The sequence below is a fragment of the Mobula birostris genome, chromosome 1 (assembly GCF_030028105.1).
Source record: "Mobula birostris isolate sMobBir1 chromosome 1, sMobBir1.hap1, whole genome shotgun sequence".
NCBI lineage: Eukaryota > Metazoa > Chordata > Chondrichthyes > Myliobatiformes > Myliobatidae > Mobula > Mobula birostris.
Genome location: NC_092370.1, coordinates 104,862,576 through 105,006,754, shown reverse-complemented (window position 1 = coordinate 105,006,754; position 144,179 = coordinate 104,862,576). Strand labels below are relative to the sequence as shown.

Genomic DNA, 144,179 nt, shown 5'->3' with positions numbered 1-144,179 from the left:
GAAGATTGGTTTGTGTGATGTGCTGTGCTGTGTTCATGATCTTCTGCAGCTTCTTTCGGTCTTGAACAGGACAGTTTCCATACCAGGTTGTGATGCACCCTAGAAGAATGCTTTCTACGGTGCATCTATAAAAATTAGTGAGGGTTTTAGAGGACAGGCCAAATTTCTTTAGTTTTCTCAGGAAGTAAAGGCGCTGGTGGACCTTCTTGGCAGTGAACTCAGCTTAGTTGGAACAAGTCAGGTCATTTGTGATATTGACCCCGAGGAACTTAAAGCTTTTGACCTGTTCCACTTGTGCACCACCAATGTAAATTGGGTCATGCGGTTTGCTACTCCTTCTGAAGTTAACAACCAATTCCTTCGTCTTGCTGATGTTGTGGGATAGGTTATTGTCTTTGCACCATGCCACCAGGTTCTTGATTTCCTCTCTGTACTCAAACTCATCATTACCCGAGATACGGCCTACAATTATTGTGTCATCAGCAAACATATATTGAGTTTGATGGAAACTTGGCTACACAATCATGGGTGTACAGCGAGTACAGCAGGGGGCTGAGTACACAGCCTTGTGGGGCACCAGTGCTTAGAGTGATTGTAGAGGAGAGCTTGTCCCCTATTTTTACAGCCTGGGTCCTGTCTGTGAGGAAGTTGAAGATCCAGCTGCAGATCTCAGTGCTAAGGCTCAGGTTCCGGAGCTTAGGAATCAGTTTATTTGGAATGATGGTATTAAAGGCAGAGCTGTAGTCAATGAAAAGGAGCCTTATGTATGCATCGTTATTCTCCGGGTGTTCTAAGGAGGAATGTAGAACCAGAGAGGTGGCATCTGTCATGACCTCCGGTAGGCGAATTGCAAAGTGTCGAGGTTGACCGGTAGGCTGTGGTTGATGTGTGCCATAACCAATCTCTTGAAGCACTTCATAACAATTGATGTCAGAGCCACAGGTCGGTAGTCATTCAGGCATGCCACCTTGCTCTTCTTCGGCACTGGGATTATCGTTGTCTTCTTAAAACACGAGGGGATCTTAGACTGAAGCAAGGAGCAGTTGAAGATGTCAGCAAACACTCCAGCTAGCTCACTTGCACAGGCCCGGAGAACCCCTCCTGGGACGCCATCTGGGCCCGTTGCCTTCCTTGGATTTATCTTCAGGAAGGCCCTTCTGACGTCCTCCTCGGTGATGATGAATCTCGGTGCCACCTGGTCCGGTTCATCCGGAGGGAGCGGGACGCTCCTCTTCTGTTCGAATCTTGCATAGAATACGTTAAGTTCGTCAGGAAGAGAAGCGCCACATTTATTGATATTTCCATTCTTTTCTTTGCACCCAGTGATGTCATTTAGACCCTGCCATAGTCTACTGGCATCCCTCTGGTTAGCCTAGGCTTCCAACTTGGCTCGGTATTGCCTCTTGGCGCCCTTAATGGCTTTCCGGAGTTCACACCTGGATTCCGTGTAGCGACTGGTATCCCCGGACCTAAAAGCCGCAGCTCTAGCCTTTAAAAGGGACTTGACCTCATAATTCATCCAAGGTTTCCGGTTAGGGAATACCCAGATCATCTTGCGAGACACACAGTCCCCCGTGCATTTCCAAATAAAGTCCGTGACTGCTGAAGCATACTCATCGAGGTTAGCTGCCGAGTCCTTGAATACTAACCAGTCCACCGATTCAAAGCAGTCATGAAGGACCTCATCCGTTTCCTCCGTCCAACGCGACACTACTTTTGTCTCCGTGACCTCCCGCTTCAGTTTCTGTTTGTAAGCCGGGAGGAGGAGTACGGCCTGATGGTCCGATTTTCCGAAGTGAGGTTGTGGGATGGAACGGTAGGCATCCTTGACTGCTGTGTAGCAGTGGTCAAGTATATTTGGGCCTTTAGTGGGGCAGGAGACATGTTGGTATAACTTTGGCAGCGCCTTTCTGAGGTTGGCCTTGTTAAAGTTCCCAGCTGTAATGAGCAAAGCCTCCGGATACCTGGTCTCAAGTTCACTGATGTTGGCATACAGCATGTACAGAGCACACTCCACATCCGCCTGGGGGGGAATGTAGACTGCTGTTAGTATGACCGAGGTGAATTCCCGTGGCAGATGGAAGGGACGACACTTCACCGACAGGTGTTCCAGGTCTGGGCTGAAGGAGTTTGTCAGTACCACTGTGTCCGAGCACCACGCAGTGTTGATCAGTAGGCAGACAGCACCTCCCCTGGTCTTGCCCCAAGACGCTGTGCAGTCCATCTGATGGATCGAAAATCCCCCTGGTCAGATGGCACAGTCGGGGGTGGCAGGGGAGAGCCAGGTCTTGGTGAAACAGAATACACAGCAGTTCTGCATCTCCCTGCAGTAGGTGAGTCTCCCTTTAAGATCATCCACCTTGTCTCTATGGCTTGCACATTAGCTAGTAGGATGGTGGGCATAGGGACCCTGAAGCCCCTCAGCTTCAATCTGACCAGCAGCTCAGATCTTTTCCCATGCTTCCTCAGTAAATAGAGCATCTTTCCAGGTTTCCATCGATGCAGTGTGTTGTTGTCAGCTCTATGCGGTTGGTGGACGCATTCCGCGGGGATCGATCGGCAGGTCGCGTCGTGGGATGCTCCGGATCGGGCCGAGTAATGAGAGAGGCTCCGCTGCCACTTCCAGCTGCCGGGGGCCCAGGCTATTGATTGGGTCGGGCCCCGAAGCCAACACTTAATCCCGGAGGGCCGGGCTCCTGGCTGAAACAAGAAGGGTAGTTATGGAAAGTATGATGATTAAAGAAGAGGAAGTAATGGCACTTTTAAGGAATATAAAAGTGGATAAGTCTCCGGGTCCTGACAGGATATTCCCTAGGACCTTGAGGGAAGTTAGTGTAGAAATAGCAGGGGCTCTGACAGAAATATTTCAAATGTCATTAGAAGTGGGGGTGGTGCTGGAGGATTAGCATATTGCTCATGTGGTTCCATTGTTTAAAAAGGGTTCTAAGAATAAACCTAGCAATTATCGGTCTGTGAGTTTGACATCAGTGATGGGTAAATTGATGGAAAGTATTCTTAGAGATGGTATATATAATTATCTGGATAGACAGGGTTTGATTAGAAACAGTCAACATGTATTTGTGTGTGGAAGGTCATGTTTGACAAATCTTATTGAATTTGTTGAAGAGGTTACTAGGAAAGTTGATGAGAGTAGAGCAATGGATGTTGTCTATATGGACTTCAGTAAGGCCTTTGACAAGGTTCCACACGGAAGGTTAGTTAGGAAGGTTCAATCATTAGGTATTAATATGGAGGTTGTAAAATGGATTCAGCAGTGGCTGGATAGGAGATGCCAGAGAGTAGTGGTGGATAACTGTGTGTCAGATTGGAGGCTGGTGTCTAGTGGTGTGCCTCAGGGATCTGTACTGGGTCCAATGTTGTTTGTGATATATATTAATGATCTGGATGATGGGGTGGTAAATTGGATTAGTAAGCATGCAGATGATACTAAGATAGGTGGAGTTGTGGATAATGAAGTAGGTTTTCAAAGCTTGCAGAGAGATTTAGGCCAGTTAGAAGAGTGGGCTGAAAGATGGCAGATGGAGTTTAACGCTGATAAATGTGAGGTGCTACATTTCGGTAGGACTAATCAAAATAGGACATACATGGAAAATGGTAGGGCTTTGAAGAATGCAGTAGAACAGAGAGATCTAGGAATAATGGTGCATAGTTCCCTGAAGGTGGAATCTCATGTGGATGGGGTGGTGAAGAAAGCTTTTGGTATGCTGGCCTTTAGTAATCATAGCATTGAGTATAGGAGTTGGGATGTAATGTTGAAATTGTACAAGGCATTGGTAAGGCCAAATTTGGAGTATTGTGTAAAGTTCTGGTCACCGAATTATAGGAAAGATGTCAACAAAATTGAGAGAGTACGGAGAAGATTTACTAGAATGTTACCTGGGTTTCATCTCCTAAGTTACAGAGAAAGGTTGAACAAGTTGGGTCTTTATTCTTTGGAGCGTAAGAGACTGAAGGGGGACTTGACAGAGGTATTTAAAATTATGAGGGGGATAGATAGAGTTGATATGAATAGGTTTTTTCCATTGAGAGTGGGGAAGATTCAAACAAGAGGACATGAGTTGAGAGTTAAAGGGCAAAAGCTTAGGGGTAACATGAGGGGGAACTTCTTTACTCAGAGAGTGGTAGCTGTGTGGAACGAGCTTCCAGCAGATGTGGTTGAGGCAGATTCAATGTGTAATTTAAAGTTAAATTGGATAGCTATATGGACAGGAAAGGAATGGAGGGTTATGGGCTGAGTGCAGGTCGGTGGGACTAGGTGAGAGTAAGAGTTTGGTATGGACTGGAAGGGCTGAGATGGCCTGTTTCTGTGCCGTAATTGTTACATGGTTATATGAGTACTTGCATAGACGGACTGATTTGGGATTGTCAGAAATGCTTGGAGCATGGTAGTTCAGACTAACCAATCTTAAAGTTTTTCGAGGAAGTCAGATTAAGGAAGCTTGCTACTTCCCATTCCCCATCTTCTTATTTTGGCTTCTGTCCCTCTCTTTTCCAATCCTGATAAAGGGTCTCAGGCAAAGATGTTGACTGCTTATGTGAGGCTTTTTACGTGATTCATCTGCAGTTTGTATCCTCACCTGAAGTTGAAGTGTGCTATTTGCTTTACTCCCTGGTTCGAAGAAACATTGTCTGGTTTCTATATACGTTATATAGTTATAGACATGTATGTAGTTTTCTCCAAACATATCTTTGCTCATTGCGGCCAAAAAGTTCTATTCAAAAGGTTCAAAGGAACATCTAAACAAGCCTGATGTATTTTGGAAACAAGTCCTGTGGACGATGAAGTTAAAATAGAACTTTTTGGCCGCAATGAGCAGAGTATGTTTGGAGAAAAAAGGGTGCAGAATTTCGTGAAAAGAACACCTCTCCAATTGTTAAGCACAGGGGTGGATCGATCATGCTTTGGGCTTGTGTTGCAGCCAGTGGCATGGGGAAAATTTACTGGTAGAGGAAAGAATGAATTCAATTAAATACCAGCAAATTCTGGAAGCATACATCACACTGTAAAAAAGCTGAAGACGAAAAGAGGATGGCTTCTACAACAGGATAATGAACTCAAACACACCTCAAAATCCACAGTGGACTACCTCAAGAGGTGCAAGCTGAAGGTTTTGCCATGGCCCTCACAGTCCCCTGACCTAAACATCATCGAGAATCTGTGGATAGACCTCAAAAGAGCAGTGCATGCAAGACAGCCCAGCAATCTCACAGAACTAGAAGCCTTTTGCAAGGAAGAATGGGCGAAAATGCCCTAAACAAAAATTGAAAGACTTAGCTGGCTACAAGAAGTGTTTACAAGCTGTGATACTTGCCAGAGGGGGTGTTACTAAGAACTGCCATGCAGCGTGCCCAAACTTTTGCTTCAGGCCTTTTTTGTTATTTTGCAACTGTAAAAGATAGAAATAAAAAAAGTTTTCTTGCTTAAAATATTAAAGAAATGCGTCATCTTTAACTTTATGCCTTTCGGAAATCAATTCATCTTTTATTCCATTAGCTATTCACAGTAACAGAAATTTTGACCAGGGGTGCCCAAACTTTTGTATGCCACTGTAGCTGAAGGTTCAAACAGTATCTTCAAAAGAGATATAAAAAAATCCAGTATCACATCTATTGGGGCATCTCTCTGTATGCCACCTTGACTGAACAGAGAAGCACTTTTAGTAATAGACTAAGAAAACTGCACTGCTTCAAAGAGTGCTATATGAGGTCATTCTTTCCCTTGGCCATTAGGCTCTATAATGAGTGAACCTATAGCCTGGGAAGTGATGACACCTTCCTGCTAGACTGTTTGAGGTAACTTATTTTTTGTTCTTTCTTACTTCTCTTCTAATACTTGCATATCTGTGCATTTATAATGCTACTGTGACACCAATTGCCTTTGGGATCAATACAGTATCTATCTATTTATATTCAGAATTACAATGCAGTATAGAGTAAACATTAACTTCAGCAACCAATCTTTAGACCTGAATATGGATTGTAGATTAAACTTAAATTACAGTCCTGGACAATAGTTTCCTGAAGCGATGGACAGCAGTTAATTGAAGAAACAGACAAAGCTGATTGACATTCATTTTGGATGCCTGCAGTATAGGTGGAAAGAAGGAGGTGGGACCATTATATCGAATTCAAAGGAAGTATTGTAGATACATTGTAAATATAAAATTGTTCTTTGATTTTTAGTGTATAATATTTATTTAGTGTATAATATTTATCATGTAGTATTGAGTCAGACAGGTGTTTTTCTCTGAAAGGATCTGAATATGATGCCTGTTGTTCGTTTTTGTTGAATAAAAAACTTCTATATCCACTAGCTTCAGTCTCTCTCCAGTGACATTGTTCACTTTACAACGTTTGTGGGCGCGTCCGGGATACCTTCATGACCCATCATGTGGCCATCAATTTCAGCAGTCTAAGTGGATGATCATTTTTGAAATTAGCACTCATACTTGGACCTATTCGGTTACTGATTACAGGATAGCAAGGTATTATGAGCATGGTGGAGAGCTGAACTAGTAGTTATAAAAGTGGTGTGGGGTGTGTGTGCATGTGTGTTTATCTAAGAGACAAAACTTTGTGTATTGATTTTTTGAGATAGGACCACCAGTTACAAAGGTGCTACTGAAGGTTCAGCATGCCAGTGGGGGCATGTAAACTTATTCCGGTAACTGTATTTTGGCAGATGCCTTTGCGAAAGTGTGTGTCTGTAACCTTGGTGTAATAAAACAGACATTATGAATCCAGGCTCATACTGTTTAAGTGGCAGATTTCAGAGTACCTACAGTGCAGCTTAAGTATGTACTGTTTAATTTTTATCCGTCATTTATGCTTTGCTTAGTGTGGGAATTAGTGTGGAGATATTTGAGGGAGAGGTTATACCCAGATATATGCATCGAGAGGGCACCGATTGAGCTTGGCAACATCAGGTCAAGAACCCTGATGACCCGATTATGACCATCCATAAACCCTTCACCCCCGAGGAGAAGCAAGATATTTTGTTAGAGTTGCCGTCACTTGGGTTCATCTGCGAGAATGCAGGATTGTAGCGCAAGCTCGAAGAAATGGTTGAAATTCACCAGACACAACTTAAAGATATAGACGTGTTGGTAAAAACAAAGTGCCCGAGGAATATCTGGGACAGTATGGCCCAGGGGGTGCAGGATGGTACATGGGCAATTAGAAGGAAATGCCAGCAATGAAGAGAAATATCGCTTCTTTAAGGGGGAAGTGAGGCAGTGACTAGGGGGACGTGAGCGTAACTGGGGATTGATAATGTTAGTAGTTGATGAGCCAGAATCAGAATCACGTATAAAATCACTGGCATATGTTGCCAAATTTGTGGTAGCACTACAACACAATACATGATAATAGAGAGAAAAAGAAAACTGTGAATTACAGTAAGTATGTATTATATATATAAAATAGTTAAATTAAATAAGTAGGGCAAAAAATAGGAAATAAAATAAAAAGTAGTGGGGTAATGTTTTATGGGTTCAATGTCCATTCAGAAATCGGATGGCAAAGGGGAAGAAGATCATAAGACATAGGAGCAGAATTAGGCCATTCAGCCCATTGAGTCTATTCTGCTATTTCACTATGGCTGATCCTGAACCCCACTCAACCCTATACTCCTGCCTTCTCGCCATATCCTTCAATGCCCTGACCAATCAGGAAACTATCAACTTCTGCTTTTAATATACCAACATACTTGGCCTCCACCGCAGTCTGCAACAGAGTACTCTATAGATTCACTACTCTCTGGCTAAAAAAAAATCCTCCTTACCTCTGTTCTAAAAGGTCCCCCCTCAATTTTGAGGCTGTGCCCTCTAGTTCTGGATATCCCCACCATAGGAAATATCATCTCCCCATCCACCTTATCTAGTCCTTTTAACATTTGATAGGTTTCAATGAGACCCTTCCCCACATTCTTCTAGATTCCAGTGAGTACAGGCCTAAAGCTGCCAAACCCCCTTCATCTGTTAACCTCTTCATTCCTGGAATACCCTCATGAAACTCTTCTGGACTCTCACCAATGACAACACATCCTTTCTGAGATATGGAGTCCAAAACTGTTGACAATACTCAAAGTATTGTCAATACGCGAAGAAGCTGTTCCTGAATCATTGAGTGTGTGCTTTCAAGCCTCTGTACCTCCTTCCTGATGGGAGCAATGAGAAGGGGGCATGTCCTACATGATGGATGCCTCCTTTCAGAGGTACCACTCCTTAAAGATGTCCTGAATATTCTGGAGGCCAGTGCCCATGATGGAGCTCTCTGCAGCTTACTTTGATCCTGTGCAGCAGCCTCACCCCCACCCTGCCCTCATACCAGATGGTGATGCAGCCAGTTAGAGTGCCCTCCATGCTAGAAATTTCTGAGTGTTTTTAGCGACGTACCAAATCTCCTCAAACTCCTAATGAAATACAGCTGCTGACTTACCTTCTTTATAGCTGCGTCGATATGTTGGATCCAGGTTAGGGCCTCAGAGATATTGACAGACTTGATCTTGACATTGCTCCACTTCTGATCATTCTGAGGATTGGTGTATATTCTCTCATCTTACCATTTCTGAGGTCCACAATCAGTTCTTTGGTCTCACCTACTCTGTGATAGTGTCATGGGCCACTGAGATAGACCAGAGGACGGGGGGGAGAGAAGTCATAAAGTGACTGTAGTGAATGTAACTGTTGTGACATCACAGAGAACTTGCTTTGTGTGCCAGCAGCTGGGGCACATAGCAAGGAACTTCTGGATGGACATGGGAGGGTAAAGGAGATGATTTGTTATATCTGTGACTTCTCAGGCCATGTTTGGAGGCAGTGCCCTGAAAAACGAGGAAAGTGAAAATCACTCACCAAAGCAGAATCCATAACAGTGCTCTTTCCTTCTAATGATCAGATTATAGAGGCGGTGAGGTCAGACAAGTGGCTGACGGCCGTTTCTATTGCTAGTGATGGTCGTCCGCAGATACACACAAGAAGTTTATTAGGGGGCCAGCAATGTGAAATGTTAGTAGACGGGGATCATCAGTATTGATAACCTTTGCCCGGGACTGGTGAGGCAATTTACATTACTGGTGCAGGAGGTGAAACAATGAGGGCACAGAAGGCAGCCCCAGGTACTTGAGATTGAAGGAGTGCCGCTTCCTGTAGATTTTTGTGTGTGCCCAAACAATGAAGGTACTACCCTGGGATAGACACACTGAGTAAGGCAGGTGTTATCATTGTCTCAGGAAAAGGAGAAATAACATGAACGCGTGAGCATGCGTGACCGGCATAGCAGCTATCATGGCCCACAGGGAGACAGCAGCCCCAAACATGGAGGAGAGACAGGGCCATGGGTGGGAATCATGTCACGGGGTCCCAAGGGGAGGGGTCAAGCACAGTCAGGCGCTGTTAGAAGTAGCGCAGCTGACTGAGGGTGTAGCAGTGATCAAAGTAAAGACTCACCAGAAAGGGGGTAGTAAGGAGCAGAAAGGGAACGAGTAGGCAGACATCAGTGTGAGGAGGGCAGTGGAAGAACAAGAAGAAACTACAACTACAAGTAAGATTACTGTCCATGGAGATGTGAAGGACCAATGTAATCAGGGTAACACATTGAGGGATCATACCTATGCAGATCTCCATGCAAATATTCTCTGAACATTTGCCACATTTCTGCTATGTATTTCCCTGAGAACATCTGCTCCCAATTTATGCCCCCAAGTTCCTGCCTAATAGCATCATATTTCCCCCTACCCCAATTAAGTGTTTTCTCAAATTGTCTGTTCCTATCCCTCTCCAGCACTATGGTGAAGGAGATAGAGTCACTACCTCCAAAAATGCTTTCCCACCGAGAGATCTAATACCTGCCAGGTTCATTTCCCAATACCAGATCAAGTACAGCCTCTCCTCTAGTTGGCATCTACATATTGTGACAGGAAACCTAACAAACTCTACCCCACCTAAACCCCTCATGTTAAGGAGATGCCAATCAATATCAGTAAAGTTAAAATCTCTCATCACAACCCCATTATTATTACACTGTTCCAGAATCACAACCCTACTGTTATTGCACCTTTCCAGAATCACAATCCTATTATTATTGCCAGTCCTGGCTATGACTCTAAACTGCAACTGGTGATGAGGCTCTGATTGGGGACTTTCAGAGCTTTGGGGAAAGTGGAGTTACCCCTTAGACATTCATTGCTCCCAGGGCCGCTCTGACCTGGAACGGTAGCACCTGCAAGGGTTCCTGCTCAGGATACGAGCGAAGGCCAATGACAGATCCAGCAGGTTCAGTAACTGAACTTATGTTGGAGAAGGCGGATGAGCTAGGACCTCAAATGTCAACGGCTATAGTACAGGCGGATGAACATTTGGGAAGAGAAATGGCGATTTCTTTAGTTCGCCCAACAGTAGGCAATAGCAAACCACCGTTGCAATTTGCTAAGAAAACCATGGTCAAGCTCACAAAATGTATCACACAACAACAGCGTCAAGAAGATCTTCAAGACAACTCTGAAGATGCTTCAGAGTGGGTTGATTCTGGCCAGCAGGGGATCCCCAACTGTCATCAAGCTACTGTTCATAAAATTAAAGTAACACAAAAGAAAATTATTGCCACTTGGAATGTAAGGACCCTATATCAAGCAAGAAGATTGGACAATCTGATAAGTGAAATGGAAAGGCTAAAGATTAACATCATGGGAATTAGCGAAGTTCATTGGATAGGTGCTGGAATATGTCAGATTAGAAATAAAACACTAGTTTATTCTTGTGGAACATCCCATACTAATGGAGTATGAATTCTTATAGATGAAAACATGGCAAAAAGTGTTTTAGGACATTGGGCAATATCAGAAAGAATGCTCCTTGTTAGATTCAGAGGACAACCATTTGATTTAGCAATTATACAGGTATGTGCACCAACAACAGATGGAACAAATGAGGATATAGATAAATTCTATGAAGAGCTTGAACAAGCAAAGAATGGATGCAAATCTCAAAATATTGTTATTGTCATGGGAGATCTAAATGCTAAAGTAGGACAAGGTGCTGATGGAAATACCATAGGAAAATTTGGACTAGGGGAAAGAAATGAAAGAGGTGAGAAATGGGTAGAATGGTGCAAGATGAATAATCAGGTCATTATGAATACCTACTTTAAAAACCATCCAAGATGCTTGTGGACCTGGAAATGTCCAGGTGATAACACCAGAAATCAAATTGACTTTATTACTATAAACCACAGATTTAGAAACTCAGTGACTCAATGCAACACATATCCAGGTGCAGACTGTAATAGTGACCATAACCCAGTAGTATGTCATGTAAAAGTAAACTTAAAAAACTGAAGAAGCAAAAACCTGAACAATCCCTTGACTACTTGCAATTAATTAAAGAAGAAAACTTCAGACAAAAAGTTACAATTGAATTAAGGAATAGATTTCAAAGTCTAGAAATAGAATCTGTTGAAGGTGATAGCAATCATGTAGAAATGAAATTTAACTCTCTAAAGGATGCCTTGGTAGAATCAGCAAAGTCAGTGAATCCTAAAAAAGAAAAGAGCACAAAAAATGACACAAAGCATGACAGATGAAATCAAAAATCTAATGGAAGAAAGGAGATGGAAGAAAACAAATCCAATAGAATATAAATCCTTAAATAAAAAAGTTAAAAGCTTATGTCAAAAAGCCAAAGAGGAATGGTTAAACCTGAATGTGAGCAAATAGAAAGAATCCCTATTACTGATCCAAAAAGGTTACATCAACAAATCAAGAATATCACTGGTAAAAAGCTCCTCTGTTCTTCAGGTGGATGTTTGAAAGCAAAGGATGGTACCATTATCATGGAAAAAGATGAGATTATGAACAGATGGACTGAGTATATTCAGGAATTGTTTGAAGACAATCAAGGCGAAAAACCAGAAATTAAGAAAAACATTGAAGGTCCAGGTATTTTAAAATCTGAAGTTCTTAATGCAATAAATAAGATGAAAAAAGGAAAGGCAGCAGGTCCTGATGAATTAGTAATAGAACAAATTATTGCCCTTGAAGATTATGGAATTGAAAAACTTACTGATTTAATCAATGACATTTACGAGACCGGAATAATACCAGAAGAGATGAAAAAATCAGTATTTCCTAAGAAAGCTGGAACATTAGAATGTGAATAACATAAGACCATAAGTTTAATGAGTCATATCACCAAGATACTTCTAAAAATTTTGATGACAAGAGCTAAACGTAAGATACAGGCTGAAATAAGCAAGGAACAATGTGGGTTTCTGAAAGACAAAGGTGCAAGAAACGCAATATTGAGTTTAAGGATACTATCAGAACGAGCTATTCAAGTGCAAAAAGATTTGTTTGTTTTGTCGACTACAAAAAAGCATTTGATAAAGTGAAGCACAATAAGTTATTTTAATATTACAGAAAACTCTAGATCTAGATTCGAAAGACCTCCGCCTAATCAGGAATCTGTACTGGGAGTAAACTGCCGCTGTAAGAATAGGTGGAGAAGTGAGTCAGTTTACGAAAATCAAAAGCAGCTTGAGACAACGGTGTGTTTTCTCCCCTGATTTATTTAAAGTGTACAGTGAAACAATATTACAAAAAATAAGAAACATCTTGGGAATCAAAGTTGGCGGTGAAAACATCAATAGTTTCAGATATGCAGATGACACTGTGTTAATTGCAAGTACGGAGGAAGAACTGCAAAACTTAATTGATATAATTGTTGAAGAAAGTGCAAAAATGGGTCTATCTATCAATTGCAAAAAGACAGAATGTATGGTGATATCCAAAAAGAAGGAGAATCCTATCTGCAGGCTGAGAATAAATGGAGAAGACATAAAACAAGTAAAGAACTTTTGCTACTTAGGATGCTGGGTGACATCAGATGGCGACTTGGACATCAAATGAAGAATAGGGATGGCAAAAGACACCTTTACGAGAATGAAGAGTATACGGACCAATACTAAACTAGGCATGACAATCCGCCTCAGTGTACTGAAATGTTAAGTTTATCCAGTTATGTTATATGGCTCAGAATGTTGGACAATATCTAGTAAAATGAGGAAATGAACTGTAGCAGCAGAGATGTGGTTTTTGAGGACGATGCAAAGAATATCATGGATGAAACGAATATCTAACGAGGATGTCATGAACAGAGCAAACACAAAAAGAGAAATAATGTATGAGATCATGAAAAGGCAACGTAACTTCATTGGACATGTGATTAGGAAAGAGGAGTTAGAATGCACGGTAATTATGGGAAAGATTGAAGGGAAGAAAGCAAGAGGAAGACAAAAACAAATGATGATGGAGACAGCAGCCAGAGAATTGGAAATGAATATCAATGAATTGATCCACTTGACCTGAAACAGGAGTGTGTGGGCCATGGCAGTTAAATCTCAAATTGGGCATGGCACCTGATGATGATGATAATGATTATTATTGCACTGTTCCAGAATCACAACCCTATTATTATTGCACCATTCCAGAATTTGACTCCTTATCTGCTCCTCAGTGCCTCTGTTACTACTGAGGAGGGGGGTTCTATAAAATAACTCCCAGTAGAGTTATTGCCCCCTTCCTGTTTCTGACTTCCACCCACACTGACTCGGTGGACAATCCCTCCATGACCTCCTCCTTATCTGCAGCCATAATACTATCCCTGATTAGCAGTGCCACTTCCCCACCTCTATTGCCTCCCTCCCTGTCCTTTTTCAAACAACTAAAGCCTGGTACACGCAGCCATTCCTGCTCCTGAGACATCCAAGTCTCTGTAATGGCCACAAGATCATAGTTCCACGTATTGATCTAAGCTCTAAGTTCATCCGTCTTGTTTATGATACTCCTTGCATTAAAATAGACACATCTCAAACCATCTGGCCGAGTGTTTCTTTGCTCTATCATCTGCTTATCCTTCCTCATAAACTCCCTGCAAGATGTCTCTACTTGTGTGCCAACCGCCCCATCCTCTGCCTTTTCACTTTGGTTCCCACCCCATTTCAAATCTAGTTTAGACTCTCCCCAATAGCATTAGTAAACATCCCTTCCAGGGTCAGGGTCAGTCATCAGAGGTCAGGGTCAGTCATGATAAGACACAGATAGAAGTTGAATGGCAATAGGACCATTCAAGGTTACGCATCGGGTTGTAACCTGTTATGTGCTGCCTGAAGGGACATTGTCAGCAATTATCTTTCAAAAGAGAACTGGATAAACATCTGAAGGAAAAAATAATTACTTGAGGGACAGAGGTGTGTGGTTCTATTTGAATAGCACAGATAATGGTGTCATGTACCCCGTGACGGGGATAAAGAACCAGCAGAGATGGAAACCACTTTGGAGTCTCATATTGCTATAAACTACTAATATTTATTAGTAACTACGCAATACAGTAATATAAATGTAAATCAATCAGACAGGTTAGCAATGATTATATATAAAAGTAAGTGTGGAATATATATATGTATGAAAAAACCAAGCTTCTTTCCGTCTAGGGGTAAAAAGATACAGTTTTACGATGTTGAGTAAAGTTCAGTTCAGTTCAGTTCGTGGTATTTAGTTGAGTAGTGATAGAGAGAGAGAGAGAGAGAGAGAGAGAGCGAGTTGAGTCTTCAGGTGAGCTGATGCCGTCAATCTTCTTGTCGTCCTCCGAAATCCTTTACAAGTCACCGACTGTGACTTTAACCAGGGGGACCGGTTTTCCTGTGGTGGAGCTATCACCCAGGCGAGGGTGGACACATAGACAACTCCCCACCAGTCAACCCTTTCTCCTCAAACTGGAATAGCAATTTGGATCAATCCGCCTGATCGATCCTCCAAAACCCACTTTCTCTGCGGCTACAACAATGCTCATTCAGTGTCCAGATCATGTGTCCTGAGGTCTGTATCATCTGACCTCCCATTTATTTCACCAGGCTCAGCATCACCTGTCATTCAAAGAGCCCCTCCTTCCTTTGTCTGTAAAGGAGTGCACAAGCAGGCAACAAGCCTTTGGAAGTAACATTAATAACCAGCTGAAAATCATAGCATCGAGTGTCCACCGCCTTCGGTCACCATAGCAACCTTCCAGCTGTTCAGTGCTGTCTCCAACTCCAAACTCAGTAAAAATCCAAAGTTACTTCCAATGCCTTAAAATGACAGTCCAACCGTTAATCTTCGTCTCTCTCTCTCTCTCTTCAAAAGCAACATATTGGTGGTAAATAATTCTGTCTCTCTCTCCTTTCCAAACAAGCCATCAATGATAAATGTCTCCATCCAAACAGTTAATAGGGGTACTCCAGGATCATCTCACAATGGTCATAAACACATGCTGACACAGGATGAAACCAACTCTACTCATTTACAAAACCATATTCACCTTTATATCTTGCTGACTACAGAGATGTACTTCCTGCTGTTTCCTGGCCAGCTCCTGGTCCTTCAGCACCAAATCTTGCTTCAATGTGGCCAGCATATCTACATTCACATCAACTTGCCGTGTTAGTTCAGTAGCCTTCTCTTCAAGATTTTGCTTTTCTTGGCTCAACCATATGCTTTCTTGCTTGGCTTTTTCCAGTTCTGAGCTTTTCTTTTGAAGTTCTATCTGAAACTTATCCACTGGGGCTGTGATCTTCTGTTCCACCTCCTCCGACAGCTCTTCTAAGAGCTCATACATGTCTAGTTTCTTGAAAGCTTGGATCTTTAACTGAGCCAGCCCTTCCTCATAAACAGCATCTACTGCATCTGCAGCTAAAGCTGCAGGGGGAGTAGAAGGAGTCTCTGCCTTTCTCATGAATATTTCGTTTAATGGGCCTTCCACTTCAAGCAAATAACTGATCGAACCATGTGATAATTCCTCCCCGCACTCTAAATCATATAAATATCTATGTTCTTTGTTACTAAATGAGGTGCTTTCAAAGATTTCTTTACAGGATGTAGGTATCAGAATTGATTTGTCACCTCCTAAAGATAAAATAACAGCATCACAGATACTATTAGACTTTGATAGGACGTAAAGTGTCTCAAATGTATGATTGTATTCCAGATGAACTCGCAATGAAGAAAGATTCCTAAAGTGCTTGTGTTCCCTATTATGACTCTTGGACTTACTGTGAATGCCCACAAGGAAATGAATCTCAGGGTTGTATATGGTGTCATATATGTACTTTGATAATAAATTTGCAGTTTTCCTTTGCAGGAGCATGGATGGGTTATTGTAGAGTATTTTGTTGGTTGTACGCCCTGCGGTCACTGTGAACTGGAGATAGAAGGGATGAATGGTTTAGGATGTCAAGCATCTTAGTTAAACACTCAAATTTTATCTCTTCTGTGACAGACTTTGGTATAAAGGTCTATTCTGGGAGTTTACTTTTGGGCATGCAATCAGGGTGACCCATCCATCGGGAATCATTGCTCTGCTGGCAACGTAAACCTGAGAGATAATACTGACATTTCTTCATTTATCCTACCTGTAGATTTGGATAATTTTTCAGAAGCAACATTGATAATAGCTCCCCATTGCATAGCCTGCTATGGGTAGTCCATGTATCTGAAGTGTAGAGGTCAGCCATCGCTGCTGCTATATGAATTCTGCGCGAGATTTGAGATCTTAATTTCCATTTTTTGCTCATGTCCCTTCAAGCTGCATTGATTCATTTACAAACTGACTTCTCCGCATAATATAATTACATTGATTTTAAATTAAATTATGAAGTAATTTCCCATATTATTATACAAAAAAGTAACACCAAAGTGGACCATGGATAATTAAACAGATTATATATTAAAATTATTGTAATATTAAAATAATTCTAATATAGGTTTATATCTTTAATTTTAAATAGCAAACAATATACAATTGTATACAATATTCAAGAGAATACAGAATTAATTCATCCCCATCACCTCAACTTCAAAAATTGGACCCTATTTTTCATTCCACCCATTATTAAGTTTAAAATAAAAAATAATTCCCTAAAAATCTTTGATACTGAGAACAATTCATGGACCCACAGATGTCAAGTTGGCTCTCAACAATATGTTTGGTAGAACATTACTTGTTCACCAGTGGAGTCAGAAATTACCTGGAACCTAAATTAGTGACAAAACCCTTCCACTGAAATATGGTTAAGTTTAGTTAGCAACTTCTTAATTTCTAGGCTTTTAAAGGTTAATTCTGGGAATTTACCCTAAAGACCCAGCGGGGAAGACATAAAACAGAACTTTTGTTACTTAGGAAGCTGGGTGACATCAGATGGCAGGTGTGACATGGACATCAAAAGAAGAATAGGGATGGCAAAAGACACCTTTACAAGAATGAAGAGTATACTGACCAATACTAAACTAGGCATGACAACCCGTCTGAAAGTACTGAAATGTTATGTTTATCCAGTTATGTTATATGGCTCAGAATGTTGGACAATATCTAGTAACATGAGGAAATGAATTGTAGCAGCAGAAATGTAGTTTTTGAGGAGGATGCAAAGAATATCATGGACGAAATGAATATCTAACGAGTATGTCATGAACAGAGCAAACACAAAAGGAGAAATAATGTATGAGATCATGAAAAGGCAACGTAACTTCATTGGACGTGATAGGAAAGAGGAGTTAGAATGCATGGTAATTATGGGAAAGATTGAAGGGAAGAAAGCAAGAGGAAGAAAAAGACAAATGATGATGGAGACAGCAGCCAGAGAATTGGAAATGAATACCAATGAATTGATCCACTTGACCTGAAACAGGAGTGTGTGGGCCATGGCAGTCAAAGCTCAAACTGGGCATGGCACCTGATGATGATGATGATAATGATTATTATTGCACTGTTCCAGAATCACAGACCTATTATTTCTGCACCATTCCAGAATCACATCTAAACCCCTTGCACTAAGGAGATGCAAATCAATATTAGGAAAGTTAAAATCACCCATCACAACAACCCTATTATTATTGCACCATTCCAGAATTTGACTCCTTATCTGCTCCTCAGTGCTTCTGTTACTATTGGGGTGGTGTTCTATGAAATAACTCCCAGTAGATTTATTGCCCTCTTCCTGTTTCTGACTTCCACCCACACTGACTCTGTCGACAATCCCTCCATGACCTCCTCCTTATCTGCAGCCGTAATACGATCCCTGATTAGCAGTGCCACTCCCACACCTCTTTTGCCTCCCTCCCTGTTCTTTTTGAAACAAATAAAGCCAGGTACACTCAGCCATTCCTGCTCCTGAGACATCCAAGTCTCTGTAATGGCCACAAGATCATAGTTCCACATATTGATCCAAGCTCTAAGTTCATCTGCCTTGTTTATGATACTCCTTGCATTAAAATAGACACATCTCAAACCATCTGGCCGAGTGTTTCTTTGCTCTATCATCTGCTTATCCTTCCTCATAAACTCCCTGCAAGATGTCTCTACTTGTGCGCCAACCACCCCATCCTCTGCTTCTTCACTTTGGTTCCCACCCCATTTCAAATCTAGTTTAAACCCTCCCCAATAGCATTAGTAAACGTCCCTTCCAGGGTCAGGGTCAGTCATCAGGGGTCAGGGTCAGTCATGATAAGACACAGATAGAAGTTGAATGGCAATAGGACCATTCAAGGTTACGCATCGGGTTGTAACCTGTTATGTGCTGCCTGAAGGGACATTGTCAGCAGTTACCTTTCAAAAGAGAACTGGATAAACATCTGAAGGAAAAAATAATTGCTTGAGGGACAGAGGTGAGTGGTTCTATTTGAATAGCATAGATAATGGTCATAAACACATGCTGACACCGGACGAAACCAACTCTACTTATTTACAAAACCATATTCACCTTTATATCTTGCTGACTACAGAGATGTACTTCCTGCTGTTTCCTGGCCAGCTCCTGGTCCTTCAGCACCAAATCTTGCTTCAATGTGGCCAGCATATCTACACTCACATCAACTTGCCGTGTTAGTTCAGTAGCCTTCTCTTCAAAATTTTGCTTTTCTTGGCTCAACCATATGCTTTCTTGCTTGGCTTTTTCCAGTTCTGAGCTTTTCTTTTGAAGTTCTATCTGAAACTTATCCACTGGGGCTGTGATCTTCTGTTCCACCTCCTCCGACAGCTCTTCTAAGAGCTCATACATGTCTAGTTTCTTGAAAGCTTGGATCTTTAACTGAGCCAGCCCTTCCTCATAAACAGCATCTACTGCATCTGCAGCTAAAGCTGCAGGGGGAGTAGAAAGAGTCTCTGCCTTTCTCATGAATATTTCGTTTAATGGGCCTTCCACTTCAGGCAAATAACTGATCGAACCATGTGATAATTCCTCCCCGCACTCTAAATCATATAAATATCTATGTTCTTTGTTACTAAATGAGGTGCTTTCAAAGATTTCTTTACAGGATGTAGGTATCAGAATTGATTTGTCACCTCCTAAAGATAAAATAACAGCATCACAGATACTATTAGACTTTGATAGGACGTAAAGTGTCTCAAATGTATGATTGTATTCCAGATGAACTCGCAATGAAGAAAGATTTCTAAAGTGCTCGTGTTCCCTATTATGATACTTGGACTTACTGTGAATGCCCGCAAGGAAATGAATCTCAGGGTTGTATATGGTGTCATATATGTACTTTGATAATAAATTTGCAGTTTTCCTTTGTAGTAATCATAGTCATAGACATAGTCATACCTTATTAGTCCCGAGGGAAATTGGTTTTCGTTACAGTTGCACCATAAATAATAAATAGTAATATGTAAGTTATGCCAGGAAATAAATCCAGGTCCAGCCTATTTGCTCAGGGTGTCTGACCCTCCAAGGGAGGAGTTGTAAAGTTTGATGGCCACAAGCAGGAATGACTTCCTATGACGCTCTGTGTTGCATCTCGGTGGAATGAGTCTCTGGCTGAATGTACTCCTGTGCCCACCCAGTACATTATGTAGTGGATGGGAGATATTGTCCAAGATGGCATGTAACTTGGACAGCATCCTCTTTTCAGATACGACCGTCAGAGAGTCCAGTTCCATCCTCACAACATCACTGGCCTTACGAATGAGTTTGTTGATTCTGTTGGTGTCCGCTACCCTCAGCCTGCTGCCCCAGCACACAACAGCAAACATGATAGCACTGGCCACCACAGACTCGTAGAACATCCTCAGCATCATCCGGCAGATGTTAAAGGACCTCAATCTCCTCAGGAAATAGAGACGGCTCTGACCCTTCTTGTAGATAGCCTCTGTGTTCTTTGACCAGTCCAGTTTATTGTCAATTCATATCCCCAGGTATTTGTAAACCTCCACCATGTCTGCACTGACCCCCTGGATGGAAACAGGGGTCACCGGTACCTTAGCTCTCCTCAGGACTACCACCAGCTCCTTAGTCTTTTTCGCATTAAACTGCAGATAATTCTGCTCACACCATGTGACAAAGTTTCCTACTGTAGCCTTGTACTCAGCCTCATCTCCCTTGCTGATGCATCCAACTATGGCAGAGTCATCCGAAAACTTCTGAAGATGACAAGACTGTGCAGTAGTTGAAGTCCAAGGTGTAGATGGTGAAGAGAAAGGGAGACAAGACAGTCCCCTGTGGAGTCCCAGTGCTGCTGATCACTCTGTTGGACACACAGTGTTGCAAGCACACGTACTGTGGTCTGCCAGTCAGGTAATCAAGAATCCATGACACCAGGAAAGCATCCACCTGCATCGTTGTCAGCTTCTCCCCCAGCAGAGCAGGGCGAGTGGTGTTGAACGCACTGGAGAAGTCAAAAAACATGACCCTCACAGTGTTGGCTGGCTTGTCCAGGTGGGCATAGACATGGTTCAGCAAGTAGACAATGGCATCCTCAACTCCTAATCCGGGCTGGTAGGCGAACTGGAGGGGATCTAGGTGTGGCCTGACCATAGGCCAGAGCAGCTCCAGAACAATGGATGGGTTATTGTAGAGTATTTTGCTGGTTGTACGCCCTGCGGTCACTGTGAATTGGAGATAGAAGGGATGAATGGTTTAGGATGTCAAGCATCTTAGTTAAACACTCAAATTTTATCTCTTCTGTGACAGACTTTGGTATAAAGGTCTATTCTGGGAGTTTACTTTTGGGCATGCAATCAGGGTGACCCATCCATCGGGAATCATTGACTATAATTACTCTGCTGGCAACGTAAACCTGAGAGATAATGCTGACATTTCTTCACTTATCCTACCTGCAGAATTGGATAATTTCTCAGAAGCAACATTGATAATAGCTCCCCATTGCATAGCCTGCTATGGGTAGTCCATGTATCTGAAGTGTAGAGGTCAGCCATCGCTGCTGCTATATGAATTCTGTGCGAGATTTGAGATCTTAATTTCCATTTTTTGCTCATGAAAGCTGTGTTGCTGCATTGAAGGCAACAACGATTTTTAATGCTGACATCTGCCTTCATTGAAAGATCACTCATGAAGTAAGAGACACAGTCAATGTTTTCCAGGGTCTCATTCTGTATTGTTATGGACAGAGAATAGTGTCATAGAGTTGCAACAAGTTGGTAGGGCTCTTTGTTTTCTACTCAGTTGTACATAACTGGTTCTCAATTCAACAGCTTGCAATAAAGTCTTTCTGGACATTAATCAAAACCAGACACCTGACAGAGCAGTGTTATCACTTTTCACATGAATGAGATTATCATTATTTCAAAATTGGACAAGGGTTATTGCTGGAACAGCCCTGTTCTATATGATTCATTTACAAACTGACTTCTCCGCATAATATGATTACTTTGATTTTAAATTAAATTATGAAGTAATTTCCCATATTATTATACAAAAAAGTAACACCAGTGCACCATGAATAATTAGAGATAATTAAACAGATTATATAATAAAATTATTGTAATATTAAAATTATTATAGGTTTATATCTTGAATCTTAAATAGTGAACAATATACAATAGTATACAATTGTAGCACTCGGCTATATTGGCTTGTATTTATCTCGGGGAAACCCCGTCTGCTGCCCACCTGGTCTCCGGTGATGTTGGTTGCTGTACAACTGCCACCTGATTCAGCTTCAAACATCAATCATCAGCCAGCACACAATGTATGGTTTAATAATTATATTTTATAGATAATACTAAGTTTATGAGATTAATAGAAGTTCAATACAAAAAAGGAATGGAAAAGGTGCCAGACTTATCAAAGTTCAATTTCTTCGTGCACACGTTGGAGCTCGGGGACCTCTTCGGGACCACTCTGACCCCTTCGACTCGCAGCTCGGGACCACCCGAAATGATAACCTGAGATTTCCCCGCACGTCTGTCCTCCTCATGGTCTCTCTTCCAACTCCCCACCAAAAGCCCCTGGTTCCCAGCCATATGAGACAGCACATCACTAAGGAGCTGGTGGTAGACCTGAGGAGAGCTAAGGCACCGGTGACCCCTGTTTCCATCCAGGGGGTCAGTGTGGACATGGTGGAGGATTACAAATACCTGGGGATACGAGTTGACAATAAACTGGACTGGTCAAAGAACACTGAGGCTGTCTACAAGAAGGGTCAGAGCTGTCTCTATTTCCTGAGGAGATTGAGGTCCTTTAACATCTGCCGGACAATGCTGAGGATGTTCTACGAGTCTGTGGTGGCCAGTGCGATCATGTTTGCTGTTGTGTGCTGGGGCAGCAGGCTGAGGGTAGCAGACACCAACAGAATCAACAAACTCATTCGTAAGGCCAGTGATGTTGTGGGGATGGAACTGCACTCTTTGACGGTGGTGTCTGAAAAGAGGATGCTGTCCAAGTTGCATGCCATCTTGGACAATGTCTCCCATCCGCTACATAATGTACTGGGTGGGCACAGGAGTACATTCAGCCAGAGACTCATTCCACCGAGATGCAACACAGAGCGTCATAGGAAGTCATTTCTGCCTGTGGCCATCAAACTTTACAACTCCTCCCTTGGAGGGTCAGACACCCTGAGCCAATAGGCTGGTCCTGGACTTATTTCCTGGCATAATTTACATATTAGTATTTAACTATTTATGGTTTTATTACTAGTTATTATTTATGGTGCAACTGTAACAAAACCAATTTCCCCTGGGATCAATAAAGTATGACTATGACTATGACTACTATGAACGAATACCATGGACACCCATTGGTTCATAGTACTCTGTTATCTGTTATAACCCAAGCAAAGTGCTAACTACAGACTTTCTCAGCATTTAACATAACAAAGAAGCTATTTTATTTTCAACATTACAAAGAAGCCATTTTAATTATCATACACAGTAACATAAAAGAAGAAACCCCTTACACTCTCCCCCCACCAAATAAAAGTCATGCCCTCATGACATTAACAGAGTTCACCATTGCTCCTTTCAAAACACAAAACACAACCCAGGTGCATAAAGCAGTGATATAACTTCCCAGGGCAGTAGAGATCACACCCTTTTCTCCCGGCACTGTATAGGTCAACCTCTCCGAGAGGTGCCTACTTCTCTGAGACCTCTGTACCTCCTCTGCTGACTCTTCCAGCTCAGACACCACGGGTAACACCCTGGGCCTACCTATTGGACCATCACCCTCACTGGGACCCCTCGGTACCTGCGAGCCCTCTGCCTCGGTTCTGGTTCCACCCTCTCTTCCCCCAATGCTGGCTGTATTTCACGCAGCTCCTCAACACCCTTCCTCCTCTCCCCTAACTCAGTGAGAGAAGGGCCAGGAGCCTCTTCTTCTGGTACCGGGGAATTAGTGAATGGAAACAGGTGCCACTCGTCTGAATCATCGTCTCCCGATGACATATCCCTTTTCGGGGTGGGGACTGGCCCATCTCTTTTGCAGTGGGCTCTTCCCTCGCCCCACGCCTTCGCAGAGTCTTGACCCAGAGGCAACAGGTGGTTCTGATGGAGTACCTTGACAGGCCCCTTCCCATCCTCTGGTCTCACCCAGTAAACAGGGAGATTCGACATCTGGCTCTCTACCACATAGGGGGTGGCCGCCCAGCAATCCACTAACTTGTGCTTACCAGGTAGTCCTAAATTCCAGATAAGGACTCGGTCTCCCGGCAATAGTTGGGTGAACGTTACTTTCTGATCATACCTCCTCTTATTTCTCTGATTCTGATTGGTGGCCGCCACCTCAGCCAACTCGTACACCCTTTTCAACTCTCTCCTCATATCGGACACATACTTCAGATATGGCTTCGAAGGTAATTCACCCACTTCAGTCCCAAATCACGGATCAATGGACAACCTCGCTTCCCGTCCGAACATCAGATAGTAGGGCGAGTACCCCGTAGCATCATTGCGAGTACAATTGTAACAATGAACCAAATGGGCAATGTGCTGACTCCACTTACTCTTCTGTCCAATCTCCAAGGTGCCGAGCATGTCCAGCAGGGTCCGGTTAAACCTCTCGGGTTGAGGATCACCCTGCGGGTGATAGGGGGTGGTTCTGGACTTTTCAACCCCAAGCATATCCAGTAATTCATGGATAAGCCTGCTCTCGAAGTCCCGTCCCTGATCACTGTGGATCCGCCGGGGAAGGCCATAAAGAACAAAGTACTTCTCCCATAACACCTTCGCCACTGTAGTCGCTTTCTGATCCTTAGTAGGAAAAGCCTGCGCATATCTAGTGTAGTGATCTGTGAGGACCAAGACATTCGCAGTATTGCTGGTGTCTGGCTCAACAGACAGGAAATCCATACACACCAGGTCGATGGGTCCCGCACTCTGCAAGTGGGATAACGGGGCCGCCTGCGCAGGGAGGGTCTTCCTCCGGATGCAGCGACTGCATCTCTTACAGTATTCTTCAACCTCCCCCCCTCATCCGGGGCCAGTAGAACCGCTCCTTGACTAATCCATAGGTCTTTACTACTCCCAAGTGCCCAGAGTTATCATGTAGTGCCTGGAGCACAGTCTTCCAAAACTTCTCAGGCATGGCCAGCTGCCAGCACCAGGGGTGGTCCGGGGGCAACATGACCCGGTACAGGACATGGTTCTTCAGCTTCAACCGGGGCCACTCCTTCAGTAGTAGAGGAACGGAGGCATGCTTCGCCTTCACCACGTGGGCCATATCCCCCTGGCTAACCACGTACCAGATAGTGCCAATGCTCGGGTCATCCCGCTGAGCCGCCCCCACTTCCTGGGGGCTCAACTCCAGCAGCTGCCTGTTCCTCAGAGCAGTCAAATTACAGTACACAGTGGGTAGCTTGTCATCATCTGCCCCCAATTGATCCACTGCCTGATCCGGCCCCATCGGGGCTCCTGCTTCAGCGTCGCTGGCAAATTGATACATGGCCTTCACTCCCAGGGCAGGGACACTCTCCCACTCCCCGTCCGTGCCCGACCCCTCATGCGCCCGACGAGACAGGGCATCTGCATCGATGTTCCGACTCCCCGGCCGGTACTTCAGGCTGAACTCATAGGCAGACAAGGCTGCTAACCACCGATGCCCAGTAGCGTCCAGCTTTGCCGAGGTCAGGATATAAGTGAGAGGATTGTTGTCCATTCTCACCTCAAACTTGGCCCCGCATAGATAGTCGCCCAACTTGCCCACCACCGCCCATTTCAGCGCCAGGAACTCCAACTTGTGAGTGGAATAGTTTCTCTCAGATGGCGACAAGATTCGACTGACAAACGCCACCGGCCTCAATCCGTTGCCCTGTTCTTGGTACAGGACAGCCCCCAAACCCTCGCGACTGGCATCAGTGTGCAGCACATATGGCTTCCGGGGATCAGCAAACGCCAACACCGGGGCCTGTGTCAGCACCCTTTTCAGAGATTGGAACGCCTCCTCACATTGATCATCCCACCTCGATCCAAAAGGCTCTCCCGGGTTCAAGTATCCTCCTATCTCCGGCCCTTGGTCTCCCTTCCTCCTCCTCCTCACAGGTGGATAGCCACACAGCAGCTGGTTCAATGGGTGACTCATTTTAACGTATCCTTTCATTAATCGCCAGTAATACCCACAGAACCCCAAAAACGAGCGTAAGGCGCTCACCTTCTGGGGTCTCGGCCAGGTGGTCACTGCCGCTATCTTAGCTGGATCAGTGGGCTCTCCATTTCGCAAAATTATGTGTCCAACTTAGCCGACCGATGCCTTACAGAACTTCATTTGTCCAGGGAAAGTTTCAACCCTTCCTCCTTCCGTCGACTCAGCACCTTCAGCAGCCGCTCCTCATGTTCCTCCAATGTAGATCCAAACACTATCAGGTCGTCCAGGTACACCAATACCTCCAGCAGGTTCATGTCCCCCACTGTCCGCTCCATGAGCCTCTGGAAGGTGGCTGGGGCTCCCGAGATGCCTTGGGGCATTCGTTCGAACTGAAAAAATCCCAGGGGGCAAATAAAGGCCGTCTTCTCTTTATCGGCCTCACTCATTGGAATCTAGTAATACCCACTCCGCAAATCCAAGACACTAAACCACTGGGAACCACTCAGAGAGGCCAGTGCGTCTTCAACCCTCGGGACCGTATACTGGTCGGGGACGGTGCGCCGGTTCAGGGTCCTATAGTCTGTGCACATGTGTACCTTCCCAATTTTCTTCCCAGCCACTACTATGGGGGACGCATAGGGGCTCCGGGACTCCTCAATATCCCCTGCATCCTTCAACTGCCACACATCTTCCACATCTGCTGGGGCTGCAACCTTTCTCTAAACGGGGTGTCATTTGTCACCCAGATAGTGTGCCGAGTGCTCTTGGAACAGCCCACATCAAACTCGCCCTGAGAAAAGACATCCCCTGGTTTCAGCATCTTCTCCACCAGCCTGCTCTTATATTCCAGCAGGACAGGGGAGTCTTTAAAATTAAAGGCCTCCTCGGTCAGCCGCCCCCCGTTCTCCAATAGTTTTCCTCCAGTGGGCCTCATGGGAGTGCTAGATATCACCGTCACTGGGAACAAGTGCGCGAGGGGTATCCCGTGCTTAAAGGTGATCTCCCGCTCCGTTGTGTTCCTTACAATCACCCTTATCTGGCGTGCCTGTACAACCGAGGGCCCCTGCAATTGAGGTCTCAACAGCACCCCAGCCGGGATCCGGGACTCCCCTTCAAGGTCTTCCAGGGCGTCTACTAACAGGGCCTCACCCACCTGTACTCCAGGGAATCTGGGGGTCCCAATCACTAGTGCCACCTGCCCTGGCCGTATCACTTTAGGCCTCGCCTGAGTGCACCACACCGTCCCTCGTTTGCACTCAGGATCCAGCCCCTGGGGGTCACCCACTTCCTCGAACGCTGCTCGAAACACTGGGTGTACCAAGAGGGTCTCCAGAAAGTTCTCCCCCGCCTTCTCCTTACAGACTCCCAGGAGCCGTCACACAAGAGGGTAGTTAGTCCTCACCAGCAGGGCAGCGCCAGTTGTTTCCAATGGGTCCGGACAGACCAACACCAATGTCTCAAGGGCTTCCAGCACTCCCACATCGCCCTCCGAGAGTTCCAATCTCACAGACGGGTACCCATCATACGGGTAATCACCATCACTTATGCCCCAAATCTCCAGTGCATTAAACGGGGTTACTGGCAAATGCTTTAGATATTTGTTGTAGAACGACTGGTACAATAAGGTAACCTGTGATCCTGTGTCAAGGATGACTCTTGCCAAGATTCTCTCCATCCGTAGGGACACGCTGGACCGGGATCCCACCAGTCCATCCTGAAAAAAGGCTTGTGCTTTCGGGGGTCCCATGGCTGATTTCTGGGAACGTGTTCCTCCTGAGACTCCAGTCTGTTCCTTCACTGAGTCTCTCCTAAGTTTCCCAACACCTCTCCCTTCTTAGTCGCCCAGGGGTTTTCCCTCTGCGGGGCGTCTTGTCTCTCACAATCCCTCTGAAAGTGACCCGCTTCCCCACAGCTGTAGCACACCCCCAGCCACTCACATTCCCGCCGGAAATGCCTCTCTTTCCCATAGTTATAGCACACGCTACCCGCCGACCCTCTCCTCCCGGGACACCCCCCACTCCCAACCCATGGTGCGGGCCGTCCACAAAGGGAGTACTCCCTGTCCATCCCCTCAAGCGGGGGGGTCCCTTCCCCCCTGCAACCCCTTGGGTTTCTCGGTTCTCAACCTAGCTACCACCTCCTGAACAGCTAAGGACCGTCCCTGGTGGCCCGAGCCCCTTTTCCGGCCCAAAGCGCTCTCCTCCTCCCACACCTCTCTAATCAGCTGCCCGAATGATGGAGGGGGGCTTCTTTTATCAGACTACTGGAGACTCCAAGCCACCTTGTCCTCCTCCAGGGAACCACTAAATATCTGACTCATCCTCAACCTTGCCAATTCATCTGCCTTCACTACCCCTCGGCGCCGCAACCGAGTAAGTATTCTCTCCAGCCGAAAAATGTATTCGGAGAGCGGTTCCCCTCTACCCTGCCCCATGTGGTGAAACTCCGCTAGAAGTTCCCAGGGATCTCCTGACATTCCAAACGCTCCCTCCAAGGCTTCCAGATACTCCGCCAGGGAAGCCGAGGGCCGGTCCGCCCCCAGCTCGCGGACTGCACGTGCTGCCACTCCCCTCAAACTTTCCACCAATCGCTGTCTCTTTTCCTCATCCGAACCTGGTCACACCTCTAACAACTGGGACGTATCCTCAATCTGTACCTCGTAGTCGTTCTCCCCTTCCGGGGTTGGCGTGGCTCCTGAGAAAATTCTCAGCTTCGGGTGGGGCCTCTTGACCCTTCTCACCAGGGAGGTAATGGCGGCTGCTAACTCAGAGGTCTCACCTCTAGCTGGGGGCGGGGCCTGGCCAAGCCTTCCCACTCTGACCCCCCACCACAGGCTACTGGCACCTCCCCTGGGGTCTCATCTAGGTCCTCCTCCAGCATCTCCTCACTTTCTTCCTCCGGGAGGGTGTGGCGACCCCACGGCCCCGCCTCCCCCAGACGCTGACCGTCGCTGGCAGTTCCAACATCATGACTTCAACACTCATCCGAACCAACACCCAGCTAGATTCCACTTACCACACCTTCTAGCTACCAGTTCTACCTACCCTATACCTTTGATCAAACTCAACCCTCGCACTAGTACATCTCCCGAAATGCGGAAATCCACCCCAATTAACACGCACGCATGATTCACCGGTACGTCCTCTTACCTCACACCAGCTTACAATCCTATCTCGATCCACCTTCGTACTACTTAACGGGGTGACTTATACAGCTTTAACGAAAATCCAAACCCGGTCATCTGCCCCCACTAATATAACGCTCGACTATATTGGTTCGTATTTATCCAGGGGAAACCCCTGTCCAACACCTAGCTTGTCTCCTGGTGATGTCGGTTGCTGTACAACTGCCACCTGATTCAGCTTCAAACACCAATCATCAGCCAACACACAACGTACAGTTCACCAATTACACTTTATAGATATTACTAAGTCTATGAGATTAATAGAAGTTCAATAAAAAAAAAGGAATGGAAAAGACGCCAGACTTATCAAAGGTCAATTTCTTCGTGCACACGTTGGAGCTCGGGGACCTCTTCGGGACCACTCTGACCCCTTCGACTCGCAGCTCGGGACCACCCGGAGTGATAACCTGAGATTTCCCTGCATGTCCGTCCTCCTCACGGTCTCTCTTCCAACTCCCCGCCAAAAGCCCCTGGTTCCCAGCCATATGAGACAGCATATCACCCCAAGAAAGAATAACATGGACACCCATTGGTTCATAGTACTCTGCTATCTGTTATAACCCAAGCAAAGTGCTAGCTTGAGACTTTCTCAGCATTTAACATAACAAAGAAGCCATTTTAATTACCATACACAGTAACATAAAAGAAGAAACCTCTTACACAATATTCAAGAGAATACAGAATTATTACATCTCCATCACCTCAACTTCAAAAACTGTACCCTATTTTTCATTCCACCCATTATTAAGTTTAAAATAAAACATAATTCCCTATAAGTCCTTGATTCTGAGAACAATTCATGGACTCACAGGTGTTATGTTGGCTCTCAACAATATAGTTGATAGAAAATTATTTGTTCACCAGTGGAGTCAGAATTTACCTGGAATCTAAATTAGTGACAATACCCTTCCACTGAAATATGGTTAAGTTTAGTTAGCACCTTCTTAATTTCTAGGCTTTTAAAGGTTAATTCAGGGAATTAACCCTAAAGATCCAGTGGGTCTGCGTGAATCTGAGTAGGTTCCTACGAGGGTAGACTTTATTTCAATATGATCTCTCTTGATGTGTAAAAGGTGGGGGAGAGACAAATACAAGGAGACAGGTGAAACCTGAAGGGGGAAGGATGAAGTAAAGATCAGGGAAGTTGTTTGGTGTAAAAGATACAGGGCTGGAGAAGGGGCAATCTGATAGAAGAGACAGAAGGCCATGGAAGAAAGAAAAGGGGGGAGGAGCACCAGAGGAAGGTTCCTTGTGTTCGTCTCTCCCCTCCCTCCATCTTTTAAATCTACTCCTCAGCTTTTTTTCCCAGTCCTGCTGAAGGGTCTTAGCCCGAAACATCAACTGTACTTTTTTCAAAAGATACTGCCTGGCCTTCTGAGTTCCAGCATTTTGTGTGTGTTGCTTGGAAGCCAGCATCTGCAGATTTTCTCTTGTTTGTGATTAAATGCACAGTAGGTCCTTTCTTTGCCGCAAATGCACTTAGCTCCACCGGACTAGTAAATTCATTTCCTTCTACCACCTCTTTAAGGCTATTTGTCTGGTAGCAGATGAAGCATTAACATTTGTTCTTTTTAAAAGTCCTGTTTCTGTCCATAAAGCAATTTTTATTCTTTCTGTGGTGGATGTTCTCCTGTGAACATTTCAGTTCTATCAAAGCCCTGACTTGTCTTCATAGACATCTTGTGCTATTACATCAACTGAGAAAATCAAACTATTGGCAGAGGTTTTTATGGAGAAAGTTGATTTCTGTTGTAGTACCTTTTCCACAGGATGCAAATGCTTAAGTGCTCAGCTAATCTTTAATAGGGAATGTAAGGCAAGTTGTTTTGAAGAATAACAATATTCTTTTGATTTAACCCTCACTTTACAACTACAAGAGTATCCCTTGCAGCTGTCGTAAATCAGCACAGGAACACTTATTGATCATTTTATTCTGGAGACACCAGAGACATCCTTAGCATTCTTCAAGCTGAGATCCGAATGGGAAGTCTTCCTTATTAAACACCTCAATGCACGAGATCTCAAAAGTCTTGAAAGTAAGTTGTCTGAGTAATTCATAGAAAGAATGGAAGAAAAAGCTTAACTGTCAATTCCTAATCACAGTTAATAAGTAGCCTTTTTATGAACATATAGGCATAGTGCAGTTGCACGCGATGACTGTGTCCATGTATTTTACTTCCTTGTACTTACTCTCTGATCTTCACTACTCTCCTAAATGTTATAGAATTGAGGACATCCTAGGATATGATTCCAGAATGCTAATATGTGATTCTGGGTAATCTCACCCAACTGCAAATCTAGATGGTAAGCAACAACAATCTACTCACAGTGCTGGAATCATGCTGAAGTCCCAATGCCAGCCTCATCAGATGGCTTTGTGCATACACATTGCCAAGACAACTTTTGAGCTACTAAGGCACTAAACCAAGAGGAGAGTTTTTCTCCTGCCTTTTGAAACATTAAAATCAGTTATTCTGTATGGGAAACCTGTAAACCATGCAAAGGACCCTAATGAATCTTGAATCTTTCTAGACTTGCAACTAAAATTCATGCCAGGTTGGCTATCTTTCTTCACCAAAGCTGAGGGTAAATATGCAGAGTTCAGGTTTTGCTAATTGAGTTGCCGGCTACACAATACTTGTATTATTAAGAACTACAATCAATAGAATCAAAATGATAGAGGGAATCTAAAAATTGGAAAAACACCACAATCTCACAGTAAGAATGTCCTTTTAAATTTAAAGTTAAGGCACATTATGGTAGAGAATAGTTTTTTCTTTCAATTTGTCTGAGTTTATGATAGTGTTCGCATTTCCATCACCTCAATGAACACAGACAGCTATAATATGCATTTGCCTGGACATGAGTCACATTCTTGCAGACTTAAACACCTTTGAAAAACTGTATTTTGCTAATATTGGCGAGTGTCTGGATGACATCGGCTTCAAAATCTGCATCATGAACTTCTGTTTTTCGAAAAGCTCCTGCTCCTGAATTCTTCTCCCAGTAATGATGCCAGTGCCCCAATCTGTTGGCACCAAATCCATAAACATCCACCTGCAAACAAGAGAAATTGTAGATATTAGAATAACACTGCAAGTGAGGAGTGTCAATCTGCTCTCATCTTTTTCCCTTGTTTGTAATTCTAATGCCTATTGCATGCAATGACTCTGCAAAGCAAATGTTTGCTTGCATGATTTCCAGACTACGTGTGAAGCACTGGAGGAGATGTGGAAGGCAGTGCAATATTTTGGGACTCAATTGACATCCACGCTCCTTTCAACACCATTCATCACCATTCATCAATTCACAAGAGAACACTGGCATTTTGTGTGCTATGAATATTAGTTAACTAAAGAAAACCTGAATTCAACCAAAAGACATCAAAGTTGCTGGTGAACGCAGCAGGCCAGGCAGCATCTCTAGGAAGAGGTACAGTCGAGGTTTCAGGCCGAGACCCTTCGTCAGGACTAAAAAAGGGTCTCGGCCTGAAACGTCGACTGTACCTCTTCCTAGAGATGCTGCCTGGCCTGCTGCGTTCACCAGCAACTTTGATGTGTGTTGCTTGAATTTCCGGCATCTGCAGAATTCCTGTTGTTTGCATTCAACCGAAAGATATGTGCAGAGACATTTACAACCTGCAACAGGTGCTCTTGCTAAATCAGTAAGCATTCTTTTATTCACAATAGAAACCACATTTACCTCATCACAGACATGAAGTGCAAAAATTAGGACTATCATTCCAGTTGATGAGTACTTCCCATGATTCTCATTCCAGTTGTTACAAATGTACTTAAAAAAATGTGGGTTCACAACTAATACCTGAAAATATAAAGATCAAGAAATCTGATTTAGAGGAGATTTGTCTTTGGTCTCGAGGAAGGCAAACAATAAGTTTATAAAATTATATTTAAAAAATCTGAAATAATGGGAAATGCTGGAAGCACTCGGCAGGTCAGGCAGCCTCTTTCGGAAATAGAAACTGGTAAAGGCATTTCAACGCTTTCATCAAAAGTGGGGAGGAGAGAAAATAAACTGGCTTTCAATTGTAGACTGTGTATGGGTGGGAGGGCAAATAAGGCGATGGGAATATCTCTTGACAGATCACAAAACTACTTCTTTCACTTTGCTTACTTTATCTTTTTCTTTCAAATTTGGTCCTGCTACTATTGGAGCCTGTGATCTACATTTTGTTTTCAGGCTGACTGAGCAATCTGGCCCTTTACTAACTGTGAGGCAGTTCAGCAAGGTTTCGAGTGAGGCATGCAGTCTGAAGGCTAAGAAGCCTGGAGATGAGGCGCACTCCCAAGTTGGTCTCCCATTTTTCACTGATCCCACTGATTAAAGCATCGAGCCAGATTCAAATCAATGGGCATCAGAGCAGAAGGCGGGTGGGTGAGCTCTCTCTCCCCCTCCCCACCTCTCTCTCTCGCTCCCTCCCTCTCTCCCCTCACTTGATGTTGCCAAAGTACATGGATCATGGGCAAAGTTTAATTGATGCCATTTGTTGATTGACTCCGTAGTTCACGTTATGAGGCGCTTCTGCTTTCTGGATGCTCCTTTTTTTTTGTTGCTGTATTGTGCAATTTCAATTGGAGCGGACTAGGCTGCAGCCTGCAGATAGCAAGAGACACTGTGCTGGAGAGCCCGGACACTTTTGATGTTTTTGTGATTTAGTGTTTCGTATTCTGTGTTCTTCACCCCCTTTTTTCGTTGGCGTTTGCGCAACTTGTTCTTATTTTTCTGCATGCTGGGGGTTTGATGTTTTTCTTTAAACATGGTTTCCTTTGTTGAGGGCAGGGTTGCAGTGGGATATAAATGATTGAGCTAATAGGTTAATAGAGGCAGTAAGAGAGCAAGAACGTGAACATGCAAAATAAATGCAAAGCTGTGGAACATACTCGGAGGATCAGGCTGCATGTTTTAAGAGCTGGTTTAATATTTTCCGGATCTATGAATACTAAGCTCGATGGCTTAAAAAAGAAACCAACAGTAACTTGATTTTTCCCACCCCCTCCTCCTGTCAGCATTGGTGGTACTTCCCCATACCATGGTTCCTCTGTCCTTCTTGTATCAGCATCACTCCTATTGTATATTTCAATTCCTGCATACCCCACTAATCTTTTAACCCCTTGCTTGTCATATTTATGTATTCTCACTCAGGACCTGCAAAGACTATGTTTACACTGCCCTTCCAAATGCGCACCAGTCCTCCCTAAGATTTTTTCCAGTGGTCTCCCACCTCTGACATAAGGCTCATTAGCCATTGGTACCTGGCTTATCAGCTGATCTTCTTAGATAGAGAACCAATATCAACTAACCAATAAACTTCTGGCACCTCACTTGTGGCTAGTGGAGATACAAAGAATCTCTATCACAGTCCCAGCTATCTCCATCCTTGCTTCTCATAGTGACCTGGGATAGACCTCATCTGGCCATGAGGATTTTTCAGTTTCTATGTGATCCAAGACACCTCTAACTTCTTAAATAGCCAAGTCAGTATAAACCTGAACATGTTGCTCTTCAACTCTATCTCTATCATACTTACAGATGATAAGTATTAAATACAGATGATAGGTATTAATTTAGGACTTGGTTCCACACATAGATTACCCATTTTGGTTCCTAACAGGACCTAATTTTGCTTTGGCCACCATTTTGCTCCTGCCTTGGGATTCTCTTTAACCTTACTTGCCAAAGATATTTCAGGACCTATCTTTTCCCATCAAGTTTCTTTCACAACTTCATTCCTTAAGAGACTTCTTTGATCCTGTTTCTTCAAATAACGCTAACAAAATTATTAAATATAATATTCCCTTCACACAACCCTATTGATTTTCCCTGATAACCAGTTTTGCTAAATACCCTGTTATTACAACTTTTTAACAATTGTTTCTCAGATAAATATTGCTATCTAATTTCCATCCAATTGCATGAATTCACTATTTTCTGATCTAATGTGCCCTTCCCTGAATTGAAGGAATTTTGGAAAATTAAAATGAATCATTTTACTAACCATTTCCTTTACGACTCAAGGATGAAATCCAACAGGATCTGATGATTTGTCCAACAATTTGCTCAATAAAGTGCTTTTTGAAACTTAAGATAGAAACCATAGAAAAAGTACAGCACAGAAACAGGCCTTTTGGCCCTTCTTGGCTGTGCCGAACCATTTTCTGCCCAGTCCCACTGACCTGCACACGGACCATATCCCTCCATACACCTCCCATCCACGTATCTGTCTGATTTATTCTTAAATGTTAAAAAAGATCCTAGAGAAAAATCTACATCATTTCTCTGTCATGTGCTTGATACACACATTCAAGTAGGCAGATTCTACAATGAGTCTCAGATTTGGAAGCTTCTTCCTGAAAACCATTGCCATACATCGTATTTAATCTCAGTTATGTTTTCTTGTAGGATCCCTGCATCTTGTTTCTTTCCTCTGAAATCCAAAGACCTATTGTGATTTTGAATATTGTCAATGACACAGCATTCATGGCTCTCAAGGGTAGGGAATTCAAAAGATTTATAGCCCTTTGTGAGAGAAAAATTTTCTTCATCTCCAGCCGCCTTACCTAAGCTACTAAATGCCATAATCTGCCTGTGTCCATAATTGGTCCAAAACTATCATAAGCCGTGTTTGCTGAGGATGGTCCATGGATGGTAGTTCATTTTGCTCTCTTTGGAGATGTAATAATTTATGCCCAGTGGAAACTAGTCTCCAAATCACTTTCATTGACTTGAGTGGAAATAAACTTTAGTAGCAAAGTTCTATTACTGCATTGTGAGTTTTGTGCAAACAACAAATGATGATTGCTTTTCTGAGATCCATTTTACTCTCCCTCACCTTAGAAGTCAAAATTCCACCTTAAAATGAACACAATGCGGGAACTCACAAAGAAACATCCATGCAGCACCCACCACCCAGGTGATCTCTTCTCACTGCTGTCATCAGGAAAAAGGTACAGGAGCCTTAGGATCCACACCACCAGGTTCAGGAACAGTTTTTACCCCTCAACCATCAGGCTCTTGAATCGGAGAGGATAACTTCACTCACCTATCACTGAACTGTTCACTTTCACTTTCAAGGATACATCATCTCAGTTTCTAGATACTTATTACTTTTATTATTTTTTTCTACTTTTTTTCTCTGCTCAAGCTGGTAAAGCCTGAGGTGCAGGCATAGCCAAGCACACTGATTTATCAACTGTTAGGAACTTTCAGACTATTCTAGTGGTGTTTATTATTGTGGCTTCTAGAGATTTACATAGATATTGCTGTTTAGCCCTAATTGTTTAATACTATTGTGTAGTGTCTTTGGGATGATACCAGTTGTAGATATTACTATGGGGACAATGTATACCCTGCTCATGTTCCAAAATCTTTCAATTTCCTCTTTTAATTCAGCATATTTCTGGTGTTTTTCACTTAGTGATTTTTGTGAGTTATGTGTGTTTGGAATGGCTATATCTATTAAATAAGTTGTTCTTGCTTGTTTACCCTGTATAATTATATCCAGATGGTTATTATGGATTGTCCTATCCGTATGAAGTTTGCCACTTGATTGTGCCTGTGTAAGTAGCCAGATTGTGTTAAACTGCTACAGCAATGTTATTTTTTTTTGTATTTGCAGTTTGTTGTCTTTTGCACATTAGATGCTTGTCCATCCTGTTGAGTGCAATCTTTCATATCGCGTTTCTTGGATTTACTGAGAATGCCCACAAGAAACTCAACCTCAGGGTTATATAATGTAACATATATGTACCTTGATAATAAATTTACTTTGAACTTTGAACAGTTGTTGACCTGCCTTTCGATTCTGTTGATTGCACACTATTCAGATATCAACAGAGTCGCATTCTTCAGTTTGCATATAAGGGATCAATGTAGCAACATACAGTATATGCTATCACTGATGTTGAACCACTGGAGGGGCAGAATATTTCCATTCATGGAGGCATGGTGGCACAGCAGACCATTCAGCCCATCCCACATGCTATCTCTGTTTTACAGCCGTCTTCTGCTCTTTTCCCTGTGCCTGCAAGTTTACTTCCCTCCACTACTCTTTTATTAGGCAATAAGCTTCAGGTGTTATAAAAGTTCCTCCTCATATACACAATATAATTCTTAAATCTGTGTCCTCTAGTTCTTGTCTCCTTATGTAAAATTTATCCTTGCCTTGTACAGCACAATAAAACTTCACCTCAGCCTCTTGTGCTCCAAGCATAATCCCAGCTCCTTCAACCTCTCCTTGTATCTAAGATATCTCAATACTGGAATCATTCTGGTGGGCGTCCTTTGCACCTTCTCAAAGACCTTCACATTTTGTTCCAAAATGTGGTGACTTGAACTATATGTAACAACCTAGTTATGGTCTATCCAATGTGTTATGAAAGTTCACCATAACATCTCACATATTGCATTTGATACCCTATTGACAGAGTCTACCATCACACGTACTTTATTTTCTTCTCTCTCAATATGTACTGGTATCTTCAAAATAACTATGCACATAAATCCCTAGGTTCCCTTTATAAGGTTGTCATTAACAGCATGCATTTCTCTCTCTTGTCTGCCAAGGTACAACACCTTACATTTCTCTGTATGAAATTTGCTTGTTCTGCTCATCCATATCCTATCAAACTCACTGTTCACCATAACTCCACATCTGGAGAATAAAACCCAGATCATAGATTACTACAGTGAAGGGGCAGGACCTTTGACCCATGGTAGCTGAGCTGAACACGAGGCTAACTTAAGCTAAATCTCTTCAGTCTGCTCACGGTCCATATCATTTCATTCCCTGCATATTTGCATGCCCATCTAAAACTCTTTTATAGACCATTATCTTGCCTGCTCCTGCTACTATCCATGCAATCCATTCCAGGCACTTAACACTCTCAGTACAAAAAACTTACCCTGCACATCTACTTTAAACTTTCCCTCTCTCAGCTCAAATGCATGCCTACTTGTTTTTGACATTTCTACCCTGGGAAAGGCCTTGTCAATGGCAAATATTGAAATTTTACTCTATATTTTAATATCTAAGTCATTTTATATATTATTGGTTTCAGCAGACAATTTTGACATATTAACATGCATAATTAACATCTGAAAAATTAGAACATTAATCAGCAAGCACATTCATCACTCACATTACTGCCATAGTTTTTGCAAAAATCTGATATCTTCATGATCACTATTACAAGATTTTCATTGTAAAATTTAAATTCCTCTAGATTTTGACAGATAATCTACATTTTTGATTCCTAGTCCTTTAGCTTAACCAGCATGATCCTATATAACTTTTTTTGAATTACCTTTGGAAATGTGGTGAGAAGTTGATAATGAAGGATTCACATTTTTAAAAAATTGTCTTTAACTTTGACGATAATCTTGCTCTCTCATGTGGCAACTGAGCCTCAGTGATTTTGTCTACTTTACCTTTAATATGTCTAATTTACAATTTGAGATTCCCATTCCAGTCAGAGATAAATCATGACTTCTGAGTTACAGTCAGTGTGAGATGGCACTTAGAAAGTTTAAGAGCAATAATACAAAACTAAAGCAGTGTGGTTGCTGAAGATCTGCAATAAATGCAGAATCTTGCAGAAATACTCAGCAAGTCAGGTGGCATCAGAGGAGAGAATTAATGCTTCAAGTTGATGATCTTTTCTTAGTACAAATAGTTGTTTTTTATTTGAAGCGTCATTGAAATACTGATTTGTTTCTCCTTACACAGAAATGTAGTGTACCATTTTAATGTATTGTCTGTTTATATTTGTTTGGGACCATTGGTAACAAGATGGCAATGTTCTAGGGTTAGTTCCAGTTAGTTTTTGCACTTGTCAAATTTGAATGACATCCCAGTGCTGTATCTTGGCTGAAAACATCAGCCATCCCTTTGCTTCCAGATGCTTTTGCTTTCTCCAGCTGTTTGCTTTCTGTATCAAATTATAGTTTTCAGAGGAGAATTTCATGATGTTGTAGAATTGACATTTACTTTAAGCTCACTGATGTCACCTTTGGCAGCATAACAAAAACTTAGTTCAACAACCCAAGTTATGCCATACTTCCAAATCCATTGCTAAAGTTCATTCAAACAAAGCAAGTATTGTTACAGTGGCTGGGTCCAGCTCCAGATGGTATGATTACACTGTTAAATCAAAGTTTGACAACCCTTAACTAAAATATGTGCTGGATTCAGTACTCCAGAGTACAGCTCTCAGCTAAAGTGGACTAAAAAGAGAGGAAAGAAGACAGAACATTATGGCACAGTACAGGCCCTTTGGCCCACAATGTTGTGCCAACGTTTTAACCTATTCTAAGATCAATCTAACTCTTCCCTCTTAAGTAACCCTCTATTTTTTTATCATCCATGTGTTAATTTTTCAAATGTTAATTACATGCATGATAATATATCAAAATTGTATTGTGTGTTTTTAATTAAATTTGTTGTTGTTCAGTTGTTGAGTCCGACTCTTCGTGATGTCATGGAGCCGAGGGTTTTCATGGCAAGATACGGAAGTAGATTGCCAGGCCTTTCTCCCGTGTAGATACTGCTGCTGCCCAGGCTGGGGCCTGACTGGCACTCAGGACCATTTGCCTTGAGGTCCAGTGCTGACGTCACTACACTGCCAGCTGGCCCTGCTCTGTAATTACATTTACAGAACATCACACTGGGCATTCAGCTGCACAATGCCTGTATTTTTCTGCATCCACAAGTTTTCTTTTATCATTAAAGGCACAAAGTTTTGCACATGAACGTTGGCATTCACTTCCCAATCATTATGCACCCTGATGAGTCTACAACAGCAAAAGTCTGGTTCTCAACATGTCACAATGATTGTCCTTTCAACAGGTGGGATTTTCATTTCTTTATTCCTAATCCTGTAGTCTCATCACAATTACCCCAAAAGATCTTTGTTGGATTGCTTTTGAGAACACTACCAAATGACTGAAATTTCATCAGGTCCAGTGGCTTTACCCTGTTCCATGATTTTCATTGCTTTAGTTATTTCTTCGACGGCAACCGGGGCAGAACGGGCTGGCAACCCAATCTGCATCCTCTGAGAGGAGGACCCCCACAAAAGCCACAAAGAATCTAAGGAAAAGATACCCCCAGGGGTGCCCGAGAGGGGGGGAGGATGAGCACCCCAGTCGGATGGACACAACGACATCAGAGCCAGGCAATGAACAAACGACGATGAGGAAGCAGTGTGCATGTGGCAAAATCTGCAAGAACGATCGCGGCTTGAAGATCCACCAAGTGAGGATGAAGTGTTTGGCGGGAGCAGGAGCAGCACAACGCGCAGGTGTCCAACCTGGTGAGACGAAGGAGGAGCCAGGCCCGAAGTCACCCCATAGTGCCCAGAACCTCCAAGTGTTGCAAACTAATCCCTCGAACATGAAGTCTAACAGGAGACAGATCAAATGGCCTGCAGCTAACATGACTTCACTGTGGAAGCAGTTTGATGAAGATGTTGACCAAATTCTGGAGGCAACGGCGAAGGGAGGGGTTGATAGCAAGCTGCAAGCCATGACAACAATTATTACCAGTATCGCAGCTGAACGGTTCGGAGAAGAGGAGAAGGAAGGCTCCAAATCATCTTACTCGAAGAACCAAAGAGCACTGAGGATCCACAACATCAGGCAGGAGATGAAAGCACTGAAGTCCCAATACAAGGAGGCAGGAGAAGAGGAGCGCATTGGCTTGGCCCAGCTGATGTGCATACTACGAAAGAAGATCAGGGTCCTCCGCCGGGCAGAGTGGCATCAGAGGCGGCGGCGTGAAAGGGCTCGAAAACGTGCTGCCTTTATCGCCAACCCCTTCAAGTTCACCAAGGAGTTGCTGGGGGAGAAGCGCAGTGGGAAACTGGCCTGTTCGCAGGAAGACATAGACCAACATCTGAAGAAGATATATAATGATCCCGAAAGAGAGCAGGAGTTGGGAGAGTGCGACATCCTAATAGACCCACCTGAACCGGATGTGCAGTTCGACATGTCAGAGCTGCAACTAAAGGAAGTCAGAGAGGTCGTCCGCAAAGCAAGGGCAAGCTCGGCTCCAGGACCAAGCAACACCTCGTACAAAGTGTACAAGAATTGCCCCAAACTCCTGCTGCATCTGTGGAAGATCCTGAGAATTTTCTGGAGAAGAGGGAAGATCCCAGAACAGTGGAGAGTGGCTGAAGGGGTGTGGATTCCGAAGGAGGAAAATGCCACCAGATAGATCAGTTTCGCATCATCTCCCTCCTGTGTGTCGAGGCGAAGATCTTCTTCAGTGCAGTTTCCAACCGGTTGTGCACCTACCTAGCAAAGTACACCTATATTGATACATCAGTCCAGAAGGGTGGCATTTCAGGGATACCGGGCTGTCTGAAGCACATCGGTGTGGTGACACAGCTCATCAGGGAGGCCAGAGAGAACAAGAGCAACCTGTCAGTGTTGTGGCTCGACCTGGCAAATGCATATGGTTCCATTCTGCACAAGCTGGTGCAGCTCACACTGACCAAATATCACGTCCCCAGCAGAATCAGAGACCTTATCGCTGATTATTACAGCAACTTCAGAATGAGGGTCTCTTCAGGAGCAATTACATCAACCTGGCACAAAGTGGAGATCGGCATCATCACAGGGTGCACTATCTCAGTGACACTGTTCTCCCTAGCCATGAACATGCTCACTAAGTCTGCTGAACCAGAGTGCAGAGGGCCCAGAATGAATTCCGCTCAGGTGGTTGCCGTTGAGCGGAATTCATTCTGGGCCCTCTGCACTCTGGTTCAGCAGATTTAGGGCATTCATGGATGACCTCACAGTCACCACAGGTCAGTCCCAGGCTGCCAGAGGATTCTGCAAGGGCTCGAAAAGCTGGTGGAGTGGGCCCGGATGCGTTTCAAACCTGCCAAATCAAGATCGATGGTGCTGAGGAAAGGGAAGGTGGAGAACAAGTTCCGGTTCAGCATTGCAGGCACAGCCGTCCCAACCATCACAGAAAAGCCAGTCAAGAGCTTAGGCAAAGTTTTTGACAGCTCTTTAAGGGACACAACATCCATTCAGGCAACCTGCACCGAGTTGGATGGCTGGCTGAAATCTGTGGACAAGTCTGGCCTACCTGGGAAGTTTAAAGCCTGGGTGTATCAGTATGGCATTCTTCCCAGAATCCTGTGGCCCCTCCTTGTCTATGCAGTTCCGATCTCGACAGTCGAAACCTTAGAGAGGAGGGTTAGCAACCACCTCAGGAGATGGCTGGGGCTGCCAAAGAGCCTGAGCAGCATCGCACTCTATGGACACCACAACAAACTGCGACTGCCCTTCAAATCCTTGGAGGAAGAATTCAAGGTAACAAGAGCCAGAGAAGTGCTACAGTATAGGGACTCAAGTGACCCGAAGGTGGCTAGAGCAGGGATCCAAGTAAGTACTGGCAGGAAGTGGAGGGCAGAGGAAGCTGTTCAGGAGGCGGAGGCGAGGCTGGGTCACAGGAGGCTGGTGGGAGTGGTCACACGAGGCCAAGCTGGGCTAGGATCCTTTCCAACTCCCCAAATGGACACCAGAGGGAAGGAAAGGCGTTGTCTAGTTCAGGAGGAGGTGAGGACAGTAGTGGAGGAGATGAGAGCCTGCAAGGCGGTGGGAATGAAGCATCAGGGAGCTTGGACAAGATGGGAGAATGTGGTTGAGAGGAAAGTGACCTGGGCTGATCTTTGGAAAGCCGAACCACACCGCATCCAATTTCTCATCCAGGCAGTATACGATGTGCTTCCAAGCCCATCAAACCTGCACACATGGGGCAAGGCAGAGTCATCTACGTGCCCACTGTGCTCCAAGCGAGGAACCCTGGAGCAGATCCTCAGCGGCTGTGCAAGGGCACGGTGAGGGACAGTACAGGTGGAGGTATGATCAGGTCCTGAAGACCATCGCTGAAGCCGTCAGCGCAGGAGTTGAGTGGGCAAAGCGGTCCCGACCCTCCAAGCAGACCATTGCCTTTGTCAGAGCTGGAGAGCAACCAATACCTGCCAAAAGAACATCTGCAGGCATTCTGACCTCTGCAAGGGACTGGCAGCTGTTGGTGGATCTCGAAGGGCAACTGAAGTTCCCCAACCATATCGCAGCCACCACCCTGCGACCAGACATTGTCCTAGTGTCTGAGTCTACTAAGCAGGTGATGCTGCTGGAGCTGACAGTCCCATGGGAAGATCGCTTGGAAGAGGCCTTTGAAAGGAAGCTCTCCAAATACGCAGGACTGGTCAGCACCTGTCAGCAGGCTGGATGGAGGGCGAGGTGTCTCCCAGTGGAGGCTGGTTGTAGGGGATTCGTAGCCCGTTCTTTAGTTAGAGCCTTCAGCATTTTGGGCATCGCGGGAGAGAGGAAGAGGAGAGCCATCCGCAGTACCACCGATGTGGCAGAGAGAGCCTCAAGCTGGCTGTGGCTCAAAAGAGGGGAGCCATGGAGTCATAAGTAGCTAGCCATCTGGACACAAGCTGGGGTCTGATCAGCCCCGGCTGGGTCACCTGGAGGAGGTTGTATGATGTTGAAAGACCCGAAACACCCGATGATTCCAGGATGTGTCCAGAAGCATCAATAGATGTATGTACACAGCTTTCGTAATAGGTGGGCCAGAATTAGGGTGTTTAATATCTGAGGGTTCCCCTCTATTATCCTCAAACAGCTGCTCTATATACTGAATCCACCTCTCACATACTTTATCTGGATCCGTTAGTATGGATCCGTCTGCTGATCTTATGCATCCTGTAGAGGAGGTCTTCTTAATTCCAGTAATTTCCTTAATTTTCTTGTGCATTTCTTTGCTGTTGTTAATATGGCCTTCTACTTCATTGCATTTTTGATTCAGCCATTCTTCCTTTGCAATATTGCACAATTGTCTGGTCTGTCTGTCTAGCTCTCTGTATTGCACTTTATCATTCTTCACTAACCTTCTTCGTTCCACCAGATCTAGAATTTCTTGGATTATCCACCCCTTGTTGGTGTGTTGTATTTCTTGAACTGGGATTATCTCCTCTGCTGATTGCTTTATAGCATATTTAAATCTGTCCCAAATAGGTGTTGTTACATTTTCATTGAGGTGTTCTTCTACAGCTGTTTTGAATTGTTGCTTAAGTATGTTATCTTTTTTAAGTTCTCCCAACATATACTTCTTTCTCTTTTTTCCACATTTCAGTTTCTTTAATTTTGTTTTAATGGTAGCTATTACTGGATGGTGATCTGAACCACGGTCTGCTCCTGAGTAGGCTTTAGAATTTGTGATATTATTTCTAAAGCGTTCATTGATGGTAATGAAATCTATTTGATTCCTTGTTCTATCTCCAGGGCTAATCCAAGTACACAATCTATGTGGATGGTTTTTATACCAAGTATTGGTGATCATTTGGTTGTTTCTGACACACCAATCAGGAAACCCTTCTCCATTTTCATTTTTCTCCCCTAATCCAAAGGGTCCTATGATGTTATCAACCCTTTCCTGTCCAACTTTGGCATTAAAATCTCCCATGACTAGTTTTATATCCTGAGATTTACATTGCTCATAAGCACTGTCGAGATCTTCATAAAACTTGTTGACATCCTCTTCATCCACATCATTTGTTGGCACATAGGCTTGGATTATGCTAATGTTAAAATGGTTACCCCTTAATTTAGCTAAAAGCAGCCGATCGGATATCGCCCAATATCCCATAAAACATTTTGATACTTGTTTGTTTAAAATAATTCCAACTCCATACATATGCTGTTGCCCTCCAGAATACATTATCAGAGAACTATTCTTCATGAATTTGCCACTGTCAGTCCATCTAATTTCTGACAGGCCTAAGATATCAACTTCCAACCTTTTCATTTCATTTAATGTGTTGTCCAACATTCCTTTCTGGTAAAGTGTACGGATGTTCCATGTTGCTATCCCTAGCCTTTCCCTATTGCTTACAGTCTCTGGATGACGGTCTGGTGTCACCTGCAGCACATAACTACCCCTACCGAGTGAGGTGTTGTTCTGTTGATTAGAATCGACCCCACTCACGCTGTTGTCTGGTTTCCTTCTTTTGTTTCTTTCCATGGTTGACTAGACAGAAATTTCAACAGTGGTTTGCCGTTGCCTTCTGTTGCCGCAGTGCTCATCTAACTAGAGCATTTGGCCTCTACTAGTGTTCCCGATTGGGAATCATACACTAGACATTGCCCAACCTTTGCTGTTGTACAAAGACATTCCTGCACCAAAGCTTGGAATCCATCTCCCTGCTGCCGAAGACTTCAGTAATTTTAGGTGACACCACCACCATTGATCTGGTTATTTTTCTGGCACCAAACAGTCACCATAAACAGAGCTCCTTCAGCGAGACAGGGTGCACCCGGACCTAAGTCCTACGTGAAGGCGGAGTTGTCTTGGGTGGGAGAAGCTATATAATCGCTAATGGCATTTCCTGATATTTGGTCAGGACCCAACCACCCCATATACCCCAAATTTCAGTGGAAATGATACAAGCCCTAGAAGATCTGGGCATAGATATTCTTTTTGAACTGTTTAACGGCATATATGGATCTGGTGTATTGCCTGACGATCTCTTGAAATCAGTACTTATAACTCTGCCAAAAATTCCTGGAACTATTGGCTACGAAAATTATAGAACAATCAGTCCTATGAGACACATAATAAAGATTTTGTTGAGACTTGTTCTGAGTCGAATTAAAAACAAGTTACGACCAGAAACTTCTAAACCGCAATATGGGTTTATTGAGGATAGGGGAAATAGGAAGGCAATTTTCATACTACAAATGCTTTCAGAAAGGGCAATTGAATATCAAAATGATATCTTTTTATGTTTTATTGATTTCACTAAAGCAATCGATAAAGTGCAACATGAAAAATTATTTCAAATTCTCGCTGAACTAAACATTGATGGAAGGGACGAACATCTGCTTCAAAATTTATATTGGAATCAAATGGCGGCGGTAAAAATTGATGATAATATAAGCAGTTGGACTAAAATTCAAAGAGGAGTTAGACAGGGATGCGTTGCCTCTCCGGAATTATTTAATATCTATAGTGAGATGATTCTCAGAGAAATAGAAGACCTAGGTGGGATAAAAGTTGGAGGTGTTAACATCAACAATATAAGATATGCAGACGATACCACCCTAATAGCAAGCGCTGCAGAAGATCTACAAATCCTCCTAGACAAAGTAGTACAAACAAGTGCAGATTTTGGTCTAACCATCAACTGTAAATAAACCAGATGTATGGTAATATCAAAACAGCAGGATACTCCCAACTGCCAATTGTACATCGGTAACCAAGAGATTGTACAAAAGACCAGCTTTAATTACCTTGGTAGCTTTATATCACAAATGCTAGAAGTAAAGTAGAAATAAAAAGAAGAATTGCCATTGCTAAAACCAACTTTCAAAAAATGAAATCCATTTTTACCAACAGACACATTTCTATGACAACAAGGCTTAGGCTACTAAAATGTTACTGTATGCTTCCGAAAATCTTGCTGTATGCTTCCGAAACATGGACTATAACACCAGAATTCCAAAGAAACTTAGAAGCAACAGAAATGTGGTTTCTTAGAATGTTGAAAATATCCTATAGAGATAGGGTAACTAATGAGACAGTACTCCAAAGTGCCCATACAAAAAAATCTTTAATGAGAACATTAAATGAGAGGAAACTTAAATTCCTAGGCCATGTCATCAGAAAGGGAGAAATAGAATACCTTACATTACAAGGCTGTATGCCTGGGAAACGTGGAAGAGGAAGGCAAAGAAGAAAACATATGGACACCGTGAAACAACTAACAGATCTAAGTGTGCGAGATATCATTGACGCTGCGAGGGATCGTTTGATGTGGAAAGCCATGATCGCCCAAGCGTTTAACGCGCAAGGCACATGAAGAAGAGGACCAAATGACTTACGGAACAAGGTGTTTCATAGTACTGGGCCTTGCTTAGATAGAACATAATCTTATCTACAGCAGTAACTTTTTAATCTCCTGGAGACTTGATCTTAAATATAAATAAAGCAAGCTATGAAGCAATCTGTGTTTTAGCAGTTATAGATTGGGAAAATTACGATAAAATAATTACAATGGTACTGCAAAGGATGAAAGCCATTTTTGAGTATCAAATCTATTTTGGTTCCATGTAGGTGCAAACCTTCACACTCACACAGTTAGAGAGGGAGATCAGGGATAGAAGAGGTTACACCTACCTAAAGTTGGAGGAGGTCGGGGGCACCTGTAATGAATAATTTGCTTCAGTATTTACCAGTGAGAGGGAAATTGAGGAACGTGTGGTAGGCTGATAGGCTGGAAAATGTCGACGCTAAGAAAGAGCACGAGGAAAGTTAAGTTGAGGGGGTCAGCTGGGATATACCAGTTTGCTACAGGAAGTGAGGGAAGAGATTCTTGTGCCTTTAGCGATGATCTTTGCATCTTTGCTGGTCATAGGAGTAGTACAAGAAGATTGGACAGGGTTTGGAGAAAGTTACAGGGGGCAGGGTGGATGCCAGAAGTGTTTTTTTACTCACAGTAGTAGGTATGTGGAATGCGCTGCCAGGGATAGTGGTAGAGCTAGATACATTAGGGATATTCAAGCCTCTTAGATAAGCACGTGGGTGAAAGAAAATTTGAATATTATGTGAGGGTAGATTGATCATTAAGTAAGTTAAAGGATCAGCAGAACATCATTGGCCAAAGAGCCTGTAATGTGCTGCACTGTTCTATGTTCAGTAAAATTTAATGTTGAGAAAGAGGCATTTTATGAACATACAAATATATGAATTAAGAGGATAGATTTAGAGAACAATAGATTTATGGGGGTTGCCATTGGATGGAGTAACAGAAGACAGAATAAGTGACTAGACTTATTCCTTGAGTTTAGATGGAGCTGTGATCTTTGAAATGTACAAAATTCTTATTGGTTGACTAGGTAAATGCAGGGAAGATGGGATGTCACAATGAAACTGACCCATAAATCAATATGCACATTCACATTTTTAAAATTTCTCCTTGTCCAGTAAAATCCGGATTGTGACTGGTCCTCTCTCTCAATACTGTTTTGCTGTTCACCCAAATGCCCCTTCATGCTTTTTATGTCTAGAATCTATCAATTGCCTTCTTAATTATATTTAGTGATTAGGCCTCCAGAGTGTTCTGTGGGAAGGAACTCCACCAGTTTTCTGTCCTCTGAAAGAAGAACTTTTCCTTATCTTATCCCTAAATGATTTACCCTATGTTTTGAGTCTGTGACCGCTGGTTTTAGAATTCCCAGTAAAGAATGCATTCTCCATACATCAAGCCTGTTAAAACCCTGTCAGTTTCAATTTGATTTTCTCTCATTCTTCTAGACTCTAGTAAGTGCAAACCTAATTGAGCTCCAAATCCTCCTGCATATTCTGTGTGTTGACCTAGTTGACCTAATCTTTTTTCATAGGGTAGTCACACTCCCTCCAGAATGTTACACCTCTGTTGTACTCATTCAATGGTAAATGTATCCTTACTTGGATATAGAAGCCAAAATTATACACAATACTGGAGGGGTAATCTCTCCCTCATTGCCATTACTAAGATACTAACTAAATTGCTTTGTAAAACACAGCCCCAGCAGCCCTGGCCTCGACATGTTACAGATGTTCCTTTTGTTCTATCCATCCCTCTGTAATTTAAAACAAACTTTTGATTTTCACATTTGGGTTTTTAACAAGTGGTCTTCAACCCTGAAACCTTAATTCTGTTTCTCTTTCCACAGATACTTGCTGACCTACTATGTGCTTCCACCATTTTCTGTTGTACTCTATTTATAATTGCAATGATTTACTTAAATATGTACCGTCTAGTTCTGTTCTTCAATTAAAATAAGTAGATAAGCTACAACTAAGCCACTTCCATTGTCAGCAAAGATCATACATCTGTACTTAACTATCAATTAAATAAGAAATATATATATACATATTGTAACTCACCTTATTTCTATCTGCCTTGATTTTATTCAACACTCCAGTATATGTACTGTTAATAAAAAAGATATCATGTAGAACATTTCATTAATTCATCTTATTCCAAGCACACAAATAGATAGAAATATCACAATTTTATCTAATTAATGTGGTTCCTCCCACTTACTGAAAAATCTGTGACCTGTTGTGGACCATTGATGTAACAATTACTATTTGTTGTTTTCAACAGATATCTCAATGTCATCTCCACAACCATTAAACTGCTTTTGTGTGGACAATTAATGGGATGTAATCAATGAATCACTAAATTTTATTAAGCACTATCATGTATGTTTAAGAGTGGAACTTACACATCATTGACAGCCCATGATGATTTAAATCAGACAGCCTGTCAAGGGCTACTTGTGTAAGGTAAGAAAGAGCTATAGGCCCATTAAATGCTGTAACTTATAATCAGTCAATGCTTTCAGGGCACAGAAGCAAAAAAGAAAAAAAAAGTAGTGAAATTAATGCAGAGGACAGCTAACTATCTTGAACTTACTATATGTTCATGTGTATTTCTTTTGAGAAGTATTAACATCTGACTCACCGTCTGATATTGCCCGTGGTAAAGGCACTTATTAGCCACTGTAAATCCAATATTTTAAATGGTATCAGGACCAAAGAAACATTTTCTGCTAGGTTTTGTGCACTTTCAGGATACATGAAGTGATGTGTAGTTTTACGACCCACATCGGCCTCGTAGCCAACTGTCTCTGCACGGTTCATCCTATATGAAAAGAAGAAAAAAGAGCAGCTCATTTTGCAAATGCTCAGAAAACTCTTGCTCTATCCTTTAATGAGATCTAAACTAGTTTCCGTAGACAATGTTCATTTATTTAAATTTCGAGTCAACGTGAAACACTGCCTGGAAACAGATCCTTCACTCCAAACTGTCCATGCTAACCAAGTTATAGCTTGAATTGGTCCCTTTTTCTAGCGTTTAGCCCATATCCCTCTAAATTTCCAAATATACAAATTAGGAGTGGATGATTCTAATCGAAGGGAGGAAATAAAAACATTGAAAACAGTTCATAGGAAGTTTATTAAAATTCGTTTTGGGTAGGTTGCCTTATGAGGAGAGGTTACACATGCTAGACCACTATTTGGAAGCTTCTTTATGTAGAGATCCAGAGTAGTGGTCAATATTTACTTCTGTGATCAAAGATCTGGCAAATGGAGCATAATGTGGGAAAGTATGAGCTTGCCCACTTTGACAGGAAAAAATGAAAATGAAGCAAATGACCCAAATGCTGAACACTTTTCACTCTGAGTGTTGTGAATTTTTGAGCTCTCTTCTGTTATTCCCCTTGAATCTACTCTAGAATTGAATAACATTATGGTTGATCTGCCTAATCTCAATTTTTCAACTTCTAATAACCTTTCATCCCGTAGTTTATCAAAAACTTATTTAACTTTGCCTTAAAATTATTCAAAGCTTGTGACTCTGAGAAAAACAAAAACCACGTCCCTAAATGGGCACCCACCCCTACTACTTTTAAACATGGACGCCCAATTTCTTGATTCTCCACAAGGGGAAACATGCTTCCACAAATGTCCTACGATTCTCATATGTTGCAATTAAGTAAGCCCCGTACCATTCTGGATATTGATTACAAGCCAGCTTTCTATAATCTTTCCTCATATGAAAACATGACAAAAGTAAGCTTTCTTTAAACCGCTTCCAATGTATTAATGTTGTTCCTTAAATAAAAAGGTCCGTTTTGTACACACTGCTCCAGATGAGGTCTTGCTGATGACTTATGTACTACCTGTGTTTTTTTTTGTATTTAATTCCACACGCAATATACAATAACTTTCTATTAGACATTCTTAATTTTGTTTAGACTCTTATTTGCTTGGTGTACTTGCTTGGGTACTCATTTTTTGCAAATCCTTTACTCTGTCCAGAACCGATTCTGTGACACACTGCTCATTATATCATGTTAGAGAAAACACACATGGCAAACATCTTTTTCTTCAATCTACACCAACATATTTGTTCCTGCACTATTTGTTTTATTCTTGGCAATAAAATTTGATATGACGCCTTATCAAAGCTTTCTTGAAATTTAAGTAATGATCAACCTCGCAATAGATATAACTTCATCAACAGCAATAAAAAAAACCCGAAATTTTCTTTATTGCCTTATTTTTTTCTGTGTCCTTTTACATCTTTAAAAACATTCACTATAATAGATGCTAAGATAATTAGCCCATAGTTTATTGATTTCAATATCCTTGCCTTTTTAAAATCAAAAAACTATCTTATATCAAAAGCTGAACAAACTTCAGAATAGCACAGAATCAAATTTTGAGGTACGTACATTGCTCTTATTGCACCTCCTCCATTTTCTATCTTTAAGTATAATTCTAAGGAAATAACTATTCTTATGGGGTCATTTGATAAATTCTATATGCACAAATATTTTAAAACAAATCCAGAGCTCTAGGCAACTTACCTCATCACAAAATCGTAAGTGTCAATTATTGGTCCATAATTGGATCCTATCAAATTCCCAGAATTCCCTACCACAGCACACGTCCTGCATCTTCTTGGCCCGGTGTCCATGGGCAGGCTGTCTCCTGGAAATAGCTCAAATAGTTGCTCTAATACAGTGCTGATATTGAATTCATTGGTGTTACCTTGAAGCCTCTATCGAAAGATAATTTTAAATGAGTAAATATTAATAATATTATGTTTTAACAATGAACTTGAAATAATTTAAGAATATCTATTTAATAATTTATTCTATTATTGGTTACATTTAATACTTCCTTCAGCATAAATGATAATAGCGGACATTATAGTAATTAGGCAGAACTACAAGTAAAATTTAGAATGTTCAAGCACTCTGTGGGTGAATCGTGTAACAATCACAAAGCAGTATGGCAGAAGGATCTTGGAAGCGATATTAAAGATAATGAGTGGTCAAATATTTTATCAAATGTGGGTAGACATATTAGGGAAGCAAGAGGGAAATTTATTCAGTATAAGATAGTACACAGATATTACTGGACACCAACTAGACTGTACAAAATGGGAGCAACACACATCAAAGTTGCTGGTGAATGCAGCAGGCCAGGCAGCATCTCTAGGAAGAGGTACAGTCGACGTTTCAGGCCGAGACCCTTCGTCAGGACTAACTGAAGGAAGAGTGAGTGCAGTTAGTCCTGACGAAGGGTCTCGGCCTGAAACGTTGACTGTACCTCTTCCTAGAGGCGCTGCCTGGCCTGCTGTGTTCACCAGCAACTTTGATGTGTGTTGCTTGAATTTCCAGCATCTGCAGAATTCCTGTTGTTTGTGTACAAAATGGGAATTGTTGATAATAATTTATGCTGGAAATGTAAAAATGAGGTGGGCACATATTTTCACATGATTTGGGAGTGTTCCATGGTTCGTCCATTTTGGTGTAAAGTTCTTGATCTGTTGGGGAATTGATTGGGTTCCGCACTGCCCTTGTGCCCACGGCTTTATCTCCTGGGCGATAGGACAATGATATCTAATGTAAACAATAACAAATTTACTATTTTAAAGGTGGGTCTTATCACAGTTGCAAGAATTATATTGCAAAACTGGAAAAATCCCAGATGACCCACTGTGAAGGAGTGGCCTGAGGAAATGATTAAGATTTCATCATATGAACACATGTTGGGAAGAATTAACAGTGAGGGAAAAGTGCAGATGCGTGGGATCAGTTTTGGTTGTATGTTAATTTAAACTTAAATTAGAACTTCTTTCTGTCTCTAAGTTTTATTTGTTTTCCTGTCATGGGATGGCTGTGTAAATATGCTGTACTGTATCTGCTCTGTGATATGCTTTGTAAAATAAGAATAAATAATAATAAAAATTCCAATTTTAAAAATATCCAGAATGTCTTACAGAAAACAACTTCTAAAAATGTCACAAAACTGCTTTACAAAATAGTGACTTTTCAAACCCAAAATTATATTTTAAAACAAGACCCAAGCAGAAATCTCACAAGAAGCTGCAGAGGGTTGTAGATGCAGCCAGTTCCTATCATGGGCACAAGCCTCCTCACCGTCGAGGACATCTTCAGGAGGTACTGCCTCAAGAAAGCAGCAAGGACACCTTTGCATTACTACCATCGCGGAGGAGGTACAGTATAGGTGCCAGAAGACCGACACCCAATGTTCTGAGAATAGCTTCTTCCCCTCTGCCATCTGCTTGCTGAACTGTCCATGACAATTGAGCACTACCACACCATTCTATTTTTGCACTATTTATTTATTCCTGTAACTTTAAGCTATTTTTATGTCTTGCACTGTACTGCTTCTGCATGAATAAGCCTGATTCTGACTCTGGTTCTCAGACATGTCAAGTTGAGATGTATAAAATCAAAATAAGGACCTCTTTCTACTGAAACTCTCTCTCTCTCTCTCTCCCTCACACTCACACACATATAGACACAAACATACACAAACAAGTGAATGCAGATATTGGGAATCCTAGCAACACACACACACACACACACACACACACACACACAAACACACACACAAACACAAACACACACATACACATACAAACACACACACACACACACACACACACACACACACACACACACACACACACACACACAAAAATGCTGGAGGAACTGAGTAGGCCAGGCAGCGTCTATGGAAAAGAGTAAACAGCTGACGTTTTGGGCCGAGGCCCTTCATCAGGACTGGAAAAAAAGAGACGAGGAGAGAGAGTAATAAAGTGGAGAAATGCGAGGAAGAACCACAAGGTTATAGGTGAAACTGGGAGAGGGTTGGGGTGAAGCAAAGAGCTGGATAGTTGATTGGTGAAGGAGATACAGGGCTGGAGAAGGGGGAATTGGTAAAGGGGGAATTGGTAAAGGAGATGCAAGGCTGGAGAAGGGGCAATGGTGCACACACACAAATGGTTTTAATAATATAGATTGTTACAACCATTGACAACCTTCACATGTTCTCTACCATTTATGTTCCCAGCTCCATAAGCTCCAATTACTAGTCAATCAAGGCAATATATGAAAAACATTCTCCATTACCCCCTTTGAAAATTGACATCCTACATGGGAAGGGGATGGGGTGCCCACAAACAGCAATGTCTCAACAGTTAGGAGTTAAACACCCTGGGATTGATGGGCAGAGGATCAGGTGGGAAGTGAAAGTTGCCAGATTTAGCCATCAATGTTTCATTCCGATGGTAACATTCCTAATGAATTCCACAGCAGTGCCACGTGGTGATCGAGCAGCACCAGCAGGGGTGCAGTGCTGCCGGAGCTTACCAGAGCACCGCTCGGGCATTTCTGTAAAAAGTCAAAATAAACAAGCGGGGAATTTAACAGCGGCTGCATATTAAGTAGAGGGAATTTTATGGAAGCGGGGTTGGGGAGAGGGGTTGGTGGCTAGTGGGGAAAATACCACTGATAACACTAGGATAGGATATTTGATCGTTTTTGGCGAAATCCTGGAGCTGTGACAATTTTTTATTTAGATATTTGTGAAATTCGTCCTCGCTTGACCCGTTGTTTTCCCAGCATACCCTGCTGTAGCCTCCCGCCACTTCACAGATCCTCAGTCTCGCTCCAGTCAAGGGACAACTGCACACAAGTGTGAGCATTTTTCCGCTCTTTCCAATGGGTACCATTGGATTCCAGGTAGGAGCTAGATTAAGCAAGGAATGAACATCAAAACCTAAGGTTAAAAGTCAAAAATAATGAAAGAAAAATTCACTGCTTGCTTATTTTCGGCCTGATTTTGATGAAATATTCAAGGTAATCATCCAAAATCCTCTTCTACACCTGGGTAAAGTGAATTTAGTTTTTTTTTGCAAGCTAAATGAAAAAAAAGCATTTCCAGGCTAAAAGCTAGTTTTACATCATTTGAACTATCATTAATAGCGGATCAACTCCTTGGCCTAGCTCCACCAACTATAGTTGATTGGAAAAGGCTCTTTTTCTCTTTGTGTTGATAGGAGAAAGAGTAATTTAGTGAGGCAATGAATGAGACAAAACGCATTTCCAAACCTCCCAAATGGTTGCTCTCCTCCCCATTTACATTTGTCACTTCCAAAATACGATATTTTTTACTCGTATAGATACGATAATAATTTATGTAAAGATTCAAGCTTCTTTAACTTTTTATATATTTAAAGACTAAACAGGATCTGTATTGGTCTAACCATGTAATACCCGACGTGTGAGGATATTGGGAATATCGACACTCACAGGTGCACTTCCTGTCCAACCATTTCTGTGAGAGAAAGGGTACGAGGCAGAGTTGCCAAGCTACCGCTTTTGATACTAATATTCAGCAATATTCGTGGCTTTAGCAATAGTTCATTAGACTTTTTAGACTTTTTTTATACTTGATTACTTGGTTCCAACTTAGGTAGCTAAAAGTGTAAAAAGCTTATTTGCTTTATTTCTGTTATTTTTATACCTGCTTAAGTCCCGACCCTCCAAGCAGACCATTGCCTTTGTCAGAGCTGGGGAGTAGCCAATACCTGCCAAAAGGACATCTGCAGGCATTCTGACCTCTGCAAGGGACTGGCAGCTGGTTCCCCAACCATATCGCAGCCACCACCCTGCGACCAGACATTGTCCTAGTGTCTGAGTCGACTAAGCAAGTGGTGCTGCTGGAGCTGACAGTCCCAAGGGAAGATAGCTTGGAAGAGGCCTTTGAAAGGAAGCTCTCCAAGTATGCAGGACTGGTCAGCAACTGTCAGCAGGCTGGATGGAGAGCGAGGTGTCTCCCAGTGGAGGTTGGTTGTAGGGGATTCGCAGCCTGTTCCTTAGCCAGAGCCTTCAGCAATTTGGGCATCGAGGGTGAGAGAAAGAGGAGAGCCATCCGCAGTACCACCGATGCGGCAGAGAGGGCCTCAAGATGGCTGTGGCTCAAAAGAGGGGAGCCATGGAGTCATAAGTAGCTAGCCATCTGGACACAAGCTGGGGTCTGATCAGCCCTGGCTGGGTCACCTGGAAGGAGGTTGTATGATGTTGAAAGACCCGAAACACCCGATGATTCCAGGAACATCACTGAAGATGTGTCCAGAGGCATCAGTAGATGTATGTACACAGGTATCTGCTTAGGAACACTGCTAAGCGCTGTGGGCCCTGCTGTCTGCTCTGACTTAGCCGTATTAGTAAGGCTACATCTGCGGTGCTCTGTGGATTACTCGCTAATACAAAAGTAAATCTTTCTCACTAACAACTCTACGGCTTCTAAGCAAACAATGTTAACTTCTTTCTTTCGTAAACAAGCTGAGGAGTGTAACAAGAATAATGTACAAGAGACTGATAACAGTAGAGGTGACAAAAGCTGTGTTTCGCCTGCTTCTAGTTCGAATTTTCTAACGGGTCCAAATGCAGATCTAGAAGTAATGGTCCTCCGAAGTCAGGTTTGTATCCCTGTTCAGATGTTTGGACTGAAGAAATGTGGAAGAAAAAGAAGGAAACTTATCCCTGGTTAGACTTCAAGGATGAGAAACTTGGGTGTAAAGTATGTGCAACTGCAAACAAAAGCAGTCTGACACTTTTCACTTCTAAGAGTTTGAGGCAGTCAAATGAATGGCAGATAAACCAAGTATCCTATTACGGAGCTGTTGGAAGTACACGCTTGAAGTCTCTCAGAAAAAAAGTTGTTGATCACAAACTATCAAAAGCTCACACTGCTGCTCTAAGTGTTGAAAATATAGCTAGTGAAGATGCTCTTGGAAAATTATGTGACACCATGAATGCTTCGCACCCAAAGGCAATTCGTTCAATTTTTTGTTCTGCATATTATTTAGCACAGAATGACAGACCATACTCTGATCACTTTGGCTTATTGGAACTTCAAAAAATTGATAGTATTGACATTGGCATTGGACTGCATTCCCGCACTAGTGCTAGAGAGATAATTAATCACATAGCCATTAATATGAAAAAGAAAATTTCCCAGCATATCAAGCAGATAAATGGCAAATTTTCTGTTCTCATTGATGAATCAACAAGCCTGAGTATTAAGACCATTCTAATAGTTTATTTGAAATGTGAAAGTGATCAGGAAGATGATCCCCATTTCATGTTTTTCGATCTTATTGAACTGCCTGATCAGAAAGCTGCAACTATTGCTAAGCATCTATTGAACCATGGGTTTGATGACTCTTACTTGAAACAGAACTTGTAGCATTTGCGAGTGATGGGGCAAGCGTAATGCTTGGTGTCAAATCTGGTGTTGCTACAATTCTCAAGGAACATTACCCTGATGTGATAATTTGGCACTGTCTTAATCACAGATTAGAACTTGCAGTAGGTGATTCTCTGAGAGAAGTTCATGGAATAAATCATTTTCAATCATTTATGGTCAAATTGTACTCTGTTCACAGTAGATCACCTCTAAATCAAAAGGAACTGTCTGAATGTCCCTCTCAACTAGAACAACAAATTTGCAAAACAGGCCATGTTCTGGGCACTAGGTGGGTAGCTAGCTCGTTTCAAATAGTTTCAGCAGTGTGGCAAAATTATGAAGCACTGTGTTTTCATTTTGAAAAAGCAATGAAGGATGAAACAAGATCTGGGAGTGACAGAAAAACCTATGAAGGTCTGTTGAAAAGACTCTCTTCAGAACAGTTTCTATTGGACTTAGCTCTAATGTATGACACGTTGCATGAATTTGGTTTACTGTCAGAGTGTTTACAGAAACGCACTACTATGATTGTTTATGCAGACAAACTGATCCAATGGAGCATAAGATCACTGCATGGACTGAAAGAGCAACCTGGTACAAAAACTCTAGAAGCTCAAGAGGCAGTTGAAAAAGGGAAGTTTGGAGAAATTACCTTAACAAGCAACAACAAAATTGTCTCCATTAATTATCTACAGTTTCTTACTCGTCTTATAAACAATTTGTAGCACCGTATGTTCACGGCAACATCCTTGAAAGGTTCTCAAACTTCTAAACCTCAAATTATGTATAATTCCCTGCTAAATGAAATGTGTGTCCTAGATAAAGATAACTGGCCTGCTGAAACACTGCCTAATTATTGAGAAGCTGCAATATCACCTCTCTGTAAGAGGTTTAAAGCTTTCTTCTTCCTCTGTAATAAATCCCTTCAGAGATTATGTGGAGGACCATGGACGCTGCATCCCCCAAGATTTACGCTCATTACTGAGCTGTTCACAAGTTAATCCTATTAGTACTGCTGAGTGTGAAACAGGATTCAGTTACGTGAACTTGATAATAACAACAACAAGCTCAAGGATTCTCATAGATCATGTATCAGCACTTATGTTTGTTAAACTACACAGACCTCCTCTAGTTCAGTGGAATCCTGAGCCATATGTCACATCATGGCTGTGGTACCACAGATCAGCAGATGACACCAGGACAAGAGCTGCTTCAGAACCCCCGAACACACATTACGCCTGACCCTTTGTGGAAATTATTGTGAAACTTCTCAGTGGTGGCATTTGGTCAGAATGTAATTACTTTTAAATTGGTAAAATACATGATTTACCTCTTCTTTACTTGCTTGATAATTATATTTTATGAAAATTAGTGAGTGCAACCGTGTAATACTTTGTCATATTATTAAATTAAGTATAATAGTTATACTTATGATGTTGTTTGTTGATTACAGCTCTGCTTTTAATACTGTCATCCCCAGCAAGCTCATCTCCAAACTCCACCAACTAGGCCTCAGCTCATCACTCTGCAACTGGGTCCTGAATGTCTTGTCAGAGCGTTCACAGGCAGTGAGACTGGGCCCTCACCTGTCCTCCACTACTATCCTGAACACTGGTACACCACAAGGTTGTGTATTGAGTCCCATACTCGACTCCCTCTTCACTTATGACTGTGTACCTGCATTTAACACCAATACCATTGTCAAATTCGCAGACAGCACAACAGTGATCGGGTTGATCTTTAACAGAGATGAATCAGCGTACAGAGCGGAGGTACAGAACTTAGTGAGCTGGTGTTCAGAGAACAACCTGTCTCTTAATACAGCAAAGACTAAGGAGCTAATTATCAACTTTGAAAAGTCACGGGATGGCGAGTACGCTCCAGTCTACATTAATGGAAACATAGTGGAGAGAGTGTCCAGTTTCAGGTTTCTGGGAATACACATCTCAGAAGACCTTACATGGTCCACTAACACCACAACAATAGTTAAGAAAGCACAGCAACGCTTGTTTTTCCTCAGGATGCTGAAGAAAGCTGGTCTACCTGAACAGATGCTAAGCCCGCACTTCTAGACTGAAAAATAGCTTTTTCCCCAGAGCTATAATTGCTCTGAACTACTCGATCAAGCATCATCCATAAATTTGTTATATTGCTACTTTAATACTGGTTTTATGGCCATCATGCATCTGAATTGCGCTTCTGTACTGCTGGACATTACTTGTACTGGCTGGTTACTTGATATTATTTATTGTTTATTTATTTTATTTACCATTTTATAGCATTGAGTATGAGAGTTGAAAACTCATTTTCGCTGTATTGGTGCACGACAAATTGTACTATGCAACGACAATAAAGATATTTCATTTCCTTTCATTTATTATATGTTTTATTGTACCAGTTATACACTGAAATGTAGTGATAGGCTATAATCTCATTAATGTCTTAACTGTCACTATATTTCTTATTATTACTAAATGACAATAAAGGGGTGCTGCGTGTCCTCATAATCATTTTGGTGGAGCTCTGGAATTCATATATTTCTTTATTCTTGGTTTAGTGCTTGACATTATAAGAAGCCATATTCATATATATGTCACACCCAATTTTTGACTGGGGCAAGGAGCAGGTACACAAATTGGGTGTGACATAATGAAGGGTGATTGATAAGTTCGTGGCCTAAGGTGGAACGAGTCAATGTTAGAAAACCTAGCAATTTTCAATGATCTGAAACAGAAATACCACCAAAGTTATTAACTTCAAACTTTCCGCATAATCACTCAAAGAGTTTAACTGCACATGCATGTAACGAGAGCTGTATAACCTTAGGCCACAAACTTATCAATCACCCCTCGTACAGCTCCGGCATCTAAAAAAATGGCTCTCCACCCCTGAGCACCAGTGATCCACAGTCTAGCAGGAGGCAAGGGCAACCTGGAGCATGGGGCTTGCTGGAGGGCCTTCAAATGTCTGTACTGCCCGGGAGCAAACTGGGGAGGGCCACAGCTGGGACACCTTCATGATGAGAGACAGTAATTGTGCTGTCGAGCATGTCCGGTGGTATGTAGGAGATGACACGGGGCATGGAGCATGGAGTAAAGTCTGTTTCCATGCGCTCATTGTAGGTTGTACATAGAAAGGATGCCAAAGTCAGTTTGCTGATGTCAGTGCTGTAGTGCAGGCACAGGGGAGAGAGTGAGCACACCAATGCTATCACTGCAAAAACATCACTCACAGAATAGGGTAACCAACATGAATGATCTCTCCCAGTTCAACATCCACAGTACTGTGGCATGGCTCCATCAAGGTAACAAATTACCATGTGGACTGAGAGAAAGATGCAAGGATGTTCTGAAAGCCTTGTAGAAAATGTGTAAAATCCACACCATCCCTTGGGAATCCTTGGCCATGACAGTTGAAAATGGAGGAGTATTCAAGTTGACATTGAGAGCATTTCTTTTAGGATTCTGGAATCCATTTGCAAGCATCGCACTGAAACCCAGCAGAAATCGAGATAAGTCAGAGTTCATCAAGACTGCATGTACTGTACATAAATTAATGAGAATCAGGTTTATTGTCACTGACACAAGTCAAGACATTTGTTTTAGTGGCAGCAGTAAAGCCAGGCATAAAAAAGTTACTCTAAGATAGTATTTAAAAAAATAATGCAGAAGAGGGATAGTGAAGTCATGTTTGTGGGTTCATGGGTCATTCAGAAACCTGATGGCAGAGGGAAAGATGCTGTTCCTAAAACATTAAGTGTACATCTTCTGGCTCCTTTACCTTCTCTCTGATGGTCGTAATCAGAAGAGCGCATGTCCTAGATGAAGGGGGTCCTTAATGATGGATGCTACCTTCATGAGGCTTGGCTTCTGAAGATGTCCTGGATGGCTGGGAGGTTGGTGTCCATGCTGGAGCCGGCCGAGCACACAACTCCCTGCAGCTCCTTGTGGCCCTGTACATCAGAACCTCCATGTCAGGCAGTGATGCAACCAATCAGAATGCTCTCCACGTTACATTTGTAGAAATCTGCACGAGTCCTTGGTGACATACCAAATCTCCTCAAGTTCTTAATGAAATATAGCTGCTGTCATGCCTTGTTTGTGATAACATCAACATGAGATATTAATCTACTCATCTTTTCCACTGCGACCCCTCAATAACATGTGCTTCGTGTTCTCCCTACTTCCCTTTCCTGAAGTCTACAATCAATTCTATTCCTGCTGATGTTGAGTGCAAGGTTGTTCTTGTGACACAACTTATCTTACACTTCCTCTTGCCATCTAAGATTTTGTCAAAAACAGTGATGTTATTGGCAAATTTATAGATGGCTTTTGACCTGTGCCTGCAACAGAGTCATGAGTTTATAGAGATAGAGCAGTAGGCTAAGCATGAATTTTTGAGGAGTGTCTATGTTGACTTTCAGTGAGAACATTATGTATGTATCTTCGTGTGCAAATGCATTCTAAGAAGGTCAAATAAACAAAACAGATCTGTTAGATTTCTTTCTCCCATATATTACATACACACTCTACATGTTACTGCAAAGTTCCGTACCCATACATTTACAAGAGGGAATGAAAAGTTAAAGAATTGAAACTTGCTGAAGTAACAAAACTGTTGAATGCATTGAATGACTTGAATATTTGCAATGGAGGATCTGAAAATTCATAACTAGCAATTGTAATTTTAATCTGCTGATTTAAAGTGATGAGACTTGAGGTCAGGTTCATTGAAATAAAAGGCAGAGTAATGGGATCAACAAATATTAGCCTTCTGGTGCACATGTGGAATGGTGCAAGAGGTTGAAAGGAGTCCAATAATTTTCTACTCATCCAAAGCAATATTTCTGAATGCATCCACCAATGAGCAGCAAGCTATCAGAATAGTTGAACAGGGATTCATGAGGCTTTGTCTGCATAATGATATGTTTTAGAAGAGCTTATACTGTGCTGCAGGAAGAAATGGTCAATGTGAGCATGAAAGTGGATGTAGATAATCTAAAACTTGAGAAGGAAATGCTTGAGGCCATTCAGATGGCAAGAAAACCCAATAAGGTCATTAAACTTCAATCCTTCACAGTTATGTTGTAACATCATGCCAAGTTGCTGACCAGATCTCTACTGCATTAACTATCAAAGGAAAAGGCATTGGGAAGAGGAATGTAACTTTCCAAAACTCCATACATTCAAGTTAAGTTTCATTGGATTGTAAAATAACAAGTATTATTTTTAATATAAGAGACATAAAGCAGAAAGCTACAGGCTGAACATCTGCATCAGGGAAATGGTAAAGATACCAAAGCAGGATACATAGAAATTTGTAGATAATCATATAGTCAGCATGGCTTTACAAAATATTTTACATTTTATTGGTGTAACATAAGCTGTGTCTACACGCCATGGAAAAATTAGCTGCCTAACAAGGAGAGTAGGATAGAGGTAAGCATGCTTTTATCTGCTTGGCAATACGTAGGGGAGGAGACCAGTAGGGATTGGTGCTGGGGCCTCAATGTTTTTGCGAAGCTTATCACCGAACATATGGTTGTTAAGATAGTAGGGAAGTAAAAGAATGGAAAAGGAGGTCACAAAGAAAAGCTTAGATGTTGGTTGAGTGGGAAAATTTAGGCACACTGAGGATCACTTGGTCCTTTTGTTGTGCTCTGCCATGGTTCATCATCACTGGCAATGAACACAGGTGCACCTCAGTGATGTGTGCTCTACTGCTCTACTCTCACAATACCCACGACTCTATGGCCAAACACATCATAAATGCCATCTATAAATTTTCAGATGACCTCACTGTTATTAGTAAAATCTCAGGTAGTGACAAGTGTTAGGGTGCATTCTGGAGTTAGGGTATATACCAAATTTCGATTTCAACAGCAATCTTCAGATCTGAATATGGACCGTAGATTGAACTTTGAATTTTAATTTCCTGAAGCTGTATTTAAATAAATCGCAGACCAGGAAACACCCAATTGGCTAATATATGTCTCCATATGCATGAACACCCCATTGCATGAATATGACACAGAAACCACAGCATTTAGAGTAAATTGCAGAACAGGAGACATCCAATTGACTTGAGATTTATGCACAGGCATCACAATAATTAACACTCATTTTGGGTGTGATGGTGGGAAGAACATGGAGTTTGGAAAATTACATGTAACTCAAAGAAACATCATGAGGGTATTGTAACTATAGAAATTCTCCTGTTTCTACCTTTGCTCACTAACAATTAAAAATGTGATGTAATATCGAGTCAGAGAGTGTGTCTCTCTTACTCTCTCTAGTGACTCCAATGCGTCCTGAACAAACTTTTATATCTGCCAGCTGCCTCTCTCTGGTAACTTTGTTCACAGTCACGAAACAAGGAGGCTTACATGAGTAATATATTAGATTGACTCACTCCTGTACTCTTCCTGGTCGCCATATAAAGTTGAGTGTCATCACAAGGACGTCACGCTCCACATCAGCAAAACCAGAGAATTGATTGTGGACTTCAGGAAGGAGAAGTTGGGGGAACATGCAACTGTCCCTGAGCCTGGTGGCAAACTTTTGTTCTTTCTGCCCAATAGGAGAGGACAGAAGAGAGAATGTCTGGGGTGGGTGGCATCTTGATGAGGTTGGCTGTTTCTTCCAGGCAGCGAGAAGTGATAGGTAGAAAGCAAAAGAAAGGCTTACAATATTAGTGGGAAGCTGGATGATTTTCTGTTGCTTTTGAAAACTGATAGAGGGCAACTAAACAAAACAATAAGGAGAGAAAAGTTGAAATACGAAGGTAAACTAGCCAATAATATAAAAGAGAGTACCAATAGTTTTTTTCAAATATATAAAGAGTGAAAGAGAGGTAAGAGTGGATTCTGGATTGCTGGAGAGGTAGCATTGTGAGACAAGGAAATGATGGCAATGGTAGGAGGAGAATGATGCCAGGAATGAAAGGGTTAACATATGAGGAGCTTACTTGCTGGAGTTTAGAAGAATGAGGGGGGATCTCATTGAAATTCTATCGAATATTGAAAGGCCTAGATAGGACGGATGTGGAGAGGATATTTCCTATAAATGGGGAGTCTAGGACCAGAGGGGACAGCCTCAAAATAGAAGAATGTCCCTTTAGAACAGAGATGAGGAGGAACTTCTGTAGCCAGAGGGTGGTGAATCCGCGGAATTCATTGCCACAGACAGCTGTAGAAGCCAAGTCACTGGGTATATTTAAAGTGGAAGTTGATAGGTCCTTGATTAGTGGAGAAGCTCAAGTTTAATTAATATTCAACCATATATTTGAATATAGGCAAATGAACCAGTGCTCCCCCGGGACCAAGATGGAAAACACATTATCAACAGCACACACAGTACACAGCACAAATAGCACATATGGTTACCATTTCAGAAAAACACAAAACATAGTCACAATGACCAAACTACAGACTAAGTCCCTGAGTGACATGACTAGCGTGGCATGATAAGTTGTCCTGGTCTTGCTTGTTCTTTCACCAAGCAAACACTGCAGAGCAGGACTGACCGGAGGGAACCTCCCCCCCCTCCCCCCCCCCACAACCCGGTACGGATTCTCACACAGAGGCCTCTCCCACACCATCTCTGAGCCTCTTCCTTTGGGTACTTTGCAACAAGCAACCCTACAGCCTGGGGTTAGTCCTCACCTCAACAGAGGCAACACTACACCCTTGCTGTCAGTCTTCGCCAATGAACGAGTAAACTTGCAGTACTCTACGTTAGCAGTGTCCTACAGGGACTTACAATCACAATGAAAACATCCAAGGCAATCACACAGATCTTCATTTGGACTGTGCACTGTCCAACGATACACATCAAGCCTAGGCAAAAAACCACAATGGCACACAATAAATCCTGCAGTACTTGATGTTCTTGGTACCTAACAGTGACTTGCAATTGTAAAAAATGTGTACAAGATGAAATGGACCCAGCACAGACGCCACGTCCAACTATGCCACCATTTTATCTGAAGAGGCATCTTACTGCAAGGTAGAAGAATGGGGTTGAGAGGGATAATAAATCAGCCATGATCGATTGGTGGAGCAGTCTCAATAGGTCAAATGGCCCAATTATGCTCCTATGTTTTATGGTCTTATTGTCTATGTGTGGACTGGAGACCATAGAGGGGAGGCTCAGTTTTGTGATGTGCTAAGTTATATCCACAACTCTCTGCAGTTATGAGGAAAAATGTGAAATTAAGTAATTGTGTAGATGTTAAATTCCTCATTTTTGGCATGAAAAGTAATACAACAGAATTTTAAGAAGTGTGTGTTATCACTGGTGGACAGTGTTACAAAGTTAATGTTTCAGATTACAGACTTTTCACCAGAATTGGAAAGAGAGAAAACAAGTTAGTTTCAATTTGCAGAGAGGGTGGGAAAGAGACAGGTTGAAGCTAGGGTTGGTATGATCATAACGCTAGTTGTTCGATAAGATAAGGAGGACAATTAGATAGAGGTGGACGTATATCATGGAAAGTATAACAGCTGTGAAATGTAACGCTACAGTAGGTATCCGGCAGCTGGTGGATAGGAAATGAGTCAACGCCACCTGGAACCAGATTGGGCTGTGGATGAAACAATAGCAGGAAGGGCAATTCTGATTCAGACTTTTGGAGTTGGGCTGTGTGGAGACTGTATGCTCCGTACATCCAGTATTGACATTGTGGATTCTCTCTGTGAATATCAGGCGTCTCCCAGTTCTGGTCGCCCCATTGTTGGAGGAATTTTGAAGCTCTGGAGAGAATACGGAAGTTTACCAGGACACTCCCTGAATTAGAGTCCATGAGATATAAGAAGAGGTTGGATAAACCCGAGTTGTTTTCTCTGGAGTAGTGAATGCTGAGTTGAGATCAGATAGAGGTTTATAAGTTTATGAGATGCATAGATAAAGGAGACAGTATTTTTTTTACACAGAGTTGAAATGTCTAATAGCAGAGGTCATACATTTAAAAGATAAGTGTGGAGGTGTGTGGGGCCAGTTTTTGACACAGAGAATGGTAGGTACCTGCAATGTACTGACTAGGGTGCACGTTCTTAGACAGATACGTGAATGAGCAGGAAATGGAAGAGTTGGTCTTGCTGAGTTTCTGGATCGACGATGTTGCTCATAGTAACAGTAAAACCAATGAATGATTGGTAAATGGCTAGACTACCCCTTGTTGGAAATAGTCATTTCTCTGCATCATTATTACTTGCGCAATCACCCTGATCTTGTTACGTTTGTAACCTATATAACGGGAAGATGGAGATCTGTCAGTTCACTCCTTATACAGTTTCAGGAAACCAACTGTGCTACGCCCATCTTCACTGCAACTGCAAGAGCTAGCAATTTAACTTTGTAAACTGCCATACATTTGGGAAGGTTCCTCACTACGTAGGTACTTTGCTGGAGGTCCCAATGATCCTTCTCACCCTCTTCAAGAAACTGCAATTAGAGAGGTGAGACAGAACAAATACGTCCTGCTTCTTTCAGGGCAGCTCATGCTATCTCTTCATGAATGGACAAGCAAAGATTTGGATTTGGATTATTAACATTCATATACTCATCTTCACAACAATCAAGAATCCATCACTTGTATTTTCCTCACGTCATTGGTGCTTTAGAGTTCAATTATTAATTGCAGCCGCCAGGTCATTTATTCTATCACCTCCCTCTCAGGCTTCAATTATTCTCTCAATCAGACTTTTAGCACTGTCTCCAATGTTGGCACCAATTAAAGTTTTAATCACTTCCCATATCAAGATTTCATTAAAGCTCCAAGTCAGTTCCATTTAAATATGCTAAAGGATCGTAAAACTTTTTACAACATAAATGTAGAGCAATTTTTTCCCCATGACTTCTCTAAAATCACAAGGTAGGCTATGTAAGTATGGTCTTTAGCTGCACAGTGTCTGTATAATTGAAATTTGGTGAAAATGTTACAGAACTCAACCATTTTGTATTTTTCTCAGATTGCATCAAAGCTGTTTTCTGGTGCATTGCAATAAGTAAAAGAAATTCTAGCCTTATAATCAGTTTATCTTCATCTCAATCACATTTTCTAATTCCATTCCTCATCAACCAATTAACAAGACTTTTTGATGGTCGGGAAGAGGAAATCACATTTGATTTCTCTGGTACTCATGCCATATTTTTACCCATAAGCCCTCAGGGAGGTTTTGCAGGCATAGCGCTGATTGAATTCAAACTTCATTGATACCTGCTTTTTACTGAGTGTTGTATGAATCACCTGCTGAAATTAGTCCTTAAATTTTCAAAATCTGGTGAGTCTAGTTGGAGTTATAGTCCATATATGAGTTACTACAATAATTTAACTAACATAACCATTATGAATGATATAGGTTTACAGGGAAAATAGATCTGGTAAGATGGTAAACTGCTCCAACTGATGTACCCAACAAACTATTAAAGTTTAAACTTTTGTTCAATTTCAAATTGTGGGATCAGAACCAGGTTAATATCACTGGCATATGTCATGAAATTTGTTGTTTTGTGGCAGAAGTACATCTTTATGCATAGCAATAAGTAATTAAAATTACAATAAGTATATTAAAAATAAATTAGATAAGCAATGCAAAAGGAGAGCAAGGAATAGTGAGGTAATGTTTATGTGTTCATTGTTCATTTAGAAACCTGATGGCAGAGGGAATGAGGCTGTTTTTGAAACACTGTCTATGTATCTTCAGGCTTCTGTACCTCCTCCTTGAGAAGAAGTGATGGGTTTCCTTAAAAATGGATGCCATTTTTTTGAGGTATTGCCTTTTGAAGGTGCCCTTGATGCTGTGGAGGCTGGTGCACATGATGGAGCTCACTGAGTTTGTAACTTTCTGTAGTTTTTTCTAATCCTGTGGCTAAACACATATCTTTGAGGCATTCCAGTATTGATTCTCAGTGAGGATGAGATATTTCCTATCTGCACTGACTGTGGTCTCCCAGTGAGGAAGTCAATGATCTATTTGCAGAGGGAAGTACAGAGGCCCAGGTTTTGGAGCCTGTTGATTAGAATTGAGGGGATGATTGTGTAATCAGCACTAAACTGTAATCAGTAATTAGCGGCCTGACATAGGTATTGTTATTGTTCAAGTGATCCAAGGCCAAGTGGAGAGCCAGTGAGATCGCATCTGCTACCGACCTATTGTGGTGATTGGGAAATTGCAGCAGCTCCAGATCTTTGCTGAGGCAGGAGTTGATCCTGGCCCTGACCAACCTCTCAAAGCACTTCATCACAATAGGTGTGAGTGCAATTTGGTGATAGTTGTTGATTCAGTTCATTCTGCTTTTCTTGGGCACTGGTATGATTTTTCCCCATTTGAAGCAGGTGGGAATCTGACCGCAGCAGTGAGAGATTGAAGATGTCCTTGAACACTCCCACTATTTGGTTGGCACAGGTTTCCTGTGCCCATCCAGGTACACCATCAGGGCCCAACATCAAGATTTAATACTTGGTTGATTACGTGATTCTCTTTTCACCTTCCTGGTTCATGATCCCCTGCAAGTAACCTGAATATCTTAAATGGTTTCAGTATCCATAACTACACGGTCACATCCTTAACAAATTAAGATCACATCCACACTCACCTTCCTCAAAGTGATATCACTGGTCCCATTAGGGTTCGTGTACTGGTACCCACTGTTATTATATACATACAAACAAATATAAAACAGTTATCTTTGGTATTCTTGCCCAATACTTAAACCTCAGCCAAAACAGTAACGAAATATCACTTGCCATCTTCCCTTGCTTTTCCCACATTAAGTATCCTATTTCCTACACCAAAAAGTGGCCAAATTTTAAAAAGGACTTTTTAGCAGTAAAAATTTAAGAACATACATTTAAGGATACACCATTGTTAAAAATGCAACACAAATGCAATTCTTTCTTCCCACCTAACAACATGTTTTCTTTCCAGTTTATCTGAATAGATTATAATCTTTTACAACCATCATTAGTTTTACCTATAGTCATAGAGAAGTGCAGCACAAAACAGGCCCTTCAGCCCATCTAGTCCATGCTGAACCATTTAAGCTGCCTACTTCCATCAACCAGCAACAGGACCAGAGTCCTCCATATCCCTATTAACCATGTACCTATCTAAACTTTGCTTGATCTAGCTCACATGCACTACTTGCACTGGCAACTCGTTCCCCATTGTCAGCCCTCTGAGTGAAAAAGTTTCCCCTCATTTTCCCTTTAAACTTTTCACCCTTAACTCATGACCTCTAGTTGTAGTCTACCCAACCTTATTGGAAAACGCCTGCTTGCAATTACCAGATCATAATTTTGTATACCTATATCAAATCTCCTCTCAATCTTCTACATTCCAAAGTCAGCATTTTCAATTTTTTCCATCAATTCCTTTTTTGTCAATACCTTTAACATATAGCTTTTCAAATTACTCTCCCTTCTTGTGGATATATTTCCTAAAATTCATAGCAAAACTATCTTTCACATAAGCCTTTCAGGTGCTTTTTAAAATGCACTTAAATACCTTTTATTTGATTATCATTAATTGCATAATTCCTTTTTTCTTCAAGAACTTCTTTAAGTTATGCCCTGCTAAAGCACCACGGTTAATGGTACATTTATTATTAAAGTATGTCTGCAGTAAAGTACATCTAGTAGATTCATCTTCTCCAGACTGTCATGAAACAAAGAAAACCATGGAAACCATACAAAGAAAAACATCGACACCCTCACTTGCAAAAAAATTGGCAACAAGAACATCAGCCCCACCACCCATGCACCAGACTCAATTATCAATCATTTCTTAAATTTATTTTTAGTCCAGAAATTTTTGTAATGTGATTTGTGTAGTGTACCTACCTTCCACCAATTAAAAGACACCATGGGAATAGTTTTATTACTTTTGATCAGGATGGGAATCATGTTGGAAATGTAGCGTTTGTCAAACCATTCTGACACACCTAATTCAGAGACACAGCGGCTGCAGCTGCATTTTTTCAGTGTCATGATCTGGTGTTGTAAGAAATTCCTCTTGTTCGTAATAGCGATAAGTGCAGTAATCAGCAGCAATGCAAGAAACAATAAATGGAAGAAATACCCAAGCTTCTTCCACCTGCACATATTGGCCATGCCCAATATACTGAAGTGTGCTTGATAGCAGTGCAAAATGAGGAACAAGGAATGGATCCTCGTCAGTGAATCAGTGGGCAGTGAATTATGGCAAATGTGCACTGAACAAACAGTATGACTCATAGGGTGGATGCAGCAAACCCAGCTCAGCTATGGAGTACTCCCATGAAACAGACTCTAAGTGATAGAATAATTGAAGTTTTCAGAAAGATTGTGATGAATCGGCCAGTGTTTTCTTCCAAATCAAGCCAGTACTTTTGAAAGTCACCGTGACATTGAGTCACCTTTTAATGTTTTCCAGTAGGCAGGCAGGTTGATCAACAATACAATGTAAGCAACCACTGCATGTCGAACTGCGATTATATTGAGTCAAATGATGATTTTTTTACACTGATGGTTTGGAGTCTAGAAATGAGGTTGGCTTTCTCTTCAAATTTATTTTATATCTCTGTAATTGGGCAATTTCTTCAAACTGGAAGAGTAGAACTTCCATCTAAAAGAAAAAAACAAAGGCAACCATTAGCATTTTATCACCAACTCTACCAAGTGGTAGTAAATGCCATCCATCACCACACTCATACTCGTGGGGTAATAAATGCCACCCATCACCACACTCATACTCTATGCTATTTTTAAAGCATACTTTGGATCCAAAAGTAGAGTCAGTAAAGCAGTGGTCCCCAACCTCCGGGCCGCAGACTGATACATTGCCGCGAAACATGCAGGGGTGCAGTGGTGGCCGGGATGCTCCCAGCACATCTTTAAGAAAAAAGCCGAAATAAACAAGCTAATTAATTAGGTGCCGCCCGGCATGTAAATGTTGGCCCAGGTCAAAGGCGACACAATCAGTAATCGCCTCTGACCTGGGCTGACATTTACGTGCCGGGCGGCACCTAATTAATTATCTTGTTTATTTTGGCTTTTTTCTTAAAGATGTGCTGGGTGCGTCCCAGCCACCACTGCACCGCTGCATTCTTCACGGCAATGTATCAGTCCACGGCCCAGAGGTTGGGGACCACTGCAGTAAAGAGCCATAAATTCAATATTTACAAAAGCTGTGAATCTTTAACCAAGTAAGTCTTGTCAATATTTTGCGAGGTAAGTTATAAATCTACAGAACAACATCAGAAGCAGCACAGAACAACTGCTTCAGAACAGCTTCTTTCCTTCCCTCCACGGTCAGATTTCCGAATTGACATTACTTCACTGTCTTTTTAATCCTTTTTTGCTCCTCGCTTTTTGCATTATTTATTTAATTTAATTTTTATAAATTTCTTTACTGTAGTTTATAGGTCTGTTATTATTAGGTATTGGACTGTACTGTTGTTGCAGAACATACTGTATACCAGTGATATTAAACTTGATTCTGAGTCTGAAATAACCATTGGTGGTGAGCAGGAGACAGTTGAGAGCTTCAAATTCCTCAGTGTAAATGAGACCAACAATTATTGCTGGCCAAGAAACATGGAAACTACAATCAAGAAAGCACATTTGTTAATGTGATTCAATATAATGTATCTGGTATTATTATATATTTTTTTCTTTTGTTTTATAATATGTATTTTCTTGGACTCTGTATTCTTCTATGTAGAAATTAATAAAAATATTGAAAAAGAAGAAAGCACATCAATAGCTCTAGTTCCTCAGAAGCATAAGGAACTTTGACATCTCCTCAATGACTCTTACTCATTTTTACAGATACACCATGCAGTATTGCACCCATATTGGACTGTTCCAGTACTTTTATATTTGTGTGCTGTAGCACTTACTTTTTATTCGCAGTTATTTTGTAAATAGCACTATTCTTTTGCACTTCTGTTCAGATGCTAATTGCATTTCATTGGCTTTGTATCTGTACTCGGCACAATGACAATAAAGTTGAATCTAATCTAATCTAATCAAGAAAACTTCCTATCTGGGTGATATGGCAACCACTCTTACAGTATTACAATAAACTAAATAAATCAATCAACAGAGCGAAAGAGGAATAGTGAGGTAGAGTTCAGGAGTTCGATGACCATGCTGAAGTCTGATAACAAAGGAGAAGCTGCTCTAAGACATTGAATTTGGGACTTCAGGCTCCTGTACCTCATCCCTGATAGAAGTAATGGGAAGAGGGCACGCCCGGATGGTGAGGGTCAATCCCAGGTTTAGAAAAGAATCCTGCTAAAATGTGCAATTGGCAAAGAGTGAGTGGAATCCAGCTTCTCATAGCATGCTCGAAATATTATCTTGTTATAAGCAATATCCTGTTTCAAAAGGGTATGTAGACATTTCTGACTCAAACCAACTCATCTGGTAAGATTCCAGGTACTTCCTCACCAGAGCAGGAATTGGCAAGGATGCCTGTCATCTTGGTAATTGTGACTGATCAGCTTGGAGTTCTTGCTGTTATCGCAATCAGACTGGCCCCGAAATAATGACGGCAACTGAAATCGTGCTGAAAGAAAACCAGTGGCGTTAAGACAGCTGCTCATGTAGCTCTTCTCAGACAGCATCTCAAAGATAACCTGACAAAGGCAATGCTAAAAAAAAGCTGAGGGATTCGCAATCAACTTCCACTGTACGTGCCAATAGATTCCAATAGCTTCTTCCTGATACTCCCACCATCACAGAACCAAGTTTCCATATACTAGTTTGAGAGTCATAAGCATTTGGTTCACCACATTCACAGAGAACATTGGATGCTCACACCACTAGGCATTCATCTGCATTACTCCCATCTCCCAGCATCTGGCCCGTAGCCTCCTGTAGAAAATTGTAATCTTCTGCTTGTCTCTCTACTTCTTTCTGCTCTTCTCTTACAAGAAACTGAAAGTCACATCAGGTATGATCGACTGACTCCTTTGAGCATCCGAGAGACAGCATTCAGCATTAATCTGCAGAAGAGGGACGCCTATCTTCCATTGGGATCCCCTCCTCCCACAAACCACGGGAGATCCATTCACCACACCGGCATTACCAAGGAAGCAGCGTCGGAGGTGAGGAAGAAGAGCCGGCATCTTGGTCAGGTTAAGACAGCACGCAAATCAGCCGCTGCTCCCAAGCTTACTCCTGGCCTACGTACAGTCCCTGGACAACAAGCTGCGTGAGCTGGGAGCCAGAACATCCTACCAATGGGAAACAAAGCACTGTAACATCTTATGCTTTACTGAAACCTAGCTGTCGGAGGAGACAGCAGACCAAATCATCTGTGTTCCGAGGGGACAGGTCTAAAGACCTCTCCAGGAGAAGTAAAGGCAGGGGGGCCTATTTTTCCTGGTGAACAATGGTTGGTGTGACCCAGGTAGTGTGTACACCCTCAAATCATTTTGCTCCCAGATCTGGAGTATATTATGCTGCTGTGTTGACCTTTCTGGCTGCCTGAAGAATCCACATCTGTTATTATTACAGCTGTGTACATCCCACCACAGGCTGATAACAACCTGGCTCTCAATGAACTTTGCAAAACGATCAATATCCATGAAACCACACACCCAGAGGCTGCTTTAATCATCGCTGGAGACTTTAACCAAGGATTACTGACCAGACCTTACCGAAGTTCAGCCAACACATCGAGGAGAGCACGTGGGGAGGAAGTAGACTCAACCACTGCTACTCTCCCTTCTGCAACACCTGTGAAGTATTTCTCTGGCCTCCATTTGGAAAGCCTGACCATTTCTCCATCTTGCTCCTGCCCGCCTGCAGGCAGAAATTGAAGCAGGAGAAGGCTATAGTGAAAACCATTCACTGCAGGTCCAACCAATCAGACTCAATGTTACAAGACTGCTTTGATAGCGTCAGCCTGGGAGGTATTTCGAGCTGAGAGCATCTCTGAATACATGGAAGTGGTCACAAGCTTCTTTCAGAAGTGCTTTGAAGACATTGTACTCCAAAAAATCGGTCCAGGTCTACCCAAACCAGAAGCCTTGGATAAACAGCTCAGTGTGTGCTGCTCTCAGTACAAGGCATAAAGCCTTCGCCCCCAGAGACCAACAGGAGCTCCAGAGCTGCCACGATGATTTACGTAGAACCATCAAGGTGGCAAAAACGCAACACATGGACAAAATCCAGTCACAACTTTGCCACAATGACACACGCAGCGTACGGCAAGGACTGCACAGCATCATGGACTTCAAGAGGAAACGCAGCAGTACAGGCAAAATTACTGCCTTGCTTCCAGACAAGCTAACTGTTTTTGATGCTTGATTTGAGGTTGATAAGACTGAACCCCTTAGGAAAGCTACCAACAAGACCTGCTACATGGTCATCTCCAAGGCTGAGGTACGTAAAACATTCCAACATGTCAACAGCCATAAGGCAGCAGGGCCAGACAGCATCCCAGGGCGGGTCCTCAAAGTGTGGGTGGAACAGCTGGCTGGTGTGTTTACAGACATTTGAAATCTCTCCTTCTCCCAATGTGTAGTGCCCCCAGCTTCAAGTCGTCCATCATTGTCCCTGTACCTGAAAAAAACCAAGGTAGCTTGCCTGAACGATTGGCATCCTGTTGCACTCACCTCAATCATAAGCAAATGCTTTGAGAGGCTGGTTAAAGACTACATCTGCAGCGTGCTACCACCCACACTGAACTCCTTACAATATGCCTACCGATGGAACTGGTCTACAGATGACGCCATAGCCACAGCACTACACACCATCCTCACTCACCTGGAGAAGAGCAATGAAGAGAGAGACTTCTTATTGGATCCTTACAGGTGGTAAGGATGAGCACTCTCACCTCTGCCCTTCTGACCCTCAACACAGGTGCCCCTAGAGCTGTGTCCTGAGTCCCCTTCTCTACTCCCTTTACACCCATGACTGTGCTGCCACACACAGCTCCAATCTGCTGATCAAATTTGCAGATGACACAACATTGATAGGCTTTATTTCTAGCAGTGATGGGACAGCCTACAGAGGAGAGGTTGACACCCTGACACAGTGGTGCCAAGATAACAACTTCTCCCTCAGTGTCCAAAAAACAGAAGAGCTAATCATGGCTTACAGGAAGAACGGAGACAGGCTCACCCGAATCAACATCAATAGGACTGCATTTGAGAGGGTAAGCAGTTTCAAGTTCCTCGATATACACATCACCGAAGATCTCACCGGGACTGTACAGACCGGCTGTGTAGTAAAAAAGAGCACAACAGCATCTCTCCCACCTCAGGAGACTAAAGAAGTTCAGCATGGGCCCCCAAATCCTCAAGATCTTCTACAGGGGCACCATTGAGAGCATCCTGACTGGCTGTATCACTGCCTGGTATGGGAAGTGTACCAACTTTGATCACTGGGCACTGCAGAGAGTGGCCCAATGCATCTGTGGACATGAACTTACCACCACTGAGAACATTTACAGCAGCAGGTGTGTAAAGAAGGCCCAGAAGATCATCAGGGATACCGGTCACCCCGACCATAATCTGTTTCTGTTGCTTCCATCTAGCAAACGGTACCACAGCATTAAAGACAGGACCAACAGGCTATGGGACAGCTTCTTTCTGCAAGCCATTACACTTATAAATTCACGTCTGTACATTGCAATGGAGTCATAACACAAAGATTTTTACTCCCTTATGTTGTGTGATGGATGTAAGATTTAAATTAATTCAATTCAGTTCAAGCGACTGAGGAGCTTATCTTGGCACTTCTTAAATGCTGCCTGCAATTCCATTTCTTCAGGCAATATATTCCAGATACTCACCACTCCCTGGGTGAAACGGTTCAGCCTCAAATTCCCTCTAAATCTCTTCCCCTTACTCTAAATCAATGTATCTAAGTATACCTACACGTGGTGTGGCGTTAGATTTCCTGAAGTCTACCTATCTATAACTCTCATAATTTGACATACCTTCATCATGACCCCTCTTAGCCTCCTCTGCTCTGGGAAAACAGATCACAAGGGAGACTGCAGTTGGCCATACACTGCAGGGCGACATTCCTGATACAGGATCCCGACCTGAAGTGTCAACTATTTCCTGCAGTCTACAAATACTGAGTATTAATTTTCTATCAATTTTCTCCAGCTATTTGCTGGAGAAACTCCAAGTCTCTCCGGTCTTTCCTCATAACTGAAATACAACATTCTGGTGACAGCCCTCTGCAGCCTCTCCAGCACTATCATGGGATTTCTTTAGCATGATGACCTAAATTGCTTGCAGTGCTCCAGCTGACATATGACTAACATTTTACAAGGTTGGAGCATGAACTCCTGGTTCTTCTATTCGGTGATCTGGGCAATGAAGTCTAGGTGATGAGGTGGCCGCAGGAAGCAGACCAGTGGCTATGGGATTGCTTTGAGTCAGTAGTCTAGGTCATGTGTACATCACGGTTGTCACGGACTTTGTTAAAACAGTTGTTGACAAATATGTCCCCACAAAATCATTCAGTCTTCTTCAACCAGAAGCCCTGGATGAACCAAGTGATCCACAATCTGATGAGGTCCAGATCAGAGGCATTCGAGTGTGGCAAGAGAGCCAGGCACGATTTCTGGAAAGCCATCTCACAGGTGATGTAGCAATTCCAGACTAAGCTTGAATCAATGAAGGACGCTCGACAGTTGTGGCAGGACTTGAATGCTATGACCTCTTACAAAAGTGAAATCAAGCGCGACATAGATTGCAACAATATTTTGCTCCCAGATGATCTCAACATCTTCTATGCTCACTTTGACCATCAAAACGTGGAGACACCTTCACAAACTCCCACAGCCTCTGATGATCTAACCATCAAAACATGGAGGCCTGAGAAGCAATTGGATCCACTCCCATTTGCCTACTGGAATAACAGGACCACAGCAGATGCCATTTCATTGGCTCTTCATTTAACTCTGGAACATCAGGACAGCAAAGGTACAGCAGGATGCTCTTTATTAACTAAAGCTCAGCATTCAATATTTTCATCCCCTCAGATCTAAGCTTCAAACCCTTGGCCCCAATACTGCCTTGTCCAATTGGATCATCAATTTCCTCACATGCAGATCTCGTTTCTTGTTGCTCTACTTGCTTTACACTTATGATTGTATGACTAAGTGCAGCTTCAATGCCATATGTAAGTTTGTTGATGACACCAGAGGTCCATAAGTTAGTCCTCATCAGGGGATCCAATTGTCCGGTGTCACGTTGCTGACAATGACATCATCACTGAAATGTAAGTCCAGTGATTGTAATGTGTCCACCTTGTCGGATGCAGTTGACTCAGATGTGCTCTTCAGCTGAGCATCCAGTATCTGGTCCTCATGACGTCTCCATGTCTTATATCCAACACCCACTGTGTACATCAATTGTCCAGGTCTTGTAGCTATCCTACCGGTCTTCTCGGTAATCATGCCCTAGGACTTCCTGTCCAATCTCAACGCTCCTCACTGCTTCACTTGGCAACTGGTTGAAATGTTTAATCTTTACTTCCCTCCGTAGATCTGGTTTTCAGGAGGTCTATGCAAGAACTCAGATCCCTGCTCATGAACAGCATTGTAGGTATTTGATTTGTCTTCACATGAACAGAGTTCTGATACACAAAAAGGAAGATGTTCACCTTGTGCTGTAGAGAAATATCTTCCTTGTCCATTGCTTTAATGGACTTCCTGAAGGTTTGGATAAACCTTTCAGCTAATCCATTCGTTGCTGGGTGGTGAGGAGCTGACTTGAATTGTCTGATGCCATTTTTCTTCATGAATTGTTGGAATTCTTCGGATATGTATTGTGGTCTGTTGTCACTCACAATTTGTTCTGGTAAGCTGTTTCTGGTGAAGATCAAACTCAGAGCGGAGACAGTGTTTGCTGAGGTGGTTGATTTCATTAGTATAACCCCCTGACTCTTCGAATGACCATCCACAGCAATCAGGACTATGGAGTCCATGAATGGCCCAGTGAAGACAGCCACTTCCATGGGTGTAACGGTGCCTGTGCAAATACATTTTGCATTTTTTGGCATTCCGAACAGCTTTCGGCCAAGTCTTCAATCTGTTTATCTATTCCCGGCTCAAACACATTCTCATTAGCATTAAGCAGTTGTGCCAGTCTCTGGTTAGTGCTACCATTTGGGCTGCCATTGCCTGTTGATGTCACATTAAGAACTTTGATTGAGTGCCAGTCTAGATGGATTTTTCTCAACCATTTACATCCGAAAAATGCTGGTCCTCCACTTTTCAGTACATAAAGCTTTAAACATTGTGTTTGGCCTCCATACGTCACATTTACTTCAGTTTGCCTTTGGGAGACACCTTTTCACCTGTGTAACTCTTTAGCATCACTGAGGTCTTTTCTAATGATATCTTAGAAAAAAGTCTGTAGTAGTCAGCCTCAGGAATTATAGACAAAGCTGACCCTGTATCCAGCTCCATTTTCAGTTTTACATGAGACACACCTATTGTGATCCATATTACATTGTGATCTGCTTCAGTAACACTAAGCAGTTCTAGGCATGACAGTTCATCTTTGTCAGACTCTATATTGTCTGATTCCGTTTTGCATTCGGTAACTTTATGCATTTGCTAAGTTTTGTGTTTCAGACTTTTCACTCAGTTGTGCTTTTTGTCTGCCTTGCATATTCTCTATGTGACCTTGTCTGTGATATGTTCTGCAAACTTTTTGTTTGAACCAACAGTTATTTGCATCATGGAAGGATTTGCCACATCAATAACATCTTTGGCTTTTTGCACCATCCAAGGACATTTTGTGCATTTCACATTCTAATCTCTTTTTCTCTAATTCTGCTGCATCTTTTTCTGCAGTCTCTAATGATATCACAATGGTCCATGCCCGTTTTAAGATTAGGTTTCTTTCTGCCAGTAGCCTCGTTTGAGTGCTTTGACTATGCATGCCACATATAAGCCTGTCCCTTAATGTATCAGAAAGGTCATCTTAAAGTCACAGTTCTGGGAAAGTTTGCGCAGTTCTGCAATGTATTCAATAAGACTTTCATCTTTTGATGGGTTTCTTTTGTAAAATCTAAAACTCTCAGCTATAACCAGCTGTTTAGTGCTCAAGGGATTTTGTAGAATTCTGCATAAGAGACTGTACGTTCTTGCACTAATTAAGCTAAGAAGCTAGGGGCTTTCTTTAGCTGCTCCACTTTGTTTGCATTACAATACAGATCAAACCTCCCACCCTTCATTAGCACTATCAAAGCTTTGAAACATCGAAGAGGGGGTGAGAGTTGGCTGCCTACCTTTTGATTGCCGTGGGTTCGCTCTGCGACTGGAGAGGGGAGACTTTTCTGATCAGTGGTGGGATCATTTTGCTACCGGAAAGGGGAATCTGCCTTTTGATCTCTGGTGGGATCACTCTGTTGCCAGAGATGGAGAGACTGCTGCTGTGTCGGGAGAATGATAGCCAGATTTTTGCATTTTGGATATGGACTTTCTTCAGTCATATAGCTTTTTCTATTCTGTGCTTTCCGTCTGATCTTTCTCAAATATTTTTGTGTGTGATGGAGGGGGATTTGCGGTTCAATGTGCCTGTTCTGTTTTTGTTTGTTTCTTCTGTGGGGAGGAGGGATTTGGGAGTTGATGATCGTGCTGGCATTCTTTTCTTTCTTGAGTTCAAATCCAGCCGGCTCCCCTGCACACTTTCCATCCATGCTGTGCTACGAGCTGGTGATCTCTTTGGAAACTCACCCGGCAGAAGGCAATGGCAAACCACTGCTGTAACTTGCCTCGTACACGGTTCCCCACTACGTCAGAGAGGCGTGGAGGGAAATCGTCCGCTAACCGGAGAAACTCCGGATGCAACGTACCTTTCCTTTATACTTTGATAATAAATGAACATATGGACTCACATTCAAGTAACCTTTATCTCATGTTCTTGATCTTTATTGCTTATTTATTGTTTCTTTTTTCTTTTGTGTTTGCAGAGTTTGTTGACTTTTGCGCAATGGTTGTTTGTCCATCCTGTTGTGTGTGGTCTCACATTGATTCTATTACGATTCTTGGATTTACTGTGAAGAAAATGAATCTCAGGGTTGTATATGGTATAGTGGCTGTCTCTCCCCCTCCGGTAGCAAAACGATCCCACCAGCGATCAAAGGCAGTTTCCCCACTCTGGTAACAAAACGATCCCACCAGCGACCAAAGACAACTTCTCCTCTACGGTAGCAAAATGATCCCACCAGTGACCAAAGACAGTTTCCCCTCTATGGTAGCAAAACGATCCCACCAGTGACCAAAGACAGTTTCCCCACTCTGGTAACAAAACGATCCCACCAGCGACCAAAGACAATTTCCCCTCTCCGGTAGCAAAACGATCCCACCAGTGACCAAAGACAGTTTTCCCTCTACGGTAGCAAAACGATCCCACCAGCGATCACAGGCAATGTCCCTTCTCCGGCAGCAAAACGATCCCACCAGCGATCACAGGCAATGTCCCTTCTCCGGCAGCAAAACGATCCCACCAGCGATCACAGGCAATGTCCCTTCTCTGGCAGCAAAACGATCCCACCAGCGATCACAGGCAATGTCCCTTCTCCGGCAGCAAAACGATCCCACCAGCGATCACAGGCAATGTCCCTTCTCTGGCAGCAAAACGATCCCACCAGTGATCACAGGCAATGTCCCTTCTCTGGCAGCAAAACGATCCCACCAGCGATCACAGGCAATGTCCCTTCTCCGGCAGCAAAACGATCCCACCAGCGATCACAGGCAATGTCCCTTCTCTGGCAGCAAAACGATCCCACCAGCGATCACAGGCAATGTCCCTTCTCCGGCAGCAAAACGATCCCACCAGCGATCACAGGCAATGTCCCTTCTCCGGCAGCAGGGTGACTGCACCATTGATCAAAAAGCCGGTCTCCTCTCCCCAGTAGCAGAGCAATCAACAGGTAGGCAGCCAGCACTCACCTTCTCTTCGATGCTTCGATGTTCGACTCCATTTCGGCAATTAAAGCTTCCACTGTTTGCCGATTAAAGCGGAGAGTGAGATTGAAACATCTTTCAGAGTTGTATACTTAGATAATAAATGAACCTTTGAATCTTTGATCCTTTAGCCTCAAAATATTGCTGCAGGAGATCTAGAGTCATTTGCTGAACCTGTTTCATTAATGACCTTAGAGACAGAAGTGGAGGTGTGTGCTAAAAAATTGCATTGCTTTCAATTTGCAACTGTTCAGAAAAATGAAGCTACTGGTGCATTCATGCAGGAGAAGGGTCAGAGTCATAGAACACTACAGCACAGAAACAGTCCCTCCAGCCCCTCTAGTCTGTGTCGACATTATTTTCCTAGTTCCGCCAACCTGTACCTGGATCATAGCTCTTCATACCCCATCCATCCATGTACTTACTCAAACTTTTTTTGGAACTTTAAAATTGAGCATACCTCCACCACTTCTGCTGGCACCTCATTCTATACTCTCACCACTTTCTAAGTGAAGAAGATCCCCCTCAGTTTCCCCTTAAACATTCCACCTATCACCCTTAACCAATGACCACTAGTTTCTGTCTCACCTAACCTCACTGGAAAAAGCCTGCTTGACTATATCTCTACCTCTTATGATTAGATATACCTGTGACAAATCTCCCCTCATTCTCCTACGCTCCAGGGAATGAAGTCCTAAATTGCTCAACTTTTACCCATAACTCCTATCCTTAAGTCCTGGCAACATTCTTGTAAATTTTCTCTCTACTCTTTCAAACTTTTTAACATCTTTCCTGTAGATAGTTGACCAAAACTGCACACAATACTCCAAATTCTTATCCTCACCAATATCTTATACAACTTCAACATAATATTCCATCTCATGGACTTTGATTTATGAAGGTCAATGTGCCAAAAACTTTCTTTATGACCCTATCTACCTGTGATGCTACTTTCAAGGAATTATGAATCTGTATTCCCAGATCCCCCTGTTGTACCACCTTCCTCAGAGCTCTACCACTCACCATGTAAAACCTACTCTGGTTGGTTCTCCCAAAGTGCAACACTTCAAAGTTGTCTGCATTAAATTCCATCTGCCGTTTTTCAGCCTAATTTTCCAGCTGATCCAGATCCGACTGTAATCTTTGAGAGCCTTTTTCACTGTCCACTATGCCCCCAATCTTGGTGTCCTCTGCAGACTTGCTGATCCAGTTTACCACATTATCATCAAGATTGTTGATATAGATGCCAAACAACAATGGACCCTGCAGCATACCACTAGTCACAGGCGTCCAGTCAGAGGGACAACTATCTACTACCACTGTTTGCTTCTCCTATGAAGCCAATGTCTAATCTTATTTACCATCTCATTCTGAATGTCAAGCAACTGAATCTTCTTGACCAACTCCTGCGGGACCTTGTCAAGGACCTTGTTAAAGTTCATGCAAACAATATCCACTGCCTTGCCTCCATTAACTGTCTTGGTAACTTCCTCAAAAAAAACTATAAGATTGGTTAGACACAACCTACCACACATAACATCATGTTGACTATCCTTAATCCGCCCTTCTATCCAAATATGTATCTAGTCCCTTAGAATTCTTTCCAATAACTTACCCACTACTGATGTCAGGCTTACCAGCCTATAATTTACCGGCTTATTCCTAGAGCCTTGGTTAAACAACGGAAGAACCTTAACCATCCTCCAATCCTCCGACAGCTCAATGCAATTTAAGAATCTTTACTAGGGCCCCTGAAATTTTGCACTGGCCTCCCACAAGGTTTGAGGGACCATCTTGTCAAGCCCTGAGGATTTATCTAACCCAATAAGCACTTCCTTCTCTGTAATCTCTATATGGTCCATGGCCTTACTACTATTTCACCTCATTTCTATAGACTCTGTGTCCAGCAAAATCAGGCTTGGGCGACATAAGTATCTGGTAAGTTTCTTCTTATTGAAGGTGTTATACTTGAATGCTCGCAGCATGCGGAATAAGGTAAATGAATTTGTAGCATAGCTACAGATCAGAGTGTATGACATTGTGGCCATCATTGAATCATGGCTATAATAAGATTATAGCCGGGAGCTTAATGTCCAAACATACACATTGTATCAAAAGGTCAGGCAGGTAGACAGAGGGGTTAGGGTGTCTCTGTTGGTAAAAAATGAAATCAGATCATTAGGAAGAGCTGACATAGGATCATAATCATTGGGGATAGAACAAAGAAACTATATTGGTAAAGTGACACTGATGGGAGTTATACTCAGACCTCTGAACAATAGCAAAGAGGCGATCTACAAATTACAATGGGAGATAGAAAATGCATTTCGTAAGGGCACAGTTACAATAATGATGGAGAGGTTCAATATCTAGGTTGACCGGGATAATCAGCTAGGTACTGGATACTAAGAAAGGGAATTTGTTGAATACCTACGAGATGGATTTTTAGAGCAGGTCATGGTTGAGCCCACTAAGGGATCAGATATTCCAGATGGGGTGTTGTGCACTGAACTGGAATTCATTAGAGAGCTTAAGGTAAAGGAACATTCAGGAGCCAGTGATTATAATATGTTAGAATTCACCCTGCAGTTTGAGAAGCAGAAGCTAAGATGTCAGATGCATCAGTATTACAGCAGACTAAAATGAATTACAGATGCATGAGAGAGGAGCTGGCCAAAATTGATTGGAAAGGAATACTGGAAGGGATAATGACAGAGCAGCATTGGCTGTAGTTTCTGGGAGTGATTCGGAGGGCACAGGATAGTTACATCCCAAAGAAGTATCCTAAAGGCAGGATGATGCAGCCATGGCTGACAAGAGAAGTCAAAGCCAACATAAAAGCCAAAGAGAGGGCATATACTAAAGCAAACATTTGTCGAAAGTTAGAGGATTGGGAAGCTTTTAAAAAACAACAGAAGGCAAGTAAAAGAAGTCATAAAGAAGGAAAAGATAAAATCTGAAGGGAAGCTAGTCAATAATATTAAAAAGAACGCCAAAAGTTTCTTCAGGTATAGAAGCTGTAAAAGCAAGGTGGAAGTAGATATCGGACTACTGGAAAATTATGCTGGAGAGGTAGTAACGGGGGACAATGAAATAGTGGATGAACTGAATAAGTATTTTGCATCAGTCTTCACTGTGGAAGACATCAGCAGTGAGTATGCCAGAAGTTAGAGAGTGTCAGGGGACAGAATTGAGTGACGTTGCCAATACGAAGTGGAAGCTGGTTGGGAAACTGAAAGGGCTGAAGGTAGATAAGTCACCCGAACAAGATGGAGTACACCCCAGGGTTCTGAAAGAGGTAGCTGAAAAGATTATGGAGACATTAGTAATGATATCTCAAGAGCTAATACATTCTGGCGTGGTTCTAGGGACTGAAAAATTGCAAATGTCACTCTACTCTTCAAGAAGGGAGAGAGACAGAAAAAAAGAAATTATAGGCCAGTTAGTCTGACCTCAGTGGCTAGGAAGATCTAGAAGTTGATTGTTCAGGATGTGGTTTTGGGGTGCTTGGAGTCACATAATAAAGTAGGCTGAAGTCAGCATGGGAAGATCTTGTCATTGGAATTCTTTGAAGTAATAACAAGCAGGATAGACAAAGGAGAATCAGTTGACGGAGCTTACTTGGATTTTCAGAAGGCCCTTGACAAGGTGCCACACATGAGGCTGCTTAACTAGCTACAAGCCCATATTATTACAGGAAAGATACAACCTTGGATAGTGCGTTGGCTGATTGGCAGAAGGCAAAGGGTGGGAACAACAAGAGCCTTTTCGGGTTGTTGCCAGTGATTAGTGGTGTTGCACAGGGGTCTGTATTGCGATGACTTCTTTTTACATTGTATGTCAATGATCTGGATGATAGAATTCATGGCTTTGTGGCCAAGTTTGTGAATGATATGAAGATAGGTGGAGGGGTAGGCAGTGTTGAGGAAGTAGAGGCTGCAGAAGGACTTAGACATACAAGGAGAATGGGCAGAAAGTCACTGATGGAATACAGTGTATCGTCATGCACTTTGGTAGAAGAAATAATGCGCAGGCAATTTTCTAAATGGAGAGAATATTATACAATCGAGGTGCAAAGGGATTTGGGAGTCCTTATGCAGGGTTCCCTAAAGGTTAATTTGCAGTTATTGTGAGAAAGGCAAATGCAATGTTAGCATTCATTCCGAGAGGACTAGAATATAAAAGCAAGAATGTAATGTTGAGGCTTTATAAAGCACTGGTGAGGCCTCACTTGGAGTATTGTGAGCAGGTTTGCGTCCCTTATCCTAGAAAGTAAGTGCTGATGTTGGAGAGGGTACAGAGGAGGTTCACAAAAATGATTCTGGGATTGAAAGGATTATCATATGAGCAATGTTCCCTCAGAGGTGTGCAGGTGCACACATATTTTTCTTCTAGCACACAAAAGTTTGTCACACTCTACCTGGTTAGCATGTTAATTATCTTTCACCATTGTGCACAATCACATTTCCTTTTCCAGTTTCTGATGTGGATGGTGTTTACAACATGGAGTTTGCAATGATTTGCCCGCAGATTTTAGAACTTGCTTACTCTTTCTATTGAAGATATTATTGATTCACTGTTGAATTCCAAAGAAGCAAAGGGTGTGCAGTGCAAAAGAGTTGCTAGTTCATTTAAAGAGGAATGGCTTAATGAAACGGTAGAAACAGCTACACCAAAAGCTCATGAGGTCAGGAGCTTACAATAAATATTTATGTACATAACAGAAACTGGTGTTACCTACATGTATTTTCACAATGTGAAAGTTACTAGAGAATTTGCAAGTGGGAAGAAGTGGAGTGATATTTGGAAACTTGACTTATTAAAGCACCATTTAGCAAACAAATCACATATGGACAGTGTGCTAAAGCTCCAGTGAGAAAATCCTTAATTATCTGCTATAGGCCTGCTATGTATCTTGTGTGAGAGTGCAGATGAACGAGAGTGAAAATGATCAAACCCAGAGGAGATCAAAGTTCCTATTGACAGTGTGTGCTAGCTGTTAAAATGAATAACTCTAAAAGTTGCACAGCGCAAGATTTTTGCACACTCTGGTCATTACAAATTAGAGGGAACATTGCATAAGAGGAGGTGTTGATGTCTCTGGGCCTATACTCACTGGAGTTCAGAAGAATGAGGGGGGATCTCATTGAAACCTATCGAATGTTAAAAAGCCTTGGTTAGGTGAATGTGGAGAGAACGTTTTCCATGGTGAGGTAGTCTAAGATCAGAGGACACAGCCTCAGAATAGAAGGACACACATTTTGGAAAGAAGGTAAGGAGGAGTTTCCTTAGCCAGTGAGTGGTGAATCTGTGCAATTCTTTGCCATAGATGGTGGTAGAGGCCAAGTTATTGGGTATTTTTAAGGCAGAGGTTGATAGATTTTTGATAAGTCAGGGCATGAAGGAATATGGGGAGAAGGTAGGAGATTGAGGCTGAGAGGGAGATGGGTCATCCATGATGAAATGGCAGAGCAGACTCAATGGGCCAAATGGCCTAATTCTGGTCCTATATGTTATGATCTGCTATTGTTTTCTTGCAAACAATCCATTTAAAATCACTCTTTCTGCTCCATGCATAGATGACCTCTCCAATCTTCATGAGTACCAATATCTGCAGAAGCCCTTTTGATTCTCCTTCACCCTGTTTGCAGGAGCAACCTCATGCCTTCTTCTGATTTCCTTTTTAAGTGTTGTCTTGAATTCCTTATAGTCCTCAAGTACCTTATTTGTTCCTTGCTGTCTATATCTTCTAAGCACCTCTTTCTACTCCTTAACCAGGACCTTAATACCTCTTGAAAACAAAGGTTCCCTATGCCAGTTAGCCTGGCCTTCTATTCTATTCAGCAGCACACATGCTCTTTATTTTCAATAATTTTCTTTGAAGGCCTCTCCCTTACCAGCCCACCTTTGCCAGAAAACAACGTCCCCCAGATTCTTTCTGATACCATCAAAACTGGCCTTTCTTCCATTTTGAGAATTAGATCTATCCTTCTCCATAATTATCTTGAAACCAATGGATTTATAATCACCAGAAATAAAGTGTCCCCCTATGCACACTTCAGTCACCTACCTTATTTCACTCCCAAAAATCTCATTCTCTCTGTGTATTGATTAAGGAAAATTCCCTGGACACATTTGACAAACTCTATCCTATCCAGCCGTTTTACAGTATGGGAGTCCAATCAATGTAGAAAGTTAAAACAACCTTATGTTTCTTGCAACTGTCTGCGATCTCTCTACAATTTTGTTTCTCTAAACATCTAAAACAACATGCTGATATGAGCTGACAAATGGTGAACAATAGTTGAATATCAAAAGTGCCAAGCAATTATTATCTTCAATAGGTAACTATTATTGATATTCATTGTTGAGGTCCCATCACCAATTTTCTGGGATCACCACTAACTAGAGACTCAGCTCAACTGGAACAGCCATATAAATACTGTGATTTATCTGAATGATTCCCCCTCCAGACACAGGGCCTTTTCATTATGTATGTGGTACAAGCCAGGAGCACGATGGAATTCTGTCTATACATTGGTTCAAAGTTCAAAGTAAATATATTATCAAGTATGCATATGATACCGTACACTACCTTGACATTTTTTTCTTTCAGGCATTTGCAGGAAAAAAGAAATACAATAGAATTTCATAAAAAATGACATAAACAGACAAATTATTGACAAACACCAATATGCAGAAGGCAAACTGTGTAAATAAAAACAATACTGGAAACATGAGTTGTAATGTCCTTGAAAGTGAGTCTGTAGGTTTTAGAATCAGTTCATAATGGTGAATGAAGTTATCTATGCTGGTTCAGGAGCCTGATGGTTGTAGGGTAATAATTGTTCCTGAGTACGTACAGTAAGTGATCTACTGCACAAATTACCGTGTGGAGCCAAAGTCTCTGTCCCTCCTGCCCAATGGTAGTAGCAAAGAGACAGCATGGCCTGGATAGATAAGGTCTTTGATGATAGATGCTGTTTTTATTGTGGCAGTCCTCTATGTAAATGTTCTCAGCAGTGGGAAGGTCTTTGGATGTGATGGACTGTGAGGTATCCACTATGATCCTCGGCCTTTTTCATTCCTGGGCATTGGTGTTTCCATACCAGGCAGTGATGTAAACAGTTAAATACTCTCCACCATGCATCCATAGAAGTTTGTCAAAGTTTTTGATGACATGCCAAATCTATGCAAACTCTTAAGAAAGTAGAGACACTATTTGTATCTTCTTTGTGATGATACTTTGTGCTGGTCCAAGGTTAGAGCCTCAGATATGCTGAACCCAAGGAATTTAAAGCTACAGGCCCTCTCCATCTATTGTTCCCCTAATGAGGACAGACCCAAGGATCTTCAGCTTCTTCATCCTGTTGTCTATAATCATCTCCTTGGTTTTGCTGACGATAAGTGAGAGGCTGTTGTAGCCCCCTTGGCTCACAAACCCCATCCTCAGAATCCCTCTCACCCTTTCCAGCCATTGCATATAAACTATAAAAAATTTTGATTGATGATGTATAGGAAAAGAAAATAGGAACTGTAATTTCAAAGCAGTGACATATAATTGCAAAATTATTCAAATGTATCTATAATTACAAATATAATTATTTCTTTATATAATACCCTGGCTAAGATCTCTAGATTTCTATTGCTATGCTCTAGGTATCTCACTTCATCAGTTTTCTGCAAAGACAGTGTGTCCTGCTGATAGAAAGTTTTGGTGTCAGCTAGAGATAAGATGCCACATTATTCCACTTAGGAATGTTGCATCAGCCAATCAGGATGGCAGGATTGGGAGAAAATTCTAGAGAAAGCAAAGCAGAGGAAGTGTTTCTGTGGGACACTAATCTAGTTTGAGCCTTTTAGCAGGAGCTGCAGAGCAGGACAGAAGGGAAGATGCCGCAGAACACTGTTGGAAGGTAAGTCCCTGTTGCTTGAAGTGCTTTGTACAGATGAATGCCTCCATGGAGGAAGGGCCAATGCTTCTGAGGGAGAGCCAGTTTGTTTGAGGTACATTTCAAAGGAAGTTCAGAAAGTGGCGTGTGCTTTCACGCAGATCATGGGTCCAGAATGTGAATAACAGATGATTCCGGTATGAGCTCCAATGGTAATATGCAGATTGGACTGGTTTAACTGCAATGAGTCTGTTATTTTCTCTTTCTTTACTTTTATTTTTCCTGTTAACTGTTTGATAAAGTTGACATTTGGACCATGTTGTGACTGCACACCCAAAGGCTGCCTTTATCGTCGCTGGTGATTTTAATGAAGCATCACTGTCTAAAGTCTCTCTGAAGTTTTGTCAAAACATCCAGGTGACCACATACTCAACCACTGCTACTCTCCCTTCCACAATGTTAATAAAGCCTCCTCCACCTGCCGTTCAGAAAGTCAGATCACTCCTCCATCTTGCTTCTACCAATATACAGGCAGAAGCTGAAACACGAAGTGGCCATAGTTAAAACTATCCACTGTTGGTCTGACCGATGCTACAGGACTGCTTTGATGACGTCAACTGGAATGTCTTTCATGATGAGGATGTCTCCGAGTTCAAGGAAGGGGTCATGAGCTTCGTGGATGTTGTCCTCCGGAAATCGGTCAGGGTCTGTCCAAACCAGAAACACTGGATCAACAGTTCCATGTGAACAGAACTTACCACGCGACATTGCCAGTAATCATCAGGGGTTCGAGAAATGCAGCTACGATCTGTGCAAAGTCATCAAGGCAGAGAAACGCCAGTACAGGGACAAGATCCAGACACAACTCTACACCAACAACACACGCACCTTATGGCAAGGTCTGAACACCATTGCAGACTTCAAAGCTAAGCACAGTGGTGCTGCCAACATTGCTGTCTCTCTCCCAGATGAGCTACATCTTTTTTACGCTCGGTTTGATGTCACCAACACTGAGCCCCCGAGGAGAGCCACTGAAGCAGCCTGCACCTTGGTCATCTCTGAGGCTGAAGTACACAGGTGTTTCCAATGAGTGGACAGTCGCAAGACTGCAGGACCAGACGGCATCCCAGGCCGGGTACTCAGGATGTGCATAACACAACTGGCAGGTGTGTTTAGAGACATTTTTAATCTCACCCTCTCCCAGTGTAGAGTGCCCTCCTGCTTCAAAACATCCACCATTGTCCCTGTACCTAAAAAGACCAAGGTAACATGTCCAAACAACTGGCGTCCTGTTGCACTCACCTCAATAATAAGCAAATGATTTGAGAAGCTGGTGAAGGGCAACATCTGCAGCTTGCTACCACCCACACTGGACTCCCTACAGTTCACCTACCGACACAATCAATTGACACTGTTCTAAAGACCGTCCTTACACATCTGGAGAAGAAGGATGCTTATGTGAAGAATGCTGTTCTTGGACTACAGTTCGGCATTCAATACCATAATTCCCTCCAGGTTTAACAAGAAGCTCAGAGACCTTGGCCTTCACCCTGCCTTGTGCAGCTGGGTTTTGGACTTCCTGTCAGATCACTGGCAGGTGGTAAGAGTGGGCTCCCTCACCTCTGCCCCTCAACACAGGTGTCCCTCATGACTGTGTTCTTAGCCCCCTCCTTTACTCTCTGTGTACCCATGACTGTGTCTCCACCCACAGATTTAATTTGAACATCAGAACATCAGAAATAGGAGCAGGAGTAGGCCATCCAGCCCATCCAGCCTGCCCCGCCATTCAATAAGATCATGGCTGATCTCATAGTCATAGTCATAGTTGAGAGGGTGAACAGCTTTAAGCTCCTCGGCATACACATCACTGAGGATCTCATGTGGTCTGTACATACCGGCTGTGTGGTTAAAAAAAAAGCATAACAGCGTTTCTTTTACCTCAGACGGTTGAGAAAGTTTGGTATGGGTCCCCAAATTTCTATAGGGGTACAACTGAGAGCATCCTGACTGGCTGCATCACTGTCTGGTATGAGAACTGTACTTCCCTCAATCACAGGACTCTGCAGAGTGGTGCAAACAGCCCAGCGCATCTGTAGATGTGAACTTCCCACTATTCAGGACATTTACAAAGACAGGTGTGTAAAAAGGGCCTGAAGGATCATTGGGGACCCGAGTCACCCCAACCACAAACTGTTCCAGCTGCTATCATCTGGGAAATGGTACCGCAGCATAAAAGCCAGGACCAACAGGCTCCGGGACAGCTTCTTCCACCAGGCCATCAGACTGATTAACTCACGCTGATACAATTTTATTTCTATGCTATATTGACTGTCCTGTTGTACATACTATTTATTACATATTACTTTCAATTGCACATTGCACATTTAGACTGAGGTACAATGTAAACCAATTTCCCTCAGGATCAATAAAGTATGACTATGACTATGACTAAAGATTTTTACTCCTCATGTATGTTAAGGATGTAAGTTATGAAGTCAACTCAATTCAATTCAATTTGTAAATATGCCTTTCTTTATAATTTTATGTGGTGTAGAATTTGTTATTTCTGGCCAACCAGCAATTGTGTACGTGTAGCATTTACACAGCATTTGCTCAAATTGAGATTTCTTTACTGGGAACGTCATGATGTTCTTGTTTGTTATAACCGCAAATCATACCAGCCCTGGACATATATTGTTTATGAAAGGTGGCCTTCTCACCGTGGAGTCACAAGGCTGTTAGCAGAGTTAACTAATGAGCCAAGTTTGTATCTGTGCCTGGTGAGAGGGTTACATCTATTTAATTATAGCAACAACAATTCTCATCAATGATTTTAAACCATACATTACTAGTCCAGTTATTCACTATTTCATTGTTATTTCACCTTTCAATGAGATGGATGGTCTTGGTGCACAAAATGAATTGCGTGCTGCTTCTTAATGCAACTAAATTATGTCTAAATTATATCCAAACTTTGCTCAAGAAAAGTAGTAATCAGAACAATAACTGAAAAAAATTGCCCAAACTTCTGGACTTGACATTCAATGATCGAGCATTTGGTACCTCTCTCCTGAGCTAAGTAAAGGGTGGGATGTCAAATAATCCAATTAAAAAAAAATTAAATTGGACTTTCTTGAGACATTTGCATATCAAAGCATGCAAGTTGTTGCACAGATCTACAGCAAAGTTTCTGCAATTTACCTTGGAAAACCTGTCCATTCAATCTGCATGATTTGATTCTGGGGTCTTCATTCATTTAAATGGAGAGCAAGAGAGAATGGTTTCAAGTAATTTTCATTCACTAAGTGAGTACATATGTACCTTCAGTGATCACTTTATTAGGTACCTCCTGTACCTAATAAAGTGGCACTGAATGTATGTCCAATCACAAACAAGAGAATTTTCCCTAGATGCTGCCTGAACTGCTGAAGTCCTCCAGCAATTTGTGTGTGTTGACAGAATGCATGTTCACCGTCTTCTACTGCTGTAGCCCATCCACCTCAAATCTGATGGATTGTGCTCTCAGAAATGCTCTTTTGCACACTAATGATGTAATGAATGCCTACTTGAATTGTTGTCAGCTTGAAGCAATTTGGTCAGTCTCCTCTGACCCCTCTCATTAACCAGGCATTTTCACCCACAGAACTGCCACTCACCAGATGTTTTATATTATCTGCACCATTCTCTGTAAACTCTAGAGACTGTTGTGTGTGGAAATCCCAGGAGATCAGCAGTTTCTGACATACTCAAACCACCCCATCTGGCATCAACAATCATTCCACGGTCAAAGTCACTCAGATCACATTTCTTCCCTATTCCGATGTTTGGTCTGAGCAACAACTGAACCCTTGACCTCGTCTGTATGCGTTTATGCATTGTGTTGCTGCCACATGATTGGCTGATTAGATATTTGTATTAACTCATCGGTGTACAGGTGTACTTAATAAAGTGTCTACTGAGTGTCTTATTCTGCTTTCATTTAACTAAAACATCATATATTAAAAATCTTATAAGATTTTTTGATAGTGTGATGATATTTTAACAGCTTGCTAAATATGTTTTTAAATTTGTTAACAGAATATTAAATATTTCTTGGTATTCCTGTGGGTAAAGCTTACTCACCCTCAATCTGTGAAGCTCCCTGCAAATGGAACATGGGGCCTCATCAACCAGTTTGGAAGAGGTTTCCGTGACAAAATTCCTGCTTGAAGATCTGCACAAAATAAGCGTGGATGAAGCCAGTTTGAGCTTATAGGACTAGATGCTTCAATCCCCCTGATAAGCAGGTCCTAACTCGGGTCATAGCACGGAGATCTTGAGGTGGGACTTGGTGGGTGGCAGATGCTTCCCAGGGTCATCGGGGGGCACCCCCCCCTTCTTAGATGTTTCGCCAATTTAAGCCCACTGCATTTCCAGCGGGCTCAGCACTGCCACCCCGCGACCCAGCTGCACCTCCCTTCACATCTGGTCACCCATGGGTCATTTTAGAGCCCAACTGCCTTCACTCCTCTTCATCCATAAACAGAATCAGGTTTATTATCTGATTTATTATCCATTTGTTAACTTAGCAGCAACAGTTCAATGCAATACATAATTTAGAAGAAAAAAAAATAATAATAATAAATAAGTAAATTGATTACAGTATATGCATATGGAATAGATTAAAAATCGTGCAAAAAAACAGAAATAATATATATGTTAAGAAAGTGAGGTAGTGTCCAAGGGTTCAATGTCCATTTAGGAATCAGATGGCAGAGGGGAAGAAGCTGTTACTGAATCGCTGAGTGTGTGCTTTCAGGCTTCTGCACCTCCTACCTGATGGTAACAGTGAGAAGAGGGCTGCTTCACTTGGCTACCTCCGAGAGTTCTTTTATAGCTTGCTGCTACCCCTGGCCTCGGACTTCTCAATCCCTTCAGCAATCTGACTATGAAAGCAGCCACAAATCCTCCGCAGCCAGCCTCTACTGGGAAAATCTGCACTTTCCATCCACGCTTCTTTAACCTCTGTGGCTTAGCATATCTTGCATGTTTCTGCTCATACAGCTCACAGACTGCATCTTCCCAGAGCACCGTGAGCTCTGAAATTACTAATAGTGGCTATCTCCGGGGGAAATATTAGCCTTTTGTCAAGATTGACAACCATGTTCCATTCATGAGTTGGCTCCAGTATGCCTGACACCAACCGTGTTACTGAGGGTGGCATTTGCCAGACAAAGGGGATGGTGGTTCTTCCAGTCACATGGGACTTAGGGTTGTTATTCAGCCTTTGCTTCTCCACAATAGATGTCAAAACATCTGAGGAGCTGGTTGTGCCTCCATGTGTATCTTCCTTGAGTGAGGTTTACTTTGCAAGAAGAGAGGATGTGCTTGAGGTTTGCTGATCTCCCACAGAGTGAACAGGCTGGGTCTTCACCAAGCCACTGGTTCAGATTTTTGGGAGTTGGGAGAACATCATAAAGAGCTCTTATAAGGAAGCTAATCTTTCTTCCTTCCTTTTCCCATGTCTCTCCAGCTGAATTTCCTTTTCTCTATGCCTTCCCACCTTGTCCACTGTCTCTGTTTTGTCTGAGGCACTGCCCTTGCATACCTCATCTGCTCCTCCTGTGACTGTACATCCTCCAGCACCGTAGCTCGCCTTTGCTTTTATGTTGTCACCCTTTGACAAATGGGTTTATTTGAGCCTGTGCCAGTGATGGAGTAGAGAGATAGGTAAATAGGGGTATAGACTAATAACAATGATTAGTTAGAGATCAATACTGTTGCTGGGACAAGTCAGAAAGAAACTTTACCCAGCAACAGACGATGTACTAGCCATTGTTCTCTAAAGATAGGCAAAGGTTCAAATAAGGAATTATCTGATCATGCAGAAGCATCTCAAGATATAGCTAAATATAAGAAGAACAGTGTAGGGGTTAGAATGTTCTAGAGAAAAGGGGTAGGTGTCCGAATGAGGAACTGATGGGCTAGCTTTGGCTTCAAATAATTATAACTCACTAACCAATGATCATTTTACATCTAATTGTATCTTAGCATGTGATTGAAATGATTCTAATATTGTCTAAGCTTGTAATCATAAGATTTCCTGCTACATGATCAATGTTATAAATTGTGGAGAATTGTGTAATTCGGGGGCAGTGTCTGGAGTCAGTCTGTAACTTCCCCTATAGCATGCTATGAATGAAGAGTAAAAGTTTGAGAAAGAATTGCGTGTGTTAGTGTATTTGTGGTACTGTTGTCTTTTCATCAGGTCGATCCACTACGACACCAGGGCTCCCTCTTCCAGATTGCACCTGGCCCACCATGTCTGCAAACCCGAGTGCTGCCTTTGCCTGTTTTACTGACTCTGTTGGACACCACTTTCTTCCTGTTAAGGTCCTGGGTGAAGTATCCTGGACAACACTGTCGCAAGATTCTGAGAGAGTCATCTCAAGCCTGATCTTGGCACCTTTGAACTCTTCAGTCAGCCCCGTGATAGGCAACTCCTGAACTCCTTTGACATACAGGTAGATGTTACTTAGGGATCTTGGCAGGCCCATCTACTTCTTAATGAAGGAACTAACTGTCCTCTCTAGTTTTTCGACATGAGTGATGGGGACTTCATCGAGAGTCAGTGGCCACAACACCCGAGGGAGCAATCCAAACTGAAGGCTCCAGAGCTTGAGTTTCCTGGCAGCAAGGGCTTATCAATGTCCTTTGATGATCTTTTCTCTCAGCAGTTTCACTTGATATGTATCACTGACGTTTACATCGTACCAACGCCTCGAGCTTTTAAATAAGAGAGTGCCGAACATGAGTGGCAAGGCACTGTTAAAAGCCAGACTATAGGAACTGCTAAATTTTGTCATTTTATTACCTCCTATATTCAATATTCTACAATAATATGTGGTAATTGATAGGCCAGCTATTGCCTATTAAAACTGTATCACCCCTGCCTGCAATCATTCAACTTGTGATATTTCAGTTATGGCCCTATAACGGGCAGCTGGTATGGCCACCCTGCTCAGCAACAAAGGCTACTTGTGTTGAAGTACGTAGTGCCATTCACAATCTTGAGCTTTCAAACAACTTCTCCACTGCCCATGTTTTAGGGGTTGAATGTTGGTTTTACTCAGGAGTTAAAAAATAATCTGCTAGAACTCAGTGATCTGTGATCTGTAGAGATATAGAAATGTGTGGAGGCTAGGGGCAAAGGTGATACAATCACATGGAACCACAAGGAAATCGTGTCTTACTTAGGAGGTTAAGGAGGCTCTTCTTGTCACTAAACAGTCTAACAAATATTTACACTTGTGGTTTTGGAAATATCATGGTCTGGTATGACAATTCAAATGTGCAGGAATGTAAGAAGATACAGGGGTTAGAAGACTCAGCCCAATAGATTACAGGCACATTCCTCCCCATGACCAGCAGTATCTACAGGAGGTGCTGACTCAGAAAGAGGTAATCTGCAATGGAGAAGCTCTGCCATTCAGGCCACATCATCTTCTCACAGTTACCGTTAGGCAATATATACAGGAAGTCCAACACCACAAGGTTCAAGAAAACCTCCTTCCCTTCAACCTACAAAAATGTAACCACTAAACTTCAGTAACACTTTGAGCACTTTGCACTAAAATGCACCATTGTTTTCTGTCAAAAACAGGAGAAAATTTGCAGATGCTGGAAAACTGAGCAGATCACACAAAATGCTGGAGGAACTCAGCAGTCCTGCCGAAGGGTTTTGGACCGAAACGTCGAATGTACTTTTTTCCATAGATGCTACCTGGCCTGTTGAGTTCCTCCAGCATTTTGTGTGCATTGTTTTGTTCTGTGTTCTCTCTTGTAAATTTGTATATAATTTACAGTATACTTCTGGGGTTTTTTTGTGAATACTGCTTATATGATGCTAAGCACTGTCATGCTGCCACAAATAAGATTTTTATTGCACCTGCACAGACATGACAAAAAGCTCACCTTTGACTGACTTTGAAAATTGATGACTTCTGCAGTAGTTCAGAATGAAGCAAGAGTACAGAACTATTTGGGGAGGTGTGGTACAGGGTGCTTGGGTCAAAGACTGTTCCGTGTAGCTGATGAAAAGAAAGGTGTCATCTACATTTGTAGGTATGCCCATATCTACACTTCTGATTTCTATGAAGTAGGCGCAATTGAAAGAAAAGTTGTTGAGATAAGAACAAAACATGCTAGCCAAATGAGAGCAATAATGGACGGGAAATGGTTGGGTCTTTGTTCTAGAAAGGAGAGACCAGAAACCTTCCTGATGAGAAATGGAGGCCTATAAAGACCCGATGTCCATCATGTGATTGGAGCCAGGGAGAAGGGAGTTATTGAAATGTAGAAGGGCATGAGAGGTATACTGATATGTTATGGATATAGACAGTAAGGGCTAGACAAGATAGATAGACAGATACTTTATTGATTCCAAAGGAGATTACAGTGTTTCAGTAGCACCACAAGTAAACAAATATACAAATATTAGAAGTAAGAAAGAATAAAAAATAAGTTACCTCAAACAGTCTAACAGGAGGGGGCCATCACTTCCCTGGTTGACTCATTATAGAGCCTAATGGCCGAAGGTAAGAAAGACCTCATATAGCGCTCTTAGAAGCAGAGCAGTTGTCTTAGTTTATTACTAAAAATGCCCCTCTGTTCAGCCAAGGTGGCATGCAGAGGGTGAGAAATATTGCCCAGAATTGCCAGGATTTTCCATAGGGTCCTTTGTTCTACCACAGCCTCCAGTATGTCCAGTTTGACTCCTAGAACAGAACTACTCTTTCTAATCAGTTTATTGAGCATGTTGGCATCAGCTGTGTTGAAGCCATTGCCCCAGCACACCACCGCATAGAAGATTGTACTGTTAACAACCGACTGTGTGAAGGACAGGCCTGCACCCTCCAAAGGTCCTCAGTCTCCTCAGGAAGTAAAGGCGACTCTGGCTCTTCTTCTACACAGCCTCTGTATTGGTGCTCCACTCAAGTCTGTCATCCAGGTTCAACTCCAGGTACTTGTAGCTCCTCACCACATCCACGTCCTCACCATCAATAGCAACAGGGAGCAAAGCAGGCTTGGTCCTCCTAAAGTCCATCACCATCTCCTTTGTCTTACTGATGTTGAGCTGCAGATGATTCAGCTTGCACCATCTGGCAAAGTCCTCCACCAGGGCCCTGTAGTCATCCTCCCATCCTCCCTTTATACACCCAACTACTACTGAGTCAACAGAGAATTTCTGCAGATGACATGATGCAAGGTTGTATCTAAAGTCTGAGGTATACAGGGTAAACAGGGAGGGAGCCAGTACAGTCTGGTGTGAAGCCCCAGTTCTGCTAATAGCCATGTCTGACACACAGCTCTGAAGCCGCACAAACTGTGGTCTGCCAGTCAGGTTGTCCATCATCCAGGATACAATGGAAGTGCCAACCTGCATTGAACGGAGCTTTTCCCCCAGCAGTGAGGGCTGTATGGTAGTGAAGGAACTTGAGAAATCAAAAAACATGATCCTCACAGTGCTGCCCTGCTTATACAAATGGAGTAAGGTCTGTTCAGCAGGTAGGTGACAGCATCGTCGACTCCAATGTGCTCCTGGTAGGTAAACTGCAGGGGATTGAGGGCTGATCTGACCAAGGGCTAGAGGAGAGGCCAGGACCTGCTTCTCTAGGGTCTTCATAATGTGTGAGGTCAGAACCACTGGACGGTAGTCATACTTGGGTACTGGGACCACACACGTGATGTTTTCCACACCGTCGGGACCCTTTCCAAGCCGAGACTCAGATTGAAAATGCGCTGGAGAACTCCACATAGCTGCTCAGCACACTCCTTCAGGACCTTGGGGTTCACACCATCTGGTCCCAAAGCTTTGCCGTGTCTGTTTCCCCAGAGCCCTTCTCACCTGCTCAGGTGAAGGTGAGTCCATGATAACTGGGAAGTGGGTGGAAGGTGGGGACATGGAGGTGTGAATGGTAGGTGCAAGGCAAGGAGGGGGTGTATGCAGTGGTAGCCTGTGTTGTTCATCCATGTGTTGAACTGGAGGGGGGAGGAGGGAGGAGGGAGACATTGGTACTAAAGGAGAATTGGGTGCCTTGGCACCTGGATTGGTGTGCTGAGGGAGTGTGAACAAGAGGGCGATTGTCAAACCTATTGAAGAATTGGTTTAACGCATTAGCCCGTTCACGGCAGCATCCCGAAGCTCTACAAGGAGAGACAGTACAAAGTCAAGATATGAAAAGTTAAGTCTGAGGGGGCAAGAACAGGCAAGACATGAACACCCTCCTTTTGGATCTACTCCAAGGTAGAAGCAGGCAGGGCCGGTTGGGGACATTATCTGGTTGGATGATGTGAAGACAAGATCTGATGTGACGAGATCTGTGAGAGTTCAGGAGACACTTGGTCATGTTCCAAGCATAAATACAAGGAGGTGTCTGAGAGCCACCATCAGGCCATTGCAAGCTAGAGGTTATCATGCCAGACCACAATGGTGCTGTCCTTTGTCTATGGGTTTCAGGATGAGGTCAGGATTGGTGCAAAGCTGCTTGAGTACTGCACACATTCAGGGTGGTACAATACCATTTGTCCTGTGTTATTAGGAATTATCTGGATAGGAACTAATAATACAAACGAGAATTAGTCTTAAAAAACTATCCACATTTTTCCATTGAGGTTGGGTGGGACTAGAACTAAAGGTCATGTGTTAAAGGTTAAAGATGAAAAATAAAAAGTTACAAGGGAATATGAAGGGAAACCTTTTTTACTCAAGAGTTTTGTGAGAGTGTGGAACGAGCTGCCATCACAAGTGGTGCATACGAGCTCGATTTCAATGTTTAAGAGAAGTTTGAATAGGTACATGGATAGTAGGGATATGGAGGGCTATGGTCCCACTGCAGGTCGATGGCAGTAGGCAGGTAATTGGTTTGGCACAGGCTAGATGGGCTGAAGGGCCCACTCCTGTGCTGTACTTTTCTAAGACTCTAAAACATTGTTAGCTACAGGTGAGTTGCCCAAGGTTCAGAGGTTAGCTAATGTTGTTGCATTGTTTAAGAAACGCTCTAGGAATAAATCAGGAAATTGTGGGCTGACACCAGTAGTGGGAAAGTTATTGGAAATAATACTAAAGAACTGGATATATAAGTATTAGGCTAGACAGAGACGGATTAGGGCTATATAAGTATTAGAGTTTTCTTTGTGGTAGGTCATATCTAACCATTCATAGAGTTTTTCAAGGAAGTTACCAGAGACTGATTAGGGATATATAAGTACTAGAGTGTTCTGTGTGGTAAGTCATATCTAACCATTCATAGAGTTTTTCAGGGAAGTTACAAGGAAAGTTGATGAAGGCAAAGCAGTGGATGTTGTATAAATGGAATTTAGCAAGGCCTTTGACAAGGTTCCGGATGGGAGATAGGTCAAAATGGTTAATCACTTGGCATTCAGAATGAGCTAATCAATTGGATTATACATTGGTGCAAAGTGGATTGAGTACCGCACATATTCAGGATGCTACAGTATCATTTGTTCTGTTTTATCAGGAATTATCTGAATAGAAACTAATAATACAAATGAGAATTAGTTTTAAAAAAACTATTCACATTTTTCCATTGTGGTTGGGTGGGCCTAACTTGGAGTATTGTGTGCAGTTTTGATCACCTACCTACAGGAAAAATGTCAATAAGATTGTAAGAATACAGAGAAAATTTACAATTATGTTGCAAGAACTTGAGGACCTGAGTAATAGGGAAAGTTTGAACGGTTTAGAAGTTAGCATAGAAGAATGAGGGGAGGTATGCATAATTATGAGTGGTATAGATAAAAGCAAGCAGGTTTTTTCCACTGAAATTAGGTAAGACTAGAACTAGAGGTCATGTATCAAGGGTGAAAGGTGAAATGTTTAAGGAGAACTTGAGAGTGAACTTCGTCACTCAGAGGTTGGAGGGAGTGTGGAATGAGCTGCCCGTGGAAGTGGTGGATGTGGATTCAATTTCAACATTAAAGATAAATTTGGATAGGTACATGGATGGGAGAGTCATGGAGGGCTTTGGCCCAGGTGCAGGTTGATGGGACTAGGCAGATTAATAGTTTGGCATGGATTAAATGGGTTGAATGGCCTGTTTCTGTGCTGCAGTACTCTATGACTCTATGACATTTTAAATTACTAGCAGTAATTAGACACCATTGAATGTAAGAAATGTAGATTCAAGGCTCACAAAAGGACAACACTAAAGATAAATGCTTTGGAAACTGACAAATTAATGTCTTTGATTAGCATTGTAATGAAACATAGAAACATAGAAACATAGAAAATAGGTGCAGGAGTAGGCCATTCGGCCCTTCGAGCCTGCACCGCCATTTATTATGATCATGGCTGATCATCCAACTCAGAACACCGCCCCAGCCTTCCCTCCATACCCCCTGACCCCCGTAGCCACAAGGGCCATATCTAACTCCCTCTTAAATATAGCCAATGAACTGGCCTCAACTGTTTCCTGTGGCAGAGAATTCCACAGATTCACCACTCTCTGTGTGAAGAAGTTTTTCCTAATCTCGGTCCTAAAAGGCTTCCCCTCTATCCTCAAACTGTGGCCCCTCATTCTGGACTTCCCCAACATCGGGAACAATCTTCCTGCATCTAGCCTGTCCAATCCCTTAAGGATCTTATATGTTTCAATCAGATCCCCCCTCAATCTTCTAAATTCCAACGAGTACAAGCCCAGTTCATCCATTCTTTCTTCATATGAAAGTCCTGCCATCCCAGGAATCAATCTGGTGAACCTTCTCTGTACTCCCTCTATGGCAATGGAATTTAATGGAAAATACTCCATTAAATTATCCAACAATTATCAATACTTTAAGGATGCCCAAGTTCAGCCATGAGCTTTAGCACATCTTCATTTTGTATCATGGTCAATCATATAGGAGAAACAACTGATGAATACAAACATCTTCTTCCTGGATCCACAGAGAGTCCACAGATATTATCCTTTCAGATCCTTCATAGGTGAAAATGGGTTGGATAATCCCAACTGAAACAAGACTTTGGTCAACTGTGTGACTTGACTGAGTTGGTCTCAGGGGTCAGAGTCAAACACAGGACAAATGAGGCCAAGTTCTTTCATGATGTCCTGCTGTGGGACACAACTGATCCTCCATTTCCAGGTCTGTCTACCTGAAGGTTCTGGGAATCCAGTTCAGAGGCAAGGATGTGCAAATCGAATTGGCAAAGTCAAACAAAAATAGCTAGCTTGAACTAGTGCGAGGACCTGTCTGTGTTGCGGGTGTGGCCCATACCTCACTCTATTACTGTGGCAGTCACCAAAGCCATGATTGGTTTCATCATGGAGCTCCAAGATAGAACATATCCTCTGGGCAGCAAAGCACAGACCTCCAGAGAATGAGGGAAATGTTAGGATGGAGTCACATGCAGTATTACCGAGATGTAAGTTTCAATATTATCCTTTCAGATCCTTCATAGGTGAAAATGGGTTGGATAATCCCAACTGAAACAAGACTTTGGTCAACTGTGTGAACTAAAAATTATAATCTTGTAATTCTTGAAGTCTTCTCTTATTCTCAGCACAGTTCACTTTGACTCCAAGTTTAACAGTTCTCAGGCACCCTCCTTGGAGAAGCCCAAATGGCACTCAAATCTGCACTGGCATTTAATAAAATCACAGTGATCTGATGGGACTGAGCAGTTACATTCCAGTCTCTCCACGGTTACACTTCACCACAATGTCAATCAGGAGTCTATCCTGTGCTTACCTTGAGCTATATCTCTCTTACCTCGCAGCACTTTTTCCAAGTGACCGGAGTAGACATGACATGGTTTTTACTGGCTATGCAGAGCAGTCCATGCTCTAAACCTTCTCTGGCACCACTCTCCAACTCTTTGTCTGCTGTATCAATAACTGTATTGGTGCTTCCGCTTGCACCCACGTGGAACTTCCTAATTTCATCGAATCAGATTCTAAAAAATATACTTCTGCTTTCTTAAAAATTTCACCAATTGTTCCTCCCCCAGCCTTTGAGAATTGTGGTTAAATACAGGGGGAAGGGAATCAGGGTGCCAGGACAGATGGTGGAGAGGTTGTGGAGACAGATGTTGGTAAGACATCAGAAAAAGTCAGGAATCAAAAGGTTGAGCATGGTGTGACTAGTATCCTGAGCTGCATATATTTCAATGCAAGAGAGTTGTAAGGAAAGGCAGATGAGCTCAGGGCTGGATCATCACCTGGAATTATGATGTTGTAGCCATTAGTGAGACCTGGTTAGGAGGGGCAGGGCAGGTAGATCAATATTCTGGGGTTCCATTGTTTTAGACATGACAGACCGAGAGGGTTTATAGGAGGAAGGGTGGCGTCACTTGTCAGGAAAAAGTCACGGCAGTTCTCAGTCAGGACAGACCAGAGAACTCATCGAGTGAAGTGACATGGTTGGGACTGAGGAATGAGAAAAGTATGACCATGTTAATGGGGCTGTTTTACAGACCACCCAACAGTCCATGGAATTTAGAGGAACAAACTTGTAAAGATATCGCAGACTGCTGCAAGAAACATAAGGTTGTTTTAGTAGGTGATTTTAACTTTTCACATACAGGTGTCCCCGCTTTTTGAACGTTCGCTTTACGAAACCTGACTGTTACGAAAGACCTACATTAGTACCCTGTTTTCGCTTTCAGAAGGTGTCTTCACTGTTATGAAAAAAATCAGCACGCGAAAAAATCAGCACGCGATAAAAGGCAGCGCGCACCCCGAGCAGCCGCTCTCCCCTGGATTCGGAACGGCATTGCTTTAACACGTGCCTATGAGCAGCCATTTGCAAGATGAGTTCTGATGTATTGGAAAAGCCTGAAAGAGCTCGTAAGGGTGTTACACTTAGCGTAAAACTAGACATAATTAAGCGTTTTGATCGTGGTGAACGAAGTAAGGACAACATGAGTTTGGCTTATGGAAGCTGACGAAGATGATGCTGACGAGGTTTTGGCAGCTCATGACCAAGAACTGATAGATGAAGAGCTGATGCAATTGGAAGAGGAAAGGATAACAATTGAAACTGAATGCAGTAGCAAAATGAACGTGAAGCAACTGCGTGAGATTTTCACTGCAATGATAAATTACGACTTTAATTTTGGAAGGGTACGTAGGTTTAGGGGATATTTGCAAGATGGTTTGAGTCCTTACAAAGAACTGTATGATAGAAAAATGCACGAGGCTCAGCAGTCAAGCAAGCCTTCCACATCAGCCACAGCAGACGACGAACCTCGACCTTTGACATCGAGGCGGGCAGTCACAGGAGAAGATGAGCTGCCTGCTCTAATGGAAACAGACGACGAGATAACACCCCAGTGTCCCACCACCCCAACCCCCGGGCCACGGACAGATACCGATTCGCGGAGAATGCAGCGGTAGCCAGGAGGCACACAGCACATCTTTAAGAAAAAAGCCGAAGTAAACATACTTATTAATTAGGTGTCAGAGGCGATGCAATCGGCAATTGGCACTGATCTGGGCCGACAATTACTCGTCGGGCGGCACCTAATTATTTAGCATGTTTATTTCGGCTTTTTTCTTAAAGATATGCTGTGTGCCTTCTGGCTATCGCTGCACCCCTGCATGCTTCGCAGCAATGTATCAGTCAGCGGCCTGGAGGGTGGGGGCCACTGCATCACCCCAGCCTGCGACGACTCAGTCTAACACATCATCATCAGTGTGCTCTGCGCTGTCTTCCCAATTCCAGTAAGTGATACTACACTGTACATACATTATTTCTACTTTATATAGGCTGTGTATTTTTACATGTTATTTGGTATGATTTGGCAGCTTCATAGCTTAAAGGTTACTGGAGAGCGCTTGCGCCCTGTTTTTGCCAACAGCGCTTGCATGAGATTTTCTGCCGAGAGCACGTGCATGAAATTTTCGCTTCGGTGAACAGTGCCAGCAATGATTGTAGAAAAGTACTTCTACTTTATATAGGCTGTGTATTTATCATATCATTCCTGCTTTTACTATACGTTACTGTTATTTTAGGTTTTATGTGTTATCTGGCATGATTTGGTAGGTTATTTTTGGGTCTGCGAACGCTCACAAAATTTTTCCATATAAATAAATGGTAATTGCTTCTTCGCTTTACGACGTTCCGGCTTACGAACCGTTTCATAGGAACGCTCTACCTTCGGATGGCGGGGGAAACTTGTATTGATAGGGACTCTCTTATTGTAAAAAGACTAGATGGCATAGAGTTTACAAATGTGTTCTGGAAAGATTTCATCATCAGTATTTGGAAGTCGGAACAACAGAATGTGTGATACTTTCAACACACGGACCAGATAACACGTTTAGAGAACCTCGGTTTTCAAGAGATATCGAAGACATTCTTAAGGGAAAATGGAAGTGTATTAGCAGGTGTACACACACAGAGAGGGATAAATGAGGCACTTAGGGAGTAAGAGAAATGCAAGAGAACACAAGAAAGAAATTATGATGGCTAAGAGAAGGCATTAGTTTGCCTTAATAGACAAGGTGAAGGAGAATCTTAAGGGATTCTACAGATGAAGTGCCTATAATAAGTATTCACACTCCTTGTGAATACACAAGGAGTATTGTTACCATATTATTGTTACAATGTTTTATTGTTTACAATATTAAATGACAGTGGATTTAATTTACACATCAGAGTTGCTGGTGAATGCAGCAGGCCAGACAGCATCTCTAGTAAGAGGTACAGTCGACGTTTCGGGCCGAGACCCTTCGTCAGGACTAACTGAAGGAAGAGTTAGTAAGAGATTTGAAAGTGGGAGGGGGAGGGATGGAGCCAAGAGCTGAACAGGTGATTGGCAAAAGGGGATATGAGAGGATCATGGGACAAGTGGCCTGGGGAGGAAGAAAAGGGGGAGGGGGGGAAAAACCCAGACGGTGGGTAAGGGGTATAGTGAGAGGGATAGAGGGAGAAAAAGGAGAGAGAGAAAAAGAATGTGTGTGTATATAAATAAATAACAGATGGAGTACGAGGGGGAGGTGGAGTATTAGCGGAAGTTCGAGAAGTCAATGTTCATGCCACCAGGTTGGAGGCTACCCAGTCCTCTCATATCCCTTTTGCCAATCACCTGTCCAGCTCTTGGCTCTATCCCTCCTCCTCCTGTCTTCTCCTATCATTTTGGATCTGCCCCTCCCCCTCCCACTTTCATATCTCTTACTAGCTCTTCTTTCTGTTAGTCCTGACGAAGGGCCTCGGCCCGAAACGTCAACTGTACCTCTTCCTATAGATGCTGCCTGACCTGCTGCGTTCACCAGCAACTTTTATGTGTGTTGCTTGAAATTCCAGCATCTGCAGATTTCCTCATGTTTGTGGATTTAATTTGGCTTTTTGACACTGATCAACAGAAAATAATATTTTGTGTCAGAGTGAAAACAAATTTATACTAATTGGTCTAAATTTATTACAATTCTTAAACACAAAAAAATTTGATTCAGTATTCACCCATTTCAAGCCAGTATTTAGTAGATGCACCTTTGACACCAAGTACATCCTTGAGTCTGTGTGGAGAGGTTTCTGTCAGTTTTGCACATCTGAACACTGCAATTTTTCCCCATTCTTCTGTACAAAACTGCTCAAGCTCTATCAGATGGCACAGGGATCACGAGTAAACAGCCCTTTTCAAGTCCAGCCACAAATTCTCAATTGGATTGAGGTCTGGACTCCAACCGGGCCAGTCCAGGACATTAACTTTGTTGTTTTGAAGCCATTCCTGTGTAGCTTTGACTTAATGCTTGGGGTCATTGTCTTGCTGGAAAGCAAATCTCCCAAGTCCCAGTTCTCTTGCAGACTGCATCAGGTTTTCCTCCAGGATTTCCCTGTATTTTGCTGCATTCATTCTACCCTCTACTTTCACAAGCCTTCCATGGCCTGCCGCAGTGAAGCATCTCCACAGCGTGATGCAGCCGCCACTATGCTTCACAGTAGGGATGGTGTGTTTTTGGTGATGTGTGGTGTTTGGCTTATGCCAAACATAGCATTTGGACTGATGACCAAAAAGCTCAATTTTGGTTTCATCAGACTACAGAACCTTCTTCCAGCTGACTTCAGAGTCTCCTGCATGCCTTCTGTCAAACTCTAGCTGAGATGTCATGTAAGGTTTTTTTTTCCAACAGTGGCCTTCTCTTTGCCACTCTCCCATAAAGCTGCAACTGGTGAAGCACTTGGGCAACAGTTGTATGCGCATTCTCTCCCATCTCAGCCACTGAAGCTTATATCCCCTCCAGAGTTGTCATAGGTCTCTTGGTGGCTTCTGTCATCAGTCCCCTTCTTGTACGGTCACCCAGTTTTTGAGTGCTCTAGGCAGATTTACAGCTGTTTCTATTTCTTGATGATTGACCTAACTGTACTCCAAAGGATATTCAGTGAGTTGGAAATTTTCCTGTATCCATCTCCTGCTTTTCACTTTTCAATAACCTTTTCGTGGAGTTGCTTGGAGTGTTCTTTTGTCTTTGTGGTGTAGTATTTGCCTGGATACTGACTCACCGGCAGTTGGACCTTCCAGATACAGGTGTATTTTAAGTACAAACAAATGGATCATCTTGATCACACACAGTGATTTCCATTTAACTAATTATGAGACTTCTAAAACCAATTGGCTACACCAGTGATGATTTGGTGTGTTATATTAAATATATATAGAAGTGGTCCACGAGTTCACATACTTGGGGTCAACCATTAGTGACACTCTCTCTCTCAATGCTGAAATCAATAGGCATATCGGCAAAGCAACATCGATCCTTGCTTGACTCTCCTTGTGGGTCTGGGAGAATCTGAAACTCACTACAAAAACCAAGACTGCTGTGTACAATGCATGTGTTATCAGAACCCTCCTGTATGGTAGCGAGACTTGGACCATCTACTCCAAACAGGAGAGGAAAGTCAATAGTTTTCACCTGCGCTGCCTTCACTGCATCCTCGGCATCACCTGAAGAGACAAAGTCTCAAACTCTGAGGTCCTCTCCTGCGCTGGACTTCCCATAATGTTCATGCTTTTAAGACAACGCAGACTGCGCTGGCTGGGTCACGTCCGTCATATGAAGGATGGTAGACTGCCAAAGGACATCCTTTATGGAGAACTAGCAACAGGCAAGAGAAACATTGGCAGACCCCAGCTTCGCTTCAAGGATCTCTGCAAGTGTGACATGAAAGCCTTAAAGATCAACACAGTGAGCTGGGAGGATACAGCAGATGATCGCAACAAATGGCGAGGTACTCTTCTGCAACAGCTAGAGCAAGGTGAAAGAGTGATCCTGAGTCAGTTTGAGGAGTGGAGAGCACAGCAGACAGCGGACAACAATTTCATGACGCCCTACACATGCAGCAACTGTGGCAGAGCCTGACGTTCCAGGATCGACCTCAATAGCCACAGTTAACGTGCTCGACAAACCAGTGTCTACCGGAGGCGCAGTACCCATGGTCCACCACGACTGACGGAGGCCACAGGGGATTAAAGGGGGTGAATACTTATGCAATCAATTATTTTGTGTTTTATATTTGTAATTAATTTAGATCACTTTATAGAGATTTTCTTTCACTTTGACACAAAGGAGTTTTTTTCTGTTGATCAGTGTCAAAAAAACCCAAATTAAATCCCATTGTGATTCAATGTTGTTAAACAATAAAACAAAAAAACTTCCGGGAGGGGGGTGAATATTTTTTATAGGCACTGTATGTTAAGGGGAAAAGGATTGCAAGGAACAAAATTGGTCCTTGGTAAGATCAATATGATAACCCTGCCACGGTCCAGTCCGTTGACTCTTAGTTTCAGTTAATTTCCTTTTCCCCGTGTTCCACCGGGCTCCTTGATTGGGGCACCTGATCCTCATTCGAACCGGCAGCATAAAAACTTCGGCTTACATCTACTCGCTGCTGGTTTGTCACCTCAGCAGTGAGGCTATGCTCGTTCCAGACCACCGAGAATGAGTCGAGTTGAGAGCCTGCCGTTCACAGTTCCTAGGTCGAGTGAAGATCCTGTCATCCGCTGTTCCTGGGTCGAGTCGAGAGCCTGCCATGCAGCTGAGTTTTGGCGGCCGTTTTCCGCTTCACGTGCTACCCGGAGTAGAGATATAAATGGACTGTTGTTTGTTTTTGTCATCTTGTGTCCAAATGAGTATTGTTGGCCATTTGCGGCTGCTCCAAGCCGCAATAAGAACTGTCTGTGGTTGTATGGTGTTGCCGTCTCCATGTCCTAGTACAGTCCAAGTCCAGGCTCATTGTTCCAGTCCAGTCCAAGTCCAGGCTCCGTGTTCGAGTCCAGTCTAAGTCCAGGCTCCGTGTTCCACTCCAGTCCAAGTCCAGGCTCCGTGTTCCAGTCCAGTCCACGTCCAGGCTCCGTGTTCCACTCAGGTCAAAGTCCAGGCTCCATGTTCCACTCAGGTCCAAGTCCAGGCTCCGTGTTCCACTCAGGTCCAAGTCCAGACTCCCTGTTCAACTCAGGTCCAAGTCCAGGCTCCCTGTTCAACTCAGGTCAAAGTCCAGGCTCCGTGTTCCAGTTCAGACCAAGTCCAGGCTCCATGCTCCACTCAGATCCAAGTCCAGGCTCCGTGTTCCAGTCCAGTCCAAGTCCAGGCTCCGTGTTCCAGTCCAGTCCAAGTCCAGGCTCCATGTTCCAGTCCAGTCCAAGTCCAGGCTCCGTGTTACACTCAGGTCCAAGTCCAGGCTCCGTGTTCCACACAAGTGCAAGTCCAGGCTCCGTGTTCCACTCAGGTGCAAGTCCATGCTCCGTGTTCCACTCAGTCCAAGTCCAGGCTCCGTGTTCCAGTCCAGTCCAAGTCCAGGCTCCGTGTTCCAGACCAGTCCACTTCCAGGCTCCGTGTTCCACTCAGGTCCAAGTCCAGGCTCCTTGTTCAACTCAGGTCCAAGTCCAGGCTCCGTGTTCCACTCAGGTTCATGTCCAGGCTCTGTGTTCCACACAGGTCCACGTCCAGGCTCCGTGTTCCACTCAGGTCCACGTCCAGCTCCGTGTTCCACACAGGTGCAAGTCCAGGCTCCGTGTTCCATGCCAGTTCAAGTCCAGGCTCCGTGTTCCAGTCCAGTCCAAGTCCAGGCTCCGTGTTCCAGACCAGTCCACTTCCAGGCTCCGTGTTCCACTCAGGTCCAAGTCCAGGCTCCTTGTTCAACTCAGGTCCAAGTCCAGGCTCCGTGTTCCACTCAGGTTCATGTCCAGGCTCCATGTTCCACACAGGTCCACGTCCAGGCTCCGTGTTCCACTCATGTCCACGTCCAGGCTCCGTGTTCCACACAGGTGCAAGTCCAGGCTCCGTGTTCCATGCCAGTTCAAGTCCAGGCTCCGTGTTTCAGTCCAGTCCAAGTCCAGGCTCCATGTTCCACTCCAGTCCAAGTCCAGGCTCCGTGTTCCAGTCCAGTCCAAGTTCAGGCTCCGTGTTCCACTCAGGTCCAAGTCCAGGCGCCGTGTTCCACTCAGGTCCAAGTCCAGGCTCCCTGTTCCACTCAAGTCCAAGTCCAGGCTCCGTGTTCCAGTCCAGTCCAAGTCCAGGCTCCGTGTTCCACTCGGGTCCACGTCCAGGCTCCGTGTTCCACACAGGTGCAAGTCCAGGCTCCCTGTTCCACTCAAGTCCAAGTCCAGGCTCTGTGTTCCAGTCCAGTCCAAGTCTGTCTCCGTGTTAAGTCTCCGTGCCTGTGTCCTGCAATTGGGTCCACTCCCTACGCTCCACTGCAACAAATCCACGCGTGGAGTGAAAAGAGATAGGGGCGATATTAATTTTTTTTGGCATCTGTATTTACACAGGTGATGAGTACAGTGTCTCTAGAAGTGAGGCAAAGCAGCACTGGCTTTATGGACTTTATATCGATTACAGGGGAGGAGGTGTTTGGTGTATTGAGGCAAATTAGGATGGATAATTCCCTCGTACCCTATAAGAGACATGTGGAGAAATTTCAAGGGCCCTAGCAGATATATTTAGATTATCCTTGGCAACAGGTGAGGTATGGAGGTTTGCAAGATACCTAATGTTCTTCCGCTTTTTAAAAAAAGGCTCTAAAATTAAACCAGGAAATTATACGCCAGTGAGCCTGACATCAGTAGTGGGAAATTTAATGGAAGTTATTCTAAGGGACCGAATATATTAGTATTTGGATAGACATGGAGTGATTAGGGATAGTCAGAAATGCTTCACGCATTGTAAGTCATGTCTTATAGAGTTTTTTGAGGAAGTTACCAGGAAAATTGATGAAAGCAAGGCAATGGATGTTGTCTACATGGACTTTAGCAAGGTTTTAGAACTGCATGGGAGGTTGGTCAGGAAGGTTAAGTTGCTCAGCATTCAAGATGAGGTGGTAAATTGGATTGGAAACTGGCTTTATGGGAGAAGCCAGAGACTGGTAGTAAAGGTTGCATCTCTGACTGGAGACCTGTGCCTAGTTGAGTGCTACAAAGATCAGTGCTGTGTCTGTTGTTGTTTATCATCGACTGTATATTAAGATCTGGAAGATAATGTGGTTAACTAGATCAGCAAATTTGCAGATCACTCCAAGATTTGGGGTGTAGTGGATAGCGAGGAAGACTATCAAAGCATGCAGTGGGATCTGGACCAGCTGGAAAAATTGGCTGAAAAAAGGCAGATGGAATTTATTGCAAACTAGTGTGAGGTGTTGCACTTTGGTAAGGACCAACCAGGGCAGGTCTTACATAACAAGTGGTAGGACACACTGAGGAGTGTGGTAGAACACAGGGATCTGGGAATACAGGTCCATAATTTACTGAAAGTGGCATCACAGGTAGATAGGGTTGTAAAGAAAGCTTTTGGTATATTGGCCTTCATAAATCAAAGTATTGAGTACAGGAGATGAGATGTTGAAGTTGTATGAGCCGTTGCTGAGGCTTAATTTAGAGTATTGTATACAGTTTTGGTCACCTCCCTACAGGAAAGGTGAAATTAAGGTTGAAAGAGTGCAGAGAAAATTTAGGATGGTACTAGGAGGACCTGAGTTATACGGAACGTTTGAATAGGTTAGGACTTTATTCAAATGGAACATATAAGATTAACAGGAGATTTAGTAGAGGTATACAAATTATGAGGGGTTTAGATAGGGTAAATGCAAGCAGGCTTTTTCTACGGCACTAGGGTGGGGCTAGAACTATCGGTCATGGGTTAAGGGTGAAAGTTGAAAAGTTTAAGGGGAATATGAGGGAAACTTCTTCACTCAGAGGGTTGTGATCGTGTGGAACAAGCTTTCATCGCAAGTGTTGCATGTGAGCTTGAGAATTTTGGATAGGTGCATGGATGGCAGCGACATGGAGGGTTATGGTCCCAGTGCAGGTCAACGGGAATAGGCAGCTTAAATGGTTCAGCACCGACTAGATGGGATGGAGGACCTGTTTCTTGCTCTGTACTTTTCTATGGCTCTGAATGAGTGTGCTGGCATGTTCTCATTGGCTGTCTGTCGCAACCATAGGCAGCTGCAGAGTCTGGGTGCCCTCACAGGCGGGCGGCTGAGCAGGATCAGCAAGCACACTCACAAGAATGCACATTGGTGTTTCATTGTGGTTGTGTTTAACTCCCTTCCTTTCGTTTCGGTCTTGTCTAGTCTTGACCAAAGGCACACTGATGGCAATGCTCCCTGCTTACCTTTGTCCTCATTCAGGAAAAGAAGACCACAGTTCAGATGGATGCTGCAAAGGAGCGGTATTTATTTAGTATTAAGTTACTGCTTCTGAGCTGCAGTGCTGGTGTTATCTTTTAGTCTGAGAACTTCAGTTAACACCCCTGTAGGCCTAGTGTTTATAATCGTTGCTTTGTTCTGCACATTTCTTGATAAAATTTGGTGAACTGTTAATTGTTAATCCACTTCCTTGTCTCTCCCTCTGCACTTCAGCTGTCACTGCACACATCTTTGTCACCCTCACTAATTTTTATCGATGCACCATAGAAGTCATACTGTCTGGACTCATCATGGGTTGGTATGGAAATTGCTCTGCCCAGGACTGCAGGAGACTGCAAATAGCTATCCACACAGCTCAGCACGTCACAGAAACCAGCCTCCCCACCATGTACGCTCTTGTTATCTCAACATAATGAATGGCCCACCCAACCCTGATATTTTTTCTTTACACCCCTCCTTTCAGACAGAAGAAACATGTGCCTGAAAACAGGTATTACCGGACTCAATGACAGCTTCTCTCCCACCAGAATGGAAAGAATAAACAATCCGTTGTATGAAAAGATGAACTTGTGACATCACAACCCACCTTAGCATCCTCTTGCACCTTTTTGGTAAATGGTTAAATTAGTTTATTATTGTCATTTGTGCCAAGCTACAGTGAAAAACCAGTATTCCATAATGTTCAAACTGATCAGTTCAGTGCAAAGGTGCACTGAGGTGATAGAAAGTAAAACATTAACAATGCAGAAAGTGTTACAGTTATAGCGAAGGCGCTAAAACAGGTAAGCAGTAAGTTGCAATGTAATCACAAGGTAGATTGTGAAGTCGAGTCCATCTTATCATACTAGTAATCCATTTAATAAAAGAATAACTGCAATATAGTTTAATTTTAAAGTCGATGGTCTTACTGTCCACCTGTGCTGTACTTTTTCAGTAACTGTAACACAATATTACTAGAAGACTAGACACTAGACACTAGAATACTACAGCACAGTACAGGCCCTTTGGCCCTCGATGTTCTGCCAACCCATATATTCCTTAAAAAAAAGTACCAAACCCACACTACTCCGTAACCCTCGATTTTTCTTTTATCCATGTGCCTGTCCAAGAGGCTCTTAAATACCCCACCCCCATCCCTGGCAAGTCATTCCAGGCACCAACAACCCTCTGTGTAAAAAGCTTACCCCTGATGTCTCCCCTAAACTTCCCTCCCTTAACTTTGTACATATGCCCTCTAGTGTTTGCTATTCGTGCCCTGGGAAACAGGTACTGGCTATCCACACTATTTATGCCTCTCATAATCTTGTAGACCTCTATCAAGTCCCCTCTCATCCTTCTACGCTCCAAAGAGAAAAGTCCCAGCTCTGCTAACCTTGCCTCATAAAATTTGTTTTCCAATCCAGGCAACATCCTGGTAAGTCTCCTCTGCACCCTCTCCATAGCTTCGATATCCTTCCTATAATGAGGTCACCAGAACTGAACACAATACTCTAAGTGTGGTCTCACCAGAGATTTGTAGAGTTGCAACATGACCTCTCTACTCTTGAAATCAATCCCCCAATTAATGAAGCCTAGCATCCCATAGGCCTTCTTAACTATCCCATCAACCTGTGCAGCGACCTTGAGGGATGTATGGATTTGAACCCCAAGGTCCCTCTGTTCACCCACACTCTTAAGTAACCGACTATTAATCCTGTACTCAGCCTTCTGGTTTGTCCTTCCAAAATGCATCACCTCACACTTATTTGGATTGAATGCCATCTGCCACTTTTCTGCCCAACTCTGCTTCCTGTCTATATCCTCTTGTAACCTTCGACAACCTACAGCTCCATCCACAACTCCTCCAATCTTCGTGTCATCTGCAAACTTACTCACCCATCCTTCCGCCTCTTCATCCGGGTCATTTATAAAAATCACAAAGAGCGGGGCTCCCAGGACAGATCCTTGCGGCACTCCACTAGTCACCAACCTCCAGGCAGAATACTGCCCTTCCACTACTACCCTCTGCTTTCTTCTTGTAAGCCAATTTTTTATCCAAACAGCCAAAGTTCCACTGATCCCATGCCTCATGACGTTCTGGATGAGTCTCTCGTGGGGGACCTTGTCAAATGCCTTGCTAAAATCCATGTAGACTACATCTACAACCCTTCCCTCATCAATTTCTTTTGTTACCTCTTCAAAAAACTCAATTAGGCTCGTGAGGCATGGACTTCCCTTCAGAAAGCCATGTTGACTATCCTTGAGTAGACTGTACTTCCCCAAGTGCTCGTAGATCCTATTCTTAAGAATCCTTTCCAATAGTTTGCAGACCACCAATGTAAGACTCACCGGTCTATAGTTCCCAGGATTCTCCCTATTACTTTTTTCAAACAAGGGAACTACATTTGCCATTCTCCAATCCTCCAGCACCTCCCCTGCAGCCAAAGAGGATTCAAATATCATAGCTACTGCTCCAGTGATCTCTTCTCTCACTTCCCACAGCAGCCTAGGGTATATCATGTCCAGCCCTGGGGACTTATCAAGCTTGATGTTTTTAAGCAGATCCAACACTTCTTCCTTAATCTCCTCATTGTCCAGCACACAAGCCTGTTCTGTTTCTACCTTACCCTGATCAAGGTCCTTTTCACTTGTGAATACTGAAGCAAGGTATTCATTTAGGACCTCCCCAACCTCCTCCACTTCCAGGCACATGGTTGCTTCTTTATCCTTTAGCAGCCCCACCTTCATTCTTGTCATCCTTCTGTTCTTCACATAAGCATAAACGCCTTGGGGTTCTCCTTGATGCTACATGCCAAGGCCTTCTCATGCTCCCTTCAAGCTCTCCTGTCCTTTCTTAAGTTCCTTCCTGGCTACCCTATATTTCTAATTAGCCCCTCCTGCTTCCTGCTTCTTATATCTAACATTTGCTTCCTTCTTTCTCTTGACGAGTTGCCTCACGTGTTTCGGCAGCCACGGTTCCTTTTTCCTACCATTTTTTCCTTGTCTCAGTGGGACAAACCTATCCTGAACCCAGCACGTGGTCCCTAAACTTCCTTCACATTACTTCTGTGCTTTCACCCTAAACTACTAACTACATCTGTTTCCAATTTACTCTTGTTAGTTCCTGCCTCATCCCTTCATTGTTAGCCCTTCCCCAGTTAAGCACCTTCCCATTTTGTCTGTTTTTATCCTTTTCCATAGCTATGCTGAAGCTAAGGGAGTTGTGGTCACTCTCACCAAAATGCTCCCCCTGACCAGGTTCATTACCCCGAACTAGATCCAGTATGGCCTCTCCTCTCGTCGGCCAGTCCACATACTGTGTCAGGGATCCTTCTTGAGCACACCTGACAAATTCAGCCCCATCTGTTCCCCTTGCAGTCAGGAGGTGCCAGTCAATATGAGGGAAGTTGAAATCACCCATAACTACAACCCTGTATTTCCTGCACCATTCTAAAATCTGCTTGCTTATCTGCTCCTCAGTGACCCAAGGGCTATTTGGGGGCCTATAGACTACTCCCAGCACAGTGATTGATCCCTTTCTATTTCTGACTTCCACCCACACTGACTCAGTGGACACTCCCTCTGCAGCATCCTCCCTTTCTATAGCCGTTATACTATCCCTGACCAGTGATGCTACTACCCCCCATTTTCTACCTCCCATCCTATTCCTTTTAAAACACCTAAACCCCAGCACCTGCACCATTCTGTACAATATTCTAGTATCGCTTTACCCTTGTACTACGCTGACGTACTGATGAAATGAAATAGTCTGTATGCAAACCAATGTTTTTACTATGCCTCAGTACATGTGGCAATAATAAACACATTTACTAAATTACTTTTATTTTTAAACAGTGGGCCATTCTTCTATATTCTTCCACAAAGCATTCTGAACATGATCCATTGTGATACTTTGGACTTTTTTTTGTTGTCTACCTCATTCTTCCAGACTCCACTGCATACAAGCTTAGCTCATCCAACCTTCCTTCTTGAGACAAGTCATGTTACTGGAAGAAACCTTCCTTCCTGAAGAAGATGGCACAGAGAACAATGCAACGTCTTCCAGACGGTTCAAGAAACTACTTCTTTCACTTCATTTATGTCTTTTTTTTTCTCAGTTGTGATTCTGCTGCCGTTGGAGCTGGTGACCTATATCTTGTGGCATGTTTTTGGGCCGATTGAACAATTGGGCCTGGCACTCTGCTGTCTCCAACAGTGTTTCACGAGGTTTCAAGCAAAGCGTGAGGTCTCAAGGCCCAGAAGTCTGGAGGTGGGAGGTGGGACATGGGCCAATGAATGACTCCATTTCTCGCTGATCTCGCCAAAGAAGGCATCGAGGAGGATTGAAATCATCAAGCCGACAGCAGAAAGCAAGCAGCTCTTAAGCACTATTTACCAGCTTCTTGCTCGCTGCTGCCAGAAGGACGTGCCTGTGTAAGATGGCCTCTCTTTCCCGCTCATCTGCTGCTCCCAGAGGACGCTGCCTGTGTTTGAATGGTCCATCTCTCTCAGTCGATGCTGCAGGGGAATTGTGCCAGAGTCTTGGGCTTTGGTCAAAGTTTAACCGATGTGCTTTGCAGATTGGACTCTGTAAACACATCTCTGTAGTTCAAGATGTGTTTCTGGTTTTTGGTCTCTCCTTTTTTTGTTGCTTTTTAGGGCAATTTTGATCAGGACCACCTGCAGATAATGAACGACACAGTGCTAGATTGAACTGAAATGATCTGAACTGAATATTACAGGACTCTACTGATTTTGTGTTTTATATTCTGTGTTTTTTTATTTTTTTTTGCTATTTGGGCAATTAGTATTGCTTTTTTTGTGAGTTGGGGGAGTTTGATATTTTCCATGATAATCTTTGTTTTGAGGCTACCCTGTGCAAAAATGAATCTCAGGGCTGTGTTCTGCATACCTACTTTGATAATAAATGTACTTTGACTCTTTGAATCTTTTACAATGTTCTAAAACAATATATAAATCATATCAAATTCTGGTTAGATGCTATTATACTCAGTCCGAGCCAAAGCATTTAAGAGAAATACAAATACTGATTCACCAGAAAAAAATCAGCAATAAAGCTTAATTTTGAGATCACGTTAATTTATTTGAGTTATTATTTTTTTTCCTTAATAATAAGAAAAATAAAGTGTTAAGAATTTTTTTTGAAAGCAAAAAAGAGAGAAAAAAAGAACCCCTATTAACTAAGAGAAAAAAACCTTACTAACTAAAAAAAAATGAAAAAAAACCCCATTGGGAGCACAACCCCGGAGCTATACGTCATACAAACTTCCATGAAAGAAAAACATCAATCCGCCAACTAAAATCCATTTAAACAAAAATCGGAAGGAAACCATATTAATTAACTCAAATCAGATGATAGTAGCGGGCAAAAGAACCCCACCTTTTCTCGAAATCAAATCGAGGATCATAAGTTTGACTTCTGATTTTCTCCAAGCTAAGACATAACATCACCTGAGAGAACCATTGTATCAAAGTAGGAGCAGAAGCATCTTTCCATTTCAACAAAATCGCCCTTCTGGCCAATAACGTAACAAATGCAATTACATGTTGATCTGATATAGAAATACCATGAATATATTGAGGGATTATACCAAACAAAACTGTCAATTTATTAGGTTGTAAATTAATTTTTAAAACTTTAGAAATCGTAGAAAAAAATAGATTTCCAAAAACGTTTCAATACAGAACACGACCAAAACATGTGTGTCAATGTAGCTGTCTGGGCTTTACAGCTATCACACTGACTATCAACATTAGAAAACATTTTAGACAGTCTTTCCTTTGTCAAATAATAACAATGTACTATTTTGAATTGAATTAAAGAGTGACTGGCACAGATCGAAGAGGAGTTAACCAACTTCAAAATCCGCAACCAATCCTCTGTTATCAAGGACATGTTAATCTCTCTGTCCCAATCTTGCTTGATCTTAAATGAAGGGTAATTTTGCTGTTGTAACAATAAATTATAAATTTTCCCAATAAAACCTTTCACTAAAGGGTTCATTTTTAAAATAGAGTTATTGATTTGAAGGCATAAAGTTCATATGTGCATAGCAAGAAAAATATTAATTGATAAATCACTCAAGGCCAAAGCAAGTTAACCATAAAATTATAACAAGACTATTAAAAAAGATGGAATCAAATATATTTATCACAAAAAGGAAAGTCAGAACTCCAAGTTCCTGTCCTTACTAAAAAATACTTCTACTGGGTGTTGGAATGAACAGAACAAAAGGCTGTCATGCTGTTTAAACTGGAATTTTAAACTGGATTAGCTATTTCTCATCTCATTTGCATTAGGAGTTTCTTCTCAAGACGCCGAAAAAAATCATAAGAATTTTCACTGGCAAAGGTTAAACTGGAGAAAATAAAAAAAACCTGCAGATCTGAAATAATAACTAAGTGTTGGGCAGGAAGGTCAGCATGGATCTTGTGTGCTGAAGGGCCAGTTCTCTGTTACACTGCTCCTTGACTATGACTCAGCAGGACTACTAGCAATTACGGAAACAGAGTTACCGTTTCAGGTCAAAGACCCTTCATCAGAGAATGCATATCACAGACCTTCACTCTGAGTGGAGAGGTTTCCCCCCATGTTCCCTTTAAACATTTCACTTTCACCCTTAACCCATGACCTCTAGTTGTAGTCTCACCAGACCTCAGTGAAAAAAGCCTGCTTGCATTTACCTATCTACACCCCTCATAATTTTGTATACCTCTATCAATCTTCTATGTTTAGATTCCTTCAATCTTCTACATTTTAGGGAATTAAATATTAACCTATTGAACCTTTCCATGTAACTCAGGTCTTCAAGTCACGTTAGCATTCTTGTAAATTTTGTCTGCTTCTTTCAAGTTATTTACATCTTTCTTGGAGGTAGGTGACCAAAATTGCACACAATACTCCAAATTAGGCCTCACCAGTGTCTTATACAATTTCAACATTGAATCCCAACTTTTGTACTCAATACATTAATTTACGAAGTCCAACATGCCAAAAGCTTTCTTTATGACTCTATCTACCTGTGATGCCACTTTCAAGGCATTATAGATCAATATTCCCAGATCCCTCTGTCCTACTACACTCCTCAGTGCCCTACCACTCACTACGGTTACACTTACAATGTCTCAAAAAAAAACATTATATAAAGATTGAAAAAATTGTGATGAAAAAAAACCCCTACTAAGCAAGAAAAGTGGGGAAAACAGAAAGATCCCATTAAGTGTTCAACCCCAGAGCCATGCGTCATACATAAAGCTTCTAAAGATAAACATCAAACCGCCAGCAAAAGAAAGTACCAAAAAATTTACAATTGTGGAGAATCCATCAATTAACTCAAATGATAATAACGAGCAAATGAACACCATCTTTTCTCAAAATCAAACATAGGTTCAAAGGTTTGACTTCTAATTTTCTCCAAACTAAGACATAGCATCACTTGAGAGAACCATTGTGACAAAGTGGGAGCCGTTGTATCCTTCCACTTCAACAAAATGACCCTCCTAGCTGTCAATGTAACAAATGCAATAACATGTTGGTCAGACACAGAGATACCATGAATATTTTGAGGAATTATTCCAAAAAGCACAGTTAATTTATTAGGTTGTAAATTAATTTTAAGTGCTTTCGAAATTGTCGAAAAAACTGACTTCCAGAACTGTTCCAGTATAGAGCACGACCAAAACATGTGTGTCAGTGTAGCTGTCTCAGTTTTACATCTATCACAATAACTATCAACATTAGGGAGTATTTTAGACAATCTCTCCTTCGTCAAATGGTAACGGTGTACAATTTTAAATTGAATCAGTGAATGACTAGCACAGATCGAAGAAGAGTTAACCAGCTTCAGAATCCGCGTTCAATCCTCCGTCATAAAAGTCAAATTGAGTTCCTTTTCCCAATCTTGTTTAATCTTAAATAAAGGATGCTTATTCCATTGTAATAGTAAATTATAAATTCTTCCAATGGAACTCTTCATTGAAGGGTTCATACTCATCATACTATCCAACAGGTCAGCATCCAATATGTAAGGAAAATTACTTAAATATTTTTGTAAGAAATGTCTAAGTTGGAGATATTGGACAATACTCCTTTCAAAGTCACAGATTCTTTTAGTTATTTAGGTGTCACAATCACTAAAAAATACAAGGATCTTTATATAGCCAATTTTGTTCCTTTGCTAGACTCTATGAAATATTTATTTAGTAGATGGAGTCCACTTACATTTTCACTTGTTGGTCGCATCCATATAGTCAAAAAGATGATTTTACCAAAATTTTTATATCTATTTCAGAATATCCCTGTTTTTTTGATGAAGAAGTTTTTGACCGGACTGATTCTATTATTTTATCTTTTATCTAGAATAATAAAAGACCAAGAATTAGTAAATGTCATTTACAAAAGTTGAAAAAGGACGGAGGTCTCGCTTTGCCTAATTTAAGAATGTATTACTGGGCTGTTAATGTGTGATACATGTCCTTTTGGTTATATTGGGTTGATAAGAAGGATCGGCCTATCTGGGTAGATTTGGAATTGAAAGCTGTGAAACAGTTTTATTTAACCTCATTATTGGGAGCTGCTTTGCCTACGCGATTAGCTAAAGTTGCTAATTTAAACTTATACCCTGTGATTAAGCATTCTTTGCAAACTTGGCTTCAGTTCCGCAATTGTTTTAATCTTAAAAAATTTAAGCTTTGAAGTTTAATCTATTGAAACCACATTTCACTTTTGAAGGCCTCCCACTTACCGAGCACCCCTTTGCCACAAAACAATCTTTCCCAATCCACGCTTGTCATATCTTTTCTGATATCATCAAAATTGGCCTTTCTCTAAATAAGAATCTTAACCCGAGGGGCAGACCTACTCATTCACCCTGAAACTAATGGCATTACCATAACTAAATGCAAAGTGTTCCCCTACGCCATGTTCTGTCACCTGCCCTGTTACATTTCCTAATAGATTTAGTATCACACTCTCTCTCCAGATGGGGCTTCTATGTACTGATTAAGGAAACCTTCATGAACACATTTGACAAATACTTCCCCATCTGGTCCTTTTACATTATGGGAATCCTAGTCAATATATGGAAAGTTAAAATCACCTAGTATAACAACCTTATGTTTCTTGCAGTAGTCTGCAGCCTCTCTACAAATGTTCCCCTCTAAATCCCAGAAACTGTTGGGTGGCTATAACATAATCTCATTAACATGGTTTACCATTTCTTATTCATTATTTCTACCTATAAGGTCTCACTGTATGAGCTCCCCAGTCTGTCCTGTCTGACCACTGCTGTGACGTTTTCCCTGACTAGTAATTCCACTCCTCCCCCTTTAATTCCTTCAGTTCTGTCGTATTTAAAACAACAGGACCCTGAAACATTGAGCTGTTGGTCCTGCTCCTCCTGCAACCAGGTCTCACTAATGACTAGCAACACACATCAAAGTTGCTGGTGAACGCAGCAGGCCAAGCAGCATCTGTAGGAAGAGGTACAGTCGACGTTTCAGGCCGAGACCCTTCGTCAGGACTAACTGAAGGAAGAGTGAGTAAGGGATTTGAAAGTTGGAGGGGGAGGGATGGAGCCAAGAGCTGGACAGGTGATAGGCAAAAGGGGATACGAGAGGATCATGGGACAGGAGGTCCGGGAAGAAAGACGGGGGGTGGGGACCCAGAGGATGGGCAAGAGGTATATTCAGAGGGACAGAGGGAGAAAAAGGAGAGTGAGAGAAAGAATGTGTGCATAAAAATGAGTAACAGATGAGGTACGAGGGGGAGGTGGGGCCTTAGCGGAAGTTAGAGAAGTCGATGTTCATGCCATCAGGTTGGAGGCTACCCAGACGGAATATAAGGTGTTGTTCCTCCAACCTGAGTGTGGCTTCATCTTTACAGTAGAGGAGGCCGTGGATAGCCATGTCAGAATGGGAATGGGATGTGGAATTAAAATGTGTGGCCACTGGGAGATCCTGCTTTCTCTGGCAGACAGAGCGTAGATGTTCAGCAAAGCGGTCTCCCAGTCTGCATCGGGTCTCGCCAATATATAAAAGGCCACATCGGGAGCACCGGATGCAGTATATCACCCCAGTCGACTCACAGGTGAAGTGTTGCCTCACCTGGAAGGACTGTTTGGGGCCCTGAATGGTGGTAAGGGAGGAAGTGTAAGGGCATGTGTAGCACTTGTTCCGCTTACACGGATAAGTGCCAGGAGGGAGATCAGTGGGGAGGGATGGGGGGGACGAATGGACAAGGGAGTTGTGTAGGGAGCGATCCCTGCGGAATGCAGAGAGAGGCGGGGAGGGAAAGATGTGCTTAGTGGTGGGATCCCGTTGGAGGTGGCGGAAGTTACGGAGAATAATATGTTGGACCTGGAGGCTGGTGGGGTGGTAGGTGAGGACTAGGGGAACCCTATTCCTAGTGGGGTGGCGGGAGAATGGAGTGAGAGCAGATGTACGTGAAATGGGGGAGATGCGTTTAAGAGCAGAGTTGATAGTGGAGGAAAGGCTTTTCATTCTAGGATGAGGGAGATGTCTTCCTTTTTTAAAGAAAGGGGCTTCCCTTCCTCCACTATCAACTCTGCTCTTAAATCACCTACCACCCCACCAGCCTCCGGGTCCAACATATTATTCTCCGTAACTTCCGCCACCTCCAACGGGATCCCACCACTAAGCACATCTTTCCCTCCCCGCCTCTCTCTGCATTCCGTAGGGATCGCTCCCTACACAACTCCCTTGTCCATTCGTCCCCCCCATCCCTTCCCACTGATCTCCCTCCTGGCATTTATCCGTGTAAGTGGAACAAGTGCCACACAGGCCCTTACACTTCCTCCCTTACCACTATTCAGGGCCCCAAACAGTCCTTCTAGGTGAGGCAACACTTCACCTGTGAGTCGACTGGGGTGATATACTGCGTCCGGTGCTCCCGATGTGGCCTTTTATATATTGGCGAGACCCGACGCAGACTGGGAGACCGCTTTGCTGAACATCTACGCTCTGTCCGCCAGAGAAAGCAGGATCTCCCAGTGGCCACACATTTTAATTCCACATCCCATTCCCATTCTGACATGTCTATCCACGGCCTCCTCTACTGTAAAGATGAAGCCACACTCAGGTTGGAGGAACAACACATATTCCGTCTGGGTAGCCTCCAACCTGATGGCATGAACATTGACTTCTCTAACTTCCGCTAAGGCCCCACCTCCCCCTCGTACCCCATCTGTTACTCATTTTTATGCACACATTCTTTCTCTCACTCTCCTTTTTCTCCCTCTGTCCCTCTGAATATACCTCTTGCCCATACTCTGGGTCCCCCCCCCCCGCTTGTCTTTCTTCCCGGACCTCCTGTCCCATGATCCTCTCGTATCCCCTTTTGCCAATCACCTGTCCAGCTCTTGGCTCTATCCCTCCCCCTCCTGTCTTCTCCTATCATTTTGGATCTCCCCCTCCCCCTCCAATTTTCAAATCCCTTACTCACTCTTCCTTCAGTTAGTCCTGACGAAGGGTCTCGGCCTGAAACGTTGACTGTACCTCTTCCTAGAGATGCTGCTTGGCCTGCTGCCTTCACCAGCAACTTTGATGTGTGTTGCTTGAATTTCCAGCATCTGCAGAATTCCTGTTGCTCACTAATGACTATGATGTCACAATTCCACATGCTGATCCATGCCCTAAGATCAACAACCTTTCCGACAATACTCCTTGCATTGAAATGTTAACGGCTCAGAATATCACTCCCACCATTCTCAACCTTTTGATTCCTGACTTTGTATGTAGGCTTAACGACATCTTTCTCCACAACACTCCACTACCTGTTCTGTCGTTCTGGTTCGGATCTCTCCACAGCTCTAGTTTAAACCCCCACCCCCCTGTGCAGCACTAGAAAATCTTCTTGCTAGGATATTAGTCCCTCTCTGGTTTAGGTGCAAACTGTACCTCTTATACAGGTCCCACATTCCAAAAAGAGCCCAATAATCCACAAATCTGAAGCCCTCCCTCCTGCACCATCTCCTTAGTCATGTGTTAACCTATTTCTGGTCTTAATAAAGACAAACTTGGTGTGGGTTTATGTAGGAACGCTTTATTACTTAACTGCTGCTCAACCACCAGCTCACCATCGTACCTTTCGGTCCAGGTGAACCTCTAGGAACTGAAATTCTTTATTATGCATGTATGAAAACACACCACTTTCCCAGGAGAAGAGCCCTCCCTCCTGCTCCATCTCCTTAGCCACATGTTAAACTATGTGATCGTCCTGTTCCTGGCCTCACTAGCACTTGGCCCAGGTAGCCAGCACAACTCTGGAGGTCCTATCCGTCATGTTAACATTGAACAACCTGAACTCACTTTGCAGAACCTCGTCACCCCTCCTACCCCATGTCATTGGTACAGATGTGAACCACGACCTCTGGCTGCTCACCCTCCCACTTAAGAATGATGTATACTTCATCAGAGATATCCATGATTCTGGCACCCGGGAGGCAACAGTCCATCTGGGAATCATGTTCTCATCCACAAAAGCTCCTAACCAACAAATCCCCTATCACTACTGCTTAGCTCTTCTCCCACTTTCCCTTCAGTGTCAGAGACCTGACTGCTGCAACTTTACTTTGCTAGGCATTCTTCCACCGGTATCCAAACCTGTTTTTCAAGGGAATGGCCGCAGGGGTATTGTGCTGCCACAGTAAGAATGCTGATATGATAACTTAACCACTAATCCCTCCCAGAGCCCAAAAACATACTTTCTCATGATGATACTTATGTATTTTTGCACATTTTATTCCATATTCAGATTTCTTACTTTACTTCTATATAATGCTTTATTCTTTATAATTGTTGAATTGTTGCTTTCACTGACACACCACAGCAAATTTCTAATACGTGTAAACGTGTTTGGTGACTAAGGTTGATCCTTAATGCTTGAAAGCTCGCCAGTGCCTCTACCTCCTCGAGAAGCTAAAGAAATTTGGCATGTTCCCTTTGACCTTCACCCATTTTCATTGATGCACCATCAATCCAGATGCCTCACGGCTTGGTACTGCAACTGCTCTGCCCACGACCTCAAGAAACAGCAGGGAGTTGTGAATATAGCTCAACACATCATAGAAACCACACTCCCCTCCATGGACTCTGAGTACGCTTCTCAGTGCATCAGTGAAGCAGCCAACACTGTCGAAGATCCAATCCATCCCAGTCATCCTCTCTTCTCCCACACCCTGTCTAACCCATCATGTAGAAAATACAAAAAGCCTGAAAGCATACACCACCAGGTTCAAGGACAGCTTCTATCCTATTGTTGTAAGACTGCTGAACGTTTCCTTAGGTATGATAATATAGACTCTTGACATCACAGTCTACCCCGTTGTGTCCTTGCACCTTACTGGGTATCTGCACTGCACTTTCTCTATAACACTTTAGTCTGGACTGTTACTGTTTAGACTTGTACAATCTCAATGTGCCATTGCATACATTGATCAGTGTGGACGGTATGCAATTCCAGAATCTCGGCACATGTGACAACACTAATAAACAAAATTGTACATGTAAAACTTAATATTTATTCAGCTATTATGTTGAATTTGCTGTGATGCAAATCGGCTGCTTTGTACTGTACATGTTACAACCAGTGGATTGATTGCTGAAACACTTGGGAAAAGCCTGAGGCTACAGGAATTGAAGGTGATCTAAAATAAGGTCTCAAGTGCCACCTTTCAGTCTAACTGTACCAACCCCTTAACACCAATGTCTGCACATAGATTAGCCATAGATTTGAGGATCTCTTCTTATAGAACACTGCAGCATTGTACAGGCCTTTTAGCTCATGATGTTATGCCAACATTATAAACTACTCTAAGATCCATTAAACTATTCACTCCTACATAACCCTCTATTTTTCTATGGTCTAAGTGTTTTTTAAACATCCCTAATGTATCTGCCTCTACCACCACCCTGGTGGCGTGTTCCACACACCCAACGTGCTCTGTGCAAAAAATTTCATCTGCCATCCACCCTTTCACTTTGCTCCTCTCACTTTAAAATTATCCCCTCAGCTATTAGCCACTTCCGTCCTTGGGAAAAAGTCTCTGACTGCCCATTCCATCTAGGCTACCCTTTCTGCATTTTCCATTTTGCATTTAGATTTTCAGCACCTGAGGTTTTTTGATTTTCACTTTTGCATTTACACATCCTGTTGCCATCATTGCAGAGCTGTGCCATAAAGGAAAATTGTATGTTATGTATTCATTTAGACCAAAGCTAGTATTGGTGTGCTTAGCCCTCTGCTCTACTCTCTTCATGCATATGACTGAGAGGATAGGTACAATGCTATATTTAACTTTGTTGATGATACCCCTATTATTGATCAAATCAAGGGTGGTGACGTTTAGGTATGTTGGCCAGAGACTGAAAAACTGATTGAACAGTTCCACAGCAAGAACCTCCCACTCAAAAGTCAACAAAACCAAAGATCTGATTATTGACTACAGGAGGAGGAAACCAGATGCTCACAATCTAGTCTTCAACATGGGATCAGAGGTGGAGGATGTCAGTAACTTTAAATTCCTTGGTGTTAACATATCATGAGATTTTTCTGGGAACATTGCAAACACCATTACAAAGAAGGAAGACCAGCACCGCTACTTTCTTAGATGTTTGCACAGATCTAAAACTTTGACAAACTTCTATAGATGCACAGCAGAGAGTATCCTGACAAGTTGTATCACAGCTTGTTATGGAAACACCAAGAGCAGAAAGGCTCAGTACATCACAGTCAAAGTCCTTCCCATTACTGAGCACATCTACAAGGAGCACCACCACAAGAAAGCAGCATCCATCATCAAGGACCCCCACCATCCAGGCAATGCTCTCTTCCCACTGCTGCCATCATGAAGGAGGTATGGGAATCATAGGCTCCACACCACCAAGTTCAGGAACAGTAATTACCCTTCAACCATCAGGCTCCCGAACCAGCGTGGACAGCTTCATTCACCACAACTCTGAACTGATTCAACGACGTATGGAATCACTCTCAGGTACTCCATAACTCATGTCCTTGGCATTATTTATTTACTTATTTGCACAATTTGTCTTCTTTTGCCTGTTGGTTGCTTGTCAGTCTTTGTATGAAGTTTTTCTATTATATTTCTTAGTTCTACTGTGAATGCTAGCAAGAAGCTGAATCTCAGGGTAGTATATGGTGACATATACATACTGTACTGTACTTTGATAATAAATTTACCCTGAACTTGAATGTCATCAACAACCACCTACAAAGGGCCCTATGGAAATTTTGCTTTTGCAAACTTGCTCTTTTATTTTTTGACTGATTCAACATTCAGCAAATCTTCCCAGTTAAAGATTTCACTCTGAACACATAATTGAGTTCAATTTCCTTGTGATTTACTGAGGAAATTGGAGGTGGCAGTTTTCAGAATGAATGTTAATCTAACCTCACCACAGATAGCTTGAATTTATGTACACAATTCCATGGCACGTTTATACAAATAGGGAAGTTCTTTGAATCCACATGTAAAACGCAACGTGCATTCAGTCATTATTCTGACAATTTCCTGAATTTGTAGAGATTAAAATTGGCTGTTTTATTCTGTGCGTTTTACAAGACTGGATTAGCTCTCAAAACATTTTGAGAAGTCCCAGTGTTACAAGAAAACACTTTATAAATGCAATCCACCTTTTTACATCTATTTTACCATTGGGTCTGCTACAGGAATCGAGGCAGATTCAAAATGTGACCCGAAGTGCCGTTCTTTTCATATATGTTAAGGTTTGTTCAAATGATTACATTATCACAGCAATACACTATTATCCGATATTCAGCACTTTATAAAATACACCATTTACAGGTTTGAATTAAAATATGGTTATCACTGTCCTGAACACATTCGAGTATCGTTGCGGGAAATCGCACCCTGAAGTTTAACAAATTTCACGGCATACGTCGGTGATGTTAAACCTGATTCTGATAAATTCTAAATCGAACCGCAACAATCGTCAACATTAATGTTCTGACATGGATTAGCGATAGAGTTGGGGATCCATTCTTACGACATTTGTAAAATTCCATCGATGATGCTTGTGAAAACTATACAAAATACTACCATGACACGACAAGGAGTGTGAAAAACCTGAATCATGATACTTGTTCATTCGCTACTTCTTCACAAGCCTTTAAGTTAGGGGAGGGAGTTTTCATGGTGGTGGAGTGCGGGGGTTGGGGTTGCTAAAGAGTTTGCAATGATTTAATACCAAGAATAGTCGCTTTTTTGTTTTAAACTGAGTCTTACTGATTATATTGAATAGATAAAGGACCTCGATTCTTGCTTGATACTCTGAATCGTGATCACGGACCCTTCCTCCAAAAGTTTACGATTTCAATCTCCATTTAAACTGTCAGGCGCCTTGTTTACTTCCTTTCAACTAAATCGTTTCGTATGCAATACGATTCAATGTTATCAAAGCGAATGGTTTGGAGAAAATTAACAGTTAATTCTTGCAATACAAAGTGCTGGACTTACCCAACAACGTTGTGAATTTTCGGCCCTTAACAACTGTTCAGTCTCCACTTTGAGATAAAAGACGGCGAGTTAACACAAGTCAAACTTGGCAGCAAAAACTTGTGAACGGGTTTGTTTAAACTACTCAGAGAGATCGTTTCTCATCATTGAAATGAGTTCTTCCAGCATTTTGTGTGTATTGCTCGAGATTCCCAGTATCCCTAGAATTTAGTACCTCTCGTCACTGTGTAAGAAATTGAATCGCTTGAAACCAAAGGCGGAATGGAAGACAGGCTCCACCTAGCTGCAAGCAATGCCGTACGATCTATACGAAGATCAAATCTTTCAAAACGCGAGGGAGTTGGGCGACGCGGCATTAATCTTTCCTTGACCACACATGGGACGACAGAGTCATGGAAAGCTTAACAAGCACGAGACAATCTGCAGAGGCTGGAAATCACACAGAAAATGCAGGAAGAACTCATCTGGCTGGACAGCATTGGCATTTCGGGGAGGCGTCGACAGTGTACTCTTTCCCAAGAATAAACTAGTTGAAGTCAAAATTGTGCAAAGAAGCGCGCGGGAGTTCGTCGCTGTCAATTAACGGCACCTGGAAGAATTGGAATGTGGTGGGATTAATGTAGAATTAGCGGAGCCAGTCCTGATCAACTTCACCGTTGTCTCTTCAATTGTCCACTGCCTTCTACAGGAGAACCAGAAGGCAAGCAGGGGGATTTGGAAGTTGAATGTCAAGCTGCTGACCCCCAGAGAACATGGGGAGCTAAAGCGGGATTACGGTGATTGAAGAACCGTGAAATCCCTCTTTGATTCCCCTATGCAATGGTGGAAAGTGGCCAAGGAGTTTTTTTTGTCCACAAAAGGGGTCAGAAGCAAGACAGAATCAAAGGGAATTGTGTCAACTCCAAACAGATTCGCAGCAGCTTTTCCTTCTGCAATCGAAGTGGGTGGAGGTGAGGAAGGAACTCTGTGAGGTGAAGAGCCGACAAGCCCAGCTCTTTGCTATAGATTCCTCTAAGATCATCTTCAAATCTAAGATCCACACTGTGGAGAAGGTTGAGATGTGCTCAAACTTCATCTTCCAGAAGGCTCACAGGGGGAGCTCTGTGATGCACAGCTTTTCAAAAGAGGATGGCACGTAAAAACTTCAAGAATCTGCAGATCCTTCTATGCCAGTCTGCATGACAGAAGAGCTCCGATGACAGAGCCTCCTGTCATGGAGAGAGTCCGGACCAACCCCTCAACGGTGAAAGAGCTGACTAGCCCAATAAAGAAGTACAGCACAGAAACAGGCCTTTCAGCCCATCTAGTCCATTTACAAAACCATTTAAACTGCCTATTCCCATTGACCTACACTGCAACCGTAGTCCTCCTTAACCATACCATCTATGTACCTATCGAAACTTCACTTAAGGGAACTCTTCTGGGGCGCTAGATGGAGTAGGTCACACCTTGGTTTTGCTCCGTTCACTTTTCAATCTTTTTACCACCCTTTTACTATCTATATCTAAGTGTTTATAACACTTTTATATGCTTGAATTTTGATTTTTAATCAATGGAAATGAGTACCGGAGGAAAAAAATGCATTAGCTGAAGGCAAGGAAGCCAGTAATGGAAATGGAAAGAAAGAAGGTGTTTTGAACAGCCTAAACAGTCTCAACTTACTTTGGAGGCTATCTTGAAGCTCCTGGATGATAAATTCAATAAAAGATTTGCTACTTTGAAAGTATTGTTAAAGGAGATAGAAGGTAGATTGGCAGTACTTAAGTGGGAGAGCGAAAAACAGCAACGACATATTTCTAAGCTCATTGAAGCTGGGAGTCAGAGAGATCATAGACTAGATCTATTGGAAAAGAAATTAACTTAGACCACTCAAGCACTGGAACAGTATAAAGTCAAGACTATTGACTTGGAGAGTCGTAGTCGGAGACAGAATTTGCGAATAATAGGACTCAGTGAAGACAATGGAGGTGTTGGGCTCTGATGTTTTTTCTTCTCCCCCTATAGTCGATCGTGGCCACTGGTCTTTAAGAGCTAAACCCCCTAAGGAGTTGAAACCCTGACCTGTGATACTCAGATTTCACTATGTGCATTCTAAGGAGCATTTAATTTGAATTGCTCATCGGAAAGGGGTTGTTGAACATGGAGATCTCAAGTTTCATCTTGTTGAAGACTACAGTCCTGAGGTAATGCAAGAAAGATCGCTTTTTAAACCGGTGGTGTCCAAGTTATATCAAAGAAATCTCTGACCGGCTCTGCTATTTCCAGCTCGCCAAAGGGTTGTTCTGCCTGATAAATTGCGTAAATGGTTTAAATCCGTGGACGAAGCATATAAATTTCATTTGGCTTATAAACCGATGATGTCGGAGCTCTATCAAAAAAAGTTCCTACCATCTCTGCTACTTCCAGCTTGCGTAAGGGTTGTTCTGCCTGATAAATTGCGTAAATGGTTTAAATCCATGGACAAAGCTCATCAATTACTTGAGGATCAATGTTCAACCTCAGCTGTCTAATAAATTTACTGTTTTTCATGTCTGTATTCATTTGTTTATAAATTAATAACTAGTTCATAGATTTGGACTTTTAAAGTTTGAAGAATTTAGCCCTTGGTTTGATAATGTTTTTAGTTTGTTTTGGAGTATGGATATTTATCATGCTTTTATGTTAAAGTTCCTTCTCTTTCTCTCCATTTATTATTTTATTTTATTTTTTCATTTGTTTGTTTTTGAAAATAATTAAGAACCTGATTTGGTGATTGATTTTTTTTTCTTGAAATATTAATAAGATTGTACAGGTTCCCCTGCTATCCGAAGGTGGAGCATTCCTATGAAACGGTTTGTAAGCCAAAATGTCGCAAAGTGAATAAGCAATTACCATTTATTAATATGGGAAAAATTTTTGATCATTCCCAGACCCAAAAAATAACCTACAAAATCATGCCAAATAACACATAAAACGTAAAATAACAGTAACATATAGTAAAAGCAGGAATGCTATGATAAATACACAGCCTATATAAAGTAGAAATACTTTTCTGCAGCACTATCTAGTGCTGCGAAAATCTCGCAGAAGCGCTCTCGGCAGAAACACTCTCTCCAGTAACCTTTAAGCTATGAAGCTGCCAAATCATACCAAATAACACATAAAAATACACAGCCTATATAAAGTAGAAATAATGTATGTACAGTATAGTTTCACTTACCGGAATTAGGAAGACTCCAATAAATTGCAGTTTCATCACAGTTAAACACCTGCTTATATGAATCACCACCTGATGCAATCGGCAATTCTGATCTGGGCTGACATTTACGTGCCAGGCGGCACCTAATTAATTAGCTTGTTTATTTTGGCTTTTTTCTTAAAGATGTGCTGGGTGCGTTCCGATTACCACTGCACCACTACATTCTTCGCAGCAATCTATTGGTCCGCGGCCCGGAGGTTGGGGACCACTGCTTAAACTACGAAGACTCAGAAACCGATCAAACCACCCATGACTATCTTTAAATTCCGCTTTCGCAACACTTTCATCACCATCCTCCAGTGCCTTCTGTGTCAGCTCGTTAAAAAGACTGACAGATTTCTCCTTAAGTATAAGAAAACTTAAGGGAACACCACGCTTTGTACACCCATCAAACCACTCAAGCAATTGACTTTCCATTTTATCCATTATTGGATGCCAACTAAGAGAGACCACTTTTCTATGAGCAGAACCAACAGTAACATCAGCAGCATTCAAAATTCTTTCTCTCTGCATATAAATAGTGTGAATGGTGAACACAGGCATGTTCAACGCGTGGACAATGACCTTCCTACGTCCACCACGATCAAAATGACAATAGACAATAGGTGCAGAAGTAGACCATTAGGCCCTTTGAGCCTGCACCGCCATTCTGAGATCATGGCTGATCATCTACTATCAATACCCGGTTCCTGCCTTGTCCCCATAACCCTTGATTCCCCTATCCATAAGATACCCATCTAGCTCCTTCTTGAAAGCATCCAGAGAATGGCCTCCACTGCCTTCTGAGGCAGCGCGTTCCACACCTCCACAACTCTCTGGGAGAAGAAGTTCCTCCTCAACTCTATCCTAAATGACCTACCCCTTATTCTTAAACCATGCCCTCTGGTACTGGACTCTCCCAGCATCTGGAACATATTTCCTGCCTCTATCTTGTCCAATCTCTTAATAATCTTATACGTCTCAATCAGATCCCCCCTCAATCTCCTTAATTCCAGCGTATACAAGCCCAGTCTCTCTAACCTCCCTGCGTAAGACAGTCCGGACATCCCAGGAATTAACCTAGTGAACCTACGCTGCATCTCCTCCACAGCCAGGATGTCCTTCCTTAACTCTGGAGACCAAAACTGCACACAATACTCCAGGTGTGGTCTCACCAGGGCCCTGTACAAATGCAAAAGGATTTCCTTGCTCTTGTACTCCATTCCCTTTGTAATAAAGGCCAACATTCCATTAGCCTTTTTCACTGCCTGCTGCACTTGCTCATTCACCTTCAGAGACTGATGAACAAGTACTCCTAGATCTCTTTGTATTTCTCCCTTACCTAACTCCACACCATTCAGATAATAAACTGCCATCTTGTTCTTGCTCCCAAAGTGAATAACCTCACACTTATTCACATTAAACGCCATCTGCCAAGTTTCTGCCCACTCACCCAGCCTATCCAAGTCATCTTGAATTCTCCTAACATCCTCATCACGTCACACAGCCGCCCAGCTTAGTATCATCAGCAAACTTGCTGATGTTATTCACAATGCCTTCCTCTAAATCATTGATGTAAATCGTAAACAGCTGTGGTCCCAATACCGAGCCTTGTGGCATCCCGCTAGTCACCACCTTCCATTCCGAGAAACACCCATTCACTGCTGCCCTTTGCTTTCTATCTGCCAACCAGTTTTCTATCCATGTCAATATCTTCCCCCCAATGCCATGAGCACTGATTTTACCCACCAATCTCCTATGTGGTACCTTATCAAATGCCTTCTGAAAGTCAAGGTACACCACATCCACTGGATCTCCCGCGTCCATTTTCCTGGTTACATCCTCGAAAAACTCCAATAGATTAGTCAAGCATGATTTGCCCTTGGTAAATCCATGCTGGCTCGGCCCAATCCTATCACTGCTATCAAGATATGCCGCTATTTCATCTTTAATAATGGACTCTAGCATCTTCCCCACTACTGATGTTAGGCTAACAGGGTGATAGTTCTCTGTTTTCTCCCTCCCTCCTTTCTTAAAGAGTGAGATAACATTAGCCATTAGCCAATCCTCAGGAACTGATCCTGAATCTAAGGAACATTGGAAAATGATCACCAATGCATCTGCAATTTCCAGAACCACCTCCTTTAGTACCCTAGGATGCAGACCATCTGGACCTGGGGACTTGTTAGCCTTCAGTCCCATCAGTCTACTCATCACCGTTTCTTTCCTAATGTCAGTTCCTCTGTTACTCTATGTCCTTGGCCCATCCATACATCTGGGAGATTGCTTGTGTCTTCCCTAGTGAAGACAGATCCAAAGTACTTATTAAATTTGTCTGCCATTTCTCTGTTTCCCATAACAATTTCTTCTAATTCATTCTTCAAGGGCCCAACCTTGTTCTTAACTATCTTCCTTCTCTTCACATACCTAAAAAAAACTTTTGCTATCCCCCTTTATATTCCTAGCTAGCTTGCGTTCATACCTCATTTTTTCTCCCTGTATTGCCTTTTTAGTTAAGTTCTGTTGCTCCTTAAAAATTTCCCAATCATCCGTCTTCCCACTCACCTTAGCTCTGTTATACTTCTTTTTTAATGCTATGCTATCTCTGACTTCCTTTGTCAACCACTGTGGCCACTTTCCCCCCTTTGAATCCTTCCTTCTCCAGGGTATGAACTGATTTTGCACCTTGTACATTATTCCCAAGAATACCTGCCATTGCTGTTCCACTGTCTTTTCTGCTAGGATATCCGACCAGTCAACTTTGGCCAGCTCCTCCCTCATGGCTCCATAGTCTCCTTTGTTCAACTGCAATACTGACACTTCTGATCTGCCGTTATCCCTCTGCTTAATTATGTCTAGTTTTACACTAAGTGTAACACTCTTACGAGCTCTTTTAAGCTTTTTCGAGACCTTTGAACTCATCTTGCGAACGGATGCACAAAATAAATCGAGATAAAGCATGTGTTTAAGCTATGCCAACTAGAATGCAGTTCCAGGGGAGAAGCTTGGCTGTTCGGGCACACGCTGCCTTTTTTCGTAACAGTGAAAACACCTTCTGTTAGCGAAAACAGATAAGTAATGTAGGTCTTTTGTAACAGCGAGGTTGTCATAAAGCGAATGTTCGGAAAACGGGGGCCACCTGTATTCTGTTTCACTTTCCAAGATCTTGCCTTTCAAAATGTTTTGCAGATGGCTTTTTTTTAACATTTGTTTGGTGTTTTTTTTATGGCATTCTCTTCTCAATGTTTTGACTGAGGGAGGTGTTTTGCATTCTTTTTTCATTGGAGACGTGCCTTCAAGAGAGGTGGGGGTAGGGAAGTGCCTAGATAGCCTACTGGCTGTCTATTGGCCAGTTTTCAGGCTTTGTGGGTGAGGAGTGGGGCTATTTTTAGTTTAGTTTTTTCCATCTTGGCTGATCTGAAACTACAAATATGTCTGAATGTTGTGACTTCTGGTTCCTCTTTAAACCTATTTCCCTCTTCCTGATTCATGAGTTTCCTATGCAGTAAGGTTAACCCTTTACACACCATATGGTTTATTCAAGTACCATGTATAATATTATTAACTCTGTTTCATGGAATACGAATGGTTTGAATCATCCCATTAAATGAAAGAAAATTTTTTGAAGTTTTTCTTACATTGAATGCTCAGATCACCTTTGCCCAGGAAACTCATGTAAGGAAGGAGGATAATCAGCATCTTTTTTAGGTTTTGGAAAAAATTACCTTTCACTCTAATTCACATGAAAAGGTGAAAGGAGTCTCTATTTTTATAGATTCCTCGATTTCATTTGTTCACTATGAAACAATTTCAGACCCGAATGGTAGATTTCTGTTAATTATTGGTTAACATTATAACCAAAAAGTTGTTATGGTTAATATCTATGCACCAAATTCTGATTATCCTGAATTCTTTAAGCATTTATTTACATCTCTTCCTAATTTAAATGAATATAAATTGATAATGGGCAGAGATTTTAACTGTTGCCTGAATCCCTCGATGGACATGTCTGCATCCAGTCAAGTACTTCCAAACAAGTCCGCTATTCTTATTAATTCCTTTTTAGTTGACTCTGGAATTTTAGCAGTTTGGAGGTTTTTACGTCCTAACGATAAAGAGTTCTCATTCTTTTCTCATGTATATCATAATTACTCCAGAATTGATTACTTTTTCATTGGCTGTCAATTAGTTTCATCTGTTACAGCCTGTGAGTATGATGCAATTGCCGTCTCTGATCATGCGCCCCTGAAACTATCAATCAAATTAACTGATGTAACTTTCAATGCTAGACAATGGCGATTCAATTCTATTCTGCTTCAGGACTTAAATTTTGTTAACTTTATTAAAGAACAGATTGCCTTTTTCACCTCAACTAATTTTACGGAAGAAATTTCCAGTGGGATATTATGGTACACTTTTAAAGTATATATCCATGGGCAAATTATTTCATATTCTACTGGACTGAAAATATGAATTAATAATGAAATATGTTCATTGGTTGATAAGATTATTGATAAAAAATATTCTACTCCTCCTAATTTGGAGCTTTACAAAAAGAGAATGGAACTTCAGATGCAACTGTCATGGTCTGGATCGGGGTCCCTTTAAATTTAGCTTGTTTATGTTATGATCCGGACCGTTGATTCCCTGTTTTCCCGTGTCCCTCGGCTTTGGTGATTAGAGGCAATTAACACTCGGCTGAACCAGTAGTTTATAGTCTCTGGCTTTCAGCCATTCGGTGCAGGAGCCTCTGCAAAGTCTGCAAGGTCATGGCGTGCCAATGTCATCTGGCCGGAGCAAGCCTTGTCTCCTCCAGAAGCAAGTGCCGGTAATTCGCCTTTCCTCACCGGAGCAACCCTGTCCAGTTACCTCGCTGAAGCGAGCCTGGGAAGTTTCCTCTTCAAGGTGGGTCCATCAGTTAACCCGCCGGAGAGAATCAAGAGCCACTGTCTACTGTTCCCGGGCTGAGTTGAGAATTCTGCACTACCTGGAGGAACCAAGCACCACATCCTGGCTCCAGTGGCATCCAAGTACCATGTCCACGTCCTGGCTCCAGTGGCATCCAAGTACCACGTCCACGGCCTGGCTCCGGTGACATCCAAGTACCACGTCCACGTCCTGGCCCCAGTGGCATCCAAGTACCACGTCCACGTCCTGGCTTCAGTGGCATCCAAGTACCACGTCCACGTCCTGGCTCCGGTGGCGTTCAAGTACCACATCCACGTCCTGGCTCCAGTGGCGTTCAAGTACCATGTCAAATCCTGGCCCTGGCGGCTTCCCAGTTCTGAGTCTATTCCTGGCCCTGGTGACATTCAAGTACCATGTCAAATCCTGGCCCTGGCGGCTTCCCAGTTCTGAGTCTATTCCTGGCCCTGGCGGTCCGTGATTCCTGTCCTACCCCCTTGTCTGAATCCCTTCTCTGCCCCTCTCACCTTTAGCCCTCGTCTGCAGCCCCTGCCTGCACTTCAGTCTAGTTCCATCACCAGAGCTAGATAGGTATTGTCTGGTGTTCATTCGTGTTGGTCTTGTCCTGTCCTCACCTCCGTGGGGTAAGTCAGGCTGTCTTGCCATTGCCCCGCGGAGGGTCTTGAGTCCCGGCCCTATGCCCTGTACCCAAGGAGGGGTCCTGACTCTCTGTTCTGTGTGAGTCCCGGCCCTATGTCCTGTACCCAAGGAAGGGTCCCGACTCTGTGTTCTGTGTATGTGTCCATGGTTCCATGTACCAGCTCCCCGAAACCGAAGCTCTGTTTTCCATATTCCTCCTCTCCCTAGCCCATGCCGTGTTCATGCCTGGTTCTGGGGTCCGAGCCCGAGGCAAGACCCAGGTACTGGGTCCTTGCCCAGTCTCGGGCTCCAAGTCCATACCCTAGCCTCTTCATGTCTCCTCTAGTTCTGGGAGCCGATTCCGAGTCCTAGCCCAGACCCTTGGTCCCAGCCTAGTCGTAGTCCTGAGTCCTTGTCCAGTTCGCTATTTCCTGCTCCTGCCTTGCTCTCCTGGTATCGAATAATAAACTAAATCTAAGTAACCTCACAAGGTGTGTCTTGCATTTGGGTCCACCCTTGCTCCCAATGTCCCCGCCATTGTGACAGCAACACAGTTTGTTATTAACATCCCCAATTGAAAATCAATTACTTAAATCTAAGTGTAAATTTTATAAACATGGTGATAAATTGGGTAAATTACTGGCCAACCAATTGAAAGCTGCTTTGGCTAAATGGCAGATTATTAAAGTTTGTAAATAGGATTGTAGCGGTGTGCTACACACAGCGCTAGAATAACCACACGGAGTCGGTGAGTTAGAGTTGCGATGAAAGAGATTTATTCAAACTTCGCGGCCTGCTTTAAAGCCTTCCCGTTCCCGCCCTCCCAGGGAAGCTCGTCCACCCAGTTAGGCCCCTCCAGGCGGGCCATGAGAGCCGATTTCAGGTGACGGTGGAAGCGCTCCACTAGTCCGTACGACTGTGGGTGGTAGGCAGTTGTGTGGTGTAGCTGAGATCCTAAAAGGTTGGCCATACCTGACCACAGGCTGGAGGTGAACTGGGCGCCCCTGTTGGAGGTAATGTGGGCCAGTATCCCCAAGCGGGCTACCCAGGTTGCGATCAGTGCTCAGGCACAGGATTCGGGGGTGGTGTTGGTGAGCGGGACTGCCTCTGGCCATCTGGTGAACCGGTCTATCATAGTTAGGAGGTACCGCGCTCCTCGTGACACTGGCAGGGGCCCCACGATATCCACATGGATGTGGTCGAACCTCCGGCGGGTGGGTTCGAACCGCTGCAGCGGAGCCTTGGTGTACCGCTGCACCTTGGCCGTTTGGCACTGCACGCACGTTTTGGCCCATTCACTGACCTGTTTACGCAGTCCATGTCACACGAACCTGTTGGCGATCAGCCGGATGGTTGTCCTGATGGAGGGGTGTGCTAAGTTGTGAATGGACTCGAAAACCCGCCGGCGCCAGGCTGCTGGGACGACGGGGCGGGGTTGGCCGGTAGCTACGTCACATAGTAGGGTCCTCTCACCTGGGCCTATGGGGAGGTCTTGGAGCTGCAAACCGGAGACTGCAGTCCTGTAACTGGGGATCTCAGCGTCTGCCTGCTGTGCCTCTGCCAGCACTGCATAGTGCACCCCCTGGGACAGGGCCTGTATGGTAGGTCTGGAAAGTGCGTCCGCCACAACGTTGTCCTTTCCAGAGACATGCCGGATGTCCGTCATGTACTCGGAGATGTAGGACAGATGTCGCTGCTGGCGGGACGACCAGGGGTCGGACGCCTTCATGAACGCAAAGGTAAGCGGTTTGTGTCTGTGAACACGGTGAAAGGCTTACCTTCTAAGAAGTACCTGAAATGCCGGATTGCCAGGTATAGTGCCAATAGCTCCCGGTCGAGAGCACTGTATTTGAGTTCAGGTGGTCGTAGGTGTTTGCTGAAGAACGCCAGGGGTTGCCAGCGACCCTCGATGAGTTGTTCCAGCACTCCACCGACCGCTGCGTTGGATGCGTCCACTGTGAGGGCAGTAGGAACGTCCGTTCTGGGGTGCAGTAGCATCGCGGCGTTTGCGAAGGCTTCTTTGGTTTTAACGAAAGCGGTTGCGGCCTCTTTGTCCCAGGTAATGTCCTTGCCCTTACCCGATATCAGGGTGAACAGGGGGCGCATGGTTCGGGCTGCTGAGGGGAGGAAACGGTGGTAGAAATTCACCATACCCACGAATTCCTGCAGGCCTTTGATTGTGTTGGGTCGGAGGAAGTTGCGGACCGCATCTACCTTGGCGGGCAGCGGGGTTGCCCCGTCTTTAGTAATCCTGTGGCCCAGGAAGTCGATGGTGTCGTGTCCGAACTGACATTTGGCTGGGTTGATTGTAAGGCCGAATTTGCTCAGGCGGGAGTAGAGCTGGCGGAGGTGGGACAGATGCTTCTGCCGACTACTGCTTGCTATGAGGATGTCGTCCAAATAGATGAATGCAAAGTCCAGGTCGCGTCCCACCGCGTCCATTAGCTGCTGGAAAGTCTGTGCGGCATTCTTTAGACCAAACGGCATTCGGAGGAATTCGAAAAGTCCGAACGGGGTGATAAGTGCTGTTTTGGAGATGTCGTCCAGATGTACAGGAATTTGATGGTATCCCCGGACGAGGTCTACCTTGGAAAAGATCCTTGCGCCGTGTAGGTTTGCTGCGAAGTCTTGAATGTGCGGCACAGGGTAGTGGTCTGGCGTTGTAGCCTCGTTCAGTCTGCGGTAGTCACCGCATGGTCTCCAGCCCCCCGTTGCCTTGGGCACCATGTGCAGGGGGGAGGCCCATGGGCTGTCGGACCGTCGTATGATCCCCAATTCCTCTATCTTCTTGAACTCCTCCTTCACCAGTCGGAGATTGTCCGGGGGAAGCCTTCGAGCACGGGCGTGGAGAGGTGGTCCCTGGGTTGGGATGTGGTGCTGTACTCCGTGTCTGGGCATGGCTGCCGTGAACTGCGGTGTCAGTACTGATGGGAAATCCGCCAGGACCCTGGTGAATTCGTCGTCGGACAGCGTGATGGAGTCCAGGTGTGGGGCTGGCAACTGAGCTTCACCCAGGGAGAACGTTTGAAAAGTCCTGGCGTGGACTAGTCGCTTCCCTTGCAGGTCGACCAGCAGGCTGTGGGCTCGTAGAAAATCCGCCCCCAGGAGTGATTGGGCCACGGCGGCCAGTGTGAAGTCCCACGTGAACCGGCTGGAGCTGAACTGTAGCCGCACCGTGCGGGTGCCATAGGTTCGTATTGTGCTGCCATCTGCGGCCCTCAGGGTGGGTCCCGGTTCTCTGTTGCGGGTGTCGTAACTCGTTGGAGGTAAGACGCTGATCTCCGCTCCGGTGTCGACCAAAAAGCGGCGTCCCGACTGCTTGTCCCAGATGTACAGGAGGCTGTCCTGATGACCAGCTGCCGTAGCCATCAGTTGCGGTTGGCCCTGACGTTTCCCGGGAATTTGCAGGGTGGTCTACAGCGGCGGGCCTCTGTGCCCCACCGCTGGTGGTAGAAACACCATTGTTCGTTGGGCTCCTCACTCCCGTCGTCAGGTTTTGTAGGCTTTGCTGCCGGGCCTGGTCTGGTCTGTCGTTGGGCACGCGGCTTGGTGATCTGTGCGACGGGCGCCCCTCTCTCTTTCCTGGCATTCCAGAACACATCCGCTCGGGCTGCCACCTCCCGGGGGTTGCTGAAATCTGCGTTGGACAGCAGCAGGCATATGTCCTCAGGCAGTTGCTCTAGGAACGCCTGCTCAAACATGAGGCAGGGTTTGTGTCCTTCAGCTAGAGCCAGCATCTCGTTCATTAATGCTGACGGCGGCCTGTCTCCCAAACCATCCAGGTGCATTAAGCGGCGTGCTCGTTCGCGCCGTGAGAGTCCGAAAGTCCTTATGAGCAGGGCTTTGAATGCTGTGTATCTCCCGTCCTTCGGAGGCGACTGTATAAACTCCTCAACTTGTGCAGCAGTCTCCTGGTCGAGTGAGCTCAGCACGTAGTAGTAGCGAGTGGACTCCGAGGTTATCTGCCGAATGTGGAATTGAGCTTCTGCTTGTTTGAACCATAAATGGGGTTGCAGTGTCCAGAAGCCTGGCAGTTTTAACGAAACTGCATGAACAGATGCAGCGTCGGTCATCTCTGGTCCAAATATCGTTTGGGCCGTCGGGGTCAGCAATTGTAGTGATGTGCTACACACAGCACTAGAATAACCACACGGAGTCGGTGAGTTAGAGTTGCGATGAAAGAGATTTATTCAAACTTCGCGGTCTGCTTTAAAGCCTTCCCGTTCCCGCCCTCCCTGGGGCAGGATTGCTGTGGGGAATGCATATTCCCAGACCCTTTCTGTGCACGGGATTTTCCCCCTGCTGGTGAAGATGGCCTGGCACCCTTTTTGGGGCCGGCCCTCTGCCTGCGCGCGCTGTTGTGAGCCGGTTTGTGTGTGTTAGAAAGTGGGTCGCCACAGGATGTTACTTTGATGGCTGATCACGATGAAATTAATAAATCTTTTCAAGAATTCTGTACCTCTTTATACCAATCAGAATTTCCTGATAATTCTACCATAATGCATGAATTTTTAAGAAAATTGAATATTCCGTAATTACCACTTAATGAATGTTTAACATTAGATGCACCCATTACAGAAGAAGAAATAAAGAAGGCAATTTCCTTGATGAATTCTGGTAAAGCACCCGGCCTGGATGGGTATACAGTAGAATTTAAAATATCTTTATCAAGTCTACTTTCTCCGTGGTTATGTAGAATTTTTAAGAATGCCTTATTTGTAGGTAAATTACCACAATCTTTTTATGAAGCATCTATTCCTTTAATTCCCAAAAAAGATAAAGACCCCACTGTATGTGCATCATGTAGACCCATAATCTTGTTAAATGTGGACTCCAAAATTGTTTCCAAACTATTAGCAATTAGATTAGAAATTGTATTGCCACAAATTGTTTCTGATGACCAGACAGGGTTTATTAAAAATCATTATTTGTATTTTAATGTTAGGAGTTTGATGAACATTGTATATACTTCATCTAAAACTCCAGAATGTGTTATGTTGCTTGATGCCAAGAAGGCGTTTGATAGAGTTGAATGGGAATATTTATTTAACATCTTTGAGAAATTCAATTTTAGCCCAAAATTCATTATCTTGGATTAAATTGATATATCATATATCTTTGGCTTCTGTACTTACTAATAACCAGAGATCCTCCTTTTTTAGGCTTTTTTTGAGGTACTAAACAGGGCTGTTCTTTAAGCCCTTTACTATTTGATATTGCCTTGGAGCCCTTGGCAATTGCTCTTCGCAATATTTGGCGTTATTTGTGGGAATGAGACGCATAAGGTATCATTATATGTAGATGACCTGTTACTAAATTAAACTTTCACCTTTCACACTTAACCCATGACCTCCAGGTTAACCAACCACAGTGGAAAAAGCCCACTTGCATAAACCCTATCTGTACACCTCATAATTTTGTATATCTTTTTCAAACCTCCTTGCAATCTTCTATGTTCTTAGGAATAAATTCCTAACCTTATAACTCAGGTCCCCCAGACCCAGTAATATCCTTGTAAATTTTTGTTGTACTCTTTCAACATTGTTTACATCTTTCCTGATCAAAACTGCACTCAATACTCCAAATTAGGCCTCACCAACATCTTAAAAACTTCAACATAACATCCTATCTCTGTCACGGTCCTGATTGTTAATTCCCTATCTTTCTCCTAATTTCCTTTGATTGTGCCATGGTTCCAACCATTAATTTCCCATTTCTTCTAATTCTCTTTGATGACGGCACACCTGGCTTCCGTCAAGACCTGCAGCATAAGAACCCCGGCTTTAAACCACTAGTCGCTGGATCGTTGGTTTTGCCTGTGAGGTAATTAACGTTTCCCGGCCGCTTCGGACCATGTGTTCTAAGTTTTGCTCCAGTTTCAGGGTTTACCTATGTAACTCTGTCTCTCTGTGTCAAGGCTCCGTATCCAGATCCCTACTGTTTGCTGTTCAACATTCACGTCCACGTAAGCATCCTAACTCAATCTCGTGCCTGTGTCTTGCACTTGGGTGCACTTCATTTGTTCATTGCAACAGAATGATCTGGCCACAAAGGACCCAGCAAACGCGAATACCCTGCAACAAGCCCTGTCTGCTAAAATAATGAAGATTGGTGACCAGGTGGACCGTGTATCCGCTCATTTTACCCCATCCACTCCTGGAACTCTGTCTAACCAGTCCAGGCAGCCTGGTACTGGCAATCCCCTACGTGCCAGCA

The 144,179-nt window shown here is 43.0% G+C and overlaps 2 protein-coding genes across 6 annotated transcripts; one reads left to right on the top strand and one right to left on the bottom strand.

Annotated features, from left to right (window-relative positions):
* Positions 1–29,333: 29,333 nt before the first annotated feature.
* On the bottom strand, positions 29,334–129,441 carry LOC140198631 (CMP-N-acetylneuraminate-beta-galactosamide-alpha-2,3-sialyltransferase 1-like). Of its 5 annotated transcripts, none has more exons than XM_072259637.1 (8): positions 129,203–129,441; positions 93,168–93,258; positions 70,062–70,824; positions 51,515–51,708; positions 49,603–49,782; positions 49,020–49,065; positions 32,753–32,872; positions 29,334–32,107 (listed from the first exon to the last, which is right to left on the bottom strand). In XM_072259637.1, the coding sequence occupies exons 3-8, from the start codon at positions 70,452–70,454 to the stop codon at positions 31,934–31,936; spliced, it is 1,107 nt and encodes a 368-aa protein (XP_072115738.1). In that variant the 5' UTR covers positions 70,455–70,824; positions 93,168–93,258; positions 129,203–129,441; the 3' UTR covers positions 29,334–31,933. The 5 variants fall into 5 exon arrangements, with proteins under 5 accessions (XP_072115738.1, XP_072115745.1, XP_072115752.1 ...); XM_072259644.1 differs by lacking the exon at positions 129,203–129,441 and adding an exon at positions 115,410–115,506; XM_072259651.1 differs by lacking the exon at positions 129,203–129,441 and adding an exon at positions 102,816–102,888.
* Positions 56,781–58,727, top strand: LOC140194550 (E3 SUMO-protein ligase KIAA1586-like). The gene is given in 3 exon segments (XM_072252107.1): positions 56,781–57,213; positions 57,216–57,416; positions 58,672–58,727. Coding segments are annotated over 3 exon segments (690 nt in total).
* Positions 129,442–144,179: the final 14,738 nt, after the last annotated feature.

Bases quoted from the DNA above. Each gene is read 5' to 3' on its own strand.
- LOC140198631 (XM_072259637.1), bottom strand. From the start codon at position 70,454: ATGAGTCATACTGTTTGTTCAGTGCACATTTGCCATAATTCACTGCCC. The intron at 49,066-49,602 runs GTGAGTCAGATG...TTTTATTAACAG, and splicing joins ACCACGGGCAATATCAGACG to TACATATACTGGAGTGTTGA. The intron at 32,873-49,019 runs GTGAGTTACAAT...TTATATTTTCAG, and splicing joins TCAAGGCAGATAGAAATAAG to GTATTAGTTGTGAACCCACA.